Source organism: Anas platyrhynchos, chromosome 25 (genome assembly GCF_047663525.1).
Source record: "Anas platyrhynchos isolate ZD024472 breed Pekin duck chromosome 25, IASCAAS_PekinDuck_T2T, whole genome shotgun sequence".
Taxonomy (NCBI): domain Eukaryota; kingdom Metazoa; phylum Chordata; class Aves; order Anseriformes; family Anatidae; genus Anas; species Anas platyrhynchos.
In genome coordinates, this window is record NC_092611.1 from 4,402,595 (window position 1) to 4,524,857 (window position 122,263).

General features: G+C 46.2%; 3 protein-coding genes and 1 non-coding gene across 30 annotated transcripts; 3 read left to right on the forward strand and 1 right to left on the reverse strand.

Moving 5' to 3' along the window:
• Positions 1 to 2,386: 2,386 nt before the first annotated feature.
• On the reverse strand, positions 2,387 to 11,908 carry LOC113839845 (uncharacterized). Of its 4 annotated transcripts, none has more exons than XR_011804875.1 (4): positions 11,769 to 11,908; positions 6,817 to 10,845; positions 5,271 to 5,335; positions 2,387 to 3,872 (listed from the first exon to the last, which is right to left on the reverse strand). It is a non-coding gene; the product is annotated as an uncharacterized protein (transcript). The 4 variants fall into 4 exon arrangements; XR_011804877.1 differs by having other exon boundaries at positions 2,387 to 3,875; XR_011804874.1 differs by having other exon boundaries at positions 2,387 to 4,020.
• Positions 11,793 to 56,767, forward strand: PRDM10 (PR/SET domain 10). 11 transcript variants are annotated; one of them, XM_038167461.2, is made up of 23 exons: positions 11,793 to 11,933; positions 20,745 to 20,934; positions 22,784 to 22,948; positions 24,611 to 24,670; positions 27,486 to 27,605; positions 28,635 to 28,842; positions 29,211 to 29,452; positions 30,516 to 30,719; positions 32,779 to 32,851; positions 33,327 to 33,444; positions 34,395 to 34,524; positions 36,690 to 36,917; positions 41,487 to 41,834; positions 43,675 to 43,830; positions 44,834 to 45,013; positions 45,768 to 45,878; positions 46,981 to 47,181; positions 47,763 to 47,906; positions 48,927 to 49,097; positions 50,328 to 50,468; positions 51,311 to 51,479; positions 52,093 to 52,205; positions 53,145 to 56,767. In XM_038167461.2, the coding sequence occupies exons 2-23, from the start codon at positions 20,842 to 20,844 to the stop codon at positions 53,379 to 53,381; spliced, it is 3,612 nt and encodes a 1,203-aa protein (XP_038023389.1). In that variant the 5' UTR covers positions 11,793 to 11,933; positions 20,745 to 20,841; the 3' UTR covers positions 53,382 to 56,767. The 11 variants fall into 11 exon arrangements, with proteins under 11 accessions (XP_038023389.1, XP_071883705.1, XP_038023390.1 ...); XM_038167462.2 differs by having other exon boundaries at positions 11,855 to 11,879; XM_027444390.3 differs by having other exon boundaries at positions 11,881 to 12,016.
• Positions 56,768 to 57,011: 244 nt separating this feature from the next.
• Positions 57,012 to 75,598, forward strand: NFRKB (nuclear factor related to kappaB binding protein). 3 transcript variants are annotated; one of them, XM_027444384.3, is made up of 26 exons: positions 57,012 to 57,223; positions 57,617 to 57,770; positions 58,218 to 58,419; positions 58,515 to 58,642; positions 59,705 to 59,879; positions 60,094 to 60,195; positions 60,774 to 60,847; positions 61,252 to 61,336; positions 61,805 to 61,985; positions 62,662 to 62,770; positions 63,256 to 63,382; positions 64,276 to 64,341; positions 65,127 to 65,206; positions 65,294 to 65,337; positions 65,792 to 65,852; positions 66,728 to 66,902; positions 67,501 to 67,607; positions 68,087 to 68,210; positions 68,644 to 68,723; positions 69,430 to 69,650; positions 69,752 to 70,025; positions 70,353 to 70,571; positions 71,060 to 71,845; positions 72,564 to 72,670; positions 73,415 to 73,550; positions 74,317 to 75,598. In XM_027444384.3, exons 2-26 carry the CDS (start codon positions 57,636 to 57,638, stop codon positions 74,440 to 74,442), a joined length of 3,924 nt encoding a protein of 1,307 aa, XP_027300185.2. In that variant the 5' UTR covers positions 57,012 to 57,223; positions 57,617 to 57,635; the 3' UTR covers positions 74,443 to 75,598. The 3 variants fall into 3 exon arrangements, with proteins under 3 accessions (XP_027300185.2, XP_027300184.2, XP_027300186.2); XM_027444383.3 differs by having other exon boundaries at positions 57,012 to 57,215; XM_027444385.3 differs by having other exon boundaries at positions 57,012 to 57,215; positions 65,795 to 65,852.
• Positions 75,599 to 87,005: 11,407 nt separating this feature from the next.
• ST14 (ST14 transmembrane serine protease matriptase) lies at positions 87,006 to 111,125 on the forward strand. Of its 12 annotated transcripts, none has more exons than XM_072027613.1 (19): positions 87,006 to 87,028; positions 98,560 to 98,719; positions 98,927 to 99,054; positions 99,597 to 99,667; positions 100,139 to 100,299; positions 100,759 to 100,794; positions 101,230 to 101,467; positions 101,702 to 101,841; positions 102,264 to 102,361; positions 102,909 to 103,018; positions 103,920 to 104,050; positions 104,342 to 104,446; positions 105,432 to 105,539; positions 105,967 to 106,080; positions 106,273 to 106,398; positions 106,780 to 106,966; positions 108,458 to 108,717; positions 109,001 to 109,137; positions 109,694 to 111,125. In XM_072027613.1, exons 2-19 carry the CDS (start codon positions 98,563 to 98,565, stop codon positions 109,853 to 109,855), a joined length of 2,469 nt encoding a protein of 822 aa, XP_071883714.1. In that variant the 5' UTR covers positions 87,006 to 87,028; positions 98,560 to 98,562; the 3' UTR covers positions 109,856 to 111,125. The 12 variants fall into 12 exon arrangements, with proteins under 12 accessions (XP_071883714.1, XP_071883712.1, XP_071883716.1 ...); XM_072027611.1 differs by having other exon boundaries at positions 87,019 to 87,365; XM_072027615.1 differs by lacking the exon at positions 87,006 to 87,028 and adding an exon at positions 87,104 to 87,365 and having other exon boundaries at positions 106,276 to 106,398.
• Positions 111,126 to 122,263: the final 11,138 nt, after the last annotated feature.

Genomic DNA, 122,263 nt, shown 5'->3' on the forward strand with positions numbered 1-122,263 from the left:
CAGGAAGAAGTCAGAACACAGATCTCTTGGCAATAAGAAATGAAGAAATATATGTATTTGAAGTCTGCTTCAGTGGAATGAAGACATAAAGCAAGATGCAGCTAAAGGAACTGGGACATGTGAGCAGAAGATGAATCCCAATGTCTCCAAGGGAAGGAGTGAACCGTCTACAGCTTCCACCTGCAAACCCATGGCCTGAGGGGGAGAACAGCCCACTTCATTTCTTTCCTGAATCACATTTTCTCAGAAGATGAGTCAGCCCCCAGGAGATCTTTGTTTTAAGAAAACCCATCTTGCTTCTTCTGTAACTTACCTACTGTTGTTTCCCCTGTCTTGTAAAGAGCTGAACTAAAAGCCACGCTGTATTTTACTTCTTTTTAACTATGATTTCCCTTCCCACACTGAAAGAGGGAGTAGCCTGTTATCTAGCCATCCTGGTTTGCCAAAGGTTGAAGGTCTTTCTTTGCCTCCAAAGGCATTCCATCCCACACTCATGAAAACAGCACTTCACAGGAGAGCTTTGCACAGATACCTGCATATTCTGCATTATATAAAGCCAAACGAGGTGTGTTCCAAGTTTTTCTGACTTGTTTCAGTCGACTCCAAGGCCTCCACCAAGATGTAGCTCATTGGCTAAGTTATATAAAAGGAGTCTTAAGTAGAGCACTCTATTGAGGTTTGAGTTTTCACTTTAAAATGCAAATGGCTGGTAGTGAATTCCCTTCGGGGATTTAAAACCTGAATTTAAAATGGAAAGTGATGATATAAAAATATACTTCAGAAAGCATTGCAGTATGAGTAATGTAACATTTGCTACATGAATACAGATTCTTCTGGTCAGCCAGATATCTTCATTTATCTTCATTTTAATAGTTTCCCCCAAACTGCTTTTGGCTTATTTTTTCCTCAACATACAACCCGGTGCAGTCTCAAGTGGAATACAATGAGGGCAAGATGTGACCACATTTTCTCTTTTGTAAAATCTCATTTATCAGCACATTTAAATATATCAGTACTCCATCAGGTACTACAAATATCTCCCCTTCTTCTGTTAAAAAGACTAATGAGACCTTCTCCATTCATCCTGAAAAAACAGTTGGATAACAGACCTGTTTAACAGCTCCTTCATTGAGCAGAAAGACCAAAGAGCTGTCCAAAAAAGTGTTTATCTTGCAAAGATTTTAAACTAATATTTACTTACCAGTTTCAAAAGGAATGTCTTCCATCTTACATTCTTTCATAATAACCAGTTTATGTTTAAGGGGAAAAAACACAATTATATCCTTCTATCAGTGTATGCTTAAACACGTACATATACATGTGTACATACAGACACACCCCTACAGCCTGACACAGACCCACTGGGTGTGAAGTGCTGTAGCCTGCCTTGAAAAATCCAGAGAGCTCCACTCACTCCTTGAACGACCAGGCCTTAAGTAACTAAACTGGCTTCCTTGTATTTGTTCTGTCTTCTGGAAAAGACACCTTTATGTAATCCTTCAGAAGGATTCATTTCTACGGTCACTGGCACAAACACACACACCAGTTTTAATAAGCCTTATACCAGCCCAGGATGGAACTGTGTCATCGTGATACGAAACCCCAGATCACATGTCTAAAAGGGAACAGCGAAGTTTCTAGCCTATGTATAGCAGAGCCCAACCCTGTGATTCAGTTAATGAACTAGAAATTATTCATATGTGGATACGTTTGCTTTAGCAAATGGGTGCAGCACCAGAGCTCTGGCTGGAGACCACACAGAGTGGTGGGGAACAGGAGCAGACCCCAACCCATGCCACCAGCTGATCCCCCTGCAACTGGAACAACGATAGATCCATTGGCAGGGTCAGCAGTTAAATGCCTACGCCAGATCAAAGCCTGAACAAAAGCAAATCACCCAAGTATTATTTCATATTTTTCCTCTGTCTACGCAAGAAGAGACAGGATATATCAAATATTCAACCTTTTTCTTTTTGCTCTTCTTTTGTTTCTATGTTTTTCTGCTAATTGCGTACTGTCCAAGATCTCTGGGCTCTGTTCCTTCTTTTTTGTTACAGACTGACTTCAATCAAGCCCTAGATCTAAAAGCCCCCAAACAACCAACAAAGAATGTATTTCAGTACGCTAAATTTGAGAAGTCACAATAAGGACTGTGGTATAATACTGTGATATCACTAACAAAGAACTATTACTTCATTGTGAATGAAAACAGCATCTGGCATGGGGCAAGAAATAATTTACCAGAAACAAATCCAAGAAGTACAGCAGTGAAAAATAAGAATCAAATGAGTTTATGGCTACATAAGTTGCTCTCTTCCTTAAAGGCTCTCGCATTGGGAAAATATTTCCTTAAATTAGGGGAAGGAAAAATACTGCACACGTTAAATCTTTTTTTTTTTTTTTGCCTTTTATTCAAACACTTGCCAACAGCTCTCCAACAATTGCATGATTCACTATTGAGTATTTCATCGTGAAGGAACCCTGCATTCTGTACGGTAGAGGGCTCTTTCATTCATTTTTATTTTGTATTTATGTTATCAACCAATATGTCAGGTGTTAAAGGAAACCTGATGAAAGATTCTGAAAGGAGAGAGATTCCCAGTATGCTTTAAAGGAATATTGAATTGTCTTTTCATCTTGATTGTGTCTTTAACGTGTTTTTGCAGTGTTGTGGTTGCTCTATTTATTTGAAATAGTATTTTGTAAAAATATTTTGTACAGTTTCTGCAGGCACCATGACAGAAAGTGAATGGGTCAAAAAAAGATTAAGCAAAGGCAAGATTTAGTTAGCAGCGTAACTGCACTTTTCAGTTTCATGTTTGGCATTGTTTTTTTTTTCTGTTTAGCTTTGAGAATGGAAATCAAATACAAACCTGAAACTGGAAAAGTAAATGAGTTTTAAATGATTGCTTCACAGGAAGCAAATGAGGAGTTCACAAGCTGTCAAAGCATTGCTAAAATGATTTCAATGCACAGCTAGCACAGTCATTTAATTAATTTTACTGTATCTACTTTAGCAGGAGTTTTGTCTGAGGAAGGACCAAAGAATCAAAACCATGCTCTAAAAAACCCAAATTAGAAACAAGCCATTTCTTTATACATTTACTGCAGGATCCCTTTGCACTTCTATCCTGTAGGAAGACAGTGGGTTTGTGATGACCAATGCCTGACTTTAATACCTCTAATACCACCAAGGGTGCTCTCATACTGACCACAGCAGACAATACCACCTCACCCAGTCCTGGCTGAATGCAGTAATCCTGTCTCTGCCTAGTAAATCAGAGTGATGCAGGTAATATAACCACTCTGAGAGCAGGACAACCTTGGGCTACGTGGATAGACCGCTTTGTGAAGGGTGGTAGCCAGGTATCCTTTCTGGCATTTACCAGGTTAGCAGGAGGACTACCTGAATATCAAGGTCAGTGAGAAGTTTTCTTCTCAGATATTGCCTACACAGTCAAAAAACACTACTCCTGAGAAAATAGTAATAACATCACTGTTTACCTACACCTGAAGTTGGCATGGAACATGCATTGTTTTCTCTTTCTTAGTCAAGAGGTATTGAGGTTTACAGAGGTGTAATATTTAAACTCATCCAACACGCTTAAGCCACAAGAAAGAGCTCAAAACCCAGTCAGCACTAAAATGTAATTTGCCCACTATTACAACACCTGTGGAGGCCAGGCTGCTGTACGACGTCCTGGCTGCATTCATCCTGGGAGAAAAAAGTACCAGGGCTGCACTACAGCTTTCTGATGCAGGTCTGTGAAAAATACCTATTAAACAATCTCCAGCATATTTTGCTCCTCACTGCAGCTCCTTGGTGTGCTCAGCTAGGCAGCTGGTTCCTCCTCTTTCTTTTTCTTCATGCCCTGCTTGAAGTAAGAAGTCATCTCTTACTCAGACAACACAGTTCCTTCCAGGTGCCTGCTTCAACCTTTCTACCAACACCAGCCTCTGCTGCTGGAAAGGGATTCAGAAAGCTTGGCAGATCACTTCTTCCTCCAGGTCACAGATTATCTAACAAAAGTATGTGTGAAAAACAAAACAAAACACAAACATTTCCCTGAGTTCAGAGCCAACTACCATTTCAAACTTTTGGGCTTGGATGAGGGATTTCGAAGTGCGAGACACCCTGCTTCAGCTGCAATGCCACAGAGAAGTTTCTCGTCCCTGGTTCCAGCAAGGCAGTCACTTGTGATTGTCTGTACCTACACAAGAGTCTGGAAAAGCATGAGCCACAGACTTAACTCTGCATGCCAATAGCTTTTGGGCTGGGAGTTTCTAGCATTTTAAAGTAGGGTGGAATGTTTTGAGGAACTTGTGTAGGAAGAAATGAAAACAGGTATCACCAGCAGGTTTCCTAGAAGTTCTGTAGAGAAATAGTGAGCAGAGGGCAGAGAAGGGGAGCCATGCTCTAGAATTCATTACAAAGATTAAGGCAGAAGGAGACGTTTCATTACAACCTTTTGCATTTGAGAAGGACAGCAAGAATGTGAAGTGGCTCATTCAGCTTAATAGGATATTCTTGGATGAAACAGAATTTACTGGGGAGATTAATTCAGCCTTATCAGACTGATCTCAGAAGTGTAAAATGACCTAATCTTAGGTGTATTCCTGTCCTTTACCTTCCTAAATAACTCAGCACTTAAAATAATAACTTTCAGGACAATCTAACCATGGCGGCAAAAAAGACACTTAAGTGCAAAAATTGGCTGCTTTTTGGATGGGCAAAGTCACTGGCAAGTCTCTTGATCAAAATGACTGCAAATTTGCTTTAAGAAATAGCTCTGCTATTACTCTGGTGCTCTATTATGCAGTCAAATTCACTAGACAGAAAATTTCAAATCATTTTGAAAATCAGGGGTCAAATTCTGGATCCTTTGACAGAACTTACAGCACAGATCCAGCCTGAGCTCCAAATATATTTTATTATCTTTAAAGATTGCCTCCCTGAGCAAATGGATTTTAGAGTACTGTGAAATATCAATTCTACTGAAGCAAAACTCTTGATACAAATTTCCAGAAGGGCTCCTGCAAAATTAAGGCAGAGCAAACCTAACGTGATGCAGGACGCACAAGCACTCTCAGCTGGAACTGCAGCAAATATTTTATTGTGAGCTTCATGCTCAGGCGAGCAAATCCTGAATTTTTCCACTGTATGCAGGCTGAGGTTACAAGAGTTCAAAGCAACAGTTGAACAATTCTGTAATAACAGAGAAATGCTAAGAACTGTCATAATTGTTTGAAAGAATGAATGCTCGCCTTACCGTGTAAATCCGCTGCTTTGAAGAAAACACCTCTGTTTGGTGGCTGGCCAGGTGTCTGGGCACACCTGGAAAACATAACATTTGGGTGCTCTTGAATAACATCACATGAGCTTTGACAATGAGGAGTATTTCCTCCAATGAAAAACAACAGGAAAAGAAAGGAAAAAAAAAAAAAAGGTAAAAATAACTGGGCTGTGTTCCATTCACTACACTAAGATTTCTTAAAAACAGATTAATACAATATTTCCTTGCAGAGTACAGTATCTGAATCCCTCCTCCAATGTCATTTGTCTGAAGTGTGGTCTGGGACTGCCAGAATTCCCTGCTCTGGGCAGCCCTGTGCTTTTCCTCTGGGCTGCTAATTTCCATGTTTTTCCTGTCTGGCTGGCAGCAGGAGTTTTTCATTTGTAGCCATCTGTACCAGGGCAGAGGCTGCAGCTTCAAGCTTAATGGCTGTCTCAGATGATACCATTTTCCTTTTGTCAGTTGTAGAGATAAGGCAGCATTGAACTCACTGACAAATCTTGGCACTCGCTATACATTTGCTCCATTTGATACCTACTGTTCTTCTAAGACACTCATTTCCAAAGACATTCAGGTATCTGTCTATAGTGTGGGTGGAATATACTTACCTTTCAAACTCTGTTTAGTTTCAAAACATCCCCTCCTTTACACTAATCAGTCACCAAAGTAAACATTTCTCTTCCACTGAGACAACTATCCTCTTGAAGGACACATCCAACTGCAAAGAACTACTCTGCAAAAATATTTTGAATGTAATCCAAAGTGACATCTAAATCAATACAGCCCCATGCTGCTGCAGGTGTCTGCTTGTGCAGCTCTCTCTGCAGGGTCAGTTATTCAAACAGGACACTGCAGTCTCAAATACCAGAGATGTTGAGAGCAATGCAACATTGCCAGTATTACAAAGGTTGTTTTTCTTACACTTAACAACAAAATCCCCAAACCCTCTGGGAAAACATCACTAGGAGCTTTCTTTTCAAATCTCCAGCTTCTTGATCATTAGGAGAAGGTTGGGGAAGGAAAACTTGAAAAATGCAATATATGAAAACTTCAAGCCTCAGGGTGGGGAATAAACAGGCATAAATAAAACACACAACCACCCCTGAAACTTTAAATTGCTACTCTATCTCAGGCCCATAGATTTTTTAATAGAAGTGGGTAGGAACAATAACATTATCTTAAGAGAGATTCCACATCAAAACGTGGAAGGCCTAGCAGAAAACCAGAGTTGCTGTAGGAACAAGGCTTTACCTGCAGCACTTCAACAACAACACATCATGTTAGTGACCCGGGGCCACTAATAAATCTTACTAACCCCAAACAGCCCCACCCAGGGCCCCCACCCATGTGCCCACCCACAGGCCCAGGTGCTTGTTTTAAGCAGAGCCCTGGGATTTGACTCCTCACCTGAGTGATCCTGGAGGAGCATGGATTGAGTAGTGATTGCTGTGTTTTGTCTAACCTTGGTTGTCTTTGCCAGGCTGTGTTGTGGCCTGGAGGCTTCATTCCTGGTTGTACTGACCTGTATCATCTCCTTGGGGTCTGTCGATGATTCTCAGATGGTTCTGGTTGCTGTCTCCAGTTTGGGCTCTGTTGGATGGGGCTGTGGCTGGTGGGGGTGCTCTCACAATCTATTCTCTTGCAAGGAGCTGAAGACTTTTAAGGGGAAGCTTTCTTTGCTTAAAAATCAATAAGGCTTTCTGAAGCTACTTCAAAAAATGTATCACGTAACTTAAACTATTTTTCAAATGTTCTGTTGCGGCACTCCAGCAGAGGAGCTAGTAAGACAAACTGGAGATTGGAGAACATATTGTACGGGAGAAGATAAAAGGAATGTGACTTGTGCAGTCCAACAAAACAAACTCCAGGAGAGGGTATGACTGCTGCCTATAAATACATCAGGAGAATAAACACTGGGGAAAGAAAAAATAAGTCCCCTCTTCAAGCAACGCAAAAATCTTGGCATGAGAACAAATACATGTAAGTAGAAATAGGCCTTGAAAAAAAATTCCCTGACTTGTCCTCAGTGACGCCCAGAGGAGTCTCCCGGTCAAGGCTGCAAGAACAAAAACCTCAACTTCCCTTAAGAGGAAGCTTGCCCAGGAGATACCTCGTGGTGGCTGTGATGGATTCGGTGGCTGGGAACCCCCCTGTAGCTCCTACACCAAGGAGAAGGGTCTCACTTCCTCACTTCTGAGCATCTGGGATGGAGACAGACTAACCAGCTCATGCCTATTGAAATTAATAGTGGATTTTCCCCAGACCAGGGGTTTATTTTTTACTGTTTTACAAAAAGCCTGGGCAAATAGCACCTGTGGTTGGCACATAACTAAATGAGGTTATCAAACATGGTTTTCAGAAAATGTGGCTTCAGTTCAAGCATCAAACATAACTTATCACCAAACTTTTTCCACGTTGCCTTTTTTATCAACTAAAGGTATCTAGAAGTAAGAGGAATATCTCTGAAGGATCCTCTCTTTCCCAACAGAGGCTGGCTAAGCCTGATTTTATCAACTCACTCTCTTTTTTTAAAACAGCTGTCAAAGGGACCTGTAATAACAAGACCTTTCCCAGGGCTGGACAAAGGAAAATGTTCTAGAAAACTGAAGTCCTTTAAATTCTTTGCGATGAGTCTTTATTATAATGCCTAGATACAGTACTAACACTGAGAGAAAATATTTGTTTTATTTCTGGTCAACTTTTTTTACTTCTAGCACATTCAGAAATATCAACAAACATCATGAATAGTTTGGAGTCATCCCAGCCTGCTTAACGGAGAGGAAATGAAGATATCCTTTGTTTACTGTGTGGTTGATGCACAAGTATCTGCCCTAATGATAATGCTCCTGTGTGACCAGGAATGGCTGCTGGTGGCACCTGAACCTGAGCAGAGCTGGGTTATGTCCTGCAAGTGCTGCGGGGCTAATCGCGTGAAGGCTGAACGTCCTTCTGGGGGAAGAGGTTTGTAGGGACTAAATGCACAGTAATCCGAGATCAAGTGGCTGACCTGGATTTGAAGTTGAACTACATCTGTCCAGTGCAGGCTTCTGGGAAATGCTCTAATTAAAAAGTCTTGAAATGCAAAAAAAACTCTGGTGCATCAGTGCTCCAATATGTGTCTGTGAGCATGGGCATTTACTGCTGCCACAAGCCGCTGCCTTGCTGATGGGCCAGGACTCCTCTGTAGCAGCCGTGCACAAAAAGGAGGAAAAATGGGCCCTGCTCTGGAGAAGCCTGCGAACAAAAGCAGTTTACCTCAGATCTTGTGAAACACCAAACTTTTGTGGTTGATTTTTCCCTCCTACTGAACTCAGACCTCAAGATGCTTTCAGAAGCAGCAGCCTTTTGTAATGGAAGAGGGAGATGGTGGCATGCAAATGGCAAAGTGCTTTTCCTACAGGCATTTCTGCAGCCAGAACACTCTTTCCCAATTCATATACCCCGGTATGGCTTCTAGTAGGTGTTCATGGTGAACTGAGTAGCTGCCTTTTCCTAAAACTCGATGCGCTTCTTACAAAAAGCACAATAAGGATTGTTATGGGGCATGTAAATTGTTTTGTCACTTATTTTGCCTGCTGACCATATTTATTTAATGCTGGGGAATGAATGACAAAAAAAAAAAAAAAGGTAGTCAAAAGTTCATGTATGTGATGAAATGCTTTCTTTAATGGTACACCTTTCCCTTAGTTTTAAGTCAAAGCAATTTTGAGATTATTTGGTAGATGCTATTAAACATGGTTACAGCCAAACTTTTTAGTGAAACTTTTTCCTTGCAGAATAAGGGGAATAATTTACCTTTTTAAAAAGAAAGGTTTTTTGTTCTTCTCTGGGGAAAATGGCTCTGGAAACCAAAACAGGAGCATTTTGTTACATTTGTATGTTTTACATGAAGCAATCTTAATTAAATTTTCTGTGGCTTACTCTAAATCAGTAAACTCATATCATTAACTTCACCGTGTTTTGTATTCTCCATGCAGGATGCAAAGTAATCACATTTCAGTTGCAATATAATTTAGAAGGTTCTAACAAACATTTTCTTCCATCTTCTAGATTAGTATTTTAAATCAGGCTTGCACAAGGGAAGTTCAATGGATACTACAGTGCACAGCCCATGCACAGTTTAATTTGCAAACCTGGATGCAAGTGCCTACTTATCATGCACAGATGTAGTCTGGAGAGGTCAACAGGGCCAGCGAGACAAGGTCTGCTTACATAACTCAAATGAGTTTACAGCACTTGAGCATTTTTCTTTGTCATGTTTTAATCTACATGCCTCTCAGAATGGGACAACGTCATGAAAAATCAGCCCCAACAAAAGCAGCAACAAAGAGATACAGACAGGAAAATAACAGAAAAGCTTTGGTGGTCTGAAAGGAGGCTGGAGGGTCTCTGAGCAGCTTTAGGGAGCGGTGGTCCTGAAGGGAGGAGGTCTGGGGGTTTGCTTGTTAAGGTAAAGGCTTGTGGCAGTGGTTTTACTAGGTGATGGAGATGCTCAAGAAGATGAGTTGGGTCAAAAAGATATTTGCAAGTAAATGAAACAGGGCGGGGTTGCAGCATCCTTTTCCAGCTGGAGCCTGAAATGAGAGCACGGCCGGCCCTCGCTGGGAGGATGAGAATACACACGCTTGCGTGGGAGACAGAGCTGCGGTCCAGAAAAACGAGCCGTGTAGGCCGTGGGGAAGGCAAAATAGGCAAGGCAGGACACATGCAGCAGAGGCAGTGCTGAAACAGCAGTATACAAACGAGACAATGCAGATGGAGATACAGACCTGATGACCCAGGAGATGAGAGAAAGGAGGATTCAATGAAGGGTTACAGCACCGTTCCAGACAGGCGAACAGGGAAATTATTTGGACTATCTATGAGAACTAGAAATAAATAAATTAACCTAATGTGAAGGCTTCTCTCACTCTGGCAGCACGAGGCTTTTGGAAAAACAAAGCCTGTGCTGGAGCATCAGAAAGAACACATTAAATGTGGGAAATACAATGGGCATTACATCAGATTCCAGATACTGCAGATGATGAATCAGAGCAGCATGCTTTTTCTGCATCTGGCAGCCTGCTACATCCACTGTGCACTTGCCCTGAATCAGTCTTTCCAAGCTAAGGGAAGAAAATATCCCCAAATAACTTTCAGAACATGACCCATGTGCCAGGAAAGGACAGCCCTGAAGTCCTGCGCTGTTTTGTGCTCAATTGCAGAACTATACAGTTGCATGAAAACATGACACAATACCACACTTGTATCCAAGTCAGTTCTAAAATGTTTCAAGTCTTCAAAATGTTAGGGAGACTCTCAGAAATCCCAAGTAAAAATACAACAGCATGAAAACGCTCTGACTTGCTAGAATGAGTACAAATCGCTGTTAAGACATGTGGGAAATAAAGCAATTTTGTTTGGTCTTATATTTTTTCTTGTGCTATTTGTTATCCCAACATTTCAGCGTGGTATAATGAAATTGAAGCTGTTTTACAGGGTAGAGAAAGAAATTGACTCCATAGCTTCCATAACTCAAGTTAAGAGAACTGCCCAGAGGAGTTGAGAAGAACTGTGGAGAAAAAAACAGAACCAAATTGGGTAAGCAACTCCACTCGCTTCAGTTTTAAAAATCTTTCTTGGCTAAAGATGTAAGTTACTAAACACAAGTTAGAAAATTTGCATCTCTGATTTTTATCTTGATTGCTCATGGAAGGGACAGGTCAGTACAAATGGGGATGACTTCAGCGTACACATGGGCCTCGATTTGAAAGACTGTATCGGGCTTTTAACAGCCAGAGTGGAGAAGTAGCTTAATTGCACCAAGAACTGCCCCTGTTGTTATTCTCCTGGGGCAGAGGAGGAGGAGAAGCAGTTTTTGTAGGAGCCGTGAGTCATCTTCAGCCAAATTCTGCCCTTCCTCCAGCACTGGGCTTTGGGTCACTGGGCCACAAGAGCCCATGTTGGGGTGGAGCTCTGGGCGATAAACCTGGAAGAAACCTCAGCCCTGAGGGGAGCCCGGGGGGGCATTTTTGGGTGCATTTCCTCGTGTTTTGGCCAATAACGGGCTGAGGCGCGGCTCTGAGGGCAGAGCTCTGAGGGGGCCAAGGGCTGTGGGCGAGGCGCCCCCCGGCGGCGGGAGCCCACGGGGGGGCCGCGGGGTCGCCCCTCGGAGGGGCTGAGGGGGGGCCTCGGGCCCCGGCCCCGTTTCCCGCCCGCCCCGGGGGCTGAGGGCCGCGGCCCCCCCCGCCCCCCGCCGCCAGGGGGCGCCCCCTGCGCCCCCCCCCACCGCCTCCCTCAGCGGGGGGCGGAGCGCCGCCATGAGACGAGCGCTGGGATTGGCGGGAAGGGGCCCGGCGGAGAGGAGCGCGGATGAGAGCGGCGCTCTGATTGGTGGAGGGCATCCCGGGGGGAGTGAAGGCCCGGGTAGGGGGTCTCTCCCCCACCCCCCCGTGAGGGTTGCCCCCCCCTCCCCTTGCACCCCGGCCCCCTGACCTGCCTGCCTCCCGACTCTTTTCTTGATGGCTTTTGCGCCCCGTCTCGGCGGGCGGGCGCGTTTCAGCCAATCAGCGCGCGGCGCCGCAGCCTGTTGCCAGGCAGATTATGGTAATGAGGCCCGGGCGGCCGCCCCCCCTCCCGTTCTGCAGCTACCATTGTGAGGTGAGGACAGGTGGGGGGGTTTGGGGCCGCCGCGGGGCCGCCGCCGGCGGCCGGGACGCGCCACCCGCACGGGACCCCCTCAGGTAACGCGATGGGACGGTCCGGGAGGGAAGCGCGGCCCGGGGGCGCCGCGGGGCCCCGCCGGGGGTTTTGGACTTGTTGTTTTAGTCGCACCCAAGATGGCGCCCGGAGCTGGCGGCTCCTTAGCGCTGCGGCCGGGACAAACCGTTCGCTCCCGCGAGTGGGGGGGGGGAGGGGGAGCAGGGCGCACTCATTCCCCTCCGCCCCCCCCGCCCCCCCGCGGGAGAGGTACGGTCCGCTCCCCCCCCTCCCCGCCCCAGCCGGGATCCCCCACCCGGCCCGGCCGGAGGGAGAAGGGGCTGCCCCCACCCCCGCTCCCCCCCCCCTCCCCCGATGGTACGGTCCGGACCCCGGCACCTCAGTAGCGGGGGGGGCGGGGGGGTGTATGCTGGAGCCATCTTGTTCCCCCCCAGCACTGTGGGCGCCTCAGCCCTCCGTGACGGCGGGCGGCTCGCCTCCCTCGCCCCGTGCTTAGGCCGGCTCCCCTCCCCTCCGCAACGCAGCGCGGCCTTCGCTGGCAGCCCCCTTCCCACCCCCCCCCGCGCCCCAGTGGTTGGGGCCGCCCGGCCGTAGGGCGCCCTCACAGGGGGCTGCCGGCGCCTCGCGCTTTCCCCCCGGGGGGGGGGGGGGAGCGGGCAGCGCTGCCTGCCCGTACTGGGGAGCGGCGCCGCGTGAGGGGGGGGGCGCCTGCCCCTCCTGATTGGCCGCGTGCCTCGCGCCCCCGTTTCTCATTGGCCTAGCGGGAGGAGGGGGGCGTTGCGCCCCCTCCCCGGATTGGCTGCCGGTGGGGACGCGGAGGTTATATAAGGGGGAGACGGTGGGGGGGCACCGGCAGTCAGCCCTGTGAGGGGCTCAGGGGAGGGAGGGGGTCAGCCTGGAGCCCCCCGAGCCCTGCGGGGAGCGGGAACCCTGGGCAGGGCCCGGGGCTGGGGCCCCTCCCGCTGCCTGAGGGGCCCGGAGCTTCGCGGGCTCGAAGGAGGCAGCGCAGCCACGCGTCTGGGCATGGGGCTGTGAAGTTTGGCGCTGCTGTGGCAGCACCGAGTTTTGTACTGGTTTTATACCCTACTAAATACACCCGTGTACAGATACCGCGTGTGGCTGTCTCATTTTTATTTCTTCGGCCCTCTTGCTGTCAGGTCTGTGGTGCTGAGGTGCCGCGTCCGCTCCTGTGGCACTGTGGTGCTGAAGCAGGGGCAGCTTGTTAAATTTCCCACTTGGAATGAAAAAAAAAGACCTTGGTCCTCTGCCTTGCAGGCCTGGCAGCCCTAAAGGGCCATCCAGCCCTACAAAGGTTTTGTTTGCCTGTCGGAAACCCTTCAAGCCATGCAAAGGCAGCTCTTACCTCCCAGCTGCTCGTGGCAGATCCCTGAGTGGTCTTTCCAAAGTTTAAAACTCTCTGGTTCAGGCTGCTGAGCTTCACAGCCCCCAGGGTGAACCAAGCAGTCAGTTCTTGGGATGCACTTTTTGGTAAATGCCCCAATGTTTCTGGCATGTTGGGGATGTATTCGTGGTTCTTTTGGAGAAAGAACAAGCTCGAGGCTGGGTGTCCCTGTGAAATGTGTATTAATGTTTTTCTTTAAAAGTTTAAATATGGAGACTGGATCGAGCACTTGCTTTCTTCTATCACTTTTTTTCAATTGAATTTTATTTCTTTCTGTTGGCTCAGTTAGAAGATGAAATGCTTGTGAATCAACTGATTTTACAGGAGGGGTATTTTGAGTCTTTGGTGGAAATAGCGATTGACAATCTCAAGCTAACACCTTCATTTTTAGTGGGGGAAAAAGTACGAAGGTGTGTTTCTCAGTCCTGAAAGGGAGAACTTGTCTCCTGAGCTGTGATGCTTTTTGGCACTTTGCTGCATGCTATACCTCTCTAGTATACTAGGTGCTTCATGGAGACAGCTTTATTTCCTTGTTATAGGAGGAAATTTAGATGTAACTGTTAATATCTTGCAGAAGAATTGACCACTTGCTCTTTGAGAGATCTTGTGAGGAGCTTGCTCTCATCTGGCACCCTTACTGCTAACCTGCAAAGAAACTCCTTATGGTAATTTGCTCTGTTGTTAGCAGCTACTTTCCAGTGTGTTTTTTGACCACCTGCAGCTGCTGTCAGCTGTGTAAACTGAATTTTAATTGACTTATAAGTGTAGCTAATTATGGAGGCTGTTTTAGTATTGTGAATTTTGTTTTGACTTAAACATGAGATCAGCTCTATTTGCCACTTTTATTTCCATGTTAGTAGAACAGAGAAGTAGAGGTTATGTTATAGCCCTTAACTGGCTTTATGTGTGAAGCAGCCACCTGTTTTAAGGCACAGACAGCCTGATTTGCCCTCAGGGGTCTCTAGTACTTCAGACAAGCAGCTATTTTGAAACGGGCAAGTTTTTTGCTTTTTTTTTTTTTAAGTGTTCGTAGAAGTGGTAGTTCTGTCCTTTGAGAGCTTGGAGCACAGCAGTGATTTAATGCAGAGAGGTGGGAGGGAGAAAGCAGCACGAGCGGGTTGCAGGAAGGGGAACAAACTCCACCTCAAAGTGGAGGTAGTTTTGGGAAGGTGCCTGAGCAGGAGGAGGAATAGGAGGCAAAAGGAAGCTGGAGTGAAGCAGAGCGCTGTGGGGGTGGTATGGTTTTGTTGTCTTCTCCTGAACCATGAGAGTGTCTCCTTCGAAGTTGCATTTGCAGCTGTGTAGGACACATCTCGATACAGACCTTTTCTTTTTCTTTTTTTTTTGCTTATGTTATTCTCGAGTAGGTGTCTTCCCTGTTTTGTTCCCTTAACATATTTCTCCCTTTTCATTCGTCAGCCAAATCAATTAAGTGAATGGGGTCACTGCCTCAAGCAGCTGAAGCCTGAGGTCTGTGGTGTGTGGTGGTAGCAGGCGGTGATATCGCAGGGACTTCAGAATACGGAACATTTGAAAGAAGGCGACGTGAAGAATGGGTAACGCATTTAGGAAGCTGAGTATGGGAGGGAGACATTGGTTATTGGAGCGGGTATCTAGTGATGGAGCAAAGGGGAGGAGAGGTGGCTACAAAGAGCATCGCGTGTATCTGGGTAAATGTAATGAACTTGTCTCTTGTCTACACCAAAGGCGCAGGACAGATACAGTGAGGACCACTTGGCTAATTCAAGAATTAGGATACACAGAAAGAGGGAACTGCTTCTCCAGCCCAGTCTGTAGGGCCCCCCTGCAGGATGCCAATCCCTCCTGGGGCTCACCTGCACTGGGTGATTATCTCCTGGGTTTTGCAGTGTAAGCACTCAGACTTGTAGCTACTTCCATGATGCCCTGAGAGAACAGCACGGTTGCACCACGCTGTCATGCGTTTGACAAGTGCTGTTGCTATTTTGGCACTCGGGCAATGTCCTTTCTGTTGCGCGCCGTAGCAGAGGGCTGGCCTTGGAGATCCAAGAGGCCTCTTGCTCTGTTGCTGTGATGATGGATGTGATGTAAGGGTATGGGGAGATCGACTCATTATGCACAATTTGAGTAAAGAGTGAGTTTGTGTTTGGCTGAGTTCTTCTATTTATTATATGACTAAATAAATTGAAGCCATTTTTCCTTTTGTGGCAATAAATAATCTCGGCTGCCCCAGCCTGGTGTGTGATTTCCATTTCTAACTCACCAGTAAAACATAAATATTGTGCTCGTATATTACCTGATTATTAACCGTCAGCCAAAATGCACGGGAGCCAGAGTTCCTTGAAACAATATGTGCTTTTGATGAATGAGGATGCAGAGGAAGAGACAGCAGTCGTGACTCAGTAGTCAATGAGGTTAGAAACCCAGCGTGCTTCCCAGCCCTCCTGCTGCAATGAAAGCATCTTCTTGCCAAGGGATCTCAGGAAATGCACCAACTCTGCCTTCTAGGCAGGCTGGGGTAATTAACTTAAGTGTGGGATATAGCTTTTGCAGACACATGTGATGTTCCTTTTGAGCATCATAAATCATTTTCATATTAAAAGCTGGAGGAAGACCCACAGCCATAAAACCCCTTTCGTAACAATCTTGCTGTCCTTGCATATGGTTAACAGTGAAGAAGAGTGGTCAGTGAGCTCAGTACTTAAAGGATTAAGCTAATAGTCGCTGCTGTTATTGCTGCAGGGAACCCCGATCCATATGCAAGCCTCTTTTACACTGGGGAGTAAATCACATTAGCTGTTTTATGCACCATTATTGTAAAGTGGATTCTCATTTGAGATACTGCAGTGGCTTTATGGCTCCCCGAGAAGGGAGGCGGCCTTTTCCCCTTGCCCAGCTTTGATATTCCCCCGTTCTTGTCATCTCAGGGAAGGGACAGCAGTGGATGTTTGGCAGCCACTGGCTCGGGTGCTTTCTCAGCAGAATGTTCTTAATTGGACTTGGAGAGGTTGCTGTGGATGAAGCCCCAGAGCTTTTGTCTGTGTATCTTCTTGTTGAGTCCCATTGCTGAGAGAAAGCCTCCTTCCCTAACAGCAGGGACACAAGGAAGTGCCCGTGCTGTTGGTGCTGCCTTTCTCGGAGTTTCAGAACTGAGCTTCCCTTTGAAGCCCCGCGTGGTTTCACTGCATTCGATTCCTGCCAAAAATTCTTGCGTCCCAAGTACAAAAGACCAGTGCCTGCTGTTTTCTGGGGTCTTAAAGCACCTCTCCTTCCCGTTCCCTGCCTGGCAGGGGTCCCGGAGCACCACCAAGGTGAGGTGGATGGATGCTGGGCTGCTCTCAGGGGTTGGGAAGGGTTCTCAGCAGCACTCCCTCCCTCTGGGAGGTGGCCGAGGGTGTGGGTGTCTCCTGCTGAGGACAGAGAGGCTAATGAGGACGTTGATGTAGGATGGGGAACAAGGTTTTGCCCCCGAGCAGCAGTTTTTTCATCCTCCAGAGCCAAATCCAGTGAGAGGGGAGAGCTGCTGGTTGAATAACACAGCCTGAGATAAAACAAGGTGCTGCAGGAACAGGAGAGGGGTTGGAGCACGTTGTGGCGGTCAAAAGGAGTTTTCAAGGGAGATTTCCAAAAGATGAACTGCTCAGACAATGACACAGAGAAGTTTTCCATGCATCAGGAGCCGTGGAGGACAGGCAACACCATTAGTGATGTTCGGGATTGGATGGAAAAGGCAGGAACCGAAGAGGAAAGCCAAGGCTGTGGGGCCCCAGAGGGTGTTAAGAAAGGCAGGTAAATGGAGGTCGCACACAGCAATGAACCTGTTTTGTCTTGAAGAGGCTGTTGGTTTACTTGTGCTCACCCGAGGAGGCAGGCAGCTGGATGTTTTGGGTGCACAGGCAGGACAGCACCATTCCTGCCCCGTGTTTCTGCCGACTGCACCAGCCCCAAACTGGGTGCTGAGAAGCCTGGGGGAGAAGCAGAGCTGCCTGCAAGTGTCCCTTCTGACCCCTGAGCATGCTTCTGCCCCTGAAAAACGTGGGCACATCCCAGGAGCTCGAGGGCTGCACCCATGGGTGCTATCTCAGGCTGAGCACCATAATCAGAGCCCCGGCAGGCAGGCAGACCTCTGGCTGAGGAGCAGACACTTTGTGCCCACCTGCGAGGTAACATCAACATTTGGATGTGCCTTTCTTCTGAAGTGTAGACACCACGTAGCCCAACGTGCTCATCCTGATTCCTCCGCAGCTAATTTGGAAAAAAATAAATAAATACCGCGGGTCCATGTGCTGAGCTGGACAGCTGTTGCTTCCCTGTGCAGTGAGACATCTCTGCGGAGACAAGTCCCCAGGGAAATAATTAATGGCTTGAGGCCCTGTGGCTGTCAGTGTCACAGCTGTAATGGGTTTTGTTAGGGGGAATGGAGGAGAAAAGAAGATCAGGTGGGGTTAATGAGGGAGAGTGTCCTACGTAAAAGGGCTGCAGAGCAAGTGACTTTGTCATCAGCGCTGGCAGGCTTACTCAGGTGTTTGTTTTCTGGTAGTTTCCTTGTCTCTGACTTCAGACCGGATCGTGCTTTCCAGCTTGACCGTTTCTCAAAGCCTTAATCTTAGCTTCAGACCTCATCTCCCTGACTTTGAGCAGCCAAACTTCAGAGCTTGCTCCTGCCTCGTGCCCTCTCCACTGCCTTTCCTGGGGACCTCTGTGTGAGGCTGCTCCTGCGCTGCCTTCTTACTCAGCACATCCAGGCTTCCAGGGAAACGCGTCCTGCATGCTTTGATGATGCTAACAGAAATGCTATGAATTCACAGAGACCCAGTCTCCTGCAGGAACGTGCACCAGAGGCTTGATTTTATAGTACAGGAGCTGAAGGCATCAGCAAATCCTGCAGCCGATACCGTCTGCGTGGTATTGCTGCACAGGTGGCTGGGCTGAGCAGTGTACATGTATACACTTCTTATTTCAGTGAAGAACAGCAATAATATAACAGGACCATTTATAGAAACTATAGCACTGAGACACTGAATTGCCTCCACCTTGCTTTTTTTTTCCCTCCCCAGACTGAGATTTTGCTTGAGATGTTAACCCTTAGGACCATTGCAAAAATACCATCATCTTCTTTCCTTTCCAACTTGTTAGTACTATTTTCCGTAGTGATGAATCTTCACATCCAATTTTGTCTGTGAAGGGCCTGTCTGAAACCTTGAGTCTCCTTTCTGCTCAAGTTGTGAGTTATTTGTGCCTGAAGGAGTCTGCAGGAGTGAGTCAGCATCTTACAGACCTCCAGTATCTGCTTGTGGGGAAATCAGCCAAAAATCCTGCTACTTGTTGCACCATACGGGATTAGCCATAGCCATACCTTTCTCTTAATCACTGCTTAATCTAATTGCATTCTTGCTAACAAGATAATTATATATTAAAAACAAAACAACAATGCCAAAACCTTGCAGCCTGGTGTTTTTTAATTGTTCTGAGCAATTAGGTATTGCTTAATTGATTAAACTACTGGATAGTGCTAGTGCAATTACCTGAATTGGCTCTTGGTATCTCATGACAGGCAAGAAAAAAAAGAGCTATTTGGGACGAACAAAGCCAAACAAAATTGACAGGACAGGCATTTAATTTTATGCAAAATGGTTGTTAGATTGTGTCCCTGCCATAAATGCGGTCGCGTTTCTCCCAGCAGTTGTGTGATCACCTCGACCCAGTGGGGTGAGCGATGGAGTTGGGTGAAAGTGATAGGATTAGATAGGAGGAAATCCCTGAATTAATCCTCAGCAACACAGCTTTGAGATTGCTGGATGAAAGGTACTGTGCAGGGATGGATAATACTTCTTAATACAGCAGAGCTTATGGGAGCTAGAATATATAAATAATATTTGTAAATGACCCAGCTTTCTGCACTCGGAGGGTAAGGCTGGGCGTTTCTCTGTCCCAATCATTGCTCCAGTTCACTTTTTCATACTAATGAGATCCTCTAGCTGAAGCGTAGCCAGCAGGTAGATGTGTTTTCTTCCTTTTCAGTGCTTTTCTGGATGCCTTGTGTTGAGAAATACGGAGCCTAGTAAGAAGTCCGATCAGCCTGCAGTGCGTTGGGTGCTGCTCAGCATGAGACAGCACGTTAGGCTCTAGCAATGCCCAGAAATGTCTTAGAAATGCCTTTCCCAAAGTTTCCCTTTGTATATGTGGAAGCAATGTGATTTCTGTGATCTCCTCCTCCCCCTTTCTGTGCAGTGATGTCAGCCTGAGACATTTCTGTACCGTTAATTTATGGGTTCTGGCCGAGACCCGTGGCGTGGTGCATCCAGTGCTCGGGTCCACAAAGCCCACTCGTTGCTGGCGAAATCAGCAGAAGGCTGAAAATGCCTGCTGCTTTTCTCCTTCTCTTTTTTTAGCTTGTCAGTGACAAGCCAACTGCTAGCATTTATGGGAATAAATTATGACTAAAATAATTTGCATTTAAAATGCAAATGAATGAAAGCGTCAGCAAGGAGCCTTCTGCTTTCTTCGTGGCGCGCAGACAGGGTACTGGCACTGGATCAGCCCAGTGAGGCACTGAGGATAAAATAAAGTTAATTGGACTAGCTGAAAAATGGAATGGGCTCAGCTTCATGCTAATTCCTGGGCCTGTGATTTAATATGACATTAGAGGGGAAGAGCTGGGAAGGTGCTGAACCACCGACTAAACGAACCACCAGAGCTGTAAATTACCCTTCTGAGATTCCTGATGGCAGATTGAGAGGCCCCAATAAAATTGCAAGAGGTGAATAAAACCTAGCTTGGAAGCAATTTGTCAGGATCTTCAGGCTTACATCACTTAGAGTTTAAGTTTCATTGTTCTTTTTCTGGGAGCTGTCTGGTGTAACACTGCCTGAATACCAACGGGCACTGCACTGCTGTGCAAGGTGAAAGCTGCCCGTAAGTGTGAAGCCGCCTGGTTCTTGATCAAAGCCTCTTTCAGATGAACTGGGAAACCAGCACTGTGTCTCTGAATGTGTTGTTTTCTCGTTAGGAGCTTAAGGTCACTGCTCTGCACCACGTATTGATTTCTGGGCCTGCATGTGCTGAAGGGCCGTGTGCCTGTGGACTGCCGGTGGCTGAGGAAGTGCAGGAGGGATTCAGGAGGTATCCTTCAGTGCCAACTGTGGCAATGGTTGACTTGCTTCATCCTTAATAGGGTGTGGAAAATAGTATATGGCGTATTCAGAATGGAAAACGAGAATTCACATGCTTGCAAAGCCAAGCCCACTTTACTCTGGCAGCATGTTCCTGTAGTGCAGGAGCTGATGATAACCTCATAGCGCCCTTCCATTGCAATGAGAACTGATTGCATTACATTCTTGCTTTAATGTCTCTACCTCCTTTCTTTATAGCCATGTTACTGAAGATCCCCTTGTCTTCTGGAAGGAGAAACACGGAGAAGAGATGAATGTACTCAGCCAGACATTCCTCCAGTAGATACTTCTCACCATGGAGCACCACGGCAGGGAGGAGATGGACTCAAAAGAGGAAAGTCCTCAGGTGTGGCCTGACTCTGCTGAGCAGGAGCAGAATACTGCTCAGGTGACTAGTGCCTTCCAGAGCTCTTGGCTTCTGCTTAAACTGAATTTGGCTTGGTGTGGTGGCTTAGCAAGCAGGCGTTCCAATTCGGCAGTTTTTATGGTCTGGAAACTCAGTCTGTATTTGAGAAGAAATACAAACATGTCTGTGACGATTCCAGATTAAAGCTTCAGAAAGTGAGCTGCGCAAGCTGCAGCAGTGAATACGCAGACATCTGAAACGAGCTGAATGAAACCAGCGAGTAGCTATACAAGGTTCAATGTCCAAAAATAAATATACGTGTATAAGTATATATAGCCACTTAGGAAAGTGAAAGGGTATTCAGATTAATGAATATTAACAAAATCTGTGGTCTGTGGCAGCCCGTTTTGTTGGCATCAGTCGAATTGGTTGGAACTGTGGGTGGACCTTCAGGAAAGTAACATGAGTAATTTTTTCCAGTCAGACATCTGGGTAGTGGGGAAGGGAGAAATGTTAATTTTCACTGACTAATGCAGTCAGATTATGATGTATGCAGCTAGTCCCTCTGTCTCTGAGACAATGCAGCTGAGAGTTTCTAGAAGACTGTAATTTGATTTATCCTTCTGAATATGTTATGAAGAGGGTGCTGCATGTCAGCTGAGCCACAAGCCAAGACATCCTGTCTTTCCTGGTAATTTCCAGCTTTGAAATCTGCAAAGAAAAACAGCTTTTAGTAACCTGTGTTCCGTTATCTGTAAGGTGGGGATAACCATGCTGTTGTTTGCACATGGCAGCTAAAAGGTTTGATTAGTATTTGCAGAGTGCTCTGCAAATGTGAAATGCTGTGTGCATCCTTACTGTAGTGTTTGCATAAGGATTTATTGTATGAAATCAGCGCTTAGCATCCCCTGGGAAGTACCAGCTGTCTTCTGAAACGTAAGCTAAAAGGTGAAACAAAGTAAATAAAATATGCAAATGTGGCCTCATTTTATGTGGAAACATACAGTTGTGGATGTGGATACTAAAGCTAGGTTTCCTGATAACTGCTACTTTTTCACATCCACCAGAATTGGTTTTTAGTGTATAAAAGGTGTCAAAAGATGAGCATTCCTATTACCACTGGAATTAGGTATTCTACCTTGTTTAAGGTAGGCCACTGATCAACATTTATGATCATAATGTTCAATCAAAATCAGTTTATTTGGATTTGAACAACTGCCCTGGAGGTAACTTGTTCTCATAGCCTTCAGAATCACTCCTTAATGCTTTCAGTTATATGTTTCTCTGTTTGAACAGTTGAATTTTCTACTGATACTGCGTGTACACGCTACAAAGAAGCCATCAAACACATGCTATTGCTGCCTCTTGATAGGTGCAATCGTATTACTTGAAGCAGCAATCAAAGTTAATAGATACTGCTAGCCATTTGTCAAACAGAAAAAATTCTTCCAACTACAGAGCTAGCTGAATGAAGTAATTATCATAAATCTAGGAAGCAAACTGAAAATAAACGGAAACAATGTACCAATGAATCTTACACATAACACCAGTTCAAATCTGAACTTTTACCAATTTTCAAAGGATGATTCACGAACTAGGTATTATAAGGTATCCTTTATACCTGTTGGGTCTTCAGTTAAAATGCAGTGTAGAAACAGAAACCAATGGTGGTTTTTATGTCCAGATTTCTATTTTGCTAGCATCATTTAGATGAGATTTTAAGTTTGTATTATTTAGTGAGATTTTTATTGTTTGCAAAACAACTGGTTAGGTGTTTGGGGCAGAAGGTTCTCCACACTTCCAAAGGCTCCACTGCGGTTGATGTGTCTTGTCTTGTTTCCATAGGCGTATGCCTGCAGAAGTGTCAGTACAGGATCTGTTTTTCTTTCAGGTGCATTTTGTCCCCGAAGGAGGGGCAGTGGCACAGATTGTGTACAGCGATGAGCAGGACCGTCCCTCGCAGCAGGTGGTCTACACGGCGGATGGCACCTCCTACACCTCCGTGGACACCTCGGAGCACACGCTAGTTTACATCCATCCTGTGGAAGCTACGCAGGCATGTGTGGTTCTGAGCCCACCCCGTTCTGGCACCTAGAAATTGAAGCGATCTTGAGATTAAAGCCAATTCCCAGCCAAGTGATGCGACTGGAAAATAGCAGGCAGTTATTCTTAATGCTTTTATCTGCCTGTTGCTGAACAGGGACTTCATGCTGTTCGCTTCAGTCTGATGTGCAAATGTGGTAATCAAAGGATGTTGAGGCTATGAATTATGAAATGCTTGTTATTTCACTAAAGATGGACGAGATGGTAATTAAATCAAAGGTGTTTTCCAAAACACTGATAATCTCTTCAGAAATTCTGCCTCTGCAGTGCTCAGTAAAAAGCTGAGAGATCTGTGTGTCTTCTGGAAGAAGAGTCCTTGTTTTGCATAGTGCAGTTTTAATAATTGATTGCAACAATAACAGCCTTGCCTTTTTGCAGAGGATCTCAGTGTATTCAATCTAATTTTGTAGTTTCTCTTCAGAGAAGTTGTTGATTGCATAGGCCAAGTTTTTTTTCTTCATAATTAGTTTAAATACCAAAGAGCTTTTTTCCCCTCTGACAGCATGCATTTATATGGAGTTAATACAGTGTGCATCTGTACCTCTGTGTGGACAGATTAAAACAAAACAAAACAAAAACACAAACAGACATGTTTCATCAAGAGCCTTTTATGTTCTTTGACAGAATAGACTAGTAGTGCCACAAAGTGCATGTACTTGGCACTAGCAGCACTGGCATAGCCTTGTGTGGCTTGGTCTTTTTCTTGTGCAGTCCTTAGCTATTACATAAGAACAATTCTTACATGGTGGGGTGTTCTGAGAGGATGAGATATTGTGAGAGGATGTCTCCCAGTAAGTTTCTGACCAGGTGACTCCAGAACAGTTTGAATATTATCACTTTGTCTAAATTAAAAATGGACTGGAGTGATAAGACAGTGCTATGCAATTGGGATGAAATCAAAAAGCAACACAAGAATTCTTCTTATATCTTCTTATATCATATATATTCTTTTATTTATTGGTGCCAGACTGCTTCAAGCTCTGGTATTTTGAATGGTGGCAAAACAAGCAAGGCTGACCTCTGTCAGTGCATAGTTTTCCTCCAAGTTTTGTTCTTCCTAGATGGAAGCTCTCCCACCAGGGCTGTTCTTGCAGACTACCATAGGAATATTGGTGTTGCCATGTCTTTTATGAAATAAAACCCAACACCCTAGCCATAGCAAATTCACATGGAGGATGTGCCTGATATCTGCGTGCTCTCTTTTGAAGAGCTCTGTTGTGATTGCGGAAAGATAAAGTTAAGAGTTATCTTCTGTCCTGCCCTCAGTATTATTTAGCTTTCACACAGCTACTGCATTTCATCCTGTATAATTTATCAAATCATCAATTCACAAAGTGATTTCTGTGTTTTAAAATAAATCATGTGAAGCATTCTGAATATATAGATGAGAAGTGCAATGTAAACATGATTCTGTTCTTCAGGAGCAGTACCCAATTTCAGTTTAATTTCTGTGCATTTAGATTCACATGGTTAAGATGAATTAATCTGCTGTGATAAAAGCTAGCAAAGGAGTTATTCTTACATGGATCATTTCTTGGTGTCAGGGTGATATTTGTTTGAGGTGGGAGTAAACAACCCCGAGGCCAATTTGATAAGCCTTTTTCACTTTGTCTAGACTCTGTTTACAGATCCGTCCCAAGTGGCTTACGTCCAACAGGATGCCACTACACAGCAGGTAAGAAAGACATCATTTTCTTTGGCCCTGGAACTGTAAGGAAACTGGTACAGAAGGCATAGGGACATTGTTGTGGTGATAGAGCATAATGAGCTCCCTCTCTGGATTTGTCGGATGGCAGTCTTCAGTCATTGACTGTTGTCTAAGTGATCATGAACAAAAAGTGCATGTTAACAAGCTGCTATTACCTTGACTTCTTTGTGCATGAATGTCAATGAAAAGATAAGAGAATTTGAATTTAATTTTTAATTCATGTTCAGCAAAAATACAAATTTACTGCCCCAGATATCATGAAAAAACTTTCAACAGTGTTGCTTTAAATAAGTCAACAGCCTGACGCAGCTGACTTTATTTTAATGTCAATCTGGAAAGACTGGGTTTGTGGTTGTCCTCATACAGATTCTGATCCGAAAACCTAAATGTTCATAAAAGGCTTTCAAGGGATAGAAGTTGATCTTGATTCAAGTTTCAGATCTACCAGAAACTTCACAGGAAAATAACCATGAAACATGAAGAAATTCAATTACTGGGTCCCTCACCTTACCAGGGCATACCCGGAGTTCTGGCTGATGTGCATGCCAGTATGAAGTAGACTGGGAGCAGAACAAAACTGGAGGCTTTGCTTATAAAGTTTTGATGATACAAAGGTTTTGATGACTTTTCTTTTTTCATTCAGTATGGGTATGAGAGTTTTGTTATTTTTTACTATTATCTTTGGAGACTGCATTGTGGTAGTCAGGTGTGGGTACTTGCAGATCTAGATTTCTAGTGCAAATCCTACACTTTTCATAGAGACTTAAAATCATTACTGCTTGTTGAATCGTTAATGGCATGTGTGAATCAAAGTGTTAGGTCTGAATCGTTACTGTATTACTAATGCTATCATTAAAATGTGTACTTATTGGCAGTCTTGGGGCAGAGTAAAGGGTTGAACGTGCATTGAAAATCAAGTTTCTTCTTGCGAAAAGGAGGCCTCCTAAACTAAGGCACAAGCAGGAAACTGAATGACTCAGTAAAGGTGTTAGCTGTTTTCTTCCTGTTCTCTCAACATATTTGAAGGTGTTGTTTTGGATTTTTTTGCCACATCATTCTCCTCTTATAAGGAAGCCAAAAAATGCTATCTGATTGTCTCAGAGCTTATTCAACAAGCTTTATCAGTAAATATATGATCAAATTGGAAGGACAGAATACTTATGTGCAGTGCAAATAGCATTCTGAGAGCAGAGGATGTGAGCTGTTGCTATAATGTGTGGAGTATCAAGGACATAAATACTTGTCCGTGTGTCCTCAGCCTGTCCTCCCTTCCAACCCCATGACAGCAGCCCCAGCAGAGTCTCGTGGCAGTTACTGCCCTTGCAGGGATTTTTACATCATCATTTCATGCAGGACATCCCCAAACTTATGACAAAGCTTAACATAATAATTTAAGCCACTCTTGTCTCTGAAAAATTTTACTTTAAAAAGAAAGGGAGAGGTGGTGGGTTTTTTTTTGGTGCTTTTTTTTTTTTTTTTAAATGCTTATATTGCTTGCAATGTCTGGAAGTGACATGGAAATGAAAGTAGAGATGTTTGAAGGGTGAGTGGTAGTAAGAAATGCTAATATATGGTACAAATAGACATAAACTCGTATGAACTTCTCATTGCTGGCAGACCTGGAGGTCTGCCATTGAGTAATGATGACTTTTCTATTGCCACTTGGCATCAAAAATGTCAATAGCAGACAGTCAGGGTCAGCCGTTGTCCTGGAGGTTTCCTGTTCACTTTCACACACTTCCCTGAAGTCTTTTTTTTTTTTTTCTGTAGATTTTTGAACAGTTTCATGAATTACTTTTAATATATCTTTAGCAACTAGATTTGAAGTTTTTAAACTGTCTGCTTATGTTATGGATTTTCTTGTCTGTTCCTTTACTGTTGGCATACTTCACTGTTCTCAGTTTTATCAATATTTATTAAACACTCTTTTTAGAGGGACAGGGGTTTTAATTTTGGTGTAAAAGCTGTTTAAAAGTCAGAGACACAAACTAGTAGCCACATAATGTCAGCTGTAGAGAAGGATGAAAAAACATGCAGGATAACCGTGCAAGTGGCTATATAGATAAGCGAGACAAAAAGACAGGAGAGGTAATTCCTAGGATCTTAATTCTGATTTGTTTTTTATCACTTGATGGGAGCAGTATGTGAGTATGTGAGCAGTATGCAAGAATGTGTTTATTACTACATACATAAACGAGTACAAAAACAACCAAAAAAGTATGGTGTGACTGAAAAATGTAATAAATAATTGTTGGAATCCTCTCACTTAGGAGTGCTTGAGCTTCCAACAAGGTCTGTACACCATTTTGTTTTATAACGGGTCTTGATTTGCTTGAGCAGAAGAAATACAGGCAAAATCAGGAGAAGATGCTTCTTCAAATTTACTATCTTCCTTTTTCCTTTGCTCTGGAAAAATAAGATGGTGATGGAAGAGAAAAACAAAGACCTTGACTCAGTGGTTTTACCAAGAGCTAAAGAGCTCATCAATTTTTGGTTTTAGTCAGTTTGAATTCCAGGCTGGATGGCACCTTAATTTAAAGCCAGGAGTGGGACATAAGAAACCCAAAAGCTGCAAAGCCTAGGTTGAGTTTTGATGCTTTTCTCTTTGTTCCTGGATTTGCAGGCTTTGTGCAAATCCATCATCCCTGCTACAAACATCATTAAAATGCTGCAGTTTTTGACCTAGTGTAGGACTCCAGGGAGCTTTGCATGCAGGGCACTGCCCATATATAAGTGACTGATGGAAATGATGCAGTGCTAAAATGAGTGCCTATAATTTTAGGTAACTGTGCTCTTGCCTGCTGCTGCTCAGAGCATGAATCCCACCAACCTGTCTGTGCTTGGCAGCGTTGCTGAATCCCCCCAGCAAATGGCTCTGGAGCAGGGTCAACAAGCAGATAGAGTAAGTTGCCAGGCACCCTTTTCCTTTCCATGTGAAAGTACGCTGATTTCGTTGCTCCATTGTCTCAGGTGATGAACCATGTCTGAGCGATATGGGAGGAGATACAAAAAAAAAAGCTGTAGCACAGATTTGTGCTGTCTTCCATCATCTCACTGTGGAATGTGTGGGGATTTTTAGGAGAGATTATGTACCTAATACACAGAGAAACCTGTTCCTCAGATTGTTCTGTCTTGAGCAACCACCTTAAAATGCTCTTCTCAGCTTTGAAAACCACAGTGAACAGAAGGTGTAACTCTGGCTGTCATGTAGGACCGGCATCCACTGGGTCTCTTTGCCAGTCCCTTAAGACAGCTTTTCTGTGTGTGGTGTTTCTTGTTTTACACCTGAGAAACCGCTGTGGGTGATGGATATTCTGTGCAATGCACACCATTTGATTTTAACTTTTTTTGTAGGGAAAGCAAAGGAGAATCTTCATTAAAAATAGTGAGAGAATGCAATGCCCTTAAATGTCTTCCATGTCTCAGAGTTTATATCTAGTCCTGGTGTTATCTCCTCCCTTATTGATCTTTACATGTGTGCTCTGGGGATTGTTTTCATTTGATTGTACGATAGGAGAGAAAAGACCATTTGCCAAAGTACAGGACTCTCCAGCTCATACAAAATAAGCTAAAATACAGCTTTAGGCTCTGGATAATTTCCACAGAGCCTGGACTTTGTTTAATTGCTGGAAACCTTCCATGAACCGTCCAGAAACTTCTCGCTTTGGTTTCTTCTCCCTTGAAGTCGGTCCTTGTGCCAGGGTTGAATTAGGCAGTGACACAGCTGTCCTGGGTGAGAGTGTCAGCAGCAGGAATGCGAAACATCCCTCAGCAGTCATTTGTTAGGTAGCTTCACTTCCCTTCCTCCTCCTCTCCCATTAGCAAAGGAAGCAGCAAGGGTAGACTAGCAAGAGCCTTCATTGCTTGTCCTTGTAAGAGTGTTTTTCCTTGGGAACCAATTTTGACTGCTTGTTGTGGCTTCTGTCCTCAGGCATCGTTACCGGTGCATAACCAGGTGTTACCTCCTATGGAGGCAGTGGATGGTTCTGACCCTTTAGCACCTCTGCAGAATCAAATGGGAAGGATGGAAACAAAAGAGGAAGATGACGAGGATGAAGATGAGGACGAAGATGGGGAAGACACTGACATGGATGAATGGGATCCAGATCCACCTCGACCCTTTGATCCCAATGATCTGTGTAAGCATGTGAAGCAGTGTGTAGTGTATCAGCTGCCCTTCCCCTTTCTGTTTTCTGCTTTTACCAGCCCTCTAATAAGTGGAGTCAAAGACTATTCAGAATCTGGCAGTAATAACTAAAGTCCTTTATATCCAGAAATGTATGTTCATATTCAGTTGTCTCAATTAAAAGACAAGATTTTTGTCCTAGGTGGAAACTGTGAACTGCTTTATTCTTTATTTTGTGGGAGGCTGGCCTACGTGTTTTAAAATGTAGACAGGCTATTGGAATAAATGTTCCCACAGCTGAGCCAGAGATGCTCAGAGAGATAGAGCTGTCTCTTCTGAGCTGGTGTCCACCTGACAATTGTGTCCTCTCTTGTGTTACAGGGTGTGAAGAGTGTAATAACGCGCATCCCTCGGTGTGTCCGAAACATGGACCTCTGCATCCAATCCCAAACCGGCCCGTGCTGACTAAGGCAAGAGCCAGCCTCCCCTTGGTGCTCTATATAGACAGGTTTTTGGGAGGCGTGTTCTCCAAAAGGCGTATCCCCAAACGCACACAGTTTGGACCTGTGGAAGGACCTCTGGTTAGACAAACCGAACTCAAAGACTGCTATATCCATCTGAAGGTAAGGGGGGTTTGAGGAGGAGGGAGGAATTTGTGTTTAAACTTATATTTCCATGGATTTAAATCTGTGCCTCTGTTGTGATCAGTTAGTTCATCAGAGATGTTCTTCTGTTACTTCATCTCTGAATGTAATTCGGAAGTATCCAGCTTGCTTTACTCCAAGTCTGCTCTGCTATCCATGGAGATGCAATAATCATGGTGAATATTCCAGCATTATGGTGTTGTGATGTATGGGCCTCATGATATGAAATACGAAATGCTGTGAATCACTCTCACATAGGCTGAAGCAGCATCTGGACATAAAAATAGCAGTAGGCAAAAATAGTCTTGAGGATGTTTTGCAGCCATTATTTTGCGTCATGCCGTAACTTAAGTTAAAAATATTTTTTTTCTTCCCCTTTCCCTCCTTCCTCCCACAGGATGTGGGGGAGAAGAGATTTTCTCTCTCCCACTCCCCTTGCCAAGTCTATTGGCATGAGGTAAACGGACTTAAGTAACTTCTAGCCATGTATTTACTGGCTGGAGTATAGGAGTTAGTCCATTGCTTGCAGGAGATAAGGTCCACAGTCTTAAGAGCACTAGTCTCCATGGTGGTCAGTGTCCAAGAAGGACAACGGGCAGATTTGGTAACCAAACAAAAGTTCATCTAAAGAAGTGCTTCTTCCAGCTTGAGGCATTGTGAGTCAGGGAATACAGGGAGAAGTGGGTGAGTCAGTTAGAAACATCTGACAACAGATGCCGTGTAGCCTGCTGAAGCTTCAGCTCCTTGTGCCTCAGTTATAGTCATACGTCAAGTACTGTGCATGACCCTTTTAATGTTTTTTTTCTTGCTCGTGAAAGCCATGGAAGGGTACGCTGTGCCTCTCTAGTTAAATCATTACCTGTTTTAAATTATTTTCCTGTGTGCTGCCTGTTTCTGGATCCCCATTAGTAAAGAGAAAATCTATGCCTTCATCGCTTTCCTAATGTAAAAGTTGTGTAGTCATAGTGGGTTTTTTTGAAACTCAAAATCTTTTGAACCTGCTGCCAAAAAGTTAGTCATATGTAATGGGATTTTATTACAGGTGTCTCTTGATAAGGGTGACAGAAAAGACAGAGATTTGCAAGAGGACCTGTGGTTTGAACTTTCTAGTGAGGCTCTTTGTAACTGGATGATGTTTGTGCGTCCAGCTCAAAACCATTTGGAGCAGAACCTGGTTGCGTATCAGTACGGCCACCATATTTATTACACAACCATTAAAAATGTGGAGCCCAAACAGGAACTCAAGGTATGGCATTGCTCATGTTTTCAGACTTATTTTTCTACTGATGTAGCAACTCTGAGATTGATTCCGTAATAAGTGCACTTCCAAGTGTCAGAAATGATTGCTGTTAATAGTTGGAGCAATTTTTTAGGTCTTTTTCATCTGATAAAGCACATGGTGGCCTGAATCAAATGTCACTGAAGTCAGTAGTCAGCCAGTTACGGATTTTAAATGAGCTTTGGCTCAGATATAAAATGAGGAAGCTTAAAATAAGAGTATGTAAATGATTTGCTTGTCACTGTCATGCTTTACACTGCATATATTTTGCTGATGCAATCTAATTTTTATTACAGTAGTCTTATTCTTTTTAGTTCTGGATGCCCTTTCCAGTTAGTCCTATGTGCCCTTGACATGTTTTCTGGTGCCTTAAGTGAATGTGGTCTTTCACTTTACCTGGCTTTCCTGGAACTTTTGAAACTTTGCATGTGGAAAATGATAATGGATGTTGTGACTTCTCTGTGAGTTACTTTTTGTTCCCTCTAAAAATGTATTGATTACTTTCAGCTCAAAGCAGCATGGCTGGTTTAGATGGCCTTCGTTTTTAACATCCAGGGAACTGGAGCAGGGGGGTGGGAGAGGAGGAACAGAAAAAAAAATAATAAATAAAATACTGGAATTTTCATACAAGAAAAAAACATTTGAAGAACAACAATTTAACAAAAAAAAAAGAAAAGTTTTGAACACACTTAGCTATACTAGAATTCTGGTTACACACTTGTTGCTGATTTTTTTTAAGAGTAGGATCTTTTTTCCTCCCCTGAAATCAGTCTTCAATTTGTTTAAACTGAATCACTAGGAACCTTGTTTATCCATTTTAAGTATATCCAAGCATCGTTTTTCAACTATTCTTTAATCAATTTGAAATCAGACCTTAATTAAATCTGTACAGACCTGCCTGTAGAAGCACCATTTTTCTTGCTCCATGTGTTAGTAATGTCTTTTGGGGTAAAATCAGTTTGATAATTGACAGCAAATTACCCAGGCTCTACAGTGTGTTTTCCTCGCTAAGTGGATATAAGGCGTTGATACAAATTCAGTCCAAAGATTGAACTAGGAGGATCAGGCAGTTGTGGAAACTTGTGCATTGCGTGTCAGGTGAGTAGTTGAGGAGCTCCAGGCTTCCACCTTTGTCCTGCTAGTGAGATGGCTGCAAGGTAACACATACCTGCTGAGTGAGTCTTGGAAGGAGTTAGAAGTGTTGCTCTCACCACTGCTGTGAAAACACCCGTGGCCCACTCCAAGTTTAAACTTGCCCAGGTTTCTCATGCTGAAAACCTGGTAATGCCACCTTGAAAAAATCTCTTTCAAAATTCCGTCTTTATAATAAGACAGTAAGATAAGACGAGAAATGATGCAAAAATTCGTAGTTAAATGTAACTGTCTGAATTTAGGCTCCAGTAACCTTTGTCTTTCTCGCTTGTGTTGGTCTCTGCTAAAGGTTCCCGAAATTGCTCTTAAAATGCAAGTGGGTCCAGCATGCTGCAGCCTGGCAGTCAGTCCTCTGTTCTGGGAAGCAGGACTGTACTGCTCCAGTCTTTTGGAAGTTAAGGAACACCTCACATGAGTCTCTGCAGACCGTGCTGCCTGTTGTCTGTTTAAAGAGAGCAGAAAAGAATTGGGAAATCCCCTCAATTTAGAATTGCTCCATTCCTTGTGGTACAACTGCCCTCTCAAGTTATAGCGCCTTGTTGGCATCCGTGCTTTGCAGTCATACAGTCAGATCTAAAGAGATTAATCTCATTTCCTTTAGAACTACTGGTAGCCATGTGTGAGATTAACATTCATATTAGGAGGCTATACCTTAAAATTAAATGGATATGCTTTCTAAGCAAAGCTCTTCTATTCATCAGCAGGGGTATATTGATCTCAACAGGCTTTATTATCGAGAATGAAAGGAGCAATAAGAATAAGAGTTGAGGTGAATAAAGTAAATGCGTTGCCTAAAAAATGTTGACAAACACATTCCTCTTAGTTCTTGTTCCATCTAAGAAAGCATTACGTTACCTTGTCTCTCCTGCTGCAGGTGTGGTATGCTGCCTCGTACGCAGAATTTGTGAACCAGAAGATCCACGACATATCTGAGGAGGAAAGGAAGGGTAATAAGCTTTTCTGCTTTCTGCGTTTCTGGTATAATGGTGCTCAGGTGTTGGATTTTGTGGTTTCAAGTACAGGGCCTATATGCTGCTGGAAAGAAGTGTGTTTCTGTGCTACTGCTTTAGATTAAGAAATTTCTGTTGACCTCACCTAGCTTATACCAGAGCCACGCAGTTCTGTAGGAGCTCTTCCAGATAAGGGCTTACTTCAAAATCTTCTTGATTTTCAAGCAGCATATGGAGTCCATGTGAATTTTCCCCAGTGACCTTTTTGTATTTCTGCAATGAGCTGCAATCATGTTACAGTGCAGGGGGGTTAAAAGCAAAGCTAAGTGGAGTTGTGCTGGGTATTCTGCAGTCTGTCTTACCTTCCGGGGAGGAATATGGCCCACAGAGGATAGAAATGCTTGGGAAAAAAAATGAAGTGTTTAATTGGTGGTGACTGAAATGCTGTTACTGACATTTCAATGGAACATAGTTCTCAGAGAGCAAGAGAAGAACTGGCCGTGTTACGAGTGCAACCGTCGCTTCATGAGCTCAGAGCAACTCCAGCAGCACCTTAACTCCCATGATGAGAAGCTGGACTTCTTCAGCAGGTACTGAGAGCTTTACCTTTGTCTTTACATCACTGTGGTGCTTCGCAAAATTTGCAGAAGGAAGGGTTTTTGCCCTACAGATCTTACTAACCAACTTGGGGATACATGAGAGAATGGCTCAGCACCAGAAGGTGAGAACATGACACCAGGAAGCTGACTGGTGTAAGGGGCTTCACAAAAGAAATAGTTTGAAGAAAATAAATACCCCCATTTGAAATTAGTGAGTTTCCTGGGTTTTGTTTTTTTTTTTTTTCCCCCCAGACTTAAACTGCAGTATTTCATTCTAACTAGTGAAATACTGATGGTTCTCTGATGTACCCAGATGCAGAGCTCAGAGAGTGAGACATCTAGTGCTTTGGCTTCCCACTGAACTGAGAAGATAGTTACCCCAACCTATTAAAAGCTGAATCTAGAAACATCTTTCAGGGAGGAGATATTGGTTCCTTCTTTTTCCTGAAACTTAGCAAGTGGCTGCTTTTTTTGTTGTTGCTTTTGTTTTCCTTTACACAATGCTGTTCCCTTTAGTTTACTGTCTGACATCAGTGGCTAAGTGCCTTTTTTGGGAGGCATGTTATGGCTTCAGGTTTTAAATTGGTTTCTTTGTGCGCTTGTTCCATCTACCTGAAAGTGCTTTTCAGCACACTGTACACTGGGGTGTTGAAGTAGGAGAGTTGCCATGGCTGAGGACTTGCTAGAAGGCAGTAGTCCTTTTGGTCCCACAATTTTAATGTGTTCTGGGCTTTGATTTCTCAGAGTGCAACATAAATAAGTACCAACCAATACACTTTTTTTTTTGGCCAGAATTTCTTCAAGTTTTATTATTTACTGCAGGCCATTGTTACTGAGTTGAATGGGTAAATAACAGTTGCTGAGAAAGAAAGAATAAAACGAGTGGGGATTCCAAATTCATCTCTTTTTGTCTCTAACCTGGAGCACACTGTGTTCTGCAGAGCCAGAGGCAGAGGTCGTGGGCGAGGAAAGAGGAGGTTTGGACCAGGCAGACGCCCAGGGCGCCCTCCCAAATTCATGCGTATGGAAGTAACCAGTGAAAATGGAGAAAAGTGTGAAGAAGGAACACAGGTATATTTGGGAGATGGAAAGGAGAAGAAAAAAAAAATATCGTGGGTTATAAAATTCCAGTGAGAAAAAATTGGGGCATCATTGAGGGTATTCTGCTTTATCCCTAAGTAAATCTTGTTTTTCCTAGCTGTGATTCTTTGCCAGGGGAACACGCTACTTTCCATCTCTAAAGTTTGTAAAATCTCTTCCATTTCTACAGCAACTTTTATCCCAAAGCACTTAGCAGTGAGATAGGTTATTGCGGCTGTTTAGCAGCATCACAGAAGTAATTTAGACAATAAAACCGTAATGGGAATTTAGGTTCACATTTGTCCTTTCTGGAACACGAAGTCAGAGCCTGCTCTTATAGCTGTTGCTGGTAGAATTAAATCAGTTTGAGCTATGATTCTTTATAATGTTTTAATATTAACAAAAGGTCCTTCTGTAGGCATAGTTATTACAAAAACTTCTTTTACAGTAAGTTGGTTATAGTTGGTTTTGACTGCTTTATATATTCTATAGGGACCTAACGCGATGCATGGGCATAAGTAAAATGCTAAAGTCTGTCTAATGCTGACCAGGCTTAGGGTTACCACCAAGTCCTTTTATGAAAGGTGTCACAAGGAATCAATGGCTCAGCTTTATGACTTAGCTGAAAGCTGATAACCAGAGTGGTAATTTTCCTCTGGCATCTCACTAGGTCATGGTTCAGTGCTGACTCAGAGGAAGGAATGTATACATTGCCTGTGAATGCCTGCTGTTTGTTTTCTGAGCATGCAGTATTGCCCTAAATCTGACATTAAATGCAGACAGTTGCAGACGACGTCACCCTCTTTGCAAATTGAACCACAAATCAGCTCCATTTAGGCAAGTAAACATAATGCTGCGTTGTAACTCTTCTCTCCAGAGAGACAAGGCTTATTGGGCACGGTCCCACGCTAATGGGTGTGAGTGGCCTCTGGGCTGGAGGTGGCTCGCATCCTCCGAGCTTGGAGCATGGCCCAGAGTTAGCTCACGTGTGTCTATACAGTTGAGCAGGGAAATGGTTATGTCCCAGGTCTTTGGAGGTCTGCCCATTTTGCTAATGACTAGGCACAAGCTCATCTGCCTGAGAACTTGAGATTTGAGATGTCATGACCACAGTTTAGTGTCAGCAAGTGAGGAAATTTACCACTTAGACCAGAACTGGACTCTGAATAGTATACTGCTCTGCTAAGTCTCTCTGTCTGGTAAGTGTTCATGGTTTGTAACAGCTGCACTCCTCTGGCATCTCACTGGTTTTCTTCTCCCTTGCCTGCCTCTGCATTTTGACAGCACCAGCGCTGAGCTGATACTTTTGGTGCTCTGTGTTTGTAGCTTGTGCTTTTAAGTTTCCTTAGTTGCATTGTAAGTGACTTCACATAAGGATCTATGTTTTTTTCCTTCAAATACTGGAGGCATACATCCTGGAGGAGTTACTAGAATTTATAAGGAAAACAAATGTAGATTGTGGCGTGTACTTCCTGCTCCTAACACCCTCCCTCTTTTTATGATAATGTTAAGGAGGAGGAAAACAGCTTTGTGTGATAAACATAAGTAATGTATGCAGCTGGATAGATGAGAGTATGCAGAGCTTGGAAACTGGGTAGTAAAACACACTGCACAGTATAATGATCTCGTTTGTCACTCTCCAGTTCATCATTCCAGCTAGTTTTCTAGAAAGGAGAGACACTGCATATCAATACATGATAATGTTTCAAAATGTCAACAATCTCAACAAGACAGAATTTCTCTGCTTTTCCTGGAGGCCTGATCTGTGCTACTCACTTTGGTCTTAAAATTTCTTACAGGTCAGCCTACATCATCTTTGATTAAAGCAGTAATGGAGTCACTAGTGCAGAAGAGTTTGCTTGGCTATTAACAGTTGGGTCTTTTTGATTGTCCATGTCCGATCAGCTGTGGATAATACAATGGCCAAAAAAGTCACCTACCTGCAGCACTTCTTCCCCAGTGCTCTGAATGTTGTTGCTGTAGGTGGAGGGGAACTGCTGAGAGCATCAAAGGAACACATTAGCAAAGAGTTAGCGTAGACACATTTTGTTTATAGCTTGTGATTATGTAGAAATCTGGTTGTCTGCTGAGTAATATCAAAGCATTTTTCAGTGGGTGGGGGGAATAATCACTGGTTGTATGATTTGCGATTTCAGGACTTGCTGCATTTTTCCAGCAAGGGGCAGTTTGATGAGGCCGGACAAGCAACACTGAATGGGTTGGAGCAGCAGGAACAGACTCCAGTGCCATCCGAGACACAGTCGGCACTGGAGCAGCAGTCAGAAAACCACCCACTACAGATCCAGCCGCAGCACGATGAGAGCACGGTGCCTACGCAGAGCACCATGACAGCAGATGACATGAGGCGAGCAAAGCGTATCAGGGTAAGCAGAGAGGATGGCAGCTCATGTCTTCTCTCACCCTCTCCACATACTGTAATGCACAGAATGCTGGACCTGCCTGCAAGGAGCAGCTGGTCCCTTTTTCCCACTGTAGTATCCATTTCCGAGTCCTCAATAAAGCATCTCATTCCTAGCAAACTTCTTTCTTCTGAGAGTAAGACAAATATCATGTGCAGAACGGGTATCTCATCAGATGCTATCGAGAACTGGTCACCAATTGGAGCTGATTCAATTCCAACACAGTAATTCTTTCACAGGAGCACAGTCCATCCGAGCTGGCAAGCAGGAGCGCTTCAAACAGCCGGCTGGATCATGGTACTGTGGCACAGACTAATGACTTGTTCACAGCACCATCTGTCTCTCTCAGAACTCCTGGCTTGCAAATAGTTGCCAAAGAGGAACCACGACCTCTGTTTAGATCCACTTACTTGATGATGATAGAGATAAAATACTTTCTTGGGGTAGCAAACCTGCCTGTTTGTGAGATTAAAACCTAAGCTAACAACTTTGTGTACAGACAGCAAATGCTTCAAACCTGAGCTTTGTGTCAACTGGGTGAGCTGTTTTTTCTCTGCTGTGCGTGGGAGGGAAATGATTCAAGCAAATAATCCTTCAAGCCATGTAACTGTGAGATTGGTTTATTTAGCCGAAAATCTTTGTCTGTCTTCCATGTGTAAAATTTTGATTAGAGAAAGGAACAGCTGCAATTGGGGTAAGACTTTTGCTTTTAGGGGATGAGAAAGGATTAGAAAAGAGTTGAGTAACTGTTCTGTATAGGAAGATGCTGAGCCAAATTTTGATCTCAGTTTACAGCAGTATGTGTGCAAGACCAGTGGTGATGGTGCCCCATAAATACAGAGGGAAGATTTTGGCAAACAGTAAATGTAGGAAGAAAAGGAAATAAATTCTGAAGTTACTTCTTTGTTTTGTGGCTTAGCTTTTGTTCCCTGAAAACTTACACAAATGTATCACAAATAAGAGGAGTGCAGTGGTGGTTTAGTCCTAAGTAACATGTTTTTATCATCAAATCTCCCCAGCTTTCTATACATGCAGCAGCTTGAGTACAGCAGAGTCCTGGAGATGTTTCAAGATAGGGGCATTGGCAGAATGACATATGGGTGGTTGCATAGCACCTTTCCACATTGCATCAGGCTGAGCAACAGGAGTTTGAGAAAACAGTAAACTAGCTGCATTACTTTTTAACCACTGAAAAATCACATCGAGCTCTGGCACCCTATACATGCTCATTCTATCCAACTATTCACAGCACCTTCTTAAAATAGCATGAACATAGTATTATAAAAGAGCAAATACTTGGTTTTATAAGAGCGTAGTATGTCATTAATTTCCAAAGAACAGGTAGAAAGTCTTGACTGTTGCTTATGATCTGGAGACCTGTGTACCTCTAGTTCTTCCTTATGACTCATGCAGCATTGCAATTTCAGAAATAATGATCCTTTGTGAATTGCTTCAGCTTTTCTAGGGTTTAAGGCAGTGATGTTCTGAGAGTGCTTTCATTCTAGCTGGAAGTACTGAGCTCTGGTGCCCTAGGTTCAAGTCCTGATAGGATCAGTTCATTTTTCAGCCTCTGCTTTAGAGCCTGTGGAGTTTCCTTAGAGATCTGACCTTACATATGGCAGTCCTTCCTTAGTATTGAAAAGAGATACGCCTACCCAAATTCTGTAAGAAAATAGAGCTGCGTTGTTGTCTGCAGCCAAAAGGAATATATATGTATTTTTAATTTCAGCTCTGGGCAGCATGCAGAGTACTTACAGGCTGATCTCAGAAACACCTGCATTTCCAAATGGCTTTTTTTTTTTTTTTTTTTTTTTTTTTAACACACGGACCTGATCCTAACATGTCCTTCATGTAGGTGTCTGCTTTATTCAGAGGAAGCAACTGGCATGATAGGGATATGATTTGGAAGGTACAGTCATTTCCTTCTTTCTGAGAGAAGAAATGTAACAGGTTGCGTAACGAAGAGTACAATCAGTAAGATGAGGTTCAAAAAGTCCCCATGCCTCAACTTTCCACCCTTCTAATCCTTGTCTCATTGTCATCCTGCCCTAACTATTCCCTTTTGCTAAAAGCATTTCATTCTCACTGTGGCTCCACAGTACACATTACATCACTATCATCAACTCTGAATCTGAGAAGACATAAAAGGACACAAAACACCTTCAAGACTATCTGTGCTTTTTATCTTTGCCCTTTAACTCCTCTTGGGCAGTTATTAACTATAGGGTAAACTTTGAAGATCTGTTTAGTGTTTCCTAAGGCTAAAATCTCAATGGAGAGAAAACTCTAGCTTGAAGAGCTGGCCCTCATAGTGACCCACAGAAGCAGGACTGCTGCAGAAGTCAAGGCTTCTGTTTTAAAGTCCATTGCGTAACATAAGTATTTTTCTCTCCCTCAATGCTGCCTGCTCAGCTGGAGCTGCAGGTAGGTTTGTTTTTGGTTTCATTGTGTGGTTTTTGTTGCTGTATCTAATCAAATGGTACGTAACAACATTGCCATCCATGTTTTGTGCAGCTTCTGTGTAGTGTCTCCTGACTGACCCCACACATCATCAGTTGTCTTATCTGTCCTTCTTTAAGCAACCAATGTCCAGAACTGTTACCTGAATAACAATTCATATTTTTCTAGTCATTTTCATATTAACTAATTGCAAATTGAAGGTGGATGTTTCCATATTGCAAGTGTCTGATGTCACTTCCAGCAGACCCCTGTGTTTCCCATTGTCTCCATTTCGTCATCTGTAAAATGGAGATGGCTGAAAGGGTTCATTTAGCTCTCCTGTCTGAAACTGCTTGCTTTTTTTTGGTCTTTGATAGTAAAACAGTTGCTATCATGTTCCTTTTCCTGGAATGGAAATATAGGTTTACCTCTGCTGTTCACATGGTAAAAAGGATTATTCAGGTTCACTAATTTAATCTCTAGCACAGCATTTCACAGTATTCCCAAGCTGTTTCCTCATCACAGCAGAGGAGCTCCTAACTTGACTTTTTCAATGTCAGCTGCTGGTGCAGACTTAGGGGACACAGCAAATGGCAGCCCAGGCATTCCCACAAGAAAAGGAGAGAGGAAACCAGGGAAATCTGTTTGCAGTAGTCTTGACTGTGTCTCATGCAGAAGTATGTAATGCTGAATGTGTGTAAGCATAGGTGCCAGCAATATTCTAGCACTATTTCTCCTAACTATCATGCTGCAGATCCTGTGTATAACATCTGAACAGAGGAGACATCAGTAAATGACAGGGTGTAGATCTTACTTTGCAGAAGAGTAAATGCTCCTTAGATTTCTTGCAGAGAAATAGCAGTATCGTGGTCTCTTTTCCATACCATATGGGTGACAGTCTGCTGTGATATTTCATGCATCCAGGCATACGATTTACTTCAAGCTTTGCAATTTACCAGCTTAGGTTATCATCCAATATTGATATGCAGGCCCAGAACACCCTCACCTATTTCTGTAGCCAGCACGTCCATCACTAGCTGTTCACAGCTCTGATACTGGGACTGGAATGGCTCCATTGCATTAATCTAAAGTGGGGGGGGGGGAGGAGGGAAGAGGAATAATGAATTTTTGCAGAAAACCATACACCAAAACAAAGCAGGGATTGGGAAGCGAAATTGCATATGGTATAAAAGTGCAGAGAAAGAGAAGAGCAGCCTAGTGTATTAAATCTTCAAATGGATATTTGCACAACTCGCATTATGCTCAATTCACAATATTCTTAGTTTCTTGCAATACCAAGAAAAGCAATTTCAAGTTTGACTGTGTATAATCAACTACCCTTTTGAGTAGCCAACAAAATCTATTGGATTTTCTCTTGATTTAGCACTGTGTGTTTTTTCTTTCATCTTCTTAATTTTCAGGCTCTCACACATGATAGATACTAAATGGCAAAGAAGTACAAACTGCTCACAAGTTCCTACCTGTTGCTTGTAAATCTGCCATTCTGCCCCTGCTGTAATGTTTTGAAACCAATTGTTTCAATAACAGCAAAAAGGTTTAGGCCAGCACATCTCGAATGTGTATTCCACAAGAAGTTTACTAGGCAATGCTAAACCACTGCTGCACATCTCTGTGGTGATCTCTGCAGAGGCTGATTTTGTAACGGGCTGTCGAATTTCATAAGCCCTGCTCCTGCGTGAAAGGCAGAGCAATAGGATGGTGGCTGAACCGTGGCCCAATCCTGAAAAATGAGCTGGAACTGCAGCTCTCTTCTCAAGCCAAGGTCTGTAGTTTGGCGAAGGATTTAGTTTTATTTTACAGAAGAATGCCATGCTAAAGACAAAGGTTAGCTAAGTCAGCAGGAAAGAGGGACAGAAGAGGGAACTTCGGCATTCTGTTGTCCTAAGTTGGTGCACAACTGCAGGTATGGCCTTTAACTTCAGTCCATCACAGCCTCCTCTTCTGTGAAGTGGTGACTAACTCAGAAGTGTTTTCTGAAGTTTAAGTTCACTGATCTTCTGTATTTTATCTTGAAATATTTGTATGTGGGTTCTGTCCGTAATACTAAACATTGATGGACTCTGTTTCTTTCAGAATGCAGCTCTTCAGCACCTGTTTATCCGGAAATCCTTTCGCCCGTTCAAATGCCTGCAGTGTGGGAAGGCGTTCCGGGAAAAGGACAAACTGGATCAGCACTTGCGGTTTCATGGACGGGAGGGGAACTGCCCTTTGACTTGTGACATCTGCAACAAGGGCTTCATCAACAGTGGTGCTCTTGAGAGCCACATGAAGTTCCACATGGACCAGAAAACGTACTCCTGCATTTTCTGTCCTGAGTCCTTTGACCGCTTGGATCTGCTTAAAGATCATGTGGCCATCCACGTTACTGATGGATATTTCAACTGCCCTACCTGCAAAAAGCGCTTTCCAGATTTTATCCAGGTGAGATGCCATCCTGATTTAAAGTCTTGCTTGTTGGGTTTCATGCAAGCCACTCTGTTTAAGAATTTTTCAGTACTGTTTTTGTATAGTACAGCGTGTCTGTGCTGTAAATGTCTGTACAAAATAAAGGGGCCCATGTCTTCCAAAATTAGGAAGAGTGACCAAGCATTGCTAGATGTTGTTTTATGCTGTTAAAATGCTTTTTCCACTGAATCATTAGATGTGGTATTTCAGCATGCATTAGAATGCTCTGTGCTGCTGGAATCCCTTATCCCCTGAAAATCTCTAAAGAAAGAGGTCTCAACTACCGTTAGTCAGCACAGATCCAGAGGACAAAAAGAATTGTGTTTTGCTGGATGCAACTTAAATACACCTTGTCCTTTTTGTTAAAACTCTGCATCAAAAAATGATGACAACAACAACAAAAAAAACACATGGTGTTGCATGTTACAAATATTTTTTCATCCCTTGACTGTTTTTGCCAGGGTAATTCATTTGAAAAACCTTGCAGAAATGCCAGGGCAGATCAGTACAGTCTGCCTCCTGAGTTGCCCCTCAGGCTGGGTAGTTTATTCTTCCCATTCTCTGCATGATGCTTAGTAGAGGTGGTGGTGGAGTAGTGAGTAATGTACATACTTTGAGCATTGTGCAGAGCCATTGGAGAAGACCATCAATAGAATTTAAGTATGTTATTTTAATGGTTGGTAAGGAAAAAAAAAACCTGAGATGTACTGTGCACACGGTCGTTATACTTCATATGGACAAAGAGGTCCATATGTCTTGCTGAGCTGCTTGACTTAAATTGAAATGTAGAAATCTAGTTTATGTCAAGTAATAGGAACTGATAGAACGTTTGATAGGCTAGAGATGAAAGGATGGGGAAAAGTGGTTTACTAATATAATTCCATCACTGCAAAGAAACTTCATCTTCTGTAAATGTTGAACAAGGAAAAATGTTGATGATTCAGAAATGCTTTTCTGCAGCCTAATTCGCCTTAAACTTTCCTGTGAAATTGACCAAGTCAGAAGGTTGCACAGCTTTTTCCAGTTATTTGGCCTTGTTTTGAAACTTAAAGATGAATTTTTCATTTGGTGTTACATGAATAATTAAATCTAGTCACCATAGATCACCGCCTACTTCTTAAATGCTTCTCTGAGCAACAGAGTTGTTCCTTGCATGATCAGCATTAAAAGATAATAAAGATTTCATTGGAAATCCAATTCTTGAATAGTGCTTGGATTTCATATGTCAAACCTCATTAGTTATTTTATTGAAGAAGAAAAAAAAACTGCATGCTTCAAGAGGTCAAGAGTAGTCCCAAAGTATGCAAAAGTAATTGCCATTCAGGAATCCTTTACAAATGCTTTTCTCTTGGCTTGCTTTTTTGCCAATTGTAATTGACAGCTCATTCTTCCTGACTGAAAGGAATTAGTCTCTGCACTTGGATTTCTTACAAATGAAGTAAAGATAATGAACCTTATATGAACATGTTAACTCAAGGATGATTCAGTACAACCAGTACATCATGGACTTTTGCTGCCCATTGAATACTCAACTGTGCAATAGCTGATGCCTTCAAGAATCAGTCCTGAGGAAATTAAATTGTCTATCCAGATGCATAGGAGATGTCATGGCTTTATAGAAAGTATCACCAAGATATCAGCTGCTCTGATAAACTTCAACTTTTTTAAAAGCCAGAACAGATTAGAGAACTCTTAGAACCCTTTTTTATTTTTTCTGTAAGGATGTCTGAGACTGTTACCTGTTCCCACACACACTTGCATTTTTTTATTTTTATTTTTTGAATAAATTCCATTATTCTGTGATCTGCAATTCTAGGTCAAGAAACACGTACGCAGTTTCCATTCAGAAAAGATTTATCAGTGCACAGAATGTGACAAAGCTTTCTGCCGTCCCGACAAGCTGCGCCTCCATATGTTGCGACACTCAGACCGCAAAGACTTCCTGTGCTCCACGTGTGGCAAGCAGTTCAAGGTGAGATGACTCTTGACTGGATCATTCCTGATACAGGTGCAGAATGACATTCTTTGCCCCCCTTTCAAAGATAAGGTCATTCTCTCAGAGGTGGAAGAAACCCATGTGTAAACATGCTAGACGTTCCTGCAAGGTGCACTGCTTTGTGTAGTGGGAGATTAACAACATACCTTTCTGATAGAAAAGGGGCAAGATCCAGCCCAGCATGCTCTGCCCTAATAGGGTGGCTCATGTATCAGATCTTATTTCTAATAAGTTAATTTAATAGCAAAGGCAGTTTCATCTTCTCATTAAGAACTGGCTCATTACACAGCTCAATTGCCAAGTGCTTGTGTTGTATTGCTTCTATCAAGTTAGCTAAGAAAACTTACTGATATCAACGGATTAATAATATTCATGGCTGAGGTGCCTGTGTCCATGGAATGCATCTTGCCAGCACATAACATCTTTCCAGATCTCTCCAGAACAGACGGAGCAGGCTGAGCCACGTAAACCGTGGTGGCAGCAGCCTCTTCTTGCTAACTTAGTTTCCCATGAGGAACTAAGGGACTTTTGGTGAAGAAGCTGTGGACTCAGCATGTGCCCAGACAGGCAGGGTAACATCTGGACAGGCTCAGTACCATTGTGGGGCATGAGGCCATCCATCATCAGAGAGCATTAAGCGATGCAAGTTTCTAGGCATACAGAATTACAACTAGAATATAATATTTTAGATTAATTCAGAGAAAAGCCAAAGTGGAGGGGTTCATTCTTACTGAAGCCGCTAAGTTAGCATTAGCTTGGCTTCTGCTTTTGTGGCTGAGCAACCTCAGCTTCTTTTCAGTGATAAACGTAAGCCCCAAAGGGTTCCAGCAGTGCTGTCCAGTGCATGCAGCTCTATCAGCAGCCCTGGAGAGGAGAAGCCAAAGAGAGGTCTGAACAGCTTACATCCTAACTCCTGCTTGTAGCAGTAAGCGGTGCTGTTACTACTGTTATTTATTCCCTGTGATTGGTCTTCCCTTAGAGGAAAGACAAACTGCGAGAGCACATGCAGAGGATGCACAACCCAGAAAGGGAGGCCAAGAAAGCTGACCGAATCAGCCGCTCCAAAACTTTCAAGCCTCGCATAGCTTCCACTGACTATGAAAGCTTCATGTTCAAGTGCCGACTGTGTATGATGGGTTTCCGCCGGAGGGGAATGTTGGTGAGTGTCCATGTGCTCTAGCTTCTCTCACAAATTCTGTACTCACATCTGAATAGTTGAGGAATAAAGGTGTAATTCCAATGGCTGAGACATGAGGATGCTGTGAAACGGGGATAATTCTGTAGCTGGTTTGAGATTCTGCATCTTCTTTAAACCTGTACATCCCTCCTCAGCAAATGTGTGCATTTGTGTATTTCATTGTCTGTCTTGTATGTCAGCTTGTCACCACCATATCTCAGCACTGTGTAATGTTGATTGATTTGTAATACATTTAACAGAATACGTGATTAATATATTGCATAGCTCAGCCTTAACTGCCTCACAGCTTTCATGATGGTCTTCCCTGTCCTTTCCTCCTTCTCGAGTGGGGCCTCTGCTGGCCAAGCTCTGCAATCGCCACTGTGGCAGGGTGTTTGCAATAAGATGTCCTGCTGCATATTTTATGAGGGTTGTAATCTCTCCTAGCAGAGGTCCTTTGCATTACCTTGTTCTCAGCTACGTGAGGTTTCTGACAAGTTACTTTACCCCTTACCATCTTAGTCGGAGAGTGTAAATGAGATCTAGCAAGGCCATGTTTACCTTCAGTAGCTGATTGTGAATGCACAATAACTCTTGCAACAGAAAATGCTTCTGGTGCTTCTGGCTAGCATCACTACAGTTTTGGTTTGGCAGTTATCCATGTCTAGGAGAAGGAGCAATTGTTTAGCTTCCAGATGTAATATGCTCTCTTGTTCTTTTGTTTCTTTCTCCTAAGGTGAATCATTTATCAAAGAGACATCCAGACATGAAAATAGAAGAGGTGCCAGAGCTCACGTTGCCCATCATCAAACCCAACAGAGATTATTTCTGTCAGTACTGTGATAAGGTATGTAAGGAAGTCAGCCCTCAGAGGGTAGCTCAGTCCTAGACCCCTATACAGGCAATTTGTCTCTGCATAGCAACATCTGGCAGGGTTTGCAGCTCTTCTGAGGAGCTTGCAAACAACTTTCCTGCAAGCACTGTCCAAAAGAAATTGGGATGAAATGCACTTAGGCCAAGACATCTGAATACTAATAGAAAATTGCTGTCCTCCTGTGGTTGCTGTGTTCGGAGTAGGTAAAATGTAAATACTCTGATCCAGCAAGCAGTGACCTGCCCTTAGTCTTGTATCACTTTTTGCAACACAGGACTAAGTATCCTACCTAGCTATAATTCCTGAGCACTGTTGTGTTTTTTTTTTTTTTTTTTTTCTGGTTTCTATATCACTTCTAAAAATGAGTCTGTAACTCCTTTTTATTTTAAGCAGCTTACTCAGTCACATGCCAGTAATTCCCAGTGTTCAGTAGAGCCTGAAGCTTCTTCTGCACTTTGGTTTCTGTTCTTACTCTCTGGCCTTTTGCTTTTTATGTATGTGGGCCTTTATTTACCAGGAAATATATTTTGACTGACTGTTCTTATCCTTAATACATTCTTCAGTGATGACTCCTTCCTTTTGTTCAAAGGGGAATAAAAAGATAGTTTTTAAATAATGCTATAGCATATTATTTTGTTTGTGCCAAAGAAGTTGTTATAAAAAAATATTTCAATTACTGAATGCTATTAAAGCAATTTAATGCTTCATGCAAGAGTGGATGCATCACCCTTCATGACAAATTACAACTTTTACCAGTGGCTTCCCTGACATTTGCACTTCAATAATGAACTAGAAAGGTCTTCCTTTCACTTCCTGTCCTGCTGTGATGCTTTGTTCTGGCATACAGCATGTTCTCAAATAGCTTCTGCGTCCTACACAAGTAGTTGCTTTTATAGGCTGATTAAACACTAAAATGTGTATGTCTATCCATGCATGATGTTGTAATTATTTGGGGTTTCAACTAAGCATACTGTCTAAAGCAACATGCAAACCTTCCAGGTGAAGACAGCTGGTATCTGTTTTCTGTGCTGACCTTGGGCTTATACCATTTCCATTCCAAACTTTCACCCTGCAGGTGTACAAAAGTGCCAGCAAACGCAAAGCACATATCCTGAAGAACCATCCTGGTGCTGAGCTACCTCCAAGCATCCGGAAGCTGCGCCCTGCAGGCCCAGGAGAGCCAGATCCCATGCTGAGCACCCACACTCAGCTGACAGGCACTATAGCCACCCCTCCGGTCTGCTGTCCTCATTGTTCCAAACAGTACAGCAGTAAGGTACGGGGGTCATCTCCTAGCCTCGAAGCACAGCCTCTCCCTGGCGATGCTCTTTCACCTTGGTCTTTGTAATCTGTCAGTCTGCAAGCAAAGCTCTTTTATTCTGAGCCACAGTGCTGGTTTCATGCTGTGTATTGACAATGCAGGCACAGCCTGCTAGCTTTATGGCAAAAAGGTTCCATAAATAGAGGACATGAGCTTGAAAGAAGAAATGTAAATGCTGCCAGTATGTGGTCACGAACAGAAAAGCTTGGAAACTACTCACTTGTTAGTTGCAAGGGAGAAGGGTAAGGAAACAAAATTGGGGGGGGGGAAGTGACCCCAAAATATTTAGCTATGTTGGGGTTAAAAAAAGCCCATGGGTTCTTTTGAGGCAGTGTTTCAGTATCAGATAGCTCTAATCAACAGAATTTTTGTGATCTTTGTTTCCTTTTTCCTGACCAGAAAATTGTGTAGCATGAGTCTTCCTGCTGTTTTACTGAGGGAAACCTAAAACCTGCAGTCCGCGTGGCTGTTAGATTTCAGTTGACCTGAAGCTGAGAGGCCAACCACCTTTCTAATGCTCTTTTGCATCTCTGTAGACGAAGATGGTACAGCACATTCGCAAGAAGCACCCGGAGTTTGCTCAGCTCCCTAACACAATACATGCCCCGCTGGCGACAGCTGTCATCAGCTCCACTCCTGCCGTTCTAACCACTGACAGCACTACCGGAGAGACTGTTGTGGTAAGGATTGAAGATGTTAAATCAAGGCAACAGAGGAAAACAAATGGGACAGAAGCCCTCTGGTTGTAGTCTTAGTGTTCTTGGCAGACATCATTTAAAAACACAGATGTTAGGACACTACTTGAGGTCACTTCTGTTCTTGAATTTGTGCTGTATTTTTGCTCATCTGGGATTTATATACTTCTTTTTAGAGCTCTAAGGATTTGCATTTTTTCCTTCTCCATTCCTTTCAGACATGTGTTACTGACTCCACGTAATGCTTTTACATATGCCCAATTAACTCAGGAATCCACATCTCATGGATTTTCACTGGGGCTGTTCTCCTCAGGTGCTGATGATCACAAGGACATGTTAAACAATGATAGACAGAGAACTGGATCAAACTCCATTCGGAGAAGTCAAAATTCTACTGTAATCCTCTGAGCAGTGCAGTACTGAGTGTTGTAAACCTCCAGTGGTTGATTTCTCCACTGCTAATGCATCAACTGCTACAGAAGTGAACGTAGAGAATAGAAAATCAGTCTTGTGTCCTTTAATGATGCTGGGATGCTGCAAAGTTTTTAAGAGCCCTATTAGCAACAATTTAAAACTCCTATTTAAAGATTGAAATTGGATAAGAGACTGTTTGGCTTGATAGTGGGCAGACTCACCCATTAAATGTTACTGCAAGTTTTAGAAATACAGTTGTCAAGAAAAGTATCACTCTGGCAGGTGAGAAGGAAACGTGGAGCATGTCTGAGGAAGCAGTACTGTATTTGGTAACAAAAATCCTGCACTAAGAGTTGTCTCTTAGTTACCCAGACAAAAAATGTTAAGTCAGAATATTTTTTTAAATGATTATTGTATTTTAAGTTTACCCTGGATGATCCTGAGTAGCATTTAGAGAGTAGAGCAAAACTAGCAGATGATCCCTGGTATAAGTGTTATATTCAGTGCAGTGAAAGAATTACAGCCCTGCAGAGGTATTCAGTCCAGAAGACAATATGAGATGATATTCTTTCAATCTTTCTACCTGTGCAGACAACAGATTTACTGACACAAGCAATGACGGAGCTGTCCCAGACCCTTACAACAGACTATCGAACTCCCCAGGGAGATTACCAGCGGATCCAGTACATCCCTGTGTCTCAGTCCACGACAGGCTTGCAACAGCCTCAGCATATCCAGCTGCAGGTTGTTCAAGTGGCCCAGGTGAGTAACCAGCTGCAGGATTTGATCTGCTTTTTGACCTTCTCATACCAAGCTTGTGCTTTTTGGGGGCTGTATTGCTGGGAGGTTTGTTAAGGCATGGTTACTTAAAAAAATAAAATAAAGTGGTGTAGACAAATTGATTGGTGGTGGATAGAGGTTCTATCATAAGCATTGTGTACTGGGCATAAATGTTCCTATCAGTCTTGGTCACTTTGATGAAGACTTTATCAACAGAGTCCTAATTTAGTTCTATCTGGGCAACTTCACTCGAGTCTTCTCTAGGCTGGCTTTCCAGCAACTGAAAACTGGGTCAGTGGGTGACCTGCTTCTGTGGTTGTGAGGACTAATTTGTACTTCCTTTTCTCAGTGAGCCAGAGCCAAAATTTAGAAGTACAGAAAGCATTTGCTTTTTCATTCGTATTATCTATTAGAATATTCATTCTCTGTGATGCCCAACAGCCTCCTAAAAATAAAAACAGAGTGTAGCTAGGATAAGTGAGCTGAGGAAAATTTATATTCAGGCAACTATAAGAAATCACCACAGCATTCAAATCCAGTAGGTACTGGATGAAGCTGAAACTACCATGTCTTTGTATTTGAATCTGAAATTCAGTGTTCTCTGACCTAGTTATTACCAATTTAATTATGAATTTGGTTGATAAAGGCCTAAACTATGGCCCCAGTTAACATAGACCGTGGCTGTTTTGACAACATAAGAGCACGAATACAATACAGGAGCACAAATTCCTGCAGCTGATACTAGATTTATCAAGATCTGAGACTTGTAATTAAATTAATTATTATTAACAGGTGTTGCTTTTAATCAGTGAAACTTAAAAGGCTTTTAATCAGTGAAACTGAACACTTTGTCCTGAGGCAAAGCTATGTCAAACTACAGTACAAGAGATGCAGTTCTTGAGTCTGTGTGTACTATATGGACAGATACTTACAGAGGGATGGTCCAATGGTTGTGACACTAATCCAGTTTTTCAGACCCTTTGGTTCACATCTAGCTCTGCCACAGACAACTTGTATAACCGTAGGCAAGTCCTTTCTGTTGATACCACCAGGATGTGACCACCTCAGTGCAACTGCATCTGTTAAGTGTGTTTTTCTGTCTCACAGGAGTGCAATAAATACTTTATTGCTCCAGATCTTGTCACAGAAGTTTATATGGCTGCTTCTGCAAAGAATGCAAAATACACACCTCTGCTTTGATTTTCTGTCTAGGCTACCTCACCTCACCAGTCCCAGCACTCCACAGTAGATGTTGGGCAGCTTCATGACCCCCAGACGTACACGCAGCATGCCATCCAGGTGCAGCACATACAGGTCACAGAGCCATCATCAGCAACTCAGCCATCGTCGCAGGTATTTCACTCTTCTCTGTGCAGCTGGTATATTATATACTGTGACGCAGGACAGAGTCTTTTGTATGTCAATTAAAGCACCACACATGAAATGAGTGCCACTTGAGCATCTTTGAGATCATCAGGTGGTTCCCAAATGTTCATAGGGCTATTTTAGAGCATATACGTGGTAGAGATAAATGGCTAGAAATGGACAAGTTTGCCGTTATTTGTGGTTGAATAAAGTTAGCCAATTGGAAGATGTAAATGAAAACTGGTGTTCTTCTAATATTTGAATATACTGGTGTTGAATATCTTCTGGGATAGTTTAAAGCCTCTGGTTTCCATCCTCTGTCGGACTTGCTACTGCAGAATCATAGAATATCCTGAGTTGGAAGTGACCCACAAGAATCACTGAATCCAACTCATGGCTCCATGCAGGGCTACCTAGAAATTAAAGCATATGTATGACAGCATTGCCAAAATGCTTCTTGAACTGCAGCGGGCTTGGTGCTGAGACCACTTCCAGGGGAGCCTGTTCCAGTGCCTGACCACCCTCAGTGAAGAACCCTTCCCCGGTATTCTATCTGAACCCCCCTGATGCAGCTTTGTGCCATTCCCTTGGGTCCCATGTATCCTTTGGCAAGCCATGTCTCTCTTTTCCGATCTTACCAACCACAGAGAGACACAAGCCTGGGGGGAGGGAGCAGAGCTTTGCAGTTCTTGTACTCAATATGCTATAGAAACTCCTACACCTCTTTTCCCTTGACAAGGAGGCTGTGCTTATAACAGTGCAGAAGCATACAATCCTTCAGCATGCTGGAGAACACTTACCTTTTTTTTTTTTTTTTTTTTTTTTTTTAGGTTGGGGGTCAACCTTTGAGTCCCTCCTCACAACAATCTCAGCAGGAACTCAGCCCCTCACAGATGCAGACAGCTACATCTACACAAAACCAATCTCTCCAGCAGCAGCAAGGGTCTTCAGTCCAGCACACATATCTTCCCAGCACATGGAACTCATTTCGGAGCTACTGTAAGTGTCAGCAGTAACTGGAAGTTTGGCTGGTGTGTAGAACTGCTATGTTCTCTGTTTTACCAGCCAACAAATGGGAGAGAATATCTTCTAAATGGGAGAGTATGTCTTTGTAGATCTTTATGAATATTAAACAATTTTAGAAAATGAAAATTGTTGTATTAGCTTTTTTTTATATATATATATATACTGTACATCTATAATTACTTGATATGTAGTCTGGACTGGCAGACTGGGCACCTTTAATTCAAGGATCCTGCACTCAGCAGGAATCCATATAGTGGATAGCAGCTTGTTCAAATTTGGATGGATGCTTCAAAGAGTCATACAGGAGATGAGGGTGACATGAAATGACTTCATGTCCATAAAGCTCTGGATGATAATTCTGTGATTTCTTGGGGGTAGAACAAGCTGTTAGTTATATGCATGAAGAGAATCCTCAGCCAATGTTATCTGGTATAATTCTCTTGAGCAGAAATTCAGGTTGCAAAAAGCCTTTTAAAACTCCACAGGCCTCAACAACTACTCTTGTTATCGATGCAAGACTTTATTATCTTTCAAGGTGATCTTTGAGTTTGATTGAATATTTTGATTCTCCAATTTCAATTTTCAGCATCTGAGATTCAGATGATGACCATTCCTCAAGGCCAGTATGTGATCACAGAGACAGCTGTAGGTACACCTGTCACCACTGTCAACACAGGGCAAGTGAAAGCTGTTACTCAGGTAAGGAAAAGAATCGTGGCCTTTTCTTTTTGTCTAGAATAATGTATCGTGCTTTTAAAGCCTTTAGATTGAAGGTTAAAGGAATTCTAAAATGATGACAGGGCCACAGAGAGCAATGGTGCATCTAGAGAGGTCCATAGTGTATTGTCTGAAAGGACTTTGGCTTTCTGTAATGATTGTAGGGAGTTCTACATGTATGCTGGGTGCAATCTCTAGGCAAAACAGCTAATAAATGCTGTGTCATAGGCTAAGGAGAAAACTGCTACTGGTAAAATGTAGTAATGTTGTCAACTTTGAGGTTACAAAAGGCAAGACATAATCTCATATGCATAAGGGATTTTTTTTTTTTTCTGAGGTAGCATCATATTTCTTCATGTGTCAAGAACAGTTTTCTGCACCTAGCCATTTGCAAGAATTTGTAGGAGAAGGTATGATTCAGTGGCAGTAAAAATATTTACAACTAAGCTGTAGCCATGAGGCCAAGTTTCAGAAACATTTCTGAGAATCACTATCTCACCTAGGAAGCAATCCAGCATAAGGAAGTGTGGTAGTTTTACTACACTGATATTGGACACTAGAAATGAAACTTCTGCTAGAACATACGGAAAATGGAAGAAACTTTCAGAATAGTTGTATTGTAATTTCTATTTTAATAGAAATTGCTATTTTAATTTCTAATGGTGGATTAACTGTATAAATAGTTTAACTGTTCATAACTAACCCAAACTTCAAAGTAGTCCAATGTACTTTAAAGCAGGGGTCTAATCAGTGTTACCTTGGTCTCAGAAATAACACTTTAAAGCATTACATTCTCAACTTCAAAATTCCTTGTTCATACCAAAATGTCTTTCAGCACAGCAGCAGGAAAGTTGAAGATGATTACAAAAGAAAAGATATAGAAGATGAAACAATTACTTATTTTTTATATTCTTCATGCAGACTCACTATGTGATATCTGAAGGTCAACCTGATTTGGATGTCAAACAAAACTCTTCGCTCTCCAGTGAGGTACAGGTTGGTGTTTCCCAGCCGCCAGCCCATGCTGATACATTGGAATCTCAAACGAGTAATCAGCAGCAAACAACCCAGTACATAATCACTACAACCACCAATGGGAATGGGGGCAGTGAAGTGCACATCACTAAACCAAGAACTTTCTCAGCAGAACATGAATGAAGAAGCCTTGCAGTGTCATTTGCTTGTACTTTTCACCTCCCCCAGAAGCTCAAATATATGGGTATCCTGGAGCTCAATATGTTTTAAAGTATATGCTCACTTAACTTCAACTAAAATATTGGAGCTCTTCTTAATGCTTTAAGAGGGTTGAAGTCCTCAGTGACCACGAAGAAGTACCCTCAAAATCCTTCTGGGATACTATTTTATGCAGCTTTTAACAAAAAGGACAAAAGGAGAAATGAAACCTGCTTGCCCTGGACTTTTTTGGCATGTCTGCTGACCCTTGTTTCTTCCTTCATGGAAGTGTCTCTGGTAAACAACTCTTATTTCAATTGGAAGGGAAAAGCTTGCCCAAGTGAAGGCTAATTGGCAGATTATATTGTATGTATATTTTTAATAGGAGCCGTTGAACAGGAGGACATCATGTAAATTGCCAGAGTATGGCAGAACCGCTTCTTCTGTCTTTGTTTCAACAGCCAAGTTGAAAGGGAATATATGCTTGAGAGCAGACTGCCTGAAGAAAAAGGGCAGCAGCAAAGCAGTGACTGTGTATGTGTGTGGGGATGGATATAGCAATGAAGCTGTGAAGACGTGCAGAAGCAGTCCATTAAATTATTATTTTTCCAACCCCTCAAACTGTTTACATGCTGTCTCTCCCCTGCCCTACTTTACCAAGAAGTTCCAGAAGAAGGAAAAGTGCAGTCTTAACCCCATGTTTGGAACAAACTGATCAAAACCCTAGTAGCACATAATGGTAATACAGAGCCACTGTAATCTCTTTCCCCTCCAGAGTTTGCAGGGAAAATCGCCTTTTTGCCTGTAAACAAAAAAGTTTCACCTTAGCCTGCATTGCAGCTTCTGCTGTGACCTCTAGCGACAGTTGTGCCAGGAGAAGCAGGTACAGGAATACACCTCTGAAGATGCAGGGTAGTTATCTCTGTTGCCATCTCAAAGTGGATGTATTTTTCTCTTGAAGACTGAATGGAGAGTTGGTTATGCTGATTTTCCAAACACCTTGTTAACAATGCACTGTAATTCCTTTGGACAGTTTCATAAAATGACCAGCCTTGGACTCAGGAAACACGTACAAGAAAAACACCAATGGACCACTATTTATGGGACACAGAAAGCCATCTGCGAGTTGCCTGCTTTGGTAGACCTGGTCTACGTACCGAACTCACGTTATTCTTAGGGACCAGGAGAAAGAAAAAGTTTTATCTTTTAAGGCAGTGTATTTTTTTCTTACATAATTCCCCTTCACGGGTCTTGTTGGTTGGTTATTTAATGCATTCTGGTATTTGCAAGAATATGACTACATCTCCATTTACTGTTGATGGGATATACTGTTTGTGTCTAAACCTCCATTCACTCTGCTTGAAACCTCATCCCAGAATGTCAGTGTACCATAGGATACATTTATTTATAAAACAAAGAAGTTTTGTCTTAATGGCCCTTGAGAAAGGTCGGAAGAACTAAGAGAGGATTTTTTTTTTTTCTAATTTCTTCTTACATTGCATTGAGCACGAATCTGGAACTTTTGTGTTTGTACTCCCACAGAATGAGATGGGGATTAACGATGTGAGTAGGTGTTACACATGTTTACAGGTTGTGGTGTCAGGCCTTACGGAGTTAAAGCTCTTAGACATGAGAGAACTTAACACTCCGACTGAAAAAGTGGATGACTTGTTACTTGCTGGCAAAGCCTTGTAGCATGTATTGCTTCAGTAAATAACATTTTAAATATGGTATGGAAATAGTGACTGTGCGTGATGAGATAAATCCTGTTTAAAATATTGGACAGCTCAGAACTGTTTTGAGGTAGCTTGAAGTGAGTTGCCAAAACATAGATTAATTTGTGCCTGGTATTCTGCTTCTCTTACTGCAACCACTGTACTGGGGCATTAATTAATAATTGGGGCATTAACGTGATTGGTAAAATATACAGAATCACAGAATTTCTAGGTTGGAAGAGACCTCAAGATCATCGAGTCCAACCTCTGGACTAACGCTAACAGTCCCCACTAAACCATATCCCTAAGCTTTAATGAAGACCTGAGCTCCCATTTAGTGTAGTGCAGTGATGAGTCCTTCAGTTCAATGGATTTGGGAGGTCATCTACTTTAGCAATGCAGCCAAGCAACTGCAGTTGTCCTTGCTTGAGCACTTTTGAGTAACAGGCCATTACGATGTTCATCTGGGTGAGCAGAAGGGAGATCTTGGTTTTGGCTTTGCCTTGTGGCATCTTTTTCAAGAAAAGGGTCTATTTTCAGACTGCTAGATTAATAACATGAGTCAAATGTGGTACGAGTAATAGGAAAATAGGAAACTTGGAAATGGGATATTGCAAATGCACTGTTCTGCAGGAGCATTTTTTAAGTCTTAAAAGCTCTACAGTCTTTAGAGATGATCAAACTTTGTCTTTAACAATATTGCAAATGTGGGATTAAACAAACAAACAACAAAATTTTGTTACATTCAACTTTGTTAGAAAGGATCACAGAATGAGGTTGCTTGTTCTTGTACCAGTTATTTAAAGCTGAAAACTACAGGGTATTCTAGAAAACAACTGTAAAACAGCATCTTTGAACTCACATGTTCCTTATCAAAGTTTCTGCTCTGTCCTACAGTAATAGTAGTATACTTATCCATCAGCTTGACACCAGCATTAAGTGATTCACTGTGTCTTAAGTCAAACTGATGCCTCATCGGGGGAGAAGCATCCCTGGAAATCAAGCATTGTGAATTTTCATTCCAAAGTAATAAAATATAGTGATTACCCAGACTGGGGGAGAGAGCAGAACAGCCCCACAGCACAGCTGTGCTACAGGGACTGCTTTTAAAAAGAAGACAAAAACAAAACACAACAAAAATAGCCAATATTTCTTTTTTTTTCTTTTTTTTTTTTCTTTTTTCTTTTTTTTCCAGTTTCTGCAGTGCAGAAGGCATAGGATTTACTATATTTTATTATTATTTTTTTAACCAGAACCACCCCAAACATTTGTCTCTTAAAATGATGTCCCGCTGGAGCTTAATGCTGCAGTACTCTGCTACCTGCACAGGGCATGATTTGCTCAAAGATGGGAATTGCCATGGGGCCTTCTGGGGCCTCAGGCTTTTCTGTGCAGGTGTTTTGGGTCAGTTTCTCAACCCTCACCCCATTAAAAATTAAAATTAAAAAAAATATATACACCTCTCAGACTGCTGGGGCACTTGGGACGAAACATGGTTGTTTCCATGGGATGCTGCAGTGGCTGTCCCACATCGCTCTGCCCGCTGTTATTTAAATGTGTATGTTTATTGTACATTCAGTGACTGTTCTAGTGTTAATAGTCTTGTGCTACCTGGCAGGTGTAAAAACGAAATTAATAAATTCCTTTTTTTTTTTTTTTCTAAATACCGAGCAGTGTGATCTGTGCGGGCCTCCCCTGGGTGAAAAAAGGGACTTTATTTATTGATTGATCCAAAACCGGGCTTTATTTATTGATGCATGTATTTATGTATTTATTTATCAGTTCCGGTTTCAACCGCCTTTTGCCACCCAGAGCCCTGCCCTTTCCGGGCCCCAACATGGCGCCGGGGCAGCGACGCGGCTTCCCGCCCGCCTTCCCCCCCCCTCCCTCCCGCGGCTCTGCGCAGGCGCGGCGGGGGCCATGGGGCGCGTGCGCGGGGCCTGGAGCCGCGGGCGGCCTGAGGGGGGCAGCGGCTGAGGGGGCAGCGCCGCCGGCCCCGGGCCGCGACCCCCCCGCAGCGGGGCTCGGCGGAGGGCGGCTGGGGCTGGGCTCGGCTCCCTCGGTCCTCGCGGCCCCGGGGTGAGGAGGGGGCGGCGCCGCTGAGGTGAGGAGGTGGGCTCTGGGGACGGGGTGGGGGGCTCTGGGGACGGGAGCTCTGGTTTTGGTGGGTTTGGGTGGTTTTTTGGGGTGTTTTCGCCGCGAGGGTTGGGGCTTTGGGGCTTTGGGTGGGAAGCGGTGTGAGGCGTTTTCCTGTCATGCTGGGAGGGTCGCGGCTGCTGGCCCGGTGTGCCCTCTGCCAGAGCACCCCTCGGGAGCCACGGTCTGTGTCCCTCAGCAGGCTGTGCAGCTTGTGTTAAAACACCTAAAATCGTAAAATATCCCGGGTTGGAAGGGACCCGCAAGGATCCTGGGTTCACCAAATGTTGACTCAGATGTTGTCAGCCCGGGATGGAGCTGGTCTGGGGGCTCTGGTGGGTGAGGTGAGGGTTTGCTGCCCCTGCTCAGGAGCCGCAGAGGGAGGAGGATGGACTCCCTGGACCACATGCTGACCGACCCCCTGGAGCTGGGGCCATGCGGGGATGGAAACGGCACACGGATCATGGAGGACTGCATGCTGGGCACAACGAGGGTTAGTCTGCCCGAGGACCTTCTGGAGGATGTGAGTAGCACTACAAACTTTTTATGTTCCCACAGCATTGACAAACAGTATGTTTGCTTCCTGTCCTGGGGCTTACCAGGGAGAGCAAACTGAAAAGGGATGTTTCTGACTCCTGGAAAGGATGTTGAATAGTGCCTTGAATAATATCAGTAAAACTTCTTAAAAGACTTTTCTGTCACATTATTTTTCTAGATAAAGATCCCTTTTATTTTACAGTTATATTTGAGAATAGAATACAAGTTCCGTTTGTTAAAAGTTTTGAATTTATTTGCTACTTGATAACAGTATTTATTTCCTTGGCTTTTTTCCTTACACTGTTGCTTTCTGTGTTTGATGTGTTACACTGTCTCATGTCCTATGTTACTTAACTGCAAAAAGCCTTGAGGGCTAGAAAGTTGTTAAAGACGTGTACACATTTTCTTTGCTATTGTTTTTTCCTTTCTGTAGCCTGAGATCTTCTTTGAAGTTGTCAGCTTGTCAACATGGCAGGAGGTGCTGACAGACGCGCAGCGAGACCACCTAAAAACATTCCTGCCTCGCTTTCCTGAAAACAACCGAGAGCATCAAAACAAAATCATCTCTGCATTGTTCAGTGGTGAAAACTTCCGCTTTGGAAATCCACTGCACATCGCCCAGAAACTCTTTCGGGGTCAGTGAGTGTGATACTCTTTTGTGTATTTTTGGTGTTAAGTTCTTAACTTGCAGTTAATGAAAACTGAAGTAATTTTAACCTCTTTGTTATAGATGGGCACTTCAATCCTGAAGTTGTGAAATACCGGCAGCTCTGTTTTAAGTCCCAGTACAAACGCTACTTAAGCTCTCAGCAGCAGTACTTCTACCGCCTGCTCAAGCAGATCCTTGCTTCCCGCAACGTGAGTATCTTGTCTTTGGGGCCTGGTCATCGCCTTCTTGTGTTCTGTAACGAATAGGCTGTCTTTACAACAAAGTGTCTTGGTGTTTGTGCATTCCTAATTCTCAGAGGACTTTCTGTTACTGAATGCTGCTTTTCTGTTTTTCCAGTGGCCTGTATAATACAAGAACACTAGAAGCATTGTTATGTTTGCAGAGATGCATATCAAACTTCAGATTTTGAATCTTTCATAGCTCTCACTTGTGTAGCGTAGTGTGTTTTTTCCATGCCCATCTCATCCCCGGGCTTCATTCTTGGCACTTCATTTTAACAAGTGAATCTGCCTCAATTTTTCTGCCATTTATGTCATTGTGAAACAAGTAACTTTGCTAAATAGGTAGTTGTGTGAATTCCACAGCCTCATTGGAGACTGGTATAGAATAGATAAAAAAAACTCTGGTTCTGGTGCTGTAAATCCCTGATGAAGTCTTCCTCTGTAGATAGTGCTGTCAGCTTATCTCTGCCACCTGAAACGTGTCCTTTGTAAATGCTTGCTTATCATTTCATTAAGCTTAGGCATCGCAACATACTGTATGCATGGATGAAGAAGAAAGTGGCTTTATTAAATGCCTCATAGTGATAGGGGAAAAAGAATACAGAAATGTATGGGAAGCTATTTCTTCTATAGTCATAAGGGATAAATCTTTTCTTCAAAAGTTTCCCATGTTTGTGTTACACGTTTGGTATGGAAACTGTACAAGTGGATACAAGACCAGTGGTTAGGGTCCTCTGAACAGTCCACGTAAAGTGACGGTGAGGCATTGTATGTGCAGATGAAGATGCAGAAATGTCTTATTAGCTCCCTTCTTGCCTTTTTCACCCCTTTAAATGATGGTCTAAAATACTGGTTTTATAGTTGCCAATCTGACAAATTCCCTTACATTTTAAGGGTTGTAAAGAATCGAGGTAGTTAGTACATCAGCTCCGAATGTTAAATATCCTGAAAATGTGAGTTAAGCTTAACCACTCTAACTTAGAGAGATGTAACCAAGATAGCTAATGTCACTCATATCTCATCTTCCAGCATTTGCTGGAGTTAGCTAGGAAAGGAGGCCCTGATATGACCCTGAGGAGAAAGCATTTCTCACCATCATATGATGCAGAAGAACGGGACAGACGGGCACATCGGCGCTACTTGAAGATTCTGAGGGAAGTGAAAGAGGAGTGTGGAGATACCACCTTGTCTTCTGATGAAGAAGGTAATGCCCTGTACTCAAGGAAAGATTTAAGTGTGAATTGAGAAAAAGCTTTTTTTTTTTTTTTTAATGTGAGGACAGCCTCTTCAATAGAGGAATGAAAATTGGACTCCAATTTTATTAGCTGCACGCTAATGAACATGGGAATGTAGGTTTGGGGGTGATAAGTCTTGCAGAAATTTATTTATTCATTTATTTATTTATTTGCATATTTAAGATCTAAGCTCCTGGCCTCCAAGTTCTCCAGCACGTTGTCCAAGTCCACCGATTCCCCTGAGAGTAATACCCACGTTATCAACTTTGGACATGAAGACAGCAGGTGAGAACCAAACTAGGTGTCAGTAAGGAATTGGGGATGAGAATTACTTTGAGAACCTGCAAAAATTTGGCTGGGATAGTCTGTTGTTTCATGGGAAATCATGTAACGCTTCTTTTCTGTAGTCCCCAAAACATTCAGATCTTCTCACATTTTCTCCTTGAAAAGTCAGTATTTTAAGTTTTTATGGGTTGTGTAGTACTACTGATTTTTCTGTTGTATTTTTCCATAATGGACAAGCCATTAGTATAGCATGGTTTGAACTGTTTTCGAGTATGTGCTAAGGGAATCCCTCTGAAGGTTGCTGTAATCAAGCCTGCAAAAAGCCTTTGTGCAACACAACTCGTTCTCACTTTTCATTTCCATGCTTGCATAAGCAATTAAATCTGATCAACCAAGGAAGAAAGCGTTGAAATAAACTGTTTGATTAAAAGACTGAATTTCCTTGAGTTACTGAAATTTGAAGATTACTGAGAGTGGGAACAAATAGAAAACAGTATTTTAAGTAGTCTATAAAGTAAGAAAACAAAAATCTGCAAATTATCTCTGACTTTTTTTTTTTGTTGTTGTTGTTTTTGCAGACAGGATAGAACTTGGGGAAAGTGACTTGAAGATCATGCTGAGGAAGCACCATGAGAAACGAAAACGTCAGCCTGTAAGTTGATAAAAAGTCTTGGGGTGGCTGGTACTAGATGTTGTCTCTTTGTCTTTTTTCTTTTAGCTGTAAAGTGCTTCCAGGTGTGGCCCCCCTACAGTCCTTTAATGTAATCTATATTTAATCATTGGAGGACATATACAACTCTTGTTTATGTTTACCTGTTTAGACGTATTCTGTAATTTTATTGATGTGTGATTACTAAACTTAGTTGATTTAGTTGATGAAAAGATTGGATTTCAGGGTTGGAAGGCTTCCCTGTTTTTATTGCAGTGAATAACTTTATATGCTGATCCCGGATAAGTTTGACACATCTCAGTATTTGGTTATCCTCTGTACTCTTGTTGCTATCTTAGTGCTTTTTGCTTTCCTGATTTTCCTTTCTATCCCATTGTCCCGTGTAGGATCACCCAGATTTAATGACAGCAGATCTGACTCTTGAGGACATCATGACTCGTGTGAATGCTGGCAGGAAAGGTTCCTTAGCAGGTCAGTGGCTGGAACTGGTACCTGTGCATTGCATAAACACAGGGTATGAAGAGCTAGGGATGTAGGAAGTCTCTCCTGAATGCTCTTTACATAGCTAGCTAGCTGCTCTGAAACTGTAAATTGCAGTTGCAAATAGATAATTCCAGTTTCTATTGAAGGTGCTTCCAACTAATTGATGGAATTTAACTTGTATTTCTGCTCTAAGCAGTTGCCTTCACCTTTCTGATTCCAAATGTGTATTTTTTTTTTTTTAAATCAAGTTTTTCTATAAAACCAGTGCATTGAGGGGAAATTAAAAAAAAATAAATAAATCATGGAAGTAAGTAGGAGGCTGGAATGGACTGGTAGTGAATGAGTTTACACTATGTACATTTTTGAATACATGCTCAACAATATAGTTAATGATCCTCACTGAAATATAGTAAGATATTTTCTCATTATTTTTCTTACCTTTTGTCATATCTAAAGCCTTATTTGACCTTGCAACCCTCAAGAAAAAGGTGAAAGAAAAGGAAGATAAAAAGAAGAAAAAGCTGAAGATGATTAAATCTGAGGTGGAAGATCTGGCTGACTCTCTTAGCAATGCAGACGGGATTCCATCACTGTCTCAGGATCCTTCCCCCATCCCTCTGTCATCTGTCAAAGAGGAGTAAGTGCTTCAGGGGGCCCTGAATGCTTTGAGGGGATGAAGAGCGTAATGGATGTTGCAGCTCAGATTTTTGCAGTACCTTTGCAGATCTTACTAGGTGTAGTTATCTCTGTTTCTGTTTTGTCTGGCTCTTTCACCCGTGGTGGGATGAAGCATCTTAGGCAGCAGCGGAATTTCAGAGCTAAGAAGAGAAGGCACACTTGAAGGTGTGCCTTCTCCTATTGATGAAAGGCTGAGAGAGCCGGGGATGTTCAGCCTGGAGAAGAGAGAGCTCCAGGGAGACCTCCGTACAGCATTTAAGTACATAAATGGGTTTTATAAAAAGGATGGAGGAGGACTCTTTACTCGGATAGGTAATGATAGAGCAGGGGAAATGGTCTTAAACTAAAAGAGGAGAGATTTAGATTAGGAGGAAATTCTTCACTGTAAGGGTGGTGAGGCACTGGCACAGGTTGCCCAGAGAAGCTGTGGATGTCCCATCTCTGGAGGTGCTCAAGGCCAGGCTGGATGGTACCAAGTCCCTTCCAACCAGAGCCATTCTATGATTCTGTGAAGGACATTGTCTCTGGTTCTGTGCATCTTGGAATGTGTAAATATGGAATATTCATCTCTGTATATGAAGGTGAATACTTACTCAGGAAACTTGTACTCTGCTTGTGTTTTCTTTCATTTGAAGACCTCTTGAAGAGATGAAGCCATGCCTTGGTGTAAATGAAATATCTTCCAGCTTCTTTTTCCTTCTTTTGGAGATACTGTATCTGGAAGGACCTGCTAGTCTCTCTGTGGTAAGAAACTACCCACATATTTAGGAATCTTTGCAGAAAGCCAAATTAGGTTTTAGAATTTTTTTATAGCTCTGTAATAGTGATTTTCCCCAGAGGTGTCCTGCTCTAAATTACGTTAGTGTAGATTCTGCACACGCAGAAAAAAAGGCAGCTCTTTGGGAGTGCATATCACATTCTGTTTTTTAATGTGTTTCATAATTGTAGTCTATTGCACACGTAAATCTTTCCATATCTGTTTTTAGATCACAATTAGATAAATTCTTTGTATCAAAGCTGGTGATGGTGGAGAATTTTTTTTTGCTTTTGGTGTCTGTTGTTTGAAATACCATTTTATGGTTACTTGAAAAAGTCAGGTGATCTTTTTTTATGAATATAAAATCTTTCCTCCCCTGGACGCGTTTAGCTGTTTTGCTTTTCTCTTCTATTAAAACATTCATAGTTTAAAGTGTGAGATTTTTAATAGAATATCTATTTTTCCTTTTCAGCTTGAGGATAAAGTTCTAGATTGGCAATCTTCTCCTGCCAGTGCACTAAATAACTGGTTCTCCTTTGCCCCTAACTGGTCTGAGCTGGTTTTACCTGCCTTACAGTACCTAACAGGTGACAGCAGAGGTAAGAACGGCTGTTAAAAATACATAGGATGCTTGTACCTCAGTTCCAATCAGTGCTGGTTTATATTATACCTCCAATCAAATTTTAATTCATCATTACAATAAATCACTGCATTGTTGACAGTGTTTTTATTATAAGCTGTATGGTTTTCTTTTTCTTGATTGTGGTAGACTCAGTTTGCATGTGGATAGTAGATAAGACCCAGCTTGATTCCAGTGTATGTGAAACTGAAACAGGCAGTTTCTCCTGTTTAGATTGTGTGCTTCAGGCATGATATTTGAAGCAGGAAGAAATTAGCCTTTTCCCAGTACAAAGAGGTTATAGTTGTCTTTGGAGATAATGAAAAATAAACTAGATGATGCCCTGAGCAATCTACTGGAAATGTGAAGTTGGCCCAGCTTTGACTTGGGGCTTGGACCAGCTAAGTTCCACAGGTTCCTTTTAAACAAAGTTATTCTGTGGTTCTGATTTGCTTAGTTGGAAGTTTTAAAGGGAGAAACAATGTATATTGTTGTGGTCATTGCTCATCCTTAGTGTTGCCCACAATACTGGTGAATACCATAAATCTAAAGTTTGTTTCATGTGAGCTCAGGAAATAGTTACCATACAGCAGCAGTTCCTTGTGCCTCACAGCATGTGAACAGGATCATGCCTGACAGCCTGTAGACGAAAAGCTCATTATCCTGTTCTTTTCTTTTCTTGGGATTGCACTGTTACTCCGAGATGCTAACCTTTCCTTCAGGCAAGTATAAATTTAGAGGCGCACTTACATAATCACTTTACAATGATTTTTTTTGTCACTATGAGTCTAACTTGACAATTCGTGTTACAACAGTAGGTTTTTGGGGGTTGCACTTGTTTGCTGTATCTGAAAAGCACATCTTTCATTGCAGATGTTCCATCCAGCTTCTCTCCTTTTGTTGAATTCAAGGAAAAAACTCAGCAGTGGAAATTGCTTGGTAACTTGTACTTTTCTATGATTTCTACTATGGTAAAGGTTAGTTGTTTTCTTCAGGACTCTAGCTTGCTACAGTCCAGAGAGAAAGTCCAGCAGAGTTATTACTTAAGCTGTTAGGCCTTTTGTGTTCTTTTAGCTGAGCAAAAATGTCTTTTACATTCAAAGCTTTCACAATACACTATTTTCAAGAGCAGACAGAGAATAAGTGAGCAAAGGCATTGAACTTTATTTATGTTGCTGACTCATAAATGTGCCCAGACTCATACTGAGTGAATTACAGATGTCTAGCATTTTTTATTTTTGCTATAGCTGCTAGGCAGAATTTTTGATTCTTAACTATAGTGACTCTTGGTCATATTCACAGGGTTAAACTGGCTGAGATTTGGAGTCAGGAAGGTATTCCTCCGGCCCCTTCACAGTCTTTGGTGGAGGTTATGTAGGCACTTGTTTCTGCTCAGGGACTTGGTGACTGGGTTCACTTTGGAAACTGGGGACCATTTGCAAATGTATCATTGCTGTATCTCAAACAGTATCTTGGTTGCTATGCCTGGAGTTGAAGCACCATCCTTCATATCAACATAGGGGGCTTAATAGGTTTTAGCACTTTCCTGAGCCTGAATGTGTTAAAGTAGTGAAACTGGAGCATCTGTGAAGTGTGTAAGACGCCTTGTGACTGGTGATGCATAGAGGTTGGAAGGGAGTAGGAGGTGGTTGGGAAGTACAAGCAGCAGCTGGCTTAATAACAAATTATTTCTATTTCCTATGTGTCTTGATTTCTTGGACTAGGTTCTTGCCAAGATCATGAGAAGGAATTGGCAGCCCTGTTTCAGCTCTGGTTGGAGACCAAGGACCAGACTTTTTTCAAAGTGAGTCAGAAAAAATGGTATTTTAGCCGCCTAAAACCTGATGGGCTGTATCCAATGCTGACATGTCTTTTTTTTTTTTTTTGATAGGAAAATGAAGACAGTTCAGATGCCACAACACCAATTCCCAGAGTGTAAGTACATAATACTGCTTAAAAACTTCTGCAGTATGTGCTAAAGCTGTGGAGTTTGGTCCTTGCACCTCTAGATCTGAGCAGCTGTCTGCTTAAAAGAAAAATATTTTACATCGTGGGGCAGAAGGGAATTTGTTAGTGTGAGTTTACAAATGTATTAACTATACTTTGCAAAGTCAGCTGAGTTTTCCCAAGTTCACCTGTTATCTGAGCAGACCTGTACTCAAACTTGCATCCTGATTACGAGATTATTTACAGTCCTTGCTTACTTTCAGGTAGGCTATAGAGTGTACTCTAAGATCTCTGCGGGACTTACTTACATCAGCATAAATGCTTTCAGAATTTGTTCTATGGTGCCGGAAGAATTTGCAGTAAGAGTGGGGTGGCAAATCCTTTGGGTCTTTGTGATTGCTGTGGACTTTTTGCTCAGAACTGATGGTGATCTTTGTTTCAGAAGGACTGACTACGTAGTCCGGCCTAGTACTGGAGAAGAGAAACGTGTGTTTCAGGAACAGGTAAGAAGATAATCTTTCCAATTTTAAATACACATACTGAGAGATTTGGCCATTAAAGAGAATTTGTATGGGATGGGAGTTGTATACTCTACAAAAACTTTGTTAACACAAAAGATTTAAATGTTTTTTCTGCCTTGAAATAGGTATCAGCCTCAGATAACTTGCTAACAATATAGTTCAACTGCTTATCTCAAAACCAGCTCTATTTCCAATGAGTATTGGGCAAAATTAATTGATACTGTTAGTGCCAACATTTCTCTCTACTCTGTCGTCTCCTAGCAGATGAAGATGACGTTTCTATATTTTTTGAACATGTATAAGTGTAAAAAACAGAAGATAAGTGGCAATAAGCGCACCTATACATTTAGTCATCTTGTCTGTAGTAGATAAAAGTCCCATTGTGTCTCTAAGGCTTGTGGCCTTGCTGGAAAATTGTGTATTTTATAGGGTAAACACATGATGAGGAGTCTTCGCCCTGGGTACATGTGCTATTTGCATGGTAGACCACCCGGGTTAAATTTTGGAAATCTCTCTTGCCAGATGAGAAGAAATGGCACATTGCCACTGCAAGCAGAGTTGTTTGCTGGGCAGAATGTCTGTCTCTGGCACCTCTGTAGTCTGTACAGCTGCTTAAGAGTGAACCCGATATATTGCACCTGGGCACTTTTTTATGTGCTGCTTTGTCTTCTGCTTGAAGTAGATAATGCTGGTATTGATCCAAAATAAGTTTATACAGCAATATTGGAGCTTTAATTAAAAAACAAAACAAAACACTTTATCTACAGAATGATAGTAATTTAACCCATATTCAGTTACAAGTTTCAAGTCTTTGCATCTATACATGCTAAATTCAGTGCTCTTGTTTAAAAACACAGGAACGATACCGTTACAGCCAGCCCCACAAAGCTTTCACTTTCCGTATGCATGGCTTTGAGTCAGTTGTTGGTCCTGTGAAGGGGGTGTTTGACAAGGAAACATCATTAAACAAAGCCCGAGAGCATTCTCTCCTGCGATCAGACAGACCAGCATATGTCACCATCTTGTCTCTTGGTAAGGCGATGGCGTCCTTTGCCAAAAATATTTTTTAAACAAAAGAAAAAGACACCATTGTCCACCTAAGCAATGACTTTAGGAATCTACATTATAAGGGGAAAAGTGGATGAACTGGTATGACATAAATGAAGAAGAAATGACATAAGTTTATGAAATAAGCTGATGAAATGCTGGGAGCAGGAATAACTAGAAAAGGAAGCATCTGTTACTTTTCATCTGAGAGAAAATGGGAAGTGGAGAGTCCATGAGGCTGAAGCTAAGGCTCATATAACTGGAAAACAAAGAGTGGTGGTTTAAGCCTGTTGTTGTGAAACTGGGGCATTGCGAAGTCATTCAGGGTTTGAGTGCTGGTCTTCACATTCGTTGTTCCAGGCACCAAGCCAGCACAGTTGATGTGCTTTAAAATGAGCATTTGTGTTCTCTGCTCATATAGTCATCAGAGGCCCTGAGAGACCATGGAGACTAGCTTTTAGTGAGTAATTGGGCACTAAAAGAGGTGGAGATAAGAAAGCAGTACAGAAACATATCTATCGAAGTATTTGTATATAGCAGTCATGGTAGGGATGGAAGCTTAAGCTCTGATTTTCTATTTCAGTTCGTGATGCTGCTGCCCGCCTTCCTAATGGAGAAGGAACTCGTGCTGAAATCTGTGAGCTGCTTAAAGATTCCCAGTTCCTAGCTCCTGATGTCACAAGTGCTCAAGTAAGTTGGATGCTATCTAAGAGAATCAATTGTATTCTCTTAAAAAAAAAAAAAAAAAAAACACTGCTGAGACCCAGGCAATATGCAGTGACAAAAGCCCAATAATTTTTATACTACTTCAACTGGAAAATTAGAGCTCTGTAGTGTTATGGTGAGCTGCTGCAAATCTGCACTGAATTCTGGAGGAAGGAAAATAGCTAGAAAAGCCACAGATTTGACACTCTGTCATACACCTGCTCCAATATGAGATTCAGAAACAGGAAGTTTTCAGAGCTCTCAGGTTTGGTGAAGCTCCGTTTAATCCACAAAGGCAAGCAGAGCCCCATGCTGCAACATCTGCTCTCAGTAAATTCTTAACCAAAAGAAGATTGGTAGCAGCTCACTCTGGTTTTATGCCAAACAGGATTGGCTTTTCTGTACGTGACCTCTGGCTAGCGCAACCTGGGACATCTTGTAATCCCATGAATTCTGAATTTCAGGTTAATACCGTTGTTAGTGGTGCTTTGGATCGATTACATTATGAGAAAGATCCCTGCGTGAAATATGATATTGGGCGCAAGTTGTGGATCTATCTACACCGGGACAGGAGTGAGGAAGAGTTTGGTAAGCCTGGCTTGGTGCTACTACTTGGTTCTGTATCTTCAGAACTGAGAATGTCTAAATCTCATGTTGTTTTTCACTTGCCATGCTCTTGAGCTTCTTCAGGATAATGAACATTAATTCACCAGTCTAGCCTAGTCACTTTGCTAGTGTTAGCCCATCAACACTTAAATCAAGTCTTGCAGAGCAGCGTATTAGTTTGTAGTGAGTATTTGTCACAAAAATAGCACTCTGCAACTCTAGATTTATTTAGGTTGACAACTTCAACACATCTTTGTTCCAGCCTTTTGGGGCTGATTTGCCTTGGTATTCCTTTGTGCTATTACAAGTCCCTGTGTGTTTAATTTCTTTTCTGAAGATGAAAGTTTTGGATGGCCACTTTGGTAATTCAGTTTGCTTGTGTTCAGGATTCGTAACCAGTAATTTGTATTTGCAGAGCGGATCCATCAGGCTCAAGCTGCTGCAGCAAAGGCCAAGAAAGCTCTTCAGCAGAAGCCAAAACCTCCAGCTAAAATGGTAAATTTCTTTGCACAGATGCTTTTGTGATTGGGAATGAGGTATGGGTTTATCTTGATCTGTAAATTCTGTATCCAACAAGGTGGATAAAAAAAAAATTACCACCTGTTTTATTGCTTTTTGAGTTAACAGTTCATTATGTTGGTGAATGTGAGAGTCTACTACCAGTGCACAGAATGAAGTAGGAGAGAGGGAGCTTTGTGTCTCCCAGCTTTGACTGTAATCCATGTTGATCTTGAGAGAACAAAGGTCAACTGAGTTCATTTGGGTTCCTCATCTTAGGGACAGTCTCTTCAGATCCAGTTTTGACATTAATCTGTAACAGAGTGTGTGGAGCATGTCTGCTGCTCTCCCTCTTGCAGTGCTGAAGCTGTCAGGATTTGGATGTCTTTCTTTTATTTTTTTGATATTGATGTGAGATACCTCTAAAACAGTTGCAGCTGGCAAATTAACCAATGTGGATATCTGAATCTTTTGAATGTTTATCACTGCTGAGTTGCCCTTCTCTCTGAGAACAAGAGCAGCCACACTGACCAACCCATGTGTGGCTGCAGGTGAGGAAGGCAGGCCATCACTCGTCTGTGACTTCAGGATTTTGCACCAGGGCATCATTTGTAACTGTATAGATCCATTTAAAGGCCTCAGAGAGCAACAGTCACAGCCAGTTTTTGTAAAGGCCTTCATGTTTGGCTTGGTTTCTTTGTAGAAGTCAAGTAGCAAGGAGAGTTCTGTGAAGGCACTCCCCAGCAGTGCATCAGAGCCCAGTCAGCTGAGCCTTAGTGACTCCAGCATGCCACCAACTCCAGTGACTCCCGTGACACCAACTGCACCAGCATTGCCAGCAACGCCTATTTCACCGCCACCAGTGTCTGTAGTTAGCAAGACTGTGTCTAGTGCTGGGTCAGAGCCAGCAAAACCCAGCCAAAGGTATGCTCCCCTTCTGTCTCATATATCACGTATGAGTATTCCTAGTTCTTTCTCAGTTATGTTCTGCATCTGTACTGACCTGGCTTTTATCTTTTCTATAGTGTTCTTCTGGTATCATCCCCTACCATGCCACAGCTTGGGACGTTGATTTCCACAGCCCAGAGTTCACAGACACAGCCTGGGCCCCAGGCACCTCCCGCCCGGGTGGTAAGTCACACCACGTCCTCGGGACTGCCGCAGGTCCGAGTGGTTGCTGCCCAGTCCAGCCTCCCCGCTGTGTCTCAGCAAGCCCCAGTGGTAACGCAGCAGCAACCTACATCAGTGCCTCAAATCCGTGTTCCAGCTACAGCCACGCAAACTAAAGTGCTGCCTCAGGTAAGACTGGCTACGTGGAAATGCGGGAGTAGCTCTGACTTCTAATCTGTGGATCTCCCTAGTATTTCAGTATGGTGCTCAGGGATTACTTGCTGTCTTGGGACATGCAGTAAATGCATTACAGAGCATAGAAACTGTTAAGTATAAATAAAGCTGTTTGGTGTCCCTTTTTTTTTGTCCCCATTACCAGCTTGTATGGCACCATTAATTTCTGCATTGCAGTAAAAGTCCAGAATTTGCATACCAAGGCACAAGACAGAAAGAGCAAGTATTAGTCAGGATTGTGTTAGCCTGCTCTTAAGTTGCCTTTGTGTTGTTTTGCTTTAGGCTGTGATGACTCTACCAGTAAAAGCTCAAACCAGCCCAGTGCAGGTGCAAAGACCAGGAACCTCCGTAACAGGACAGGCAGGCATCACCGTGACAGGACTGTCTGCAGCGCCCAGTCCTGCTGTAAAGCCAGTAACCAGCTCTCCAGGCAGTTCTGCCACGAGCACCTCCTCTACCACTGTCATCCAGAACGTGGCTGGCCAGAATATCATCAAGCAGGTGAGTGGGAGGGAAAGACAAGAGTGGCCAAGCTGTTTCCTACTTGTTGTGACAGACATGATACGCAGATGTTAAAGTCAAAACTACAGTGAGCTATAATGTCTGAGTTGATGGGCCGTGCAGCTTTAGGCCCCGGTGGTTTGCCGTATTTGAGCCCCATTTTCATGCACAGGTGAAAAATGTGTTAGCATGGGTTCTTTAACTTTGGTTCTTTAACTTACCATCTTCAGATGCTGATCTTTTTCATTTGTGTTGTTTGAAAAAGGAACCAATTCCAGAGTATTTCATATGGTTTAGGGAAAGCTATGTAATGAGCAGCCAAATCCGTTTTCAGCAGTGCAGTGAGCAGTAGCATCCCATTGAATGCTAGTCACAGTGGAGAAAAGAACACTGCGCAAACATCAGCCTGTGGGGAAGCTTTACTTTTGTCTGACTGTGCCTTGGACTGCATTCTGGTTTGATGTAATTGTTTCTCTGGTCTTTTCCAGGTGGCTATTACAGGGCAGCTTGGCATGAAGACCCAGCCAGGAAGTGGCATCCCACTTACAGCTACTAATTTTCGGATCCAAGGAAAGGACGTGTTGCGCCTACCGCCTTCCTCAATCACCACGGATGCGAAGGGACAGACTGTGCTGCGTATCACCCCGGACATGATGGCCACCCTGGCCAAATCTCAAGTCACTACTGTCAAACTGACTCAGGACCTCTTCACAGCAGCTGCTGGAAGCAGCAGTAGTGGAAAAGGCATCTCTGCAACTTTGCACGTGACATCCAATCCTGTCCAGACTGCTGATACTCCGGCCAAGACTAGCACCGCCACTTCGTCTTCTTCCAGCCCAGCTGGCAGCACAGTGGTTAAAGTGACTCCTGACTTAAAGACTGCAGAGCCAACAAGCTCCGCTTTCAGACTGATGCCTGCTCTGGGCATGACTGTGGCAGATCAGAAGAGCAAAGCCATTACTACGGTGGCATCTACGGAGGCCAAGCCGGCTGCTACTATAAGAATAGTGCAGGGGCTGGGGGTGATGCCACCCAAAGCAGGACAGACTATTACGGTAGCTACTCACGCAAAGCAAGTACCCGCATCCTCAACAGTGAGCGTGGCTGGCACAGTCCATACCTCAGCTGTCTCATTACCAACCATGAGCGCCACAGTTTCAAAAGCAGTTGCTGTGGCCTCGGGAGCTGCAGGGACTCCAATAACTCTAGGCACAGGAGCCACCGCTGTGCGGCAGGTGCCTGTCAGCACCACGGTAGTATCTACGTCGCAGGCAGTAAGTAATGCTGAACTTTTTGTGGAGGTGGGTGAGAAAAGGAATGATGGTTTATGACTGATAGTTTCTTTCTGAAGACTTCTCTTTATATCCACAAAAGCTCGAATTAAATACTGTAGAATGCAAGCCTGCAACTAATTTCATGGTATTGGAACTGTAGCTGAATACTGAATAACCAGACAACAGTTTGCTGTCTGTCTTCCATTAACTCCCATCGAGAGAGTGAGTGAGATCAACTTGGCTCATCTTAAGTTCTACTTAGTGCAGTACAGCATCTTGCCCCGTGCCTCTGAAATAATTTCTTTTGGAATGGGGTCACAAGTGCTTGTTACTTGTATTAACTTTTTTACTGGTTTGTATGTTAATACAATTTTAATGCCCAAAGTTGAATGTACTGTAAGCTGTATTGTGAAAGTTGAATAAGCTAATTGATAGTGCCATGGTTGCATAAGGATTAAAACTCTGTGCAGATGCAGTGATACTTCCCAGAGAAATATTGTAGTGCAAGGATGATGTGGGTTTGCAGGTTTGAGGCAACTGGGAAGTGAATGAAATGGAGGTGAATTTTAATTAGCCTGAAACAGCACACAGATTTCATCAGCAACACTGCTGTTGGTTTCTACTCCTGGGGCTCCTGAGCAGCAAGCTGAGTGGTAATTGCATGTTGTCAAGCAGTTTCTCTCCCTGTGGCTCCTCACGTGTTCTTCAACTTCTCTAGGGTAAGCTACCAGCACGAATAACGGTACCTCTGTCAGTGATCAGCCAGCCAGTGAAAGGCAAGAGTGTGGTGACTGCCCCCATCATCAAGGGCAACCTTGGGGCCAAGTGAGTACTCTGCATCCGGTGGTTTTGCGTTAGAAATAGGCTGAGGCAGTTCTCTGCTCAGTTAGGTTCCTTTAGCAAGCAGGTGATGGTAGTGACTTAAGTCTGTTGATAGGACCCATTAACAGTAAGAAAATGAAAGAATGCAGTGCCTGGCAATGAGAATGCAGTCTTTGTGCAGGTGCCTGAGATGCAGGTTCTAGCAAATAGAGTGAAAAAAAATAATGTTCTTTGCCTTGAAACCAGCTATTAGATTAGTTCTTTGTTTGAGAAAGAATTACGCTGGTGACGTACCTAAAAGATGTTTGCAATCTGAGACCATCTCCGTTAAAGAAACTAGTGCAATGTTAACTGCCTCAATGCAAGTTCCTTTGGCATTCAGGTATTGCAGTCTTTCTGTTTATTCTTTCATAAATTCTAGTAGTGTCTCCCTCAGTTAATATTACACGGCAGAACACTCTGCTTAGCTATTTTCTGCATTCCTTGGGAAGTGTTTGGGCCTGATCAGACTAACAGACACAGTTCAGAGTTAGAGGGTTTGGTTTATGATAGGTAATTCTCATTGTGAGAAATGTTGGCAAAAACTTTTCACTTGTGTTATTTGTCAGTGTTGTGAGAGGAAAAAGAAATTAAAATAATTTGTAAATTAGCTAAGTAATTGCAGTCTCCTAGCAACTGAAGAACAATTTGTGGAAAATCTAGCCTGCTCTGCTGTTTATTGACCTTTCAACAATTCTCTTTCCTTAGCATCAGTGGCTTAGGTAGAAATATCATCCTGACTACAATGCCAGCAGGGACAAAACTGATCGCTGGGAACAAACCAGTGAGTTTTCTGACTGCACAGCAACTGCAGCAGCTGCAGCAGCAAGGCCAAGCCACACAGGTAAAGGCAAGGAGAATGATGCTATTGTTTGCTTTTTTGATGACTTGACGTATTCACAAGGACTTTACATTTTTTGCATGGGTTTCCATAAAAAGTACAGATTCACGGCTTGGCTGTAGCATCTGCGTTAAGTACGTGCACTGCATTGTTTCCTTTACTTTTCCTGCATCCAAATATGGTTTTTAAATGTTTTTGAAGTTCTGATAGTATAATGAATGTAAAACTAAAAGTCCTGTTAGGAAACGTTTCCAGTTGATTGAAGGATTTTTTCTAAATGCTTGGTGGGTTTTTTTGTTTGTTTTGTAGCGCTTTCTACTTCGGCTTCTGCAGGTCACCATTTCTTGAAGAAATCACATTGCTTCTTTGTATAACCGTCTTTCAGTCTGGAAACCTAGTGTTCTTTAATTCCAAAAAAGTAATCTACTTTAAGAGCTGCTAGTAACAAGTCTTCAGAAGTGAAATATCCAATGGATCCAAGTCCTTCTGAAAATTTGTAATAGCAGCTGATACATAGGTTTTTATTCACATCAGATTTTAGTTCTTTGTCTCTAATCTTGAGACCTCTTGCCACCCTTCCAAGTGAACAGTGGATGGAAGGATATTCTTGTGCCATATTCTGCTCCTGATGTGTTTTGGTGCTTGGTCGTGTTCACATAACTGAATTTTTGGTGGCAGAAGCAGATAAGTTGCCAGTGTGATGCAGGTGCAACGTGTCACCAGCTTGTTCTTGACATGAGTTGAACTTTTCTCTTTCCATTTCAAACAGGTCCGAATTCAAACAGTACCAGCCTCCCATCTCCAGCAGGGAACGGTGTCTGGCTCAACTAAAGCAGTTTCCACTGTGGTTGTGACAACAGCTCCATCTCCAAAACAGACCCAAGATCAGCTATGAACACTGGTTTGGAAACAGATTGCTTTCCAAGAGCTTCCCCGAATCTGTTGTCATCTTCCATTCTACCACCCAAGGCAACCAACCACAGTCATGGATAGGGATCGGACTGGATTCTGTCACGTGCTGAAAGCAACACACGTTGCTTGTCTGGAGTCAGCATTGTGCTGTCTAGGTAGAAATTCCACAGCAAAAGATCCTGTATCTATAAAACGTTTCAGTCCAGAGCTGTAGAGCCAAGTTCTGTGGCATTCAGCATTTAAGAAATGTCTTCCTTTTCTTTGTTTTTTCCATCTGAAAATTTTTACAAATGGCCATCTGTCATTTCAGTGCATTTTTGGTTGTAGACAAAGCAGTTGATCTTCCTTAAGGGTATTCCTTAACCAGGAAAACTTGCTTGGAAGGGGTAGCTCAATGGTTTTTCAAAGTCATGAAGAAGAGGCATCTTGCATCCTTTCAGTGGAGTCTAGCTGTCACTGATTTTATATACGTGACTTAAGATTGTGGTTTGGACACCAGGGTTTATTTGTAATGTATCCTGGAGGTAGAATCCTAACACATTAAATGTAATATTTATATAGAGACTTTTAAAATACCTCTGCCCTATCTCTGAGCTCAAACTTCTTGTTGAGCAGATTCCACTTCTCTGTCAAATTTCTGTCAAGGGTAGTATGAGAGTCCTTGTTCAGGACGGTTCTTGCTGTAAAAAAAAAAAAAAAAAAAAAGTAAAAAAGTACCCATGAGAAGTGGAGGAGATACAAAAAGTCACTGTGTGGACAAGTCTGTCAGCAAATGAGAGTATATTGGAAAGGAAAAAGAAAATGTTCACTAGAAGCATCCTCTCTTCATTTTCCACAACAAATAAATCTTTTTATCAGTCAAAAAAGACTAGCTTGTTTTAAAAGCTTGGAATATGTTTTCAAATATGCCCCAACTGTAGTCTCTTGGACTCAGAAGAAATATTTTAACCCATGATCCTGGCCTTCAGTTTGGTTTTTATCTTTACAATTTTCTCTCTTTATAAATTTGTTTGAATTTTGCACATACCAGAGATGAGTTTGTTGCTGTTCTGATGTGACCTTGAAGCTATCTCTGAATGAGATCCGAAGAAATGTTGGACCAAGAGAAGAATAAAAGTGCAGAAAGCCTTACAAATCTCTGCCATCTCCATTCAGTTTTGTACAGCTTGTTGTTTTATGTACATGATTGTCTAGCTTGCCAAGGGCTAATAGATTGTCCATCTTCCTTTGTAAGATGGTTCTTTCTAACATGGTTTCTCTTGTGGTCTTTTTTTTTTTTAAATGTATTTTGCTCTGAGTTAAGTCTTATTGAATATAATATATTTAAAGAGACGAGCCTTAAAGTTCAGCACTTTCCAGCACTAGTGGAGCTTCATGACAGAAGCCTCAGCTGGAGCTTTGTGTGTTGCTGTTCAGACCAACTGCAACTAAGCAGAGCAAATTGTTCTGAGGTTTGGGCTGGGTGTGTCAGTCTTTCTGTACAGTAGCTCCCCTACTTAGGGGTGGGCTGGAGGAAACTGAGTATTTAAATTTACAAAGTTGCTAGCTGCAAGCATTGAATAAGCAGAACACCAACACACCATTTTTAAGCAAGCGCTTGAAATAGTTTATATGCCACAGGAACAGAGTATGGGGTGATAATGCTCTTTTGAATACCTGTCCTACTTTGTTGATTTTTGTGCCTCTTGTACCTTAAGTCTGTCAAACAAGCAGACAGCCAAAGGCTGTGGACTGGGAGGTAGGCAAGGACATTCTGAAGTCCTTGTACAAATCCTTTTAGTTGTGAAGCTAAAAATGAGAAGCGGAAGAAATGACAACTTCCTTGTATTGCTTATGTGAAAGAGCCTCTAAATTCAAAGAATAATCAAGATAATCCCACACTGTTCTATTTATAATAAAGTTCTCAGTGTCAAAACTTACAATCAAGTGATGAAAGATGATTACAGTGTGAAGCACTTTAGATTTCTGTGAATCCTCTTGCAAGTAGCCATGCGACTTTGTCCCTAGCATTAAGTTTAACAAAACAAGAAATGTGCATCTAGTCGCATGAGTTCAGTGCATCTCTGAGTGTTGCTGCTGAGTTTTTAAGAGTCTTGCTGTTTGAATCATCACCATCTCCTTCCTTCCATAACTGCTAAACTGGTTGCCTTCGTGAGTTATCTTGACATGCATGACTGCTTGACAGAGGCCCATTCTCTTTGCTTTTGAAGCCTGTGATCTTTGGGGAATGAGCATCAGTCACTGCCGAGTTCTGGTGTGGAAGAGCTACATGCTGGATTGAAAAGCACTCTGCCTTGCGAGAACAAAGTACAGCCTGTTCCATGGTTCAGCTGCCACCTATCCGATGAGTTCCTTCCACTTTGGTTGAAAAATAACTTTTAAGCTACTGCAAGTATACAGCCTTTGGTTTTAATAAGTAACTTTTAATTTCCACACAATATACTGAAGGGCAGAGAAGGGCTGGAGTTAATTTTTTTGGGTGTATGCTGGGACTGGCTGAGGGTACATTCAAGCTAGGCTGTGTGTCCAGGTGGTGTTTGCTTCTATGTCCCCTTGCACTGGGGAGTGAAAACTGCTCCAGATGAGTACTGCAGAGCTGCACCCAGGAGCACACGCGTAGGTAGAAGTCCAAGGGAAAATAGTATGCTGACAATAGCCCTTTTCCAACAGTTTGGCCAGCAAAGGCCTGAAACTGAAAGGGCTTTCAGTCTGATACATCTCTGCCATTACCTTTTTTAATTAAAAAATAGAAGTGCAGCCTGTTTCCGTCACAGTGAGATCCTCACTAGAGTTTCACAAGAGCCTTAATTGTTTCTTAAAAGTTGTGGGATAGGTGTTTATTTCTACCAAGAGAGCATCATGTAATCATTGCTCACAGGAACTGAGTGTGCTGCACAAACTGCCGCAGGCCATTTAAAGCCACTCTAACCTTTATTTTAACAACTGCCCATTTTATTTAAATCATGGGGGAAATGTGTATTTATATACCTCAGTAAGATGCCCTCATAGCCTAATGAACTCTCCTTGGCGTTGCTTCAGATGTTCTGTCTTAAAAGCAAAGAGTAAATTAAGCAACAACCTGCCCATTTTTAATAGCTGATCTTCGTTTCCCAATTGTCTTCAAGTCACTGGCACAGTTTTTAGGTAAATACAGAAACCTTAATGCTTGTTCTTCACAGGGCAAAACTGAACCATAGAAACAAGAACAAAGTAGCAGCAGACTGGGCTTTTGCACCTGGTTCTGCCTCACCTAAATGAGGCATCTACTGCCTGATTTTGGGACCCTTCTGGCTGAGTACTGTTCATGGTACAGTACGTGATGGCAGTCTGCTGTTGAGGCTTTTCCTCCACAACCCTAAACATAGCGACTTGTGACAAGAAGTGGGAAGAGATGTGGGGAAAAGAGGACGTGCTGCTGTGTTCTAGGTACAAGCAAGAAGACTGCCTCAAACGGAGATGCGTTTTGGTACTGCATTTGGGTAGCAACGAACTAACCTCAGTCTGAAAGTTACTTGAATCATAGTTACGTGGTAGGTTAGAAGTGTTGTAAATCAAACAGCACCCACGGTGCTACACTGGGCCGTTCAGTGGTGGCTAAATACATCATTCACTCCTTTTTATGGTCACATCCAAGTTCAGCTATGGGAATTGCCACCAGCAGAATGGTTAAACATTAACACTGTGCTCTGCTCTAGCCTTAAATAACTCGGGGGGGGAAGTACTTCTGTGCCATGCCTTGATGGTTAGTTTGCATATTGAGGTGCTCCTCGTGGGCTGGTTCAGGTGTTTGTACAATGGTGCGAAAACGTCCGTGAGCCAGGCAGCTGGGGTGTGCTGGAACTCGCCATCATCTGTTAACCTCGTATTCTGAGCTGTGTTGAGTTACTGACCTGGTGCTTCATTCGATAAAAGCCTCAGGGTGGCATTGCTGTAGCTGACAGAACTTTTGAATACAACCTGAGTGTGGTCACTTAATGGGAGTTCTGTGAACGTGTACTAAAATAGAGGGTCAGTGTTGCAAACCATGGACACCATTCCTCCCACTGTGCCTCTCCGTGTCCAGTCCTGTTGCGTACCAGTTTGTGATGGGATGGCCAGGGCTAACAAGGAGCTAACAAACGATACCCTGTGTTGTTTAAGTCTGGACCTGATTAGCATTCCAGCATCTTACAGTGGCACAGTGTATCTCCTGGTCTTTGCTGCCAGGAGGTATTGAAGAGATGTGGCATCTGTTTGCAAAGGGAAATGATGGCTTCCAGAGATGATGGGCTGGATTCATCTTGCTTAACTTGCGTGTTAAACTTCTAGGTACAGAAATCTGAATTACTCACCGCTGAGACCTCCAGAGGCCAATTCATCTGATCGCCCCCAGATTCTTCCTGTAGGACGAATCGCTCTCTGGATATAACCAATCTTTTCCATGGACTATAAAAATAATTCCGGATGACTAGCTTTTGGCTTTGACTAACTAATTTGGGCTTTTAAATAATTAGCTGAGGGATGATGCATCTTATGTAAAGTGACCAATCCAAGAGTATGTGGGAAGACTGTGGTAGCACAAGGTATTAAACTCAGATCTCTCAGATTCCATTTAGTTTTATTGTTAAATTGCTCTCCTTTGTCCCAAGACATGAGCCTGTCAGCTGACAGAGCTCTCAAAGTTTTAGAGTGTGAATTTTTCCCAATATAATGTAAACACTTTGCCTTTAAAATGATCTCTGACACTTGCTTTCCCACAAGTCCAACAGAGTTCATACCTCTGAACTGTGGTAAGACACTGACATTGTCATTCATCTTTTAGAGGAGTCCTAATACCTTTTCAGTAATAAATGCTATCAGCAATTTCCAGCTTGAGCAGGGATTAATCTTGTGTAAGGTGTCCTGCATTGAGGCCTAAAAACTGATAAAACGGAGTGATAAAATGGAGGTAAAAGTTTTAAGGACCAATTTGTTCACTTATGTCTAGAAGTATCTGCCAAACTAACTTGGTAAGCCTTATATCTGAATCTTGTAACGTTACTTTTTCTCACTATCCTCCAGTTTGCAAAGCCTGGAGCAAAGTAACTCACCTTCCAGAACCAAAATCCTTGAGGGAGGAATGCACTGGTCTTTAATAGCTCCGGGACCAGTTTTGCAATGACGCTTAGAGAAAGCAGGTGTCACCAAATCCAGGAAGGGGCGCTGCTAAGTGGATGCACTGATCCAGAGCAAGGCGGTAGTGGCCCTGAAAGTAAAAGAGCAAACCTGCCAAAGGTCGTGCCGTTTTACCTGCTGTGCTGATGCTGCAGAAGGATTTAACGTGATCTGGAAGCAAGGGCCTGAAAAGATGCTGACATTGTTTGAAGCTGGGTAAGTAACTTTAACGTGCTGATGAGTCATTTTGAATAAATTTTTAGCAACGGGAACATTTTTTGGTTTGTCCCTGAGGAAACAGTGGTTAGTTGGTATTTATGAGACAGAGGGAAACACTACATGCAAAAATATGCTTGATTACTTATAAAAGTATTTGTGCTGAGGGCTCTTTGACCACTTAAGCAAGCTGCCTGAAAGCCCATGATAAGAATTGTTTCTTCCCTCTTCTTAGTTGCACACTGAAGATATGGGTATGGGCAGACAGTCAAAAGCCCTTGAGTCACTGCAACTTTGTGAATTAGTGAATATGCACTGCCTTATTCTGCATGGAAATATGTTAGTTATATTTCCTAGTTGGAGTGGCCTGAGTGTGTGTAGTGTAAATGACAAGCAATAAGCTGGTGAGCTGTTGTATTGCGGTTTGCTTTTAACAGTGTTCCTGTACTGAAATAACTTCCAACTCAGGTTGTCATGTAATGATTCTGAAGCTGCCTTAAAGCTGGTAAAAAGCAGAGAGAGAGAGTTATTTGTTCTGTCAGCTGGGTTGTCACAGTGTCTTATGCGGTCTCTGCAGGATGCTGGTAACTTAACAAAAATCATAAACCTCACTGAGTTGTTCCAAATGTGCTAGGATAGGGCAGGCAGGAACATGTTAATGTGCAAAACTGAAGATTCCCTAAAAAACCTGAAGTGCTTTGCTGTCACAAAAATAGCGCCCTATGTCTTTGAAAGGCAACATGAAGGTGTATTTAGGTAGCTATGACCCCGAGGAAGAGCCCACAGTCAGAAGGTGAGTCCTGCAGGGGCAGTAATACTACAGTCTCTGTCTCCTGCTAGAGCAGGACACGTGGAAATACAGGCAGTAAGGAGCACAGTTAAGTGTAAACCAAGCTGCTATTTACGTTTTTATTTACACTTTGTAATTAAAAAGCTGGGTTTGTGTCTGGTTTGATAGGATTTATTCTGGTTTTGTTTTTAAGCTTGTGTTGTGGCTGTGAGTCAAAGTGACGAAGACATGGTGAAAGGGTGCTCTATCTGCCCAGAGTCAGCAAACTCAGGAGCTCCTTCCATGGGGACAAAACAGTGCTGCTCTTGCAAGATGCAGGAGACATCGGAATAGCTCCCAGCTTCAGGCAAGCCCACACTACCATCGTGTGTTTCAGAGCAGGAGGTAAGTAGCTGAGCGGATTGGATTGCCTCTGGTGGGCATAGGGCAGCAGTGTCACCGGCTGTCGTGGTCCTGTTGCTGCTACCTTAAACCTTGGCAGCATCCCGAGTGGGAGAGTGCTGAGCATTTCTGCTGTGCCAGAGAGGCTGTGGACAAGGTAGGTGGCTGGCTTTGTGCATCCAGGCTAACAGGTTCACCCAGCTGCTAGCGTTAGTACTGTAGCGACGCAAGGAGAGTCCCGCAGGAATAAACTGTGAGGACAAAAATGCTGACCAAAGACACAGAGCAACCGAGGGAAGGGAAGAACAGCTCTACTGTCTGTCATAGGGCAGGCTTTTATGGGAAGTTAGTATCTCTCTTGAAACAAATATACACACTTGGAAAAAAAATATGTGATTGGTTGTCTTAACTCCGCAATTACCTGGCAGTCTTTCTGAAGCTAGAAAGCAGACACGTCTAAAAAGCTTATCTAGGAACTACGACAGGAGAAGTTCTTCAAAACCCATTAAGCAGCTTCTCTTTCTTTTCCCATTATTGAGGGAACTTAGTATTTATTGTTTGTAATGGCATACACTGATCCCAAGGTGCTACCAAGATGGGTGAAATCCCTCCAGACTCCCTGTCATAACACACATTTGCTAGAGAAAGAGCACCTCAGTCTCTGCTAAAAGCAACCGCAGATAAGGATTCTGGCATTTGCTCAGTTTTGCATTAGAGCTGTCTGCTGGCACAACTTTATTTTCCTGATTCAAAGTCATCTGCAGAAGTTAATTTTTTAATCAGCTTCCCTTTTTTATTCTATTACAGTGTATGGAAGGTATTTTGGATGGTGGCAAGGTGACCTTCATTTTTAAAATCTTTTTGTTGTGAATGACTTGCTCCTTTTGCAAAAAGGTTCTTCCCAACAGAGTAAGAAATATTAGCAAAAGATAGGAAGTATAAATGAGCTGACAAAGATTCCAGTACACTTGAGATTTCCATATTTCTGATTTCAGTTTGCTAGGCAACAGTGTTTCCGAAGTGGCTGGAACATGCAGAAGCACTAGCAGGAAAACAAAGTCCATTTTAGGCCATGTTTCTCCATTCTCAAGGCCATTTTTTCTGCCTGTTTTATGTGGCACAGCTAGCGTGATAAAAAAGGATGCTACTGATGGGTTTTGACACATGCCAAGAGCCAGGGAACTTCATAATATGCTCTTTTCTGCCAAGGTTGTTTAAGGTCATTTGGTTCTTTTTCCTTAAAACTTAAAACATGCTTTTTGAACTACAACACACTACAAGCTCCTGTCACCTGCTGGGCAGGTATGTTGTCTGGAGTGAAGCTGCAGTTTAAGAATCAGTACCAGCAAATCCAGGTTAGGTTGGATCTAGCTCAGGTGCCACACGTGCTTGCATTTCCTTTGGGTTGGCCAGAGCACCCCACAGAGCTCTGGCCAGCTTTGTGTTTCAGCTGTGGTAAGAGAGCAGATTGGAGCAGGGTGGGTAGGCAATAGTTGGCCCTGCATGGAGCTGATGTTGGCTGATAAATGGGAAGTTAAGGGAAGGCTCAGAGGAGGTGAGTGTGCCCTTAGTGATAGCTGACGGAGATGTTGAGATAGTTTATGACACCAAATCATCTTATGGAGCAGCATGGCATGGCACTCCTTGTGCAAGTTATCTTTTCTTAACCACACTGTTGTTCCAAAGGGCAACCAAAATGCCTTGCCATAGCTGCTGGTAACCACATCCATAGCTGCTGGCAGGCTTGTGACTTCTGATGAATTTCTTATGGAAAAACTGTCAGCATTTGTGCAACTTCTGCTGTAAGGCTGTTTTCTCTCTTGTTGAAAAAGGCGATGTGATGGAGTATAAATAAGTCCTGTTTAGTGGGCCATTAGTGATTTTGTGGAACTGCGTGTTCCTACTTTCCCATCTCTTTTCCAGGCTTAAAAATGCCTCAGCTTCATCTGTGCTTTTCAGTATCCTTCCTGTCATGCTCTGTATCTTTTCAAGTTCTTCCAGCTCAGTTTTCCATGTGGCAATGCAAATCATTAAGATCATCTGCACCTTTCTAACAGCCCAATGAAGATGTGCAGCATCACAGATACACAGATACAGACCCAGGATTTATTGTCTGGCATATAGCAGGGCTGCACCAAGAAATATTTGGAAGATTCAGGCCAAACTTCTGGGTTGGGAGGCAATACTAAGCAAGCAGACTTCACCAAAGCCCTGGGTGTTTCTTAAGCAGAGAATTCACAATAAAACATCCACCTGTTCTGATTCAGTACAGCGTAAAAAGAGGCTAATTGCCTGTGTTCAGTGCTGCTCACGTTTTGTAGTTAGTACTGTGCAGTCAAAAGCACAACATTGGTTTGGTTGAACCAGCACCCTCTGGCCTGCAGGAGGGAAATTCTAAAAAGAGAATTACTGGAATTATCCCAGCTGCTCATCAACAGTACTGCCAAAGGAAAGTGTCCTACAGGAGCATCACCTGCATCATATATCTATATTCACACATCTATGTACATACATATGCGTGTAGGGTATATGTAGTAAAGCAGCTCCTAATGACACATACCTCTGTGCTAGGAGTGCCGTCACGCCCAGTCCTCTCAGTCAGCAGCTTACCATGGTCAGGTTCCCTTTCTCCCTCTTGCTGCATGCTTCAGGCTGATGGCAGACAGCTGCTGTTTTCCACCGTGTTCCCCCATCTATGCCAGCCCCCCCTGAGGAGCAATCTAAACTCTCCTAACTTGTTTAGGGCAGAGCTCGGTACCAAGAGGTCTGTCCCCACACAAACACAAGCAAGTTGATAGCTCGCATCTGTCAGTCTAAATCGTACACGGAACAGGACAGAAATGAGGGTGAGGATTATGTCTGCTCTTACACAATAGGGGCATTATTCTTTAAGTCAGGTGTGGTCACCCTTTTGGCTGCATGACCTAGGTGAAAATGCTGAGATCGGTGGTTCTTCATTTCCTTTTCTTCCATAGCCAAGTGCTAGTCCTGCTACAGATATTCAGCACAGCCTCAGCTAACTTCTAAAAGGCAGTGGGAAGCACTATAGTCTTTCAGAAACAAACTGCAGGGGTATGGATGTGAGAACTTCCGATAAGAAAGTCTGCTTTTAAAAGCAAAAACCTAGCAAAAAATCCCTCACCCTATCATTATGGAAAGGGACTAACTAGAACTTCGGCCCAACCAGGTTTAAACTTTAAATATTCCAGATGAGGTACCTCTACCTAGGGGTTTTGTGCCTATTCCAGGGCCCCACCAGGAGAAAGTGACAGGTGAGGTTCTTTGTACCATAGCATATCCTGGTTTTGTTATGAGGTGAATCAATTGCTGATGACAAATGCTGCTTGCTTCCACGTAGGTTTTTCTGTGAGATTTCCCTGTGCTTTTGCTATAGGTACAAAGAGTCTGCTCCTCCTTTGTGTAACTGGATTTCAATGTATGCTGTATCTTGATGCCACAAGCCTACTGATTCCCTGCTCATTATACAGATTTTCAAGGAAATGTAGCTAAAGAGATTACTTTGTTATGAGGGCACAAGTCAAAAAACCCTGATACAAATAACAGAATTAATCTGTGCCCTACACAAAAGTCAAGAGATGTCGTCTGCTTGTAGGAAGAACAAATTTCAGCTCTTACTGTGTTTATAAATCTGCTGTTTCCACCACTGTACTTTGCACTGCTGCCTCCTATTGTGAGCGCTGCTGCAGATGCTAGACACTCTCACATCGTGTTTTCCTTTGCAGCAAGATCTACACAGCTTGCTTGCAGTCAGAACTTCCCTGTGAATACTGCAGAGCTGACTTGTGCTGGGGCTGAGACAAGTGACAGTGCAGGTACCACCCAGGAGATCAATCAAGTGACATGAAAGCAGCTCCATCACCAGCAGTGTAAGGTACATAGCCTCTTCCTTTGCTGTCCTCACGCCTGTGGCAGAGGTTCAGCTTCACCAGGTTTGCCATTGCTGCCCATCCCTGAAAAAGCTCTTTTTTTTTTTTTAATCTTTTTACTGTGTAGAAATGGTGTGTGTGAGTGTTAGAGGTGAGGTGCTGCTGCTCAGCAGGTTTCCAGGACCCCATCTCATGCTTAGCAGTGGTTCCCAGCGCCTGCTGAACTTGGAGAACCCTCTCGCAGCTCTCTTGGTCTTCCATGCCAAAGGCTGCTCATCCCTAAATTAAAGGATCAGTTTCTGTCTGTGGAAGTGTCCTTGTCCTTCCCAGGATGCCCACACCCTCGTTCTGTTCTGCTTCTGCTCCTGCACCACTAAATAGAAAGTAAGTCACCTAATGCTAGAATAGATTGTGTTGGGAGGAGGGGAGGCAGACAAACATGCATAGTGATCTTTTGGGATGGAGAATGGACTAGAGCAGGTCTGCAAGCCTGATCTAGCCAGCAGGATGTTTCATCCACCCTGCTACCTCATCCTAGAGAGTACTAGCAGCATCTGGGACAGCACGTATCACTTCTCACCTCTGGCAGACTGAACTCTGTGGGTGAGTTCACACCAGTTTTCCTGCTTTAGGGTGGGCAGGTTGACAGCACATGCAGTCTTGCCATACCCCACTAGAGGGATAACTGGAAGTACACCAGGCAGTATGTTGACTGAAAGGCAACAGAAGCTGGACCATACAAACTTGGGCAAAAAAATAAAATAAAACACAACAACAACAAAACTATATGACCCAGTATACATGTATACCATATCCCGCACCAGCAAAGTGAGAGAAATAAGAGGAATTAAAGAGGAATAAGTGAAAACTCAAGTCTGCGTCCTTTTTTTTTTTTCTTTTTCCGGTTGTAAACAGCTGAGGTTACACCCACACAGTCTGAACTTTTATTTTCTGTTGAAAATGAGGAAGCATAGCACGTGGGCACAAGTTAGATCTACTTGTTTGTAACAAGCCGAAGAGATATAGGCAATTCAATACATTGTCTGCATTTCTCTCAGATCTTATGCACTTGTAGCTTGTCAGGCAGACAGACAGAACCTTAACTGACTTTGAATCTTGGGCGTGCCTGAGTGTGCAGCTGGGTTTCAAAACACGCAGTGCCAGAAACCTGGCAGTCAGGCTTGTCCACTCTATTGCACTTAGAGTTTGGTTGGCAATCTCTGCTGTTGCTGATTCACAGCTCACTAAAGAGGTTCTTCTTTTCATGAGCCATGGAAGTGCTCAAGAAAGACCCAGCAAACTGTAGCATCCTGGCAGCAAGCTTACGTTTTATGACATACTTCCTAGCTCTTTGTATTCCCCATCACACAACTGTCAGGTGGCTGGTTCCACAGAGACACAAGAAATTATCCCCCCTTAATTCTGAAAGTGTGTCTCAGAGCTGTCTGGGGCATGCTGAAGAGCTGAGGGTGGACTTTCTCATTGCAGACTGGTTTCATACTATCACATCCTTTGCTCACTGCTCATGCCCATACTGTCCACAGGATAGAGCTAATCATTAGTGCCCTGTGTTCTGGCCAGCTTTCATGATCTCAGGAAGGCTCTGTAATGAGCACTGATCTGGCTAAGCACTAAAGCGGGTGGAAGTGGCTGGTATTACTGATGTAAGGGGCAAAGCTACTTGTGATCCCTGCCAAACTTGTGTTCTGGAAGCAGGATTCCCACTCCAGAGCTCTTGAAAGAAGCATTTGAGATCAAAGGTTAATTTCCCGTCCAAATTAAACAGTAATCCTTGAAAAGCTTTCTGAAAAGTAGCACCACAGCTCAGCTCTGCCTTCATAGTATCAAGTGGCCAATTGAAGGCAACTTGCTGCGCTTTTGCAGGTCCCATTCTCCAAGGTCAGTAATTATTCCCCTTGCATTACAGATGGAGAGGCTGAATCACACCAAGACAACTTGCTTCAGGCCTGAAAGCAGGAAGAGCTGTGCCTGTGATCATCAGCTGAGTGGTACCCGGTGTTCACCACCAGGTCACGCTCCTTTGCTCTCTGGGGGCTGCCGGTTCAGCTGAAAACCACGGTGCTTCTGGATGACGTTTTCCTCTCCTCCCACTGAATCAGCCCTTTATTTACCCATTGGAATGCAAAGTAACAGGACACCCTGTGAGTTTTATCTCTCTCCCAATCTTTTGTATCGCTGTCCAAGTTGCCAAACCGGATTGAAAGTTTTTCGCTGCAGACATACCTGGGGTGGTTTCAGGCTTGTCTGGCAGGAATCTGGGTGGGAGGGCACTGTCGGTGAAATTTGAATTTAGGAGTCACACTGAGAACAGAATCCTTGAGACACTGCAGTGAGGAAAACCCTTTGTCACTGACCGAATCCAGCCCTTCACTGGTGTGGCCATGTGGATGGACGGTGCTCCTTGGTGGAGCTAGAATTACTGGGAACTGCCTCCACCAGACGACGTTTCCCCTGCAGGCAGCCTCCTTCGCTCCTTGTGTAAGCAGCTGTGTTTTCCCCTCTTTTCCCTGCATGGCATTTCCAGGGCTGGGAGCTGGGGCTGGAAGTATTCTGCCAGTTTAGACAGTGTTGGCTGCTGATCCCAGAAGCCAATCCGGGTCTCCTTTAGAATTCTTCTGGGGATCAAGCTCGCCGTGGTTTAGCTCTTGCAACTTGTGTACACTTACAACAAAGGCAGACTTGGTTCCACGAGTTTTGGTAATACCTAAAGTAAGTAATCTCCTTCCTGAAGGTGTGTTAAACCTTGACTTTCTGCTCTCACGCTGCTGTTGTGGCCATACTGATACAAAGAGAGAAGGTTAGGTGGAAGAGATGACAGCTTTTATTGAATGAATTGATGTAAGTGGGCAGAAATGGAGGCTTTGTTTGTTGCTGACTACTACCATTCCAAGTGAGTAAGTTGCTTGATCTTTCTGCTTCAATTACATCTTTCTTAATAGTGGAGACACTGACTTGCTGGGCTCAGTCAGACTGGAGAGACGCATGGAAGTGTCTACTACTGCAAAAGCACGTGGCAGACTGCTTATTGAGAATTGCTGCTTGATGTTCTGGGTCTTTATAGTGGTCAGAAGGAGGGGGCCATCATCTACTGTGGTGACTTAGCCAGTACTACAACAATTCCACTGAATAAATTGTTGCTTCAGCAACAAAGAAATGGGAATCCTATCATTTAGGGCTCTGAACTGACTGCCTTCCAGCTATATAATATTTTATATTTAGCACATGTATTGTTTTCTTGTTTTCCTAGCAGTGATTACGTCCCCTTGTTCAAAGACCCATGTGGGCTAATAAATTAGTTTGTAAAATGTCAGTGGCTTGAATAACAGGAAACACGGAGCCTTCACAGCTCCGTGTGAAACCAGGAGTTGTGGATCTTTGCAAGACACCTTAGGCTTCAAGGAGTGAGTCTGTGTCTAGCCCTCATTAGCCACATCCCAGAGCACAGTGTTAGCTTGGCACCTGCCTGGAGGAGATGAATTGATATGCAGGAGAGGAAGAGAAATTTACAGAAACAAAGAGCAGTGGTTCAGCTTGCAATAGCTACTTTATACCTGAAATATGCTGTTTCACTGGGGTGTTAAATCAGACCGGGGCACCTGCAGTCGGCCAGGGAGGGAGTGGCTGTAAAACTGGAGCGCTGGGCTGGGCTGGGCACCAGCGAGGGAGCCGAGAGCAGCCCTGACATCAGCCAGCCAGGTAGTTTCAGCAGGCTGACTAACAAAGCCACCTTTTGAAGGGGAATACCTTAAATCCGGAGACACTTCCTGCTGTGCTTTGCTCAGCAAGCGGAGGGGATTCTGGTGGCTGATGAGGGGGCTGGGAAGCAGTGGCAGAAATATTTCTGTAAGAGCACAGAAGTTTTTTTCACCTAAAGAGAAAACAGCAGGACCATAGAGCTGATGTGATTTCTTTTTTTCCCCACGGAGACACCTACAAACGGGACAGGAAACTTGCACTCTGCTGGAGACATTTCAAAGCAAGGGCAAACAAAGGTAACCCAGCAAACATCTCCCTGAGGCACTGGTAATCAGCAGACAACTTCTGTTAGGCCAAAAACAGTTCTGGGACTTCAGTCGTGGAAATAAATCAGTTTCAGGGCTGAAATTGGTGTAAAGGATGGCCAGTTCAGACTCGGTATGTTGGTATAGGCTATCACGTGTAACACAGAGGAGGGAAAATTTTCCAGGAAAGATGGTATTGGTTCAGCTGTCTTTAGTCCTGACTAACTGTTGAATGTAGGAAGCCTAGAAATCAGTGTGTGGTGGTCACCTTACTGAGAAGAAAAAATGATGGAGTAAGACAGTGTCAGGAATGCAAGTTCGGCTGTTGAAAGCCCTCTCTCACATCTACATTAGATCATTCTCAAACCCCGGGTGTTTGCCTTTTCCTGCCTGGGAGCACCCTTTCATACCAGACCATCCAGTCCCCAGGAGACTGCAGGTCAGCGGACAGACACGATTTTGGCACACGTGGCGTTCCTGCTGCCGTGCTTGGCGTCTTGCATCTGGTCTGCTCTGGTCAGAGGCGGCTCCTTCCTCAGGTGCCACAGCCCGGCAGAGAGCAGCCTTCAGGAAACATTTGGCTTTGGCAGCCCTCGAGCGTACCCAATGTGAGTGTTTGCAAAGGGTGGGCTCGACCCTGGGGGGGAAAACCGTGTGGGGTGGCGGTGAGGGTTGTCTCTGAGGGGAGGTTTCGAGGCAGGACCGCCGCTGTCACCCCGGCAAGGGGCTGTGCAGAGCGAGCCCTGCTGCCGTGCAGGGATCCTTCGTGAAGGGAGCCGGCGGCTGCCCCCCTCAGCCGGGCACCGGGCGGCCCCTTCCTGCTGCCGGCACCTGCCGGGCGGTGCCGAGAGGAGGAGCCGGGGCCGGGGCTGGGGCTGGGGTTGGGACCGGGGCCGGGGCCGGGCCCGGCAGCGCGGGGAGCGCCGCGCCATGGCGGCCTGAGGCGGCCCCGCTCGCCATGGAGCCCGGCGGCAGCATGAAGTACAGCGCCCGGCCCCAGGTGGGTGCTGCGGGGGGTGAGGGGAGCCCCGGGGAACCGGGAGCCAGGCAGCGGGGCTGTGGCGGTGCTGGAGCCCGGCAGCCTCAAGGGGAAACGGGGTCTGGGGTCTGGGGGCGGCTCGGGGCACGGGGGTGGGCATCAGGACATCCCTCGCCAGGGATAGGGGCACAGCCCCGAGCCCTATGGAGCTCAAGGAGCGCACACACACCACGCTCAGACACACGGTGAGGTTTTTTGGAGTCCCTTGGGGACGCATGAGTTGGGATCCACTCCCTGAGGGTCCCTTTGAACGCGGGTGTTTTATGGTTCTGTGACCGCGCCGCTCCACCTTGGGTATTTTTATAAAATACGCTGTGGTGCGATGCGGGGAGGCGAGAAATGTGCCGGGAGTGAAGCCGGGTTGTTTAGCAACAGCCCCAACTAAACCAGTTCAGGTCACCAGCACGCCTCGCGTTAACCCAGGGCTTTGGGGCTTTGCTAATTAACCCGTGTATTATCTCCGGGCGTTGAAAGGGAGCGACTTTTCACCGCAGTCTTTGCTTCGTGAGGAGATCTGCCTGGCTGAGGGTCGGGCAGGGACAGCACGCCACACCACGCCGTTCTGGGGTTGTGTGTCCAGTGCTTGTTCAGTGCCACAAAGTCACCTGAAAACCAGGCTTTTAAATTAAACCGTGACCGTAGTGTTTTTCAGCTCACCTGCAGGCTGCTTGGTGCAGGTCCCCGAGTTTAGGGTTTAGCGGTTGTTATCTGACGGCAGCGAAGCAGCAGGTTGTGTTAGCACCGATGAGAAAGCTGGCCTACAGCAAGAAAAACAGTTTTCCTTGCCTCCAGCCCCATGGTCTGTGTGCACCAGGGCCGTGGTGACTGCAAGGAGCACAAGGAGTCGCTCGCGCTGCCACCGCTCTGCCTCAAGCCCTTGTCCCCTGACAAGGGGACACCGCGTCCCCTCCCCTGCTCTGAGTACAACAGGAGCTGATCTACTCTGGGAGGTCTCCCCCAGCAAGACGAGTGCTTTTGAACACCCCTGGTGGCCCTGCTGTTGGGCTCGGTGGGCCTACGAATATTACGGCCGAGCAAACATGTTTTGCAGTGGCCGTGCTTCCTCCTGTGGCTCTCTGGGCAGCGCGAGGGGAAGCTGCTGCTCGCCCTTGGAAAGGCGCAGAGTTTCCCCCCCGGTGGGTGAGCTGCTGCTCGGGCCAGTTTTGCTGCTCTTCTTGCCAAAGGCAAACAGGGATAAGGAAGGCACGACGAGAAAGAGGCTGGGGCTGATCGAGAGTACGCGAGACCTTTGCTCTGTAAACAAAAGATCGCTCTGTAAAACTGTTGAGGGAAGAGGGAGAGAGTTATTGAGGGCCTGGCTGGGGAACGTATCAGACCAAAGGTTCTCGCCTTGCCCAGGGGAGAATACACCGTTTCCATCCAAAGGCCACTAGGGCCAGCCTTACACACAGGTGTGCTGCGGTATCTGGGCAATATGCTGGGGCAGAGGAGAGAGCAGCTCCCAACAGCTAGCAGGGACAGACCTGCCAGGAGGAGGTTCTGGTGTTTCTCCTGCTGCTGACCCCAAGCATTCAAATGTCTTGGCCCAGAGCCACCTCAAAACTGTCAGTGAGGAGCGTGGGTGAAATGTAATGATGAGCTTAGGATGTTTCATCGAGGTCTGGAGTGCAGCTGCTTTTGTGAGCCTCCTTGAGAGTATTGTTGTTGTTCAGACAGTGCTCTCCGCACCATGGAAGATTTAAGGGTGTTTTAAATAAGCTATTTACATCTGGGGTGTGCTTCTCTTCTGGTCTTTGGAAATAAGCATCTTACAGGGAAGAATTTCAAGGCTCAGAGCTACATGGATCAGGCCTGTAAGGCAGCTTTCATTCCCCAGGAATTACAAAGTCTTACAGCAGTGATTTTTTTTCATGTAACAGAAACACAAATAAATGTGGTCACTTCTATGAGCTGCTGCGTTGCATGACACAGCTGCGTTGATAAGCCCGGTGCGGGGCAGCAAGCCAAGCCCGTGCTGTCCTGCGCAAACATTAACTTAGTTTCTTCCGTAATTAACCTAAAGGAATTGAGTTTCTCGCATGACTCAGGATGGTCACAAGACAATTGAACGCTATAGAGACTTGAGCTGGAGATCTGTGCGTGGGATAGGTGTGTGACTTGTGCCTTTCACTGTCACACTTACCCTCAGAGCCTGGAAGGTGGACAGTCTGTCTGGAGGACACTCTGTCCCTTACTTCCTGCTCCCTTTTCCCTCGTCAGTTCGGGTGCCATCGTTTTATAGTGCAATTGCCCTTAATAAGGAACTGCTGAAGAAAAATAAAACACTGGCAAAGTTTCCAAAGTGTTTTACTGCCAATATTGGGGCAACACAGTGTGAATGTCCCTTAAAGAAACACAGCTCTTCTGTTTGCTGTTTCCATGTATTTCTTATCAAGAATTTGAGAGAATATTGTTCTTATCGGCTTTCTTTCTGGAGCAGTACCAGGGCTTTCAGCAGGAGTTGGTGCAGGTGTCGATCTCGGGAGCAGTGGAGCTGTACCTGAGCTACTGGGGTGAAGTGAGTTGCACGCTGCACACCGTGTCAGCAGCCTTTAGGTTTGGTTGGTGGGTTTGCTTTTGTTGTTGTTGGGTTGGTGGTGGTTTCCAGTTGGAAACTTTCTGTTTCCTCTTATGCCAACACCATAAAGCTGGTCTTGGCTTTCAGTGTGATCTGGGAGACTTGGGGTTTTGAAAAAAAACAACTCTCTGTGCTCTTCCTGCACAGCAACAGGTTAGCCCCACATGGTGTAAACCCCTGGAGGGTCCCTAAGATCTGAACTGCCCTTCTGAAATGTCCATTTCTCTGCCTCGGCTAGGCTCAAGGAACGCACTCGGTGCTAACGTACTGCTTGGGCCGTAGCTTCCCTTTCTGCACCCCCATCAAACCTCAGGCTTGAGAGAATAAAATACGTTTCCAGATCTGCAGTGGGAAGTGATGGTGTCCGCAGTCTGCTCAAATAGAAACGTGAGGGACTTGTGCCCCCTCCAAAAGAGGGAACTTTGATGCAGCAAAGCAGCTGGACATGGTTGTGAGCAGGGATGGGAGATCCACGAGCCCACCCCCTCGATCCTAAAGGCTGCAGGGTCCCAAGCTCTGAGCCAGTTGGTGAGTCGAGGGGTTTCATTCCTCTCAATTCCAGTACCATGCTGCTCATGTGATGTTTGTTTCAGATTTTATTGAACACCTCCCGAGGCAGGTGTGGCTGCAAAAGGGCAGGTGGGAATTGCCTCTCGGATCACAGCCCGGGAGCTGAAGGGTGTAATTACCCGAGAGTCAAGCCACACGGCCTGATGACTCTGCTTCATCTGAGACCTCTCCCAGGTTCCTTTCCTCGGCCATGGACGCTTGTGTCAGCCTTTGGCAAAGTCTTTGCTCCAGGTTTGCACAGGACAGAGGGAAGGAGCCAGGCTGTGGAGAGAGGGCTGCGAGCAGAGCCTGGGGACACTGCCTTGGCTCTCCCCTCCCATGATCCGTGCGGATTTGTGGCCTGAAAACCAGCCTGTGTGCAAGATACTGATCCCAAAGGTGCTTTGTAAACCTCCCCAAAACCTCTTGCTGGGGAGAGAGCTGGCCTTTCTGGGATTCCCCATTGCAGGAAGATCTCTGCTTTCCAGTAAAACGTCTCCAATACCGAGTATGCTGTGGCAGTTCCCACCCTCCCCGTGGGTTTCCTGCTGACAGAATTAGTCACTTCAGCTTCTGGTTTGTCCAGTTGGGCGGATTGCAGTTGCTGTCTAAAAATACATTGAGTGGCTGGGTTACGGAGGAGTGGAGAGCTCTGCACAGGACTTCTCCCGGAGCTCTCATCGCCGAGGAGCTGCATGCAGGAGACCTCTGGGCACAACGTGAATCCCTCCGTGCATGCTCCTTTCCCAAGCTTCCTCAGGGAATTTCTACTCGGGGGGGAAACCAAGGTGTGCAAGAAGCGGAGCACCCATGGGAACCAGACGTAGAACATAGGATTCCCAACCCATGATTTGTTTGTTGGAAAATCAAGGTTTTACAAAGATGGGAGGAACTCTGGTTCCCCACACCACAGCTCCAGCCTGGGGCTCGGAGCACTAGTCGAAGGCTCTGCTGCTGTTCCCTTGATCAGCGTGGACTGTCACTTGCTCTTCCAGCTCAGGAGGAGGCTTGGACAGTTAAGACTTAATTCCCAACTCATTACCACCCCCAAGGGATATTTTTGGGAAACCCAAGCACATCCTGATACAGAAGCTTTTGTCATCTAGCGGCTTTTGGCTTGTGCAGAGGGAGTTTGCCGCTGCCAGGCAGTCCGGTGGTGGTGTGTCCTGGCTCCTCATCCCCGTGGGGATTTCTTTCTGACTCCTCCACCTGATTGGCATGAGACTTCCCTTCCAGGGCACCGCACCAGCCCAGCTGACGCTCCAGCCAGAAACCTCCGTTCCTGCTGCAGGGAGCGGTGACGTTAAGAACCGAGTGAGGAGGAGCAAGAGGAAGTAACTGGGCCTGTGACTAACACGGAGAGAATATCAGGAAAGGTTTTCTATTAATGTTTATAGAAGTAGTTTCATTGAGACAGGTGAGAGGAGTCAGACCTCAAGTCAGTTTGTGCTGGCGACTGCTTCTTGGGGAGCCATGGACAAGGTGAGAGCAGGACGTGCGTTCACATCCTCCCTGATTTCTATCTGCAGATGCGTCGTGATGAAGGGAATGCTCAGTATGTGCCAGGGAAACATCCAGCAACTGTGAGCTAAAGGAGATAAACCGTCTGGGTGCCTCTCGGTTTAACTGTGATCTTTTGACTCTTTTTGCTTTTGATTCCGTCCGGTTTCTGCCTAGCTGAGAGGAGTGGTGAGCAGCATGAGCTGTGTCTCCATGACAGGTAGGAGAGGTAGCAGAGGGGATGTGTGGCACGATGCATGTGAGGGGCAGAGGCTGAGCTGTGCTGTTCGGACACAGACACGTCTGGTCCTAAGGTCAGCCGGGTGCTCTTCGTGCTGAGCAGGGCAGGGGCGATTACTCAGAGGTCAGGACGGGGCCTCGTCTGAAATCTTCCTGGCACAATCCGATCCAGCATTCCCGTAGTGCTTGGGAGATGCTTCAGATCCTCCGTATGAACGAGGTTCTCCGCAGGGATCAAAGGTCGTGCAGCAGCTTTGCTAAAAAGCCTGACACAAGTGTCAGAGGAGGCTGGGGCCGCAGTGGTGGTCTTAGGTGTGAGCGTGGGTGAGAGGATGAGGCCTGGCGCTCCAAGCAGAGGGCAGGGGCAGGAACCTGTTGGAATCCGTTCTTGTATCTGACTGTAATCACTGGGTGACATCTAGCGAGTACAAATATCAGTGAGTGCTTATGCACCTTATACAGGTGTAATGATAATAATGATAAATAATAATAACAATAGAATTAATCTCCCAAGAGTCCCCACACTCCTTTAGTTCCTCTTGGTGCTGTGGATATCGCTGCTATCTCAGCAGTGTGGCAGTGACACGCTGCAAACTCTCAGCTTTGATGCCCTTCATCCTTTTTTCTATGGTAAGCAGAGACATTGTCTAAAGAAAGATTTATTTCTAAGATCTTTTGCCTAACTCGCTTTGGTTTTGCTGCAGCCGCAGGGTGGTGTGTGTGTGCTTATGTGTAGAGGGGGAAGGAAACCGTGTTTTCTTTCTGATTTAATCACGCTAGCGGTTGTTCCTCTCTACGTGCTTTCTGCACAGATACAGCTGTGAGCTCAGAGGGTGTTAAAACGCTCCGGCCACGGAGCCGAGTGTTTCACAGCCTGACCTCACACAGCAGTACCGTAAACTTGCTGCCAAGCCCCAGGCTTCTCTGCCAGCGTGGTTCCCTCACCTGGCTCGATGAAATTGAGCCCTGGGGAATCGTGCAGGGGGCTGAAGGTGCCTGCAGCCAGAGACGTGGCCACGTTCCTCCTCCTCGCAGGGACTGGAGCTGGAGCACATCGCATGCGCTGAGCGATGCTGGCCGGTCAGTCAGCGCCTGGGGAGGAGGATGCTGGCTCTCCGTGCTCAGTCACCTGTGGTCACCACTGCACAGATGGCAATACACCACTTGAACCAGCTTCCTCAGGGCGGCCAGGCTTTGAATAGGGGTTTCTTTGCTCTACCAGCTGCTAGAGGAGGCGCGATTTCTGCTTGTCATTTTACCACTGCTGCAACCCTTCAATATTAGGCAAGAAGTGCAGGATCCCCCTCTCAGAGAAGAAAAGCCATCTGGTTGAATTCGACCTGCCAGGGGAGTGTATTATTGAGGCTGAGATTTAACAGCCTGTACCCAGTTGTTGTTACCCAACCAGACACACATTCCCCTTGGAGCTGGGGCAGGAGGCTCCTCCTGCTCACCCCAGGAAGCCCAGGAGAGCTGCTGCATGAGCATCACTGAAGCCCTGGAGGTTGTTCTCTTGCCACAGGCTCCTGCAGGTGTTAGAAGTGATTAAATACTTTCCTTCTGCTAGCAGCAGCACATCGGGTGGTGTGTCAGGCTCTAGGCAACCCTGATTCTGTCTGAAGAGTGCCTTGGTTGGAGGCATAGGCGTGTATTTAAGATCCATTTGTGTGCCTCCTGTTAGGAGTTTCCTTGGTTTACATTTTCAAGTTTTCCTGTGTGATCGTGGAAGGCAAACAGGCGAGAGCACCCCCGTGGCACCGTTCTTGTGGCTTTGCAGAGCCTCCTCTTTCTCCTGGCGGTGGCTGGATGTTGATGACAGAAAGCAGTCGGGCACCTCGAGGTGCTGTGGTTTGGGCTGGTTTGTTTTTTGCAGTAATAAATAACCCAAACGGAGGCTTCCTTCCCCATGCTGTAGCGGAGAGCAGCTCGAGGATAAACGCAGCTTGTTCCGAGAGCAAGTGGTGTGAGGACGCGTGGGCTGCTCTCATCTCGATGGCCTTCTAGGCAGTGTTGGCAGAGGGTTAAATGTACGCAGCCCAACAGCAGCGGAGGGTAAGGTGCTTCCCCTGCCCTGTCCCCGTTGGTTTGCGTAGGGCCTCAGGCTAACACGTCAGGAGAGGCTGTGCTGAAGTGTGGAGGCTGGGAGGAGCCTGGAAAAAAAAAAATGTGGCAGGAGAGGACAGAGGTTGGGTAGGGAAGGGCAGGAGGAGTGGGAGGGTGATGCAGGTGGATGGGCTGTCCTGCAGGGAGCATCGCTCATCGGGAGGGTGCCGTAGGCTCAGAGGTCTCTGCCAACGTGCTGTGTGCTCTGTGTGCTTCTGGGTGTCTGTGACATTTGTCCTCGTGCAGCTGGTGATGTTTCTGAGCTCTTACACCGGCTGGCAGAGGGCAGGCAGCATCCGACCCAGGCTCACGTTTGCAGGGACGACATTTCCCCCTCGCAAAGTGCAGGAGTGCGTTTGTAAGTGGCGAAGGTGTGCCGGTGGGCTCTGTGTTGCCGTGTCCTTGCTGTCACCCGGAGCCCTGTGCCCCTGCCTGGCCACGCAGCCAGCGAGCTGCCAGATCCCCGTAAGGCTTAGGATGGAGGGGCAGTGGCAGGGACAGCGAGGTGCCCTCTTGCCCCCTGCTTTGGGCAGCTCACAGTGGCCAGAGGGATGCTCCTGCCTGGACAAATTCCCGGCGTGTGGCTCTGCTCTCCCAGCTACACCCTCCGGATTTTGTAAGAAGAGCGTGAAGTAATCCCTCCTCCTCCTTGTACGGGCTGAGTGGACACACGAGGCAAGCCTGTCTCATCGGGCAGCTCTGTGCTGGGAAGCGGGCTGTCCCCGCCACCGTGCCCCTTTCTGAGGATGGAGCACGCTGCTCCGATTCCCTCTGGCCGGCACAGGTAGCGTTGGCAGGGCAAGGATGGAAGAAGGTAAACCAGGGCCAAAAGGTGCAAGAAAGGGAAACTCCTGGGCGCTGAGGGCTTACTGACATCCCTCCCTGTCCACTGTTTTCATCCTGTGCCTGCAGAGCAGCAGGGTGCTTATAGCTGTGTGCTGCAGGTGGCATCCCTCGCTCCTGGGTGGCTGCCTCGGAGACCTGCCCTTTATTTTCCAGCACGCTTTGTCCTGAGAGCCTGGCTGTGGGGATTCGTTCTGTGGCCGGCTTTTTGTTTTATTTCCTTTCCCAGGTGTTTGCTGCGAGGGGGAAATCCAGGCAGGGTTGTAGGAGTTTTGGGCAGACACACAGAGCTGTGTGGATGTGTGGGGAGGAAGTAGCTCGTTTTCTTCATTTACAGGAATGTTATTTATAGCCTGCCGTGTCTGTCGGGGTGAGGGTGACACGCCTGCCACATAGCAGGCATTTCGGGGGGTTGGACCCGTGTCTGTAGTTTCACCTGCTGGGAGGCAGAGATCTTGGAGGTCCTGGGGCTGTGACCTGCTGTGGTCACGGGGTGTGCGGGGCCTCGCCCCGGAGTTTGCTCGGATTGATCACCTTGGATCATGCCCAAAAGGAAGCACCTACTTCCTTCTGGTGAGTGAGGAAGAGGCACGTGCTAGCACTGCGTGTCTGCGAGCAGAAGCCTTCGGGGCTTGGTCTGCCACTGGTGGCTGCGGAGCTGCTGGCACCGAGGCGTCTTGTGCTCTTGGTGATGCTCTGAGGCCACAGCTCTGTGGTTCTGCTCCATCCTTGCATGGCAGACTGCCCTGGGGTTGGGCATCTGCAGAGCAGGCTCTGGGAATGGCCTCTCCATTGTCCTGCTCTCCCTGCCCCTCCTAGGACATGAACAACGTGGAGGAAGGGGTGGAGTTCCTCCCGGCCATGAACTCCAAGAAGATGGAGAAGCGTGGCCCAAAGCGACGTGTGGTCGTTGCCATCATGATCGTTGCTTTTCTGCTCATCTCCCTCATCATCGGCCTCCTGGTTTGGCACTTCAAATGTGAGTGTGAGGTTCAACCAACTCCAAGGGGTTGGGTGGGGGCATGCCCCAGGAGCATATCCCTGCTGCTCTGGGCTCGGGGGAGCTTCGTTACCATGCGTTGCTCGCATGGGACCTTAGCAGCAGTGACAGCCAGAGCTTCCAGAAAGCAGGGAGCCCGTTTCTGCTTCTTCTGACTGCCTTTCTCCATGAAATGTCACCTTCCAGATAGGAAAGCGCCCGTCCAGAAGGTTTTCAACGGCCACCTGCGGGTTCTGAACTGGGATTTCATTGATGCCTACGAGAACTCCAGCTCACCAGAGTTCACCATGCTGGCCAAGAAGGTGAAGAGCACGGTAAGAGCTCTTGGATCCCTCCACCTGCTTTTTTTTTTTTTCTTTTGCCCTGTGGCCACAGGGTTGCTGCTTGTAAGGCTGCTTGGAGCTGTCTCGCTCCTCCTAACTCTCCCTGCTCCTCACGAGTTGTTTGACTTGCTGAGCTGCTCACGGGGAGCCTGCCTTTCACCTGGATTTTGGTGTCACAGCTCCGCCCCGCTGCCGCTGTGCCTCCCTGCCCCTGCAGCTCAGTGTGCCTATGGGGCTGCCTGGGCAAACCCCAGGACCAAAGGGAGAGCCAGGTCTGGCGGTCAGGGTCAGAGAAGAAATGCAGCTCTGCAGCTGAGCAGGCTTTGGGGCTGGGGGCTGAGGCCAGAGCTGGCTTCAGGAGTCAGGACACTTCTCCCTTCTCCTTCTTTCAGCTCTCCTTCTTCCGCTTTTTGGCCCCTGCAGGTTCCTGCACCCCAGGGATGCTGGGTATGTGCTCTGATTTTCCTCTGTCTGTCTTTAGCCTTCCACCCTCCTCACTTCTAGCCGTGCTGAACTCTTTAAACTCCTTTTAGGTGGAGGAGATCTACAGGAGTCATCCAGATATTGGCCCATACCACAAGGAGACAGTAGTAACTGCGTTCAGGTGGGTGTCAGGAGATGCTGCCTGAGGGTGGGAGTGTAGGGGGCAATTCTGGGGTGTCCCATGGCCGTAGACCTCTTTGCTGGGCTGCTCCAGAAAGAGGTGACTACTGAGGAGCAGTAGCCACTCCAAGTGACATTTTAAAGGGTGGGCAGTGAAAAGCAACCTCAAAAGCCTTGTGCTGAGACAGTGTATTCTGTCTGTTTCTCACGAGGAGAGGTCTTGGGGAAGTCAAGGTGTGGCGCAGAACAGCCCTGTGAGCCACCATGGCTGGTGCCTGGCAGCTCGGGAAAGGATTCCATGGGCTGGTGGAGGCCTCTGCTGGGCTGCAGTTTGCTCAGCTTGTTATTGAGATTCCCTTCCCCATGGCCATCCTCCATAAAGGGCTTACCAAGTAGCCTGGCCCTCTCTTCTGTTATATCTGCCCTCCTGTGTCTGGCCTTGCTCTCATCCCATAATCGCTCTCCTCTGCAGCGAAGGCAGCGTCATTGCCTACTACTGGTCAGAGTTTGTCGTCCCCAAGTACCGCGAGAAGGATCTTGACAGGGCCATGGCGGACAAGCAGAGCCTGATCCAGAAGCTGAACCCGCGGCTGCGAAACCCCGTGCTGAAGGTGGAGTCGATTGTCGCTTTCCGTGAGTGCTGTCTCAGTGACTCCTGGGCCTCTGCGTGGGACAGGGGAGGAAGGGGGACTCTTGGTGCCTGGCGTGTCACTGGAGGGGTTTTGCTGCCAGCTGCACCCCTCCTTTGGGTGCCTTTGGCTGCAGGGGCGGCTTGAAGGGTGAGCGTAAGGACCCCACTTGGTGGTCCACAAAGATGGAGGAAGCTGTGCGCATTGCTCCCGTTCATTTGAACACTGTCTTCTCCTCTGAGCCCCTCTGGAGAGGGCCAGGGATCAATCCTCCCTCCTGCAGGGGATAAGTTTGGTCACTCAGATTCCTAGGGCACGCACTGGGGCTCTGCTCGTGGAGGCAGGGGAAGGGGCAGCTCTTCCCTGGTCAGATTGCCATGCAGACCCCAGAGACCTCTGCAGCTTTGCGCACAGGGACTTTCTACAGCTCACAGGATGACATCACTTCTGTTTTCTCCTGCAGCTGCTGACCCCAGCATTGCTCAGTCTTCTCGGGACAGTAAGTACAACTCTTCTTCAGTCTCCCAATGGCCTCTCTGCATCCCCAGGGGTCTCCAGGGTGGTGATTTGCATTCTGGGGTGAGGAGGTGCCTGAAACGGGGTGCTCTGCCTGTGGGGCAGACCTCCTTGTGCTGCTTGGAGCTGCTTTGGGGTTGGCCAGACGTGCTGTTATCTAGCAGTGGTGGGCGGCCCAGTCTGTCCTTCCCCTTTGTAGATGGAGGGAGATAACAAGGGTGCTCCCTATAGGAGGCATCTCCCCAGGGACGCCCTGCAGGCAGGCAAGGAACAATGAGTGCCACTCTCTGCTTCTTGGGAAAAGGCAAATCAAAACCTCAACGTGTCTGCTGTCCTCTTCCTTGAACCCTGCACCCATGGGAAAGATCTCTCTCCCTCCTCATTTGTCCTGCTAACTCTTCCCCGTTCTCCTGGGCAGATAGCTGCCTTTTTGCCCTCCACGCCAAGGAAGGGGAGATCACCAGTTTCACCACGCCGGGGTTCCCCAACAGCCCGTACCCCAACAACGCACGCTGCTACTGGACGCTGAGGGCGGATGCCAACTCTGTCATCAGCCTGACCTTCAGGACGCTGGAACTGGAGCAGTGCACAGACGATGGTGACTACATCAAGGTGTACAACTCTCTGAGCCCCGTGGAGCCCCACGCTTTGGTGAGGTGAGCAGAGCATCTCCAGGGTTTGGTGCTCCTCCATGGGGTGGGGAAATAGGGAAGAGGGTGATTTGTGTTAGCTCCCCATTAAGTTTCTGTATGGCAGTGGTGTGGCAGGGTGATGGTGAGCTGCACAGGAGTGCTGCTGGGAGCAGGGCTCCTGTCCCTGCTCCTTGGTGCTCGGTGCCACTGGAGGCTCTCTCTGCAGCTGTCTAATAGATTTTGTTCCTTTCTTCCTAGGCTGTGTGGGAATTATGCTCCTTCCTACAACCTGACCTTCCTGTCCTCCCAGAATGTTATGCTCGTCACGTTGATTACCAACAAGGAGGGGAGATTCCCTGGCTTTAAGGCTGAGTTCTTCCAGCTCCCAAAGACGAAAGGTGGGTGTATGCCTTGGCCCAGTTTCCCTCAGCATCTCTCTGCCAGGGGCAGCTGTGGCTGCAGTCAGTTTGCCAGGGATGTTTCCAGGGCTGGGAGATGTGGATGCAGGTCTCACTTTGGCTCTTTGAGCCTGCCTTGTCCACAGTGCTCTTGGCTGCTGTAATGATGTCCTGTGAGGAGGACAAAATAAGAATTATGTTGGATTAGACATGCAGATAGATGTATGCAGGAAGCACCTAATTGATCTCCTGGGTTCTCTCCAAGTCTTGGAGCAGGAGCTTTCTCTAGAGATCAACTTAACCTTGTTAGAGGCTGATGCATCTGCCTCTTTTCCTGCCCCAGGCAATAGCCAGCTATGCCTTGGGAAAGCCACATCTCTTTGAATCTCTAACCTGTTTTCATCTTCCTACTTATCTTCCAGTCTGCGGTGGGACCCTGAAAGGAGAGAGCGGCACCTTCACTACTCCCTTTTACCCAGCACACTACCCCCCAGCCCTGGACTGCGTCTGGAACATCGAGGTAACGCAGTCCCCTCTTCGCCTTAATTAGTGTGTCAAATAAACCTGCTTATGCAGGACACAGTGCAAATGAGCTCACAGCAGATGCTGCCTGGAGGCTTAGTCTGACGTGGCTGGAGGGAGGCTTTAGGACTGGTGTCAAAGGCAGAAGAAGCTGAGAGAGGCCTGAACCCTGTGTGACTCTCACTGTAGCCTCCAGTCGCTGTAACTTTACACAAAGCACTTGAGGATTTGGGCTTCGGGGCAGACCTGCCACTTGCTGGTAAAATTGGTGGCAGGGCAACCTGGGAGAGCAGGCACTGTTGACAAACGCCTGGCTTCAGCCTCTGTTTTGTGCTTCTTTAATCTGGGATCCTGGGGTCAGCAAGCCAAGTGACTGAATGACAAGGGGAGCAGTAATGGCTTTTTGGGAAGGGAGTTTTTCTGTTGACTTCTTTCCTTTTTTGATTGTCTTCTGTCCCTCCCCTCAAACACAACCTTTAACCCATGAAACTTATTCCCATTTTCTGTGCTTCAGAAAACCTGCATGCCTCTGCTTCCATCCTCAGGTTCCCTCTAAAAAGAATGTGAAGGTGCGTTTCAACATGTTCTTTGTGTTGGAGCCGGGGATCCCAGTCAGCTCCTGCCCCAAGGACTATGTTCAGATCAACAACACGAGGTAGGCATCAGGCTGTCTGTCTGACCTGTGGCTTTGGTCCTTGGAGGGGCTGCGTTTCGTTATATGGCACCTTGTGCATTCCTTAAACTTGCCGGGGGAGCAGAGGTGCTGAAGCTTTTTGGAATATGATGAGGCAGAAGAGTGCTTGGGTCTGACCTGCTCTCAAAGCTCAGTGCCCAGTCTGGAGATCAGACAATGGGTTTGTTGCATGCTGCAGCTGAAAGAAAAAAAAAAACAAAACACAAAGGCAGGCTGTGGAGTATCACATCCTAGGCATCACATGCAGAAAGGCAGATCCATGCAGAAACATCTGGCCTGATTTTGCTTGAATGGGTATTTCTCCATTATTAGGGTGACTGCATTGCATTCTGTGATGCACTCGCTGTTACATTTACTGTTAACTCTTGCACAACCTAATGGCAGCTGGACTGAAAATACAGCTTGGTACGGCATATGGGAAGTGAGCAGGGTTGATTCACAACATTCTGGGTGAGAGAGCTGGCCCTTCCTTGAGGAGAAAGAGTTTCAAAGTCAGAATCTGTGGCTGCAATCCTTCTAGTTCCCGCAGGGGTGCCTGTGTAAGGGGGTTTCCTACCAGCCTGCCATGGGGTGGGATCCTGGGGCTTTAGAGGCTGCACACACCCAGAGACCTGATGGGTCCAAGATCAGAGAGAGAGCGATCAGCATGACATCACAGATCTAGATGAGCTTCTGCCTGGCTGTTTTCAAGGCCCCAGCCTTCTGCCAGATGCAGCAAATTTCAGCTCCCGTGTGCTTCCTTCTGCCTAAGCTGGGCATGAGGAGTTCCCCCTTTCTGGTGATGGAGAATGCAGGGGTGGAAGAAGGGCTGCTCAGTGCTGATCTATAGCACTGCACTGGTCTTTGTGTTGTCTCCCTTCAGGTACTGTGGGGAGCGTTCCCAGTTTGTGGTGGCCAGTACCACCAACAAAATCGAGGTCCGGTTCCACTCAGACCTGTCGTACACAGACACTGGTTTCTCTGCTGAGTACCTGTCCTACGACTCCAGTGACCGTAAGTTGAAATCTTGAGGCTGCAGAGGGAAAATAATTTGCCAGATGTCTGCTGCAGACTAGATAACTTCTCCTCTGCTGCCCTGTAAATCATGAAGCACACTTTTTGGGGCAACAGGAGCACGTCTTATTTTCCTGCGAACCTCCTTGTATTCCTCCGTTCTGAGGAAAAGCTGTTTTTAACGGTGGATGCTGTAAGCAGGCCGCCCAAAGCACTAGGACTGTTGCGTGCTTTGAGGAAGTGCCACAGACTGAAGGACTCACGTCTTTTTACATCTTTCCTCCCTCTCAGCCTGCCCTGGCAAGTTTGCCTGCAACACGGGCCGCTGCATTGAGAAAAGCATGCGCTGCGACGGGTGGATAGACTGCGTAGATGGCAGTGACGAGAGGTCCTGCGGTGAGTCTGTCTTTTCTTTTGGCTTTTATTCCGAAGGGTGCACCGCCCCAGGGGGCTGGGGGTGGTGCTGGGCTAACGTGCTGTGCTGAGCCCTGCGGGTGAGCTGCCTGCCTGCCTTGCTGGCTAGCACCGGTACTGCCTCACCCTGCACGCCAGAGTGAGAGGCCATTGGTGTGGGGATCAATTTGGGATCCTTTCCAATATAGGAGACGCGGGTTCATGCCAATCTAGGCCTCTCCCAGTGGGATCTCCCCTGCTTTCCAGTCCCTCCCAACTGGGAATGTTTTCCCATTTAGTCCTCCTGGCTCTTGAGGACTTGGCTGTCTGAGCTGGGTGGATGCGTTGTGTTATGGAACTGGGCAGGAGCTGCAGAGTACATGTGGAAAACCCGTGTGATACCACATGGGTGTTGTTTCTTTGTGCAACAGTTTTTCCTCTTGGATTCACAGAGCAATCCCATAGAAAATGTGATTGTCCAGGGTCTGAAGTTAATTAGAGATGAGAGCCTCTCCTGCTGTGGGTTCTTGGTGCCAGGTCTGGGGCTGTTTTCTGAGGGAGTGTGCTGCTGGCCTGGCTGCCCTCTCGCTGCCCTGGGTGGTGAGGGGCCACCCTGGTGATCTGGGTATCTCAAGTGCTCTCCCACTGCTACAGCAACGCCTCTCATTCCAGTGCTGCCTCTGCCTGTCCTGCTGCTGTTAGGCTGGTGAAATGTGAGCTTCAGCTTTACTGTTAGATGAAGACATTTTAGCTCTCCAGATAGTCGTGTCTGCTGGGCAGTGGAAACACCGTGTTATAGCTCAAGGGCACGTGTATTTATGGACGTGTGCTTGTTCTGGTGCACCTGTTCCCATGTGCTTGCAGACCCACTGGGGGAGCCACCCAGATCTTCCTGTGACGTTACGGTGGGCACAACGGCAGATGTGTGGCTGGTGACCCAGGGGTGCCTTTGCAGGCCCTCCCCTGATTTCTCTCTGTCCCTTTGCAGTCTGTACCGAGCAGCAGTTCAGGTGCCAGAACGGCTGGTGCAAGCCCAAGTTCTGGGTCTGTGACAACGTGAACGACTGCGGCGATGACAGCGACGAGCTGCAGTGCAGTAAGTAACTTCCCTGCAGGCACAGGGCTGAGGGCTTGAGCAAGGTGAAGGGGGCGATGGAGGCACGTGGGGCGGAGGAAGCCAAGTGCTGTGCTGGAGCCCAAAACGGCATGGGGAGGCCTCACCTGGAACCCTGCAGGGCAGCTTTCCTTGAGACAACACAGGAGCCTCAGGTGGGAGCTTGAGGATGAGTAAAAGTGTAAGAAACATAACGTTTTGGGAAAGGAAGGATTGCATAAATTGGTGGTGTGCAGTTTAGAGAAGAAAAGGCTGGGGGCGCAGGCAATGGGTGTTTGTGTTGTAGCTGCAGAGGCTTCACCTGCCCTAGGGGAGAGAGAGGTGGATGCAGCCATGTAGGTTTTGTGCCCTGCACCTCCCTGGTGAGGTGTCAGTGCCTGGCTGTTCTCAGGAGCTGTTTTTTCCCCAGATTGTGGAAACAGCAGCTTCAAGTGCAACAGCGGGAAATGCATCCCCAACACGCAGAAGTGCGATGGCAAGGACGACTGTGGAGATGGGAGTGATGAAGGCAGCTGTAACAGAGGTGAGGATGGGTCTGCAGGGGACCTCTCTTGAAATGCAGCCTCTTGTGGATGTGCTCATGGCTGGGCATCCTGGAGAGCATTCCTGCATCTGCTGGCAATGTCCTGGGGAGGGCACAAGTGGTGAAGGGCCCCTGAACATCACGATTTTCCCAGAACTGGCACTAATCCTTCTCTCTTTGGCCTGCCTGCAGCAGGTACAACAGTCACCTGCAAGGAATACACGTACAAGTGCCGCAGCGGACTCTGCATCACCAAACAGAACCCAGAATGTGATGGCGAGAAGGACTGCGAGGACAATTCTGATGAGGACAACTGCAGTGAGTACCCAAAGGGGAGACATGGGTTTCTGGGCTGGACCCCTCAGATAAACACTGAAGTAGGGTGGAGAGAGCCCCTGGGCATTTCTACACAACCGTTCAGATCTGGAAATAGCTGAGCGGTGTTGTGCTGAGTGTCTGTGTTGTACATTTAGAGAGGGCTCACACTGATATCAGACAATAATTTGTCTACACATTTACTGACTTGGCCGGTAAATGTTTTAGCAAATTTGGTGTTTGTGCTCCTAAGCTGATAGCATCAGCCATCCCTGGTGTAGGTAATGGGGCACTTGTGCTGTGGGAGATGTCCCAGAGGAAAGAAGGGGAGGTGCTGAACAGAAACCAGAGTATTTAAGTGCCCCCTCTCCTTCCTCACCCCAGACTGCGGGATCCGCTCCTTTACTAGGAAGTCACGGATCGTCGGCGGGCAGAACTCGGACATGGGAGAGTGGCCGTGGCAGGTCAGCCTCCACGTCACAGGCCAGGGCCACGTCTGTGGGGCCTCGCTCGTCTCAGAGACCTGGCTGGTGTCTGCAGCACACTGCTTCCTGGAACTGCAGGATGCCAGGTAGGTGGGAGCCCAAGGGCTGCTTCTGCCGGGCTCACTGAGCTGGGGACACTTTGCTGCAGGGCCTGGGGACACTTGTCTGTGACAGATTTTGGCCTTGGCCACTGCCTGATTTAACACTCTGAGACAGCTGGGTTTTGGGAAGAGTCTCGTAGTGAAGTGGAAGCAGACATTTGAAGTACACAAGTGTTTATTTGTTGAGATGTCAGATCGGTGCCCTGTGCTCTTGCAGTCACTACAGTGATTGACACGTGGTGGGATTCAAGGTGACGGGGCACCCAGGCAGCTGCACACCCACTTTTAGCCATTTGCTTGTCTCAAGAAGAAACAATATTTTTTACAGGCACTTCTCCAGGAAACTTTTTAAGATGGTGGGCAGGGTTCATGAGCTGGGACATCTGCACGAGCTCTGCAAGCCAGAGCCTCACACTGCCCCGTGCCTTGTGCCTTGCAGCTGCCACCTTATGCAGAGAAAAAATCAGAAAGGCCAAAGCCCAGCACGAGCTCAGCCTGGCCACTATGGTTAAGGATAAAAAAAAATGTTTTTATAAATACATTAATGGCAAGAGGAGGGCTAAAGAGAATCTCCATTCTTTACTGGATGCAGGGGGGAACATGACTACAGAGGATAAGGAAAAGGCTGAGGTTTTTAATGCCTTCTTTGCATGGACAGGATGGGTTGGTGGGCAGAGGCTAAGGGTTGAGGTTTGACTTGGCTCAGGGCCGGGTCCTGCACTTTGTCCACAACAACTCCATGCAGTGTCACAGGCTGGGGGAAATGTGGCTGGGAAGCTGTGCAGAGGAAAAGGATCTGGGGGTGATGACTGATGCTCGCCTGCACATGAGCCAGCAGTGTGCCCAGGTGGCCAAGAAGGCCAGCGGCCTCCTGGCTTGTGTCAGGAACAGTGCAGCCAGCAGGAACAGGGAGGTGATCATTCCCCTGTACTCTGCTCTGGTGAGGCCGCACCTCGAGTGCTGTGTTCAGGTTGGGCCCCTCACTACCAGAAGGACATCGAGGGCCTGGAGCGTGTCCAGAGCAGGGCTACGAAGCTGGTGAAGGGCCTGGAGCACAAGTCCAGTGAGGAGTGGCTGAGGGAACTGGCGGTGTTTAGACTGGAGAAGAGGAGGCTCAGGGCAGACCTCATTGCTCTCTGCAACTGCCTCAAAGGAAGCTGTGGGGAGCTGGGGATCGCCTCTTCTCACAGGTGACCAGTGACAGGACCAGAGGGACCTCAAGTTGCACCAGGGGAGGTTCAGGTTGGAAATGAGGAGACATTTCAGCTCAGAAAGAGCAGTCGGGCACTGGGACGTGTTGCCCAGGGAGGTGGTGGAGTCACCATCCCTGGGAGTGTTCAAGGAAAGGTTGGATGTGGTGCTTGGGGACATGGTTTAGTGGGTGATATAGGTGGTAGGTGGTAGGGGGTGGTTGGAGCAGATGATCTTGGAGGGCTTTTCCAACCTTAAGGACTCTGTGATTCTACCCGCCCCCAGCCAGTGGACAGCCTACCTGGGCCTGACTGACCAGGGCAACCGCAACGACGCCAACGTGCAAACGAGGAAAATCAAGCGCATCATCTCCCACCCCTACTTCAACGACTACACCTATGACTATGATATTGCTGTGATGGAGCTGCAGAGTCCTGTCACCTTCTCCTCTGTCGTCCAGCCCATCTGCCTGCCTGATTCCACCCACCAATTCCCTGTGGGCAAAGACCTGTGGGTGACTGGATGGGGAGCAACTGTGGAAGGAGGTGAGCACTGGCTGTGGATTTGGGGCTGCGTGGCTGTAGGGAAAAGGGCAGATGGGTGATTCCAGCTTAAGCAGCTCAGTCTGCCTTGAGACTGGAATCAGATGAGGTTCCGCTGGGAGTACATGCAGTTCATGTCTCAGTTCTGCTGGGAAAATTGTATTAGGAAAAAGCAGGTTGTGGCAGAGCCCGGGTCCAAGAGAAGCACACAGGTTGATGTCTGCACAGGGGAGGGAACTGCTGCTCAAAACAGCCGTGTGCTTGAACTGTTCCTCTGTCCTTGCAGGCAGTGGAGCCAGCATCTTGCAGAAAGCAGAGATCCGGGTGATCAACCAGACCATCTGCAACCAGCTGCTGTCCGGACAGCTGACGCCACGCATGATGTGTGTGGGGATCCTGACGGGAGGTGTGGATGCGTGCCAGGTAGGCAAGCGGTGTGACAGCACTGGTTCAGTGCTGTTAGCAGGAGTTGCAGCAAGCCAGGCCCCTTGCTCAGCACTATTTCTTCTGGCGCGTGGACTCGCATTCCCCTACTTAACACACTGCACAGCTATGTGGCTCCTTGGTTCAGACAACAGACAGATTGGACTGCTCATCAGCAGTAAATTGACTTAGTCTCAAAAATGGCTCCCCAGGTAGGAGAGTGGTGCAGCTGTCCTCTGCTTTATCGCTGTTACTGAGCGCCATAGTTAGCAAGACAGGACATTTGTTTGGCTGTTTTTATTCTAGCATTTTGACTCATATTGCCACACTTAGATATCTGTTACAAATCTGTCCCATTCTTTCTTGATTCAGGGCGTGGCTAAATTGGAATGGATGTGAGCAGGAAATTGTATTGACTTAATCTCAAAAATAACTCCAGGGTTCCCTTCAAAGGCCAAAGAATTATTTCATACTACTTTGTGATTGTTTTTGTCATTAATACTTTGCTAGACCTCGTACTGAGTCAGTGCTTACGGTACTGTTTGTTTTTGTGCAGGGAGACTCTGGAGGGCCACTGATCAGCGTGGAAGCCAACAGTCGGATGTTCCTGGCGGGCGTCGTGAGCTGGGGCGATGGCTGTGCACAGAAGGAGAAGCCTGGCGTCTACAGCCGGGTCACCGCGCTGCGAGGGTGGATCAAACAGCACACGGGCCTTTAGGGACACGCTCAGCCCTCCGTGGACACAAATGCCTCTTGTACACCGCCGGCTGGGCACTGACCCAGCCGCGACCAGCGGCCCCGTGGCATTGTCCTCCCTGCACGTGGCGGCGGTGAGCAGAGAGCTGCCTCGACTGTGAACTTCAACCCTCCCTCTACCTCGCTGCGAGTGAGTGCCTGGGACGCCCAGCCTTGGACTGTTGTCCATATTTAAAGCGTGTGTGTACCGAGCAGCCAGAGCTGCTGTAGTTTAGGCCTTAGTACTTCTACCCTGAACCCAAATCTCAGTTTAGAAATCAACGCCTAGGTATAAGAAATTTCCCTTTGTGGGCAAGCTTGTGCAGCTCCCATAAAGAACTTGAATGAACAGCCATTCAAATACATACAAAACTAAACTAAAAGACAAAAATATTAAAGATGTTTTTAAAAACTGTTTTTAGAGGCAAACTTTACTGTGACAGGTTCAAAACCAAGCTTTCAGAATATATTCCATCTCCTTCGCTTGTTTTTGAACTGCCATTTGCACCGCTTTGTCTGGTCTTCAGTGATGGAGGGTGGGGGGAAGAAGTTCTCACCGGGGTTCAGCCCTTTGGATCCCACCACTGGCACGGTCCCAGGCCGTGGTTTCCTGCCGTCCTTTGCCTGACTTAGCTTCTGTCCTCCTCTGCATCCGAGGCCTTGTGAGGATCCAAGGGCTGAAGCACTGAAGGAGAGCAGTAAGGCTGAAACATGCTGCCACTCACCTCGAAGGAAACCATGCTGGGGTCTGCCAGCACGTCCTGGGTGCCAGTGTCTGCATTGAGGGCTGGGCAGGGTGGCCTTACCCATGTGCCTTAACACGGTGCTCGGGGTTAGCTGGCAGCTTCAGCTGCTTGGTCCCACAGGGCAGCCCTGCACTCAGGTAGCTGTGGTGGACAGGACCACCACACAGTGACTTCCTCGCTGAAGGCAGCCTCCAGGGACAAGCTGGCGAAGGAGCTGAAGGGCTTGACTGAACGTGTTCCTGCAGCTTGTCCCTGCAATGACAATGTGGGTTGGCTCTGCCAGCTCCAAGGCTGACAGACACCAGACTCCTCCACTCTTTTTACTTTTGTAAGGAAAATACAACAATGTGACTTCTGAATGTGCTGATTTGATTTCTTTTTTTCTGTGTAGCCAGGTCCTTGCCCTAGAAGAGCATACTCCCATTGAGATTAGTCAGACCTGTAAATATATCGTTTTGTAAAACTCTATGAAGTGGAGATGCTCTAATAAACTGCGATATTTTCTAATCCTCTGGCTGTGTGGTTCTTATATGGTTCCTCATGGGCTTCTGTGGAGGTGCTCCTGAGACCCTGCAGCACAGATCCCTACTCCCAACTGTGACCAGCTCTCCAAGGAGGATGCTGAGCATCCTAACTGGAAATACTGCAAAACCCTTTACCTCAGGCCCCAGTGTGCTGTTTCAGGCATCCCCAAGGACATCAGCCAGGTTCCAGTGTTTCCAGAAGCTGGAGAGGCCCAGGAGGGATTTTTTCACACTACTCCAAGCACAGGGGCGCTGAGCACTAACATGAGGCAGTTCTGGAGCCAGCTTCCCACCTGGAGCCACACAGGCGCATCCCCACAGCCCAGCACTCACCTCCCATCAGACTGCTGGGAGCTGGTGCAGGTCACCAGGCCGAGCTGCTGGGCTTCCCTCCACAGCTAGCACTGGTTGCATCTGGGCACGCAAGTGCACTGCCTGTTCCTCATGCAGGAAAGTGGGCCCTAAGGAAAAAACAGGAAAACAAACAAAAAAAAACACAGCACCAACTTGTTTCCAGCCTAGATACAGGGTGCAGCTGGTTTTGTGCAGCAGTGGCTGCTCTGTTCCTGCCCCCTTCTTTATCCAGGTGACAAAAGGATTTTAACAGTTCCATAATCTCACCACCGAGAGCTTCCAAGACGCAGATGGCTGGCATGCTGGAAGTGTCCAGGCACTCCAGGAGCAGGGCTCTGAGGGTGTATAGGGGACAGCCCCAGCCTCACTTATCCCTACAAAGAAACATTTTTAATATCTGTGCTTCCACAACACTGCAACAACATAAAAGTGTTTACTGTGAGCCTTGATCTCTGACACAACACTGGCACCTGGGTGGCTCAGCGCTGGGCTGGGCGCCCCCGGCTGCAGCTCTCCCTTCTGGCCGAGCTCTCAGCAGCTCCCTCGGGAGCGATGCTGGCTCTGGCACAGCCGCCCTGAAGCCATTTGCCAGCTGTCCTGGTACAAGGCGCCTCTGCTGCAAGGCACAGCAGTGCTGGGAGTGTTTGGCTGCAGTGTGGGGTGTGCTAAATCTGCTCTGCACCCCAAGGGACAGACTGCAGCAGGAGGACCCTGCCTGAAGCTGTCGCTTGTTCAGCTGCCTGCGGAGCCGGGCTCCGCGTTGCTGTGTTGCCCTGTGGCTGGCACCTCGTGGAAGGAAGCTGCTGTAGGTGCAATGTTCAGCTTCAACGCTGCTTCTGTGTCCAAACCACGCTCTGCAGGGACTGCTTGGGGTCTTCCCTCTCCCCACACCCTCTTCTTGCAGTTCCTGTAGTTTCTCCTACCTCTGTCCGGTCTCATCACTGCGTGGCTCCAGGCATCGATGCGGATGAGTCCCACACTGGCTGTGCTTTGTGTGCAGGAGCCATCTGCTGCCCGCAGCATGGACAAGGCCGATTGCATCCCTGGAACAGAAAGGGGATAGGTACAGAAAAGTCATCCAGGCCCCAAAACTGCTGCTCCCACCTCCTGATCGATCGAGCTCCATCCAGAGGGGTCCTGCCTGCTCTGCAGGCAGGCAGGAAACAGCTGCTTTGCTAAATCCCCAGCCTTGAGCCCTCCTCAGCATGAGAACAGGAACCTGCCCTGGGGCTGGGGCACTGGGGGCTTCCACCCGCTGTGCCCACTGGTACAACAACACGGACGCGAGGCCACCTCTGAATTCCTGCAGGCGTTGGGCAGGACGGGGAATGGAACAATGGCCCTAACATTTAGGACTTTGTGTTGTCTCTCAGAGTTGGAGTGGGCAGGCCAGAGTCACTCTGCTCCGGTCACCCCCTGACCTTGGGAGGCAAGGCTCTTCCTCACACAGTCAGATCCACAAAACCTGGCTTCAGAAGTTCCTCCCTGCACAGCACCAGCTCTGTGACAAGGCCTCGGTGCCCAGCACCGCTCCTCCCCAGAGGCCTGATCCTGCCCGTGTCTGACGCAGCGGGTGTGACCCCAGAGCGAATTCCACGTTTCTGCATGCAGAGGGGCCTGGAGACCCTGCTATAGGCCTCTTGTGAGACAGCAGCTTTTCCTCTTCCTCATTATAAATAAATAAATATCACCAAGTGAATATTCCACTGCTATTTTAGAAAAGACCGGCCATCAGCCTGAGACTGCATTTCTGCTACCAGATGCCATGCAAGCGCTTCCACAAGCACCGAACACCAATTCCATCAGCACTTTTCAAGCTGTTTCTGCCCTTCTTGGTGAGGCACAAAGGCCCTGCAGTGCCTCGTCTCCTCCTTAAAAGCCCAATGACTGGCATGAAGCAGACGAGGGGCTCTGGGGAAACAGCTCAGTCCCCCAGCAGCAGGGTGGTCCTGAGAGGCTGGCTCCATGTGCAGCCCTGCCTCAGGCTGGAGCACGCAGAGCAGCAGTCGGTCTCGGCTATCACTTGAGATAGGCTCTACACTAAGCATCATCTGCCCTGAATTACTGGGGGGAGAGAGGGGGGTGTTTCTTAAAAGCCTTTTTGGCTCACGCATCAAGTTCATCCCTGCTTTTGCCAGCACATTTCCTTTATGCCCCACACATATGCGTAACCAGACTCTGATTGTCTGCAAGGGGCTGCGCTCGCTTCTGCTCCAAGCCACCCCTCGGTGACCCCTGATAAAAAAAAAAAAAAAAAAAAAAATCTCCTTCCTCCCACCATGGTGGGCTCCCAGTGTCACCCAAGGCAGAAGGGGGCAAGTGCAAGGCTGGTGTAACACCGGCTGATGCACGAGGGCGGTGAGCAGGGAAGAAAATGCTGCGTTCACTCCTGGCATTGCGTTGGGTGTGTGTTTACTGTGCCTGTAACACAAGATGAGTCTTGTTTGCGTTGTGGTCTTGAGGGTTTGGCAAAGCCGAGCTCAAAGAAGTGGTTGGGAGGAGAGCCGAGAACATTAATGGATGGCTGAGCTATGACTCCAGCATCACCTTCACCTCACCAAAGACCAGTATCCTCAAAGCTGCCTCCAGGGTTTGATAACCTGACCCAGGGCATTTCTGTTGTACAGAGAGGAGAATGAGTGCAATTCCCCCTGGAAGAGGGGGGAAACTGCCATTACAAGTGCTCTACCCCAAAGCTGTGCAAGGGTTCACTGCTTTGAAGCAGCTTTGGTTCCCACTGCCCAGTTTCTGTGCTCACCTGAGGACTCACAGGTACAACACAGCGCTGCAGCTCCCTCTCAGCTGGATGAAGCTCAGGGCAGGGGCATCCAAAACTTCATACGTGAGGCAGGAGAGAAGCAGCCGAGCAGCAGAGCCCAGGTTTGCTGGCAGTGCCCAGTTCTCACCTTGGGTGTTGGCTTCCTGGTGCTGGCTGCTGACACACTGCAGCCCCAGGAAGGGGGCAGAGAGCCCGAGGGAAGGTATTTTCCCAAGAGGATCCAATTTCCTCTTTCACTTCTCGTGTTCTCACTGCTGTACCCAGGGCGTTTGCCAGCACGTCCTCTGCAAGCCCGTAGCTGTATCTCTTACGGGGAGGCACCTCAATGAGGAACCTCTGAGTAAGAGATACCTCCCTCCTCACGTTCTCCTCCCTGCTGCTCTCCCTGCCTTGTTTCAGCCTGACATAGCATGGCAGGGAGGAGTGCCAAGGGTGGGCTTTCAGCAGGACACAAAACATCACCGATTGTCCCTGTCCTGGAGACCCTCAGGGGGTGAGGGACTCCTGGAGGCCCAGCTGCACCCAGAGCAAACAGGCCCTGGGGGTAACAACAGCCATCCCACAGGCACGTTCCTCTCTGGTGTGCCCCTCTGGAGGTGACCCTGTCCCAGAGCCGTGTCACAAGGCAGGGTTAGGAAGGAAAATGCCTCCACTTTGGAGGGGACAGGGACAGATGGAAGCCAGGTGGGCACCTCACAGTGCCAGAGGAACCAGGCACACCCCAAGCGGCGTTCCCACAGCACCAGGTGAGGAAACCCCAATAAACTGGCCTGCCAAGCGCCCACTGTGCACACCCAGTACAGGGGGGCCACTTGGAAACCTCAGCTCCTGCTCCAGCCCTACATTGGGATTGAAAATAAACGGGGGAGGAAATAAAAGCCGGAGCAAGCCGAGCTGCGCCCAGGAGCACGGCCCCGCTAGGTGTCTCCCTCAGCCAAGGCACCGGGAGGCTCCCGCAGCACCACCACAGCGCCCAGGCCCGCAGCTGCACCACAGGCACCTCTCAGCAGGCCAGAGGGGAGGGAGCCAAGAGGAGCGAGTGGAGAGAGAAAGAATGAGCAGGCAGGGAAGGAAACTCGTGTAGGCAGCGCTGCATGGAGAGAGGCAGGCGGCCACAGCAGCTGGCCTGGCCTGCAAGGTGCCTCCGTGAGCTCCTCGTTTTGGGGGGAAAGCGGCTCTGAATCAGCCTGGGAAGTCCCCTCCCTCGGGTTAAGGGGGCTTCTGGCCAAAAGCCCACTTGAGTTGTTTCCCTGTTCACCAGAAGGTCCCAAACTTTCCCCTCTGTATGTGAAGGAGCGCTCCTCCTCCTGCTCGTTACAAGATCCAAGCTGTAACCCCAAGCAGCGTGGTTCATTTCGATGCGGTGCATTTTGGTACCGCAGGGTTCAGGCACCACTTGGGAGGAAGAACGGCCTTACACTTGTCATCCCCTGCACAGCACAGCCCAGTGCTTAAACCCAGCCCAACCCCGAAACCCAAATCACAAACTCAAGCATCCACCAGGCTAAGTGATATGAAGGTTGTGGGACACCATCCTCATCGTGGTGCCTTCAGTCCCTGCTCTGGCCCCGTGCTCCTGTAATTCATTCATCTCCCTGTGCCTCAGTGTCCCCCAGCTGCGTGTCCCCACCTCAGCAAGGGAAAGGCAAAGCCAAGAGCCCTGGGCTGCAGCAGGGCCAGGAGCGAAGCCATCAGCAGCTCCCTGGGAGAGGTGGAAGTGCCACTGCTCAGCTCTCTGCTCCCCAGCCTTAGGGGAGGGTCAGCATTTCCTCCTGCAGTCCCCAGACCCTGTCCCCACGTGGGATGGAAGCAAAACGCCAACACGAGCTCTGCAGAGGCAGCAACACAAGTCAGAAGCCATCTAAGCGCAGCTGAGCTCGTACCCAAGCAGGTAGGGGTGAAACGTTGCTAAATTGGGGTTGGGAGCTGTTAGCAGTCACACTGAGCAGCAGAAACACGAGGGTTGTATAATCCAGCAGCAGCTTGGCGGTGGCGCAGGCAGCCTGGTCCCCAGGCACACAGAAATAAGAGGGTTTGACATTTGTGTCTCATTGCACCGGTTGTCTTAGAAACTGTGAGAAAAGTAAAGAGATCGGGGACCCGGACGCGATGGCAAGGGCAACCTCTCACCCCAGGGAGCCAACACAAACAGCGGGGTCAGGGAACAGGGAGCCGGGAGGGTTTTGTGCTGCTGGGAGCCCCCCAGACACTTGTGGGGTTGAGGAAAAGCCGTGTCCCATGGAAGTGACCCCAGGCAGGGCCGCCGGGAGGTCAGCTCCTGGAGAGGCCAGTCCCAAAGGGGAACGGATGACACGTGGAAGGCGAGCCACCAGGAAACATGCCAGGTCTTTGGGAGGAATTACAGTCGATGAATCAAAGGAAAACATCCCACACGATTGTTTGGAAAACCTATGCACAATGCCTGGCTGGGCAGCCTGGCTGCTCCCCGGGCTGTGAGCTGCGCAGAGCATCCTGCCCCATGCCCCTCGCGTGCTGCTCCAGGCAGTTTTACCAACACAGCAGCCTTGGGTGCTTAAAAAGCCCTCTAGGGCTCAAAGAGGATTTGACCCAGGGCACACGAAGCATTTTCTCCTGCTCTCTTTTCCTTAAAAGCTTCCAGTTTTCTCTTGACAAGGCACTAAGGCTCAGTCTTCTCAGAGACACCCCACAGGTGCCCACGCCACAATGAGCAGCCTCTGCCAGTCCTGCATTTTTGGTGAATCTCTGCCTTCTCCTGCCCCAGTCCATATATCTCACTATACTGACTGCGTCCTTCTTTACATCCATTATTCCAGGCGTTTGCTGCCTTCTGCAACCAAGCAAGGCAAGGTTTAAAGACCCCACTTTGCTTCCTTCTTGTCTGGCACATGCACAACAAACCCAGTGGGGATGGAGAGCTGCTACACAGACTTCTCAGAACATAAAAAGGGCAAACAGCACACTGAACCGTGGGGAATTCACTGCAGCAAGGGCAGGTGAGAGCAGCAAACCTCACATTGCCTAAGTAGAGCTGAAGGGGGGACAGATCTACAGATCTTTTAGGGCTTTGTCTTCTCTGGCAGGCAGCCTTCTGTGCTGCCACAGCCGCCTGCCCGCAGCAAGCACACGCTCACACTGCCAGGGAGGGAGTGTGAGTGGGTGCTACCCACTACTGCCTGTAGCTCTCCAGTACCCTCAATAATCTCCCAGCACCCCTGGTGCTGCCTACAGCTTCCTCGTGCCCCCTAGTGCAGTCCAGAGACCCCCCAGTACTCTCCAAGTGTGTCCCAGCATTGTGCTGAACCTCCCAGTACAGTCCCAGTACCACCCAGTACTTTCTAGATCCTCCTGCGACACTCCCAGTGCCCTCCAGTGTTGTCTGGAGATGCCCAGCAGGCAGTGGGAGGATGCAGGGGGTCTCTGGACAGCACTGGGGGTCACTGGGAGTTTGCTGAGTAGCTCTAGGCAGCACTGGGAGCGTACAGGGAGGATCTGGGCAGCACTGGGGGGCACTGGGAGAGTTCTGCTACCACTGGTGTTATATCTGCATGTGCTCCTTATCATCTGTGTCACTGCCTCGCAATCGCAGCTGTGCCAGCAGGGGGACTCACTTCACATGCCACTGTCTGGTTGTTGACTTGTTTCCCGACTCGTATTCCCCAGCCTGCTGATGGGGAGACGAGCAAAAAAAAAAGAACAATCCCAAAATTACACCCCCCCCCCCCCCCAGCAGCCAAGCTTCCACGTGGGCTGCCTGCACGGCATCCTTCAAAAAACACCTCAACCCACGGGGCAGGCTTCCCACCTCACAGCTACCTGTTATTTTATGATTATTTTTGTTTTATTTTATGTTATTTTTACCTGTTTCTGTGCCCAGCAGGACCCTGACGGTGCTGCAGGACTGGGGCTCCTCAGCCCGGAGGGGCAGCTCCCCCCTCTCGCCCCCCAGGCCCAGGTCCAGCAGTTCCCAGCTCCTGTACCACTGCCTTACAGCATCACCCCAAGGGCAAGAGGAAAATGCCTTTTCTCCCCTCCAGACCTCGGGGGATGTCAAGTGAAACTACAGACAGACAGGGCAGCAGACACAGAGTTCCTGGAAAGCGCCTGCCCCAAGACATGTGTCCCAGCGGTCTGGCACAGCTGGCAGACAAACTGGGACAGAGCCAGGGCTAGGATGGCAGGGCAGGGATGGAGGTGTGCGAGGTGGAGGGGTCTGCCCACGTCTGGGAGCACAGAGCTTGTCAGAAAGCAGGAGCAAGCAATCTTTATGGGGTGTTCCCAGCAGCTGCTGCTGGACGCGGAGCAGACGAGCAAGCCACCGCCGCAGAGCACCGGAGCTGGCACCTAACCCAGCACCGTCTCTCCCGGAGCTCACAGCAGGGAATGAGAACGACCCCAGCTTGTACAAACCTCTCACCCACCGGGATCAGGAGGGGCTGTGGCAAAGGCTCGTCACCTCGTCTGACTCCAGCTGCCAGGCAGTTCGGCTGCTCCAACAGGGGCTTTGGCTTTCTCCAAGGAGCTGGGAGTCTCTCGCTCCGCACTGGTGACCTTAAAATCAAGGGCTGAAATTAGATGCCTGCTTTCAAGCAGATGAAGCTGGACAGATTCTTCCAGTCTAGGTCTGCATGGGATCTATCAGGGAGATGTGGTTCGTTCTGTATGAACAGCACGGACTTTCCCCCTACCTCGCTCACCCCAAAGAACTGCAATACCCTCAGCTAGAGCCAGACCCCGGTTTCTGTATGACCAACAGACCAACCAGAAAAGCAAACATAAGAAAAGAGCTTCTCCAGAGGCTGCAGCAGGCAGAATGAAACCTGCAGCCTTTCAGTTCCAGGCTGACTTTTAGCAGAGGCCAGCATGGCACTGATGAGCTTCATCAGTCCAGCACTGAGCATCTATCAGGCCTACTCAGAGGACACGGCATCCGCCCTCCCTGATTTACAACCTCTCTTAGAGCAGCCCAGAGGACTTCAGATGGGATGCTGGAGGCAGACAATTGCCCCTCTGACCTGCCAGGTTAAGCACCCACAACAGAGGGTGGCTGTGCCTCCAAACTGAGCAATTGGCAGCTTCTGCTCGAAAGAAATTCAGAGCAGCTCCCACGGGACGTGGCAGTGAGCTGCAGTTTGGTTGTCTCCCTACCAGAAGGACTCACATTTTAGTCAGCGAGAAGCAAATAACTGCAGGACTGGTAAATCCACCTTGGGACCAGCCATCCGGGACGAATTCTTTCTGTGGCACGTCAGCACCGCAAGGCCTTGCCTCAGCAGAGCTCTCGTGTGATCCTCAGGGTCTCTTTGTGCGAACACAGCTGGCTACAGACACGGCAGGCAGGGCAGGAGACATTTTGTGGCACCACGAGCAGACAGGCAGCAACCTTCAGAGGGAGGTGGGATGCCCACCGCAGCGCCGCTCCTCCGAGCAGCAGTGTCCTGGCCTGGGGTTCATTGGCACAGGTAAAATCTTTCACATCTGCTGCACTTACAGTAAGAGGGATGACAGCTTCGTTACGAATGCACAGAGCTTCCAAAGAAGAACAGCATGGAGGGTTGCCTTGGAGACTGCAGTAAGCAATGTGCTGCCAGATGACTGGGTCTCATACCACAGCAGGCACTTGCCAGAAGGGTGATCTCAGCGGTGCGCGCTGCATTATCAAACATTCCTTGAAGGAAAGACTGAATCTGTGCAAGGATCGGGTGAATCAGGCTGCAGGGAAGGTGGTTCTTTATGTTACCCATTAGTCATGTTCCTTGGCTTTGCCCACCCGCAGCAAGCACCACGGCCGTGGCGCTCAGCGGAGCGGAGAAACCTCCTCACGGTGCACACCGAGGCTGGTGGGGCTGCCAGGGGACACAGACACACCAAGTGCCCTCCATCCCCCTGGCAGAGACACGAACACAGGGCTGTTCCCCACGTCTGGTCAAAGAAGAAAGGTTGAGAACCCTTTTACTCATTTTGGATAAAGCATAAAACAGCCTCCTGGGGAACCCCAGACAAAATAAATACCAAGCTGCCCATCACGTTGTGTTACACCACCACAGACCTCTCAACTGCTACCAGCTTTCTGCCCTAAACATTTCTGCAGTTATCTGAGCTGGGGACCATTAGATTTGCATCTAGTTTTGTCCCCTGCATAACCACACTTTAAATATTTATTCTCTTCTTCTTGTGCTGGCTCCCCTCTGACAGCGTCTCCAAGGCCTGATCCCGCTCATCCTTCATGGAAGATGGCTTTATCCCATCGTGACCAATCCAGTTAGCAGACGATATTTTAAGAACTACTTCAGCATTAGAGTCAAGCTACTGGTTACACAGCATTGGCAGCACAGACAGGATAAGCAAAGAAAGCAATCCATGGGAAAATCTCCAGCTTGTTAAGAAAAAACAAGCTTCTCGAAGAAGTGTTAGGCACAAGCAAAGCCCCAAAATAAAGAACAGCCACTACTGCACGTTCAGGTTGTCATTTAGTTCAACATTTCAGGGGTAATTTTACCAGTTTTCACCAGCTACAGGTATGCTTACATGCTGTAGAAGAAAACCTTCCATGAACCTCTAAATCCTGTAAGAACCACAGGTCTTGGGACTCGTACTACTTACACCATCAATGTCTTTGAGACAAGTGTCACCATCGCAGCACCATCATATTCTCCTTTCCAGCACCATAACATTCTCCTTTCCAAATATCCTTTTTCCAAATATCCAAATTTCTCCTTTTTGCTTAGGACAAGCATCAAAGCCACCCAGAAAGAGTTAACCAGTGCTCATATAACCTAATGAGCATTAGCCCACCGTAGCTTTTTGCTGGCCACTCTGTGGGGCTGGAATCAGGGAGAGGAACAGATCAGGTGGAGCATTAGGAAAACAGCTCTCATGGCAAGAAAACTGCCAGGCCTCCCAAGGGAAGCGATGAAAACCCTGCTGCTTGAGTCACTTCAAACTGGACCAAGTACAGGAAAATCCAGTGTAGGGAACAAGCCTTCCCCATAGGGGGAAAATGGAGAAGTTGGATGACCTCGGATCTTTCCCATCTCCGGTTTATGTGGTTCCAGAAATCTGCAGAGGCAATAGCTTACACCACACACAACAGGTAAGTCAGATGATCTATTGTTGCTACCAGACCTGCTGTGGAGTGAGCCAGCCTGATCAGCGCAGCTCATACAAAGGTTTGGGGCTCTGGACTGCCAGGACCACACTCAGCTTGAGGTGAGGTGCTAATGGGAGCAGAAATGTCAGCATCCAGAGGAAAATCCACACCCTGTGCAACAGCCAGGGCACGGCAGCTGCCTTGATGGGTTTTAATCTCAACTGCTTGAGTCGCCGAGATTAAACATTTAAGGCAGACGTTATCTGAGAAAGGAATTTACACGTCGCATAGGGGAAGTGTCGCTTTTAAGCCTTTTCAGACAAGTTCTTCTAGTCCCTCTCTATGTCCACAGCCTCAGCAAAACAAAGTCAAGGAAATATCCCCAGTAACACCGAGCAGGATACTGCTGGCTTTGTCATCTAAAAGCCACATGCTGCAGAAACAGTTACCTACTACTAGCTGGAGTGAGGGAGAAAATTCCACTGGGAAAAGCTCGTTCCTTGATTATCGTCATCCCTTCACACTGTAGAGACAACTGCTGCTAATGCCTGGAAGAGACAGATCATTAGTTTCGTAGCAAACCCCGGCAAGGACAAGATAACTCGAACACACAGTTCATCCATCAGAGACCTGCAGTGGCCACTGCACTCCCCAGTCTGCTAGCAGATCAGCTCACAAAGAGGAATCAGCCCTCGGAGTCTGCCTGGATCCCCGCGAGGCAGCAGCTGCCCATGCAGGGACACTTGCCCCTGCCAGCGACTTGGCAGGGCAGCGAGGAGGTCTATTACTATTGCTATGCTAGCAGAGAGCCAGCCTGCTTGTTGAAACATGGTATTTGCAGGATGATGAATTCTGATTTCAAGATAATTTATAGCCTCGGTAAATAAACAGGCTTATGGCTGTTTAAACACTGTTTAAA

Coding starts and splice junctions, on each gene's coding strand:
- PRDM10 (XM_038167461.2), top strand. CDS start 20,842: ATGGAGCACCACGGCAGGGAGGAGATGGACTCAAAAGAGGAAAGTCCT. Junction 30,720..32,778: donor AGCCCAAACAGGAACTCAAG/GTATGGCATTGC, acceptor CTCCTGCTGCAG/GTGTGGTATGCTGCCTCGTA. Junction 36,918..41,486: donor GGCGAGCAAAGCGTATCAGG/GTAAGCAGAGAG, acceptor TGTTTCTTTCAG/AATGCAGCTCTTCAGCACCT.
- NFRKB (XM_027444384.3), top strand. CDS start 57,636: ATGGACTCCCTGGACCACATGCTGACCGACCCCCTGGAGCTGGGGCCA. Junction 60,848..61,251: donor AGAAACGAAAACGTCAGCCT/GTAAGTTGATAA, acceptor TGTCCCGTGTAG/GATCACCCAGATTTAATGAC. Junction 67,608..68,086: donor CTGATGTCACAAGTGCTCAA/GTAAGTTGGATG, acceptor TCTGAATTTCAG/GTTAATACCGTTGTTAGTGG.
- ST14 (XM_072027607.1), top strand. CDS start 92,266: ATGTCCCTTAAAGAAACACAGCTCTTCTGTTTGCTGTTTCCATGTATT. Junction 101,468..101,701: donor GAGCCCCACGCTTTGGTGAG/GTGAGCAGAGCA, acceptor CTTTCTTCCTAG/GCTGTGTGGGAATTATGCTC. Junction 106,967..108,457: donor CTGGAACTGCAGGATGCCAG/GTAGGTGGGAGC, acceptor ACCCGCCCCCAG/CCAGTGGACAGCCTACCTGG.